Source organism: Phodopus roborovskii, unplaced genomic scaffold, assembly GCF_943737965.1.
Source record: "Phodopus roborovskii unplaced genomic scaffold, PHOROB, whole genome shotgun sequence".
In the NCBI taxonomy this organism is placed as follows: Eukaryota; Metazoa; Chordata; class Mammalia; order Rodentia; family Cricetidae; genus Phodopus; species Phodopus roborovskii.
Window position 1 is genome coordinate 9,566,832 of NW_026126448.1, and position 144,179 is coordinate 9,711,010.

The 144,179-nt window shown below is 41.0% G+C and overlaps 4 protein-coding genes across 6 annotated transcripts; 2 read left to right on the forward strand and 2 right to left on the reverse strand.

The window, feature by feature from the left end:
* Nucleotides 1–12,995: 12,995 nt before the first annotated feature.
* On the reverse strand, nucleotides 12,996–13,878 carry LOC127225279 (serine/arginine repetitive matrix protein 3-like). The gene is made up of 2 exons (XM_051188658.1): nucleotides 13,466–13,878; nucleotides 12,996–13,432 (listed from the first exon to the last, which is right to left on the reverse strand). Exons 1-2 carry the CDS (start codon nucleotides 13,788–13,790, stop codon nucleotides 13,257–13,259), a joined length of 501 nt encoding a protein of 166 aa, XP_051044615.1. The 5' UTR covers nucleotides 13,791–13,878; the 3' UTR covers nucleotides 12,996–13,256.
* Nucleotides 13,578–107,958, forward strand: Foxj3 (forkhead box J3). Of its 3 annotated transcripts, none has more exons than XM_051188655.1 (13): nucleotides 13,578–13,724; nucleotides 32,922–32,982; nucleotides 46,909–47,233; nucleotides 61,718–61,792; nucleotides 77,509–77,592; nucleotides 86,180–86,281; nucleotides 92,716–92,844; nucleotides 96,775–96,949; nucleotides 97,490–97,903; nucleotides 99,844–99,945; nucleotides 101,703–101,894; nucleotides 103,516–103,620; nucleotides 105,206–107,958. In XM_051188655.1, exons 2-13 carry the CDS (start codon nucleotides 32,939–32,941, stop codon nucleotides 105,319–105,321), a joined length of 1,863 nt encoding a protein of 620 aa, XP_051044612.1. In that variant the 5' UTR covers nucleotides 13,578–13,724; nucleotides 32,922–32,938; the 3' UTR covers nucleotides 105,322–107,958. The 3 variants fall into 3 exon arrangements, with proteins under 3 accessions (XP_051044612.1, XP_051044614.1, XP_051044613.1); XM_051188656.1 differs by lacking the exon at nucleotides 13,578–13,724 and adding an exon at nucleotides 14,368–14,443; XM_051188657.1 differs by lacking the exon at nucleotides 86,180–86,281.
* Nucleotides 107,959–116,822: 8,864 nt separating this feature from the next.
* On the forward strand, nucleotides 116,823–118,596 carry Guca2a (guanylate cyclase activator 2A). Its single transcript, XM_051188315.1, has 3 exons — nucleotides 116,823–117,196; nucleotides 117,926–118,133; nucleotides 118,488–118,596. Exons 1-3 carry the CDS (start codon nucleotides 117,089–117,091, stop codon nucleotides 118,550–118,552), a joined length of 381 nt encoding a protein of 126 aa, XP_051044272.1. The 5' UTR covers nucleotides 116,823–117,088; the 3' UTR covers nucleotides 118,553–118,596.
* Nucleotides 118,597–132,157: 13,561 nt separating this feature from the next.
* Guca2b (guanylate cyclase activator 2B) lies at nucleotides 132,158–134,252 on the reverse strand. The gene is made up of 3 exons (XM_051188316.1): nucleotides 134,143–134,252; nucleotides 133,050–133,236; nucleotides 132,158–132,412 (listed from the first exon to the last, which is right to left on the reverse strand). Exons 1-3 carry the CDS (start codon nucleotides 134,233–134,235, stop codon nucleotides 132,351–132,353), a joined length of 342 nt encoding a protein of 113 aa, XP_051044273.1. The 5' UTR covers nucleotides 134,236–134,252; the 3' UTR covers nucleotides 132,158–132,350.
* Between the last annotated feature and the right edge of the window lie 9,927 nt (nucleotides 134,253–144,179).

Sequence of the window (144,179 nt, forward strand, 5' to 3'; positions counted from 1 at the left end):
ATTCGAGAGGGCTTCCCCTGCTGTATGTAGTGTGGCTCTGCAAGGTCACTTTCGTTTGCTGTGGCTTTAGGAATCTCGTGTATGGATCCAAATGTAAGTTTTAGGAGTCCTAACATAGGTAGCCAGGGATAACAGGGCGACTAAGGGAAAGAAGAAAGGCATAGTGAGGTGGTGCAAAGTTGTCAGAGGGTGTGATGATTTAAAACAGGTGCCTGGTGGGAGTACGATGGAGATTGGGTTACCATGACAACCGATTATTTCATTGGTCCAATGACCAGTTGCCATGGTGACAAAATCTTTGTGTCAGTGTGACATAGATCCCAAGGGAGAGGATGCTTGTGCAAAGAACCCCATGCTCATTGCTAAAGCTTTCACATTTGCAATAATTTCTGCATTGTTTGATGAAGGCTTTCTCCCACCCATGCAGTTAACATGGACGCTCCCTTTCTTCCTTGCCATGAATTTACAGCAGTCACTACTTGCAAAATGTACACTTTCCTGTTCTACATGTCTTCCGGCTCAGTGCTCTTTAGTTGTCTTTGTAGTATATCGTTTTCTCTCAAAAGACATACATACTTTCCTTGAAGGCAGGGTCATTCTTACAGTTGGGTTTGAGGTTTCCAAGGACGTAACATATACTCACTACATAGTGAGCCCATTAGAGAGCTAGTGGGAACCATTGGAAAAAAGCAGACCTCGGGAGCCAACCAGATTTGGGCTGCATATCTTCTCTGCTTCTGTCACCTGCCAGTTGTGTAGACCCAGGATAGTTATTTTTCTCCCATCTCCCAACTCTCCTATTCCTCTTCTTTTAAGAAGAGAGTCTCATTATGTAGCTTTGGTATTCTGGAACTCACTACATAGACCAGGCTGCCTAGCCTTGAACTCACAAAGATATGCCTGCTTCTGCCTTTTGAGTGCTAGGATAAAAGGTGTGTGTCACTATATTCCAGTCCCAGGAAGAAGTAACTTCTTTTCTAAGGCAGTGTTTCTCTGTGTAGCCCTGATTCTTCTCAGACTCACTAGGGTGGCCTCAAATTCAGAGATCTGCCTGCCTGTGCCTCCCAGGTGCTGGGATTATGGTTTATGTCACTATGCTTGGCTCAGAAGTAACTCTTAATGTAAGAAAGAAATAGAGGAAACACCAGTTTTCATGTGTGAATCTTATTTGATTTTTGTTTCAAACAAAATTTTAAGAAACCCATCAAGTGACTGGATGTATAAGCATGGAGCTATTATCAGGGTGGAAAGGCTGGGTAGAGATTGACAGAAAATCTTTGCTAGCTATACTTAGACAGGGCATCAATATCCAGAATATATAAAGAACAAAACAGAATAAAAAGCAACTGCTGATCAATAAATGGGCCCCAGAATTAATAGACAGCTCTTAAAAGAAGGAATTCAAATGGCCAATAAATGCTTTTAAAAGTGTTTAACATCCTTAGCCATCTGGGAAGTGCAAATTAAGACTGCTCTGAGATTCTGGCTTGTCCCAGTCAGAAGAGTTGCCACCAAGAAAACAAATGATAACAGATACTAGAGGTAGGGAAGGGGAACCTTAGTCATTACTGTTGTAGAAGTGTAGACAGTATGGAAATGAATGCAGATGTTTATCAAAATTTGAAGACTAGAAACACTGTAGGACCCAGCTCTATTGTCCCTGAGATCTGTATTCTACCACAGGCGCATTTGCACAGCATTGTGTTTACTGCAAGAAAATAAAATCATCCTAGGTGTTCATCAACAAATGAATGGAACACGAAAAATTGGGTCATATATTGAATTTTATATTCTCTTACAAAAATGGTAGAATTATGAAAATTTCAGGAAAACGAATGGAACCAGAAAAAAACATGTTAAGCGAGATAATTCAGCCAGGCATAGAAAGACAAATACCATGCATTTCCTCTCATTGCAGGTCCTAGCTTCTATTTCTCATACATGTGTGCTTATGTGAGAGTGAGGGTGTGTAGGAGAGTAGAAAGGGACTCCTGAGTGGGGAGACATAGGCTTTGAGGAATCAGTGGGGAGGGTAGCAGACATGTGTGAAATCCAAGTGTCAAAGGGACTACTGGGCAGAAGGATAAAAATGGGAGGAGGGAGAAGACAAACAGGGAGAGAAATGAAGGGAGCAACCAACGATATATATATATATGAAAATGCCATGAAGAAATAAAGGATAGTTTTTGCTAATTGAAATCAACTAAAACTATGTATCATATAATTTTATACATGAGAGACTGAAGATGGAGGTTCTTGTTCCACCTGCCTGGCTACTGGCCAATCAGTGTTTTATTCATCAATCAATAGAAGAAACATATATAAAGAAGGACACCCCTATCAAGAGACCCTAACGACTACTAGGAAATCTTAGATATGATAAACACTTTCGGCAAAGTGGCAGGACATAAAATTAACATGTAAAACCAATAACCTTCCTGTATATGAGCATGCCAAGAAAGAAATAAGAAAAAGAGTTCCATTCAAAATTGCAGTAGGGCGAGGCATGATGGCACACGCCTTTAACCTCAGAACCTAGGAGGCAGAGGCAGGTGGCAGGACAGCCAGTGGCTACACAGAGCCCTCTTTCAAACAAAACAAAACAAACAAACAAACAACCCCCCCAAAACATCACCACACCAACAGAAACCAACCAATCAACCGTACAAACAAACAAAACAAAACCAACCATCCAAACAAACAAACAAACAAAAAACCTCACACCTCTTTGGGGCTGGATAAATAGCTGAGTGGTTATGAGCATTGACTATTCTTCCAGAGGTCCTGAGTTCAATTCCCAGCAACCACATGGTGGCTCATAAATATCTGTAATGGAATCTGATATCCTCTTCTGATGTGCAGGTGTATGTGTAGACCTAGTACTCATATGTAAATAAATAAATCTTTAAAAGAAAAAAATGCAGAAGGAGTAGAGAAGATGAAGAAGGTGACTGCCACCTATCTTGGAATAAACCTAACTAAGGAAATAAAAGACCCCTATAATAAAAACTTTAAAATACTGAAGAAATTGGGGGAAATTTTTTGCTAACTGTACATCTGACAGATGATTGCTATCTAGATTAGACAAAGTACTAAAAATACCTAAACAAAGAAATCAAATGACTGTCAATGAACTAGCTAGTTGGGTGTGGTGGTACATGCCAGTAATGTGAGTAGGCAGGAGGTGGAGGCAGAAGGATCAGAAATTCAAAGTAATCTTCAGGTACATATCTTGTATGAGGGCAGTCTGAAGTATTTGAGATCTTAAAATAAATGAATGAATGACTAAATAAATACACTAATGAAGTGAATAGACACTCTCAAAAAATGAATGACCAATAAACACATGAAGAATGTTCAAACTCACTGGTGACTAGAGAAACACAAAACTACATTGAGATTCCCAATCTCTGTCCAATGAGAATGACTGTTACTAAGAAAACAACAAATGCAGCTAAGGATGTGATCCAAGGGGAGTTTTATGTTATTGGGGATGAAAACTAGCTAGGGTACCATGGAATTCAGAGTGGAGGTTCATCCAAAAGCTAAAATAGATCTACCCTGCGACCTGATTATATCATTTCTGAGTATTGATTCAGAGAACTCCAGGTCAACATACCACACTTGCAAATCAGCAATACTCACAGTAACTAGTTGTGGGAACAGCCTAGGTATCCATCAACAGAAGAAAGGCAAAGAAAATGTGACGTACACATTTTTTTAAACTACAAAGCAGAATGAAGTCATATCATTCGCAGGAAAATGGATGTAGCCAGAGGCAAAAAGAAGGCAACCTCAGAATGTGTTTTCTGTCACTGCAGTTACTAGATTTTATGTGGACAAATAAAATCGTGTGAATATGACATCAAGTGAAACTGACAGGGGACAAAGGTAGTTAACAGAACAGGGGAAGGTTAGAAGAGTAGAAAGATATGGGGAATACACTTAAGGTATATTGTGTGTAAATGTCATAATGTAACTACATAGAAATCCATATACATTGGTGAAAATAAAAATATATTAAAAACATTTAATACCAGTAACTTCAGAAATGTGTGTTAAGATTGTAAACATAATGATGTTTTATTGTAAAGAGAATTCATATCTTTTGTAGGTATATTTGAAAAAAATGGGTGGATTAATTTGATATTTGGAGTTTGCTCCAAAATAACTCAGAAGGTACAAGATGAAGGGTGAGAACAGTCTGTAGAAAATCTGGCTTGCCTGCTACTTGATAGCTGTTACAGTTGGGTGTTGACTATAAGGAGTTCCTGGCATTTCTTGTCATTTGCATAAGTATTTGAACTTTTCCAAGATGAATAACTTGAAAATGATGGGGCACTATATATTTAGAACATCACCTTGCTATGACAATCTACCTGATGCGGCCAACCTAAAGGAGGAAAGACTTGTGTTGGCTCACAGTTTCCATATTTTCATGGCCTTTTGCCTTGGGCAGAACCTCATGGTGATGGGAAGTATGGTGGAGGAGGCTGCTCATCTCATGGCAGACAGAAAGGAGAAAGAGAAGGGGCAGGGACAAGGTATGTAACCTTTAAATGTATACCCCCAATGATCTATGTCCTCCAACAATGCCCCACTTTTTTTTTTAAGATTTATTTATTTATTCTGTGTACACTGTTCTGTCTGCATGTATGTCTTCAGACCAGAAGAAGTCACCATATCTCAGATTGTTGTGAGCCACCATGTGGTTGCTGGAAATTGAACTTAGGACCTCTGGAAGAGAAGCCAGTGCTCTTAACCTCAGAACCATCTCTCCAGCTCCCAATCCCCCACCCCATCTTAAATTTTCCAGCACCTTCCCCCAAAGATGCCACCGCATGGGGACCAAGCAGGTATTCACAGGAGCCTGTGAAGAATGTTTCACTCCCAATCTACAACACATTACATTTCTCTATTCAAAACTATGAACATAGAGATCTAGATGTAAGAAAAATAAACACTATCCCTAGTATGGTATTGGACACACTGTGATGTTTTAGCACCTGTGTTAATGTTTCCTCCAATAGTTCTTCACCAGGAGGTTTTACAGTGTAGACATATATGATACTGTATTGTTACATGCCTTCCTAAACAAACTTAGAGGAATTTTATAAGTAAGAGGTATGGTTTACAGTGGTGGTGGGGAATTCTTCCTTGGTGGAGGAATGAAACAAGTAGAAATGGGTAGAGAAAGTTCAGTTGTGATATAGCATACAAGTTTCACTCACCTCCTCACCTGGGGAGGGTGAGAGAGGGAAGCAGGTGTGGTGATATATTGTTTATGATCTAATAAAGCCACTGGAGATCAGTTTGCAAAGCCATCCACACTAGTGAGCTATAGAAACTAGGCAGTGGTGGCACACACTTTTAACCCCAGGACTCAGGATTAAAAGGTAGACTGATCTGTTAGTTCAAGGTCACTCAGGGCTACACGAGATTGAATCAGTCTAAACGAGTAATAGATCTCATGCCTTTAATCCCAGGACTCATGGAAGGTATTTAAGACAGGAACAGGGTCTCAGAGCTGGCATTCATTCTCCAGCCACATTGAGGATAGGAAGACACTCATTCTCCAGTCACATTGAGGAGAGGCAGCAGTCTGAGGATTGGTGAGAGCTTGTGGAGACTAGCTTCTTACCTCTAACTCAGGCTGAAAGGGCTGATACTGTCTCCATGAGCTCTCACCAAGCCTCAGACTGTAACCACTCCTCAGTGTGCCTGGAGAATGACTGCTTTGCTTTCCTGATCTTCAGCTTGAAGCTTGAACCCCAATATCTGTCTCTGAGTCTTTTATTTATCATGCTACAAGCAGTCCTCATCTATGTTTCTCTTTGAAGAATGGATCTGGACCTTTATTCTTTGAACCACTCTTCTGCATGTCTTGCTTCCAGGCCTGATGCATTAAGGTTAAGCTAACATGTTCATGTGCATGCAAACACTTTCTTAAGACATTTCCAGTCAGATTAAATTCTGTCCTCTACTTTCCTTTCTCCAGGAACCAAACAGGGAATTAGGAACAGTTAATACTCAGAGCTTTTCTGGGTACTCTATTTGTGGTTTCTGTAAATTCACAACATACCCATGAAAAGCTACTATCATAATTTACAGATGAGAAAACTGAGCTTAGAGAAATTAAGAAATTTGCCCAGCTAATGTTACTGAGCCCAGGGTAGATTTTAAGGGCAGATGAGGAGTCCATGTTTTTGATCACAATTATGCTATACTGCCCCCTAGCTACTACTTTCATCTTTGTAGTATCTTTTAAAGGGAACAATAATATGCAATTTAAATCTCTTCCTGCTTTTGGAGGATTCATCCACAGGTTTGGAAGATGCCTCGAAAATATCTTGGAACTCTCTAGCCTGATGTTCATCTGAGTTTAGCATTTACCTACATTTTTTTTTTTATCAGTCCCAAGCCAAATTTCCAATTACCAAGCCCTCTGGGAGCTTATGTGCTTTCCACAGCTCTATAATGCCCCAAGAGAGTGTGTGTGTCTTTAATGAGCTCCCACTTTGCTCTAGCCCCCCCCCACCCCATTTGTGTGGCTTTTAAATAAAATTAAAAGTATGACACAAAAAAGAACAATAATCTTCCAACTCAAGTTGGCAACAAACTGTAACATAGAAAGGGCCTTTGTGGTAAGTTAGGAGATCTAAGGTACAGTTCTACATCATTATGCAACATTAGTATGACAAAAATATGGATTGCTTAGCAGGTACCAGGTATGATTATTGTACCATGTTTCAAATATAGACTGACTTTTAACCTTCTTTACAACTTCCCTAGTCCCTGGGGCACAACAAGACTTAAAAAGTCCTGCTTATGTCCACAGATCAAAATGCAATTTAATTTGTCTATGTCCTATTTCCTTTTTATTTCATGCTCTCCATGCAATCTCTTTACCTGGAAAAGATATCAGAGCTTTGAGAAATTTCAGAATTCCAGAAAAAAGTTCAGAAAAATGTTTGTATCAGTCAGTATAAGCTCTGTAATGCTGTAGTAGTGATCCTCAGCTCTCAATGCCCCAATGGGTAGACTTTATTATTATTATTATTATTGGGTCCTTCCCAGGTCAGCTGTGGCTTTGCCATATATGGCTCACATTCTGGGTCTGAGGCAGATGGAATAGGCTTTACCTTGATCAGCGATGGTCATCAGGACAGCGGGGGTAAAAGGACAGCATGATAATGGCACATTGCTTAAATGTTTGGCTCATACTGACACTCCCATTCTACTAGGCCATACAGGTCACATGGTTAATTCTGCTCTCAATGGGAAGGTCTAACCCAACATTGGGAAGCACTGTAAGCATTTGGGAATGGTAATATAGTCAACCATTCTGTCTCCTTACATCTTTGCTTATGGTGCTTGGATGCTAAGATATCATCTTGAAGAGGCTAGCCCCAGGAAGCTGCATTCATGTCAACATAAACGATGATGGGGGTTTGGAGTCTTTGAAAGTGGGCTGGAGAGATGGTTCAGTGGGTAAGAACACCAGCTGGTCTTCCAGAGGTCCTGAGTTCAATTTCCACCAACCACATGACTCACAACCATTTGTAATGACATCTGGCGCCCTCTTCTGGCCTTCAGGGATACATGTAGACAGAATACTGTATTTGTAATAAATAAATAAATAAATAAATAAATCTTTAAAAAAAAAAAAGAAAAAAAAAAAAAAAAAAAAAAAAAAAAAAGAAAGCAGGCAGAACACATGCTAAGAATCAGATGGTTCTGGGTCCAAATCCTGACGCTGCTTGTTCTTCAAAATTGAGAAAAGCATTCTGCTACTTTTGTTGTAAAGATTAAATAAAAGTACACAAATGCTCCACAAAGGCTATTCAATAGGTGGTAACTACTCCTTTATCACTCTCCCCCAGCACTGGAGCTTCTTGAAGGTTCCTATTTAGTACATAAGGCACAAAATCAGGCAATAATGTCATACCTTGAAACTAATCACATTATTTCCAAATTTGCACTCAGAGAGTCAAATAACCTTGAGCTATACACCTTGTTGACATGTTTTTGCTATCCAGGTTCTATTCATTATAACACTTCCTAAAATATCACTAATTGGTGAAGAGATCTTCCTTGTGGCCACTCTATTTGAACATCTGTTGACTCATTCTTTGGAGTGACATTTCATGTACGCTATTGCCTACACCTAATGTAACTACTTCATCTAATCTACACATTTGCTCGTTTGTTTAGTTGTCTTGGTGCCTTTGTGTTTCTCACTATGTTTTCAATTAGCTTGGTTGATGCTGAGAGTGGAGATAAACTAAACCAAGGTTTGAGGCCAGTTGCAAGGAACAGAGGGTGGTGGGTGGGAGTACACGTGCGTGCATGCTCGCTTTCGTGTGTGTGTGTGTGTGTGTGTGTGTGTGTGTGTGTGTGTGTGTGTAGTGTACTAGTGCAGATTTGTTGCCAGATTAGCAAATAAATTATTTTGGCCTCTTACTGGTGGTGGTGGACAGAAAATGCGTGGCTTGGCTGGAGAGAAGGCTCAGCTGTCAAAGTTTAGACTCACAATCAAAAATATAAGAAAATGCAGGGCTCATACAATTTGGGAAAACTACCTTTTGTCTTACCTATGCAGTCAGAAGCTAAAGCCAAGCTACCAGAGGGAAGAACTCAGTTTAAGGGTAGTTTACATAGAGCAATGTGGTCTGGCTCCAGAAGCTAGTTATTACCATTAGCCATGAGTATTTAATGGCTATTTGTAAGACTCATTTTTGTAGCTTGCCTCTTCTTGTATCCACAAAACCTTTGCCAGTTTGTACAAGCTGTTCCGTTTTCTCTCCCCACTTCAGTTTTTCTCCATTCCCAAGGCTGCTGCTCTCTAGATAGCAAACTTCTGCTCATTTATTGACTTAACCCCACCCTTACCTTTTAAGGGGGACACTTTCTTTGTCTCCCCAGGTCGACAGCTTCCTACACCAAACTGAACATTTTGCCTTGCCTCTTCCCTGTTTCCATGGAACAAATACAAGTCTCTGTTGAATTGCATTGAAATGAATTGTTTATCTATTCATGTTTAACTCCTTGATATTTAGCACAATGCTTGGAATGAGGAGGCACTTGATAAATGATTGTTGACCACTCTCTAAGTATGCATAGTGACTCAAGTGTTGTGATTAAGTAGCTGTAAGCAGTGTGAAGAACTTCCTAATGGCCTTTGTGTAGCTTTTTATTTTTTGCATATAATACATGAAATTATGTATTATATAAAAATACCCAGGGAATCTGGAAGGCCCTGTCTCATGTTTTTCTCTTTTCTCTCCTGCAAATCTTGTCTCATTTTAAATTTATTTCTCATTTTTCTTTTTTCTTTTGCAACAAATACAGGGAAAAGGATAAGAAGGAATCTTGTGTGTCTAAGTGGCTGTGGGGACACACAGTTGTCAAACATCCTTCTACTGAAGTACTCCCCTAGCCTAAACTTTGGTTTGTAGGGGCCTTGCAGCTCAGCACTGGCTTATGTCCTTTTCAGGGAATTTATAATTCACACGAAGCTGGGGAAAGGCTGCAATGAAGAGCAATAACAACTTCACCTCTCAGCTTTGCAAAATCTGTCTCTTAAGTATCTGCACCCAGATTTACCATCTCCTTTTTTGAGGGCTGGCCTGCTCCAACCTTCCCTCCCAGCCTGCACCTCCCAAGACTGCAGACTACTCTTCCTATGCTGACTGTGTATACAGTGGACAGCTGTCTTTGGGGACTCTGACTTGATGATAGTCTGTTCATAATCTCTTTGATTAGTTCTCTGTGATTAGCTTCTAGTTTGTAGATATAGGAACAGAGGTGGAGAGAAGCTAAATTTGGTATAGGCAATACAGGAAGTTAAGGAATATTTGTACCTAGGTATGCCCTTCCAACTCTGTTTTAAACGTTTCTCCCTTGTAAGGTTCCAGAACCTTCCTTGTGGCTATGGCCTTTGCATTCTTTGTATGTGTGTGTGTGTGTGTGTGTGTGTGTGTGTGTGCGCGCCTGCGTATGTGTAGTTCTCCACATGTTAAAAAATTTTAAACTAATTGTATCAGCTATGTTTAAGGTGTTAAACACAATGCTATGGGATGAAAACCCATGGTTAACAGGTTACTACAGCAAAGCAAACTGACACATCTCTCCCCTTACTATTACTAATTTTTGTTTCTGTGGCCAGACTAGCTACATTCTACTCACGTAGCAGGAATGCCATATAAAAGTAAAATTTTACCAGTCTTCTACCTTTTGAATCTCTATGGCTTCTGGTTCTGTTCCTCCAAAGTAGTGGCTCACCACCCCATCCTAGCAGGTATGTAAATCTGTTCTTTCCCCAGTTCTACAACCCCTGTAAACCAGAATGGATATTCCCAGGCAGCACCTCAGAAATCCAAACCAGTGAGACGTGCCCTGTCCATGACTTGGAAGAGGAGGTGGTGAATGGGTGTGCAGCCAAGTCCACTCTTACCTTCTGGCTGACTCTCCTCAAGTGTGTTGGGGAGATACCTGAGTGTGGTCTTTAATGCACCTGATCCCTGTTTCAGGTTTAAACCCTGGTGACTCCTGACTTCAGTCCCCTCTCCGACAAATGGAAACAGCTGTATCCATCTCTTTAAATAAGTGACTCAGGCTGTTCTTTGGTACGTTTCTGTCTATAGCTCAGGTGGAGGAAGTTGGGCTTTGAGACCTGAGAGGCTGGGAAGGCTACTGTCAATTATGTTCAATTAAGCATCTGTCCAATAGACCAGCAAACATGAACTGAAACTCTGGGATGATTTACCCTCTCTCTTTAAAGCTGGGAAGGGGGTGGGGGCATCCTCTTTGGGACTACGTTTTTCTTATTATTATGGTGTTATGTAATCATTTTACTTATTTCTCATTAGATTAAATCCTTTGTTGTTGAGACAGGGTCCATGTTGCCCATCATGGCCTCAAACTCATGATCCTCCCCCATATCTTTCCAAGAGCTCTCTCTCTATCGCTCTCTCTATATATATGTATATGTGTGTGTATGTATGTGTATATATATATATATATATATATATATATGGATCTAGATATCTTTTACATTATTTATTGTGGGGTGTGTGTGTGTGTGTGTGTGTGTGTGTGTGCAAAAGGTACTTGCCATAGCATGTGGGGAGGTCAGAGGATAATCCTGTGGAGTTGGTTTTCTTCTACTTTTATCTGGTTTCCCGGGACTGAACTCTGGTCATCAGGTATGTGCAGCAAGCATCCCCTTTACCTGTTTAGCCATCTTGCTAGTCCCTAGGCTGAATTTTTAATCATTTACTTCTTTTATTTTTATGTGTATCGATGTTTCTGCCTGCATGTCTGTGTGAGGGTATTCGATCCTCTGGAACTGGTGTTACAGATATTTGTGAGCTACCATGTAGGTGCTGGGAGTTGAACCTAAGTCCTCTGGAAGGGCAGTCAATACTCTTCTTAATTTCTGAGTCATCTCTCCAGCCCTAGACTGAAACGTATAGAGCCCATATCTTATTTTCCTGCATGGTACTGTCCTAATCTAGGCCATCTTGCAAAATATTATTTTTAACTATGTAAAGGTGTGTTAATTTGTTTATGCTGCCTTTGCTTAACCATGTAAAGATGTGTTGCTGTTTCACCTTGCCTGCCTAAGGTACCTGATTGGTCTAATAAGAAGCTGAATGACCAAGAACTAGTCAGTAGTGGGATATGTGGGGGGTGGCGGGCAGAGAGAGTAAGTAGGAAGAGGAATCTAGCCTAGAGAGACACCCAGGGCCAGCCAGGCATTCAGCTGCCGGTTAGTCAGATATGAAGGAAGCAGGAAAAGTAGAGCATACAGAAGGAAAGAAAGGCAAGAAGCCCCGAGGCAAAACACAGCTGAAGAGAAACAGGTGAAAATGTTGTAAGAGCTAATGGGACAAGCATAAGATAAGGCCGAGCATTCCTAATTGATAATGTCTCCCTGCCATGATTTGGGAGCTGGCTGGTGGCCCAAAAGCAAGCCTGTAGTCACTACTTTGTCCCTGGATGATGCCAGCTTTTCCTACCCTATACCCTGCTCATTTCTGTTTAAAAGCTCTGCAGAGACTGTTTGTAAGACAAGGACCCTGTGTCCTCTCTTTCACTTCTCCTGGCCTCACTTCTTCCAATACTCACAGGGATGCTGTAACCACAATTATATCGACTGACTCCACTCCTTTCAAGTCTCTGATTCAAGTTGCCTTATGAATGGAACTCACCTAGGGAGCCCTCTTTCAAAAGAAGACTATTCTCTTTCTTCTAGTGTTCCATACAGCTCCGTCCTGATCTGGTTTTTCCTATATCACTTAACATCTTCTAACATATTCTTTTTATTTTATCACCTTTCTCTCCGTCCAAGACAGGGTTTCTCTGTCTAACAGCCCTGGCTGTCCTGGAACTCACAGAGATTCACCTGCCCCTGCCTGGGACTAAAGGCGTGCCACCACCACCCCGCTCAATTTTCCCCTCTCTTTTGTTCACGGACTCATCTTAGGCACTACTGTAGTGCCTGGTACAGTGATTGGAAAAATCCTTATTGGACAAATGAGTGGATAAACTTTCAGACTATCACTGGAGTATCATGGAGAAAAATGGACCCCTTGAATTCCCATTGCCAGGAGGTGCTTGGCAGATGAAGTGTTTGTTCAGTGTTCCATGATGGAATGGGGGGAGGGCTTCACGCTGTACAGCTCGGCAAAGTTGTCAGGGCCAATTCTCTGGGACCTTAGCCTTCTCATTCAACCAAACTCACTGACATCCATCTAACAATCGAATGTACAAACACTGAGCACCTGCTGTGAGTTCACAATTGTTCCTGTTGCTGCAGGGAGAGTGCAGCGTGACTTAACGCAACATCTGCAACAGCAAGTAGTATCTCCTAGGGCAATTAAGTGTAGAATGACAGGGCAGATTGTCAACTCTAGGAGTTCAGTGGTAGGATCAGTGAAAACTGAAGGTAGTCCAAAGTTTACCGCAAGTCTGAGGCTCAAGCACGCAAGTCGGAACGGCCCTGCTAAACGCTTCACCTGTTGATAGGAAAGCCACGACCTGACCACAGAACTTGAAATGGAGAGGATGACGCGCCCGGGGCAGTGACAAGATGGCATGCCTTGGTAGGGAGGGGCCTTGAACCCAGCTCTTGACGTTCCGAAGGACGCCTGTCCCCAGGCAAGGTCCAAAGTGCCCCGGTGGCGGCCGGGAAAACCCGATCTGTGTGCTAGTCTGGGCGGCGCAGTGGCAGAGGTTGTAAGGCAGGGAGGTCACGAGGTGCATTCCTCAGGCGCTGGAATCCCGGGACAGGGCCCGAGGCCGCCCTTAAGTCTGAGGCTCAAGCACGGCCAAGCATTCAGCATCCAGCCACTGCTGGTTCCGGCCGGCCGCGAGCAGGGAGAGCCGCAGGAGCCCAGGGGCACTACTTGTCCCGGCGGAGGAATCCCTCACACTCCGCGGTAGCCGCGACAGGGCGGACCGCGGCGCGGAGGACGCCGGGCCGGCAGCGCTGCGACGTCGCGGGAGGCGGGGGTGGGAGGGAGCGGGCCGGGAAGTAGTTCCGGGTGCGCGGCCCCGGATGTTGGCTGCTCCCGCCGCCGCCGCCGCCGCCGCCGCTCTGGGCGCCGCTCCGGGCCTGGGCCGCTCTCTAAGGGCGCCGTTGGGACCTTTCGCGGGGAAGGGAGACGCACGCAGCGGCCGGGGGCTCGGCCGGGCCGTTCCGGCCTGCGCAGCCTGAGGTGAGCACGCGTCGCCAGGGTCTCGTCCCGGCTGGGGCGGCGGGCGGGGAGGCGGGGCTGGGGCATCTCCTGGGACGCGGGCGGGGGCTGCCCTGGGCGAGCGGCGCTCGCTCCCCTCCGCGCACGCTCCCCGTGGCCGGCGGGTGGACGCCGGGCCCGGCCAGGTCGGGCCGGGCGGGAGGCGGCCTTTCTTCTCCCGCGGAGCAGCTCCTCAGCTGCCGCTGCCCCTCAGCCCAAAGCCGCTCGCGCCTGCCCCTCCCCCAGGTGGGCCCGCGCCGCGGATGCCGGAGCGGCGGAGGACCGCGACAGTCGCGTCCTCGCCGCTCGGTGACCCGTGCTTGGCCCGGCCTCGTCCGGTTCCCGGCGCGATGCGGCGGTCTCCATGCCCCGGTCATTTTTCTTGGCCGGACGGCGGCCGATGTCGAGGGTGCCCTGCGGGGGTGAGGAGGACGGGGCCAGGGTCCCGCCTTCTCGTCCATCCTGTCGTGGCGTCCTTCTCCGGCATTGGGGCAAAGGCAGCCTTCGCATGCGGACGTGTTGCTGCTGTCCTGCGTGTGTTGCATCCTGCCCACGTGGTAGTGTCCCGTCCCTCCCACCCCCTCCATTTTTGCAGTTGGTCAAGAGGGACTTAGCGGGATGGTTTTGTTTTGTTTTTTTCCCCCCTGCTTTCCACCGGCCACCCCCCGTGATTTCTACCGGGCAGCGTGGAAGGTGTTAAGGTCAGTTTGTTTTGCTGAGAATGACTGTTGTTTGATGGATGAATCAAGAGTTGTACTCTTACGAAATTGAGACCGGTAGGGGACATACCAGACGTTAGTTCATTGACATTTTTTCAACCCCAGTAGCTCTTGTTCTTTTCTCTGCCGCTTAATCCTCTAGAGAGAGCAAGCTCTTGCTACTGATGTGTTGATTTGCACGATTTTTCTTCTACTTTCTGTGTCTCTGTGGGCTAGTGTTTTCTAGTCTGTGTTGGTGCTGTGCTCTCTGGTTGTTGCTAGATTCCTGAATGAGTCGTGTCAGGGAGCTAGAGATTGGCGGGCTTCTTTTCGTCTTTTACTGTTTGCCCTTATTTTTTTCCTTGTGTTTTGTTCCCCAGTGAAAAAAGTATGCGTGTTCTATTGGGAGCTAGTTAAATACGTAGCTTTTCTTTGGCGGATGGACTAGGTAGTTGACTCGGCTGCTCTGAAAGTTCTTATAGTCCATTTTTCTAAAGTGCACTAGGTACTGTTGGACTGTTTTATTTTTGTTTGTTTTTTAACACTGGTTTTGAAGCACGTGAGCTTTTTAAAAAAATTGTTATATTTTTTTTTTCCATTAATAGCTCTTCCAGGTTAAGGTTCCCATCTTGGCTGTGTTTTGCTCTTTGGAGATCACAGATTGCTTTCTTTCCAGTAGCAGTGACAGATGCTTTTTATTCCTTTTAAACCATAGCTCGTATTGATTCAGAAAACGATAACTGCTCCCCACCCCTTTTTTTCAAGCCAAGTGATCTCCATCTTTATGTTAAGAAGGCCTGTAGATGTGGTTGACTTTGTGTTTTTAGATGAGTTTGGAGGTTGCTCTTTCCTGTTTGTTTTGGAATTGAGGTGAATCTTTTTCTGTGTTGCTGGGGATTTCTCCTGCTTTTATTAGATATTTTGTGGACGAGGTCAAGAATGTTTATTTTGGCTTTCAGTTTATTAGTTTGGGTAAAATAAAACTTAACTGTTTTGAAGTTACCCTTGTGAAAATTTCCATTTTCTCTTATTTTTCACACTGAAGCTTTTCCTTTTTATTTATTTTAGAGAGCCTTTTGTAGACCAAGCTGTCTTCTAACTCAATGTGGTGAGGGCTGGCCTTGAACTCTTGATCATGCCTTCACCCCCCCCAAGTACTGAAATTACAGGCCTGTGTGTTGCTACTTTAGCTGGGTACATTGTAGTCTTTTGATACTGCCTTTTCCCACTTTATGAGATACAGGTGTCAGCATATTCTTCCTGTCCTATGTAGAATACAGGTATTTAAATACAGATTCTGCTTTCATTATGCTATGGGTGGGACTGTGAAAAATAGAACCTTGTTGATATATTCTGAGGCATACTTTTATAGTAAGGCAGTCAGTCAGCATTTGTATACTTGTGTAAAGGAGCATGCTGTGAAGTAACACATGTAAAGAGACACAAGGACTAAAATAATGGGTGACTGAAAGCTTCAACTTCTGTTGAGGAAGGAGCCGGAGTTGCCTACTTTGGAGAAGCTGCTTTATCCATGGGTCATATGGACTAAACAGCCTTCACATTTGAAATAATGCAACCAAATAAGTGGTGTGTAAAAACAAAAAAAGAATTTCCAATGGTGAAGAGGCTTGCTTAGGAGATTTAAAGGGACTTGTAAATGTGCAAAAGTGGCTGGTTATATGGGATATCAAGTAGCTTGACATGTCACAGAGCATTGTATTGGTGAATAAATATGTGTACTTACAAGAGTGGCTAAGATACATTGGTTGAGGATCCTCAAGGATAGAGGGTTTGGTGTGGTAGGATGTCAGTGTTTTCTCTAGACAGTGAAATGATGTATATTGTATCCAAGGAAGGTTTCTGTCAGCTGAGTGTGCAGGAAATGGGGAAACTGACTAGAATGTTTTAGGAATAAGATGATGATCTGATACAAGGAACTGGTTGTGAAAATAAATAATATTTATTGAATGCTTACACCATTCCTGGAACTATTGTAAGCTCTTCTTTACATATATTTAATTTATTAAGTCTTCATCTTAAGTCTTGCAGTCATGAAGTGACTTAGGGCAGGGACTTAACCATATACATTTATTTAATCATCATTTATGGTGAGTAGTCAGGTGAAATGTAGATTTGCTGTGATAGGCCTGCAAGTGGTAGTGAAGCACTTGAGTAGTTGATGTTTCTCAGGAGGGATATAGTACAGTGGGGGAATCCTGAAGAATTTGTAATTTTACAGTAGACTAATAGGAAAATGAGAAGAACCAGGAAGTAGGTTCTGCCACAGAAGCCAAGAATAGGAAGGTTTTCTACAAGGTAGGATTGTTGACATAAAGTTTAAAAAATTCATGGACAGTGACCTTAATGCAAAGATGATTGAACTAGACCAGAAAGAATTTTGAAAGGAAGGTAAAGACTGACAAATTATGTTTTCACAGGATCTGTAGAGATTTTATGCAGCATGCTAATATTTTAATATTTTCTTCTAAAGTTTCCTCTGGTATTATTATTGATCATATCAGAGTTACTTAGTTGTCAAAAAATGAGTTTGTCTTCAGAAAAGACAAACTGGTTTAATCTCCCCACTTGGGAGGCTGAGGCAGGAAGATCTCTGAATTGGGAGACCAGCCTGGATTGCAGAGCAAGTTTGAGGATAGCCAGAGCTACATAGAGAAAACCTGAAAGAAAGTGACTAGTTTTTTTGTTTAGTTTTGTTTTTTGAGAAAGGGTTTCTCTGTGTAGCTTTGTGACAAGCTGACCTTGACCTCACAGAGATCCACCTGCCTCTGCCTCCCCAGCCCTGGGATTAAAGGTGTGTGCCAACATGCCACTGCTTCCTGGCTGAAACTAATATTCTGAAGATAGTTACTTTCTACTCTTAACTGTTCTTTTTTTGTTTGCTTCTTTCCTCCCTACTCCCCTCCCCTCCCCCTCCCCTCCCCTCCCCTCCCCTCCCCTCCCCTCCCCTCCTCCCTCCCTCCCTCTCTCTCTTTCTCTCTCTGTCTCTCTGTCTGTCTCTTTCAATAGGGTTTCTCTATGTAGTACTGATTGTTCTGGAGCCCTGTGTAGGCCAGGCTGGTTTCAAAGTCAAAGATCTTCTTTCCTGTGCCATGGAGTTCAGGGATTAAAGGTGTGTGCCTTCATGCACCAAATTGGACATTGACAGTCTTTTGTGTCTGACTCCTTTCCTGTTTTAAGGGTTGTTGATGTAGTATGTTAGTGTTTCAGTTTCTTTGATTGCCAGATAATATACAGTTTTTTAAAAAACCTTTAGTCATTGTCATCTAATCTTTACTCTGTCAACTCTTTATGGCTTAATTTTTAGTTTATAAATTCTACTGTGCTCTACTAGGCATCAGGGATCTAAAAGTAAGTATGCATGGTTGGTCCTTGAACATGTTTAGAGCTTTCATGGTGTATATGTGTTTTCTCATATATTATCTCATTTGATCACACAGCAAAACTGCAGTGTAGGAAAACATCTTTAGGATAGCCTGTCACGTTAGGTGAACCTGCCCAGGATTGCACTTGAAGTGCTGGAACAGATGTCATCTTTGCTTTTTTCCATTTCTACTATTTTTTGCTATTTAAAGGATCCCTGTGTAAATTTCTGGAGAATCAATGGGATGGGGACTTGGAAATCCACATCACTTGGGGAAATCACTTTTTTTTTTTTTTTTTTTTTGGTGGTGGGGGGGTTTGAAAAAACAAATCCTGTGTGGGCTTAAGCTTGAAGCTATTTCTGCCTCTCCCTCATTAATGTTGGGAGATAGTATAGATAAGAGCCACCACATCCCACCTGGGAATTACTGAATTTTCATGATGACTCTTTGAGACCCACAGTGAAGATTTAGCAGAATTTTGTTGCTTGTTTGCTCTGTTTAGACAAGTGATTTTATATTTCTGCCCTTTGTCTTAGAGTCTTAGGACTTTAACGGTTTTAATGTGATGGTAATAAGGCATATTAGTAAACTAAACTAAAATTTGAAATATTATTTTATCAAAGAAATGTTCAGAATATAACATACGATCCTTAGAACAATTACCAGATTTTCACAGATGAGGAAATGGGTGGGCACTGAAAGGTGAAATAACTTGCCTAAAGGCACATAGCTAGGAATGGAAAGAACCAAGTTTTGAAGCTTCACAGTCTAATTTCAGAACTCAGAATTAATCACTGTACTGTTTTTGCTTATTGATAAATTAATAAAACATAACTTTTCAAGGAAGAGCATGAACAGAATATGAAGATTGGATTGTGAATATAGTTGGAGAGGCAGTGAAAATGACTTGAGCATTTCCTTTTTTTTTTTTTAATTTTTATTTTGGAACAAGTTTTTTTTTTTTCTTTTAAGATTTATTTATTTATTATGTATACAGTGCAGTGTTCTATGTGCATGTACAGCTGTGGGCCAGAAGAGGGCACTAGATCTCATTACAGATGGTTGTGAGCCACCATGTGGTTGCTGGGAATTGAACTCAGGACCTCTGGAAGAGCAGCCAGTGCTCTTAACCTCTGAGCCATCTCTCCATCCCCCGAGCATTTCTTTTAATGTTTTTATTTTAGATAGATGCTTAGACATCAGCATGTTGTGTGTTGTTTGTTGTAACAGCTTCTCAGCTAAAAACTACATACTTTGAATGCTCTTCACTGTTGGCTGTCCCTCACTGATGCTATTCTGAAACTTTGGCTTGAGGTCCAAAATTTACTTGTCCCATTGTCTTCAGTCTTAACTCAGATTTTGTTTCCATTTTGAACAGTTAGCTTTTCAATCCAAGAGGGAGGCAGAGTTGTCTACCTCTTTCTCCTCAAACTCAGGAAAATATCACAGTGGCATTTCATAGTAACTTTCAAAAATTTTGACCATCTTAATTGGCATAACTCTATTTCAGTGTACAAAAAAGAACCAAAGTACAGTGTTTTGGCTAAAGAGATTGACTTATATTGAAATTGGGAAGGCATCCGTTGTACAGGATTTTTGATTTAATAGAATTCATTATAACCAGATCAGCAAAACATTATTACTGTGGGCCATCTGTTGGGATATGGAAATAGCTTTGTTGCAAGGAACCAGATGTTGTACTTATTTTTATAACAATGGCATTTACTTATTTTAAGTAATCTTTTGCTGATAGGTACCTTTGGCTGCTATTCTATTTGATGTTTTTCAAACTGATAAATACTCTTGTACAATTAGATCAAAACAAATGACTTAATGGTGCCAAACTTCAATACTACAATAAGATAAGAACTTTTAGTCTGACACCCTTTATTATAGATTCTAATACTTTCTAGGTTTTAAGAATTTTACCAAAAATCTAACATGGTTTTATTTTAATGTGATTGGATCTATATTAACACCATACTGTTTTATTTTCCATCACGAAGTATAATAAGAGGAACTGTTAGAATATAGTCTTAGCTGGCAAATAGCTCAGAGATTATTAGTGCTTGCTGTGCAGTAATGGGAACTGGAGTTTGGATTCTAGCACTCATGTAATAAGCCTGATATCCTGCAAATGCCACTTCAACTCCAAGGGATTCAGGATTTAACACCCTCTTTTGTCACCTTTTTGGAACTCAAATCAAGAACTCATGCACACACACATTTCCATAAACCCACCCAGACACATACATGAATAAAATCTTAAGAAAAAAAAGTTGGTAGCCTAGTTGGTAACGGTACTTGCTACCAAACTTGTTGACCCGAGTTTGGTTCCCAGAACCTACACTGTGGAAGAAGAGAACTGACTTCCACAAATTTGTCCTCTGATATGCCTGTACCCTCCCCCGCATACATGCAAAATAAGTATAATACAATATAGCCCAAGAGAATTATTAGAGTTAGCATAAACTGCCTGTGCTGTTTTTTCATTATTTTCAAATCCATTGTAGAGTAGTTTTGAGCTCAGTTGAAGAATTGGTCATCATATTCCTTCATGGCTCTATCTAAAGGCGATTACTTAGTCAATTGACTCTTAGTCAAAAGTTTCAAGCTTATTGGCTAGCTCTCTCTTAATTATTAACCAATTTTTATTAATTTATGTATTGCCACGAGACTGTGGCTTACCAGTAATGCTCTGTCATGTTACTCCTTAGGCGGGCAGCTACATGACTCTTCCCCACTCTGTGTGTTCCTCTTTCTAGCATTCCTAGTCTAGTAATTCCTCCTATACTTTTTTGCCTGACTACTGGCCAGTCAGCATTTATTCATCAACCAATATGAGAAACATATATTCTCAGCATACAGAAGGACAACCCCCATCAGTTAATGTTTATTTAAGGCATTTTTTTTCAATCTAGGAACAGTGAATTAATTCATTACTTTTATTTGGTTGCTCATTTGTTATGTTTATATCCAGACAAGTGAAAAGCAGGGTCCCAGCCAGCAAAGATCAGTTGCTTAGTTTGGGAGTGATGGCACAGAGCTGTCCTTCCCATAATAGTGGTGCTTGTAATTGCTTCTGATGACTAGTTTTTAAACTGTAAAGGCAGTGTCCAGCATGTTTGTTTGAAGAACTTAATGCGTTTAGGGGTGACTTTAAGAAGAGCTGATGGCCTCATGGTTATTTACAATGAAATGGTGAGAACCATTGATCCAGAGCATCCCCTTGAACCTGGGAGGTGGCTCAGCGGGTAAATACTGCTTGCTACAATCTGACAATCTGAGTTTGATCCCTAGGACCCCATGGAGTAGAAAGAAGGAGGGAACCAACTTCTGAAAATTGCCTTTTGACATCCATAAACACACACTCCATATCCACAAATGATGAATGTAAAAACAAGACAAACAAAAACCCAAGAATGCTCTCATCTAAGGAGCATTTCTTCCCTGTTTCTGAGACAAATTCTTGGTATATAGCCCAGGCTAGCCTTGAACCCACAATTCTTCTGCATCAGTATCCCAAGTGCTTGAGTTTGGTTTGTGCCACCAGGCTTGATCTTCTAAGGAACATTTGTTACTGAGATAGATGACCTAGGCATTCTGATTTATGGAAGGTTATTAGGGTTGACACCATGATTAAGAAATCTTACTCAGTTGGGCTGTGGGGCTGCATATCTTTAATTCCAGCACTTGGAAAGAAGAGAGGTGGATTTCTAAGTTTGAGGCCAGCCTGTTCTATAGAATTAGTACTAGTATAGCCAGAGCAACACAGAGAAACCCTGTCTCGAACCCCCCCCCCCAAAAAAAAAAATGAAAAAAGAAATTCTAACCTCGTAGTGTCAGGAATGCAAATAGTAAGATCTGCTTTAAAAAACCAAACTGAACCCCCCCCCCCCACAAAAAAAGCTCCTTATATTTACTCTTTAAAGGATAGAAACAGTGTCTTTTTGTTTTTATCCTCTATAGTTTGGTTAACCTAATGAAAGGAGACATGTTCTAAGAAATGTTAGATAACTTTGTTACTGGGAACCATCAGAGTGTGTTTATGCAAACATTGATGCTTTTGATGTTACTGGTGATATAATCTGATGGGACCACCACTTGGTATATGAGAAATGTTAAATGGCAACTGACTGCTTACTGTGCAGAACATGTAGGCATTCTTACGTATTCAGTAAAACAGTACATAACAAGGCATTTCATGTTTCATCTTAATTGTAAGGATTTTAATATTGCTTTAAATAGCATGTATCAAATTACCTTTTAGCTGGTATAATAAGCTAAATAAACTGTAGTTCCTACAATATTGAATTAATCTTTCAGGCTAGTGAATTTTCCTATTAAAACACTTAAGGTATTAGGTCTCTTCCCAAGTCTGTAGTCAGTAGTAGTTGAAAGGTGGCTAATATGTCATGGTACACACCTGTAATCACAGCATTCAGTAAGGGAGGTGGATGCAGGAGGTTTGAGGTCAGCTTGTTGTACATAGTGAGTTGAATGCCAGCAGTGGTGCAGACCCTGTTTAAAAAGGGAAAAAAAAAGTAGCCTGTTTGTTTTATATAGACTCTAAATCAAAATGTACTTCTAGCCAATCTTTTTCCTCTGTGGAACAATAGAGCCCATAGTTTGCCTTCTTTTACAAGAGAACCCTTCAAGTAGTTAAAATTATTATTTCAACAGATACTTTGATGTTGTGTATATAAGGTATTGTCAAATGCAGTTAAGAGGCAGTTCTGTTCCCAATGACAGGTGTGGATAAAGAGCCTATGGATTTACCAGAAAGGAATGGTTTTGTTTCTACTGATGAGGAAAGCTTCTTAGATTAGGTAGTATTTGAAATGAGATGAGATATGGGCGTTTTAAGCAGAGAGAATAACCTGAAATTTAAGAGGTGAGGCATAATGGAAGTTAGAGGAAAAGAAGCTTCCCAAACTGTACCAGGATATTAAAAATGTTCCTTGTTAGGCCTGGCTGTGGTGGTGAATGCCTTTAATCCCAGAGCTTGGGAGGCAGAGGCAGGCCTAGTCTACAGAGTTGAGTTCCAGGACAGTCAGGGCTGTTACACAGAGAAACCCTGTCCCAAGACACCCCCCCCCAAAAAAAAAAAAGGTTATTCTTGTTTCCTCAGTACTTGAAGTGTGGCAAATAGTTGTGGGGAATCAATAAAAATACTAATACCTTTATATGTTCACAAAGTAGTTAAGGTTATTGGAAATTTTGATGACTTTTGGAGTAGGAAAAAAAAATGTAGTTTTCCTTTTTTGAATACTTAACAGCTAGGAAGCCTTAGAAAAATATGCTCAACCTGTATATTTGAAGTGAGTTGCAAAACTGGAAAATGTTTTCTTCTCCAGGATTCTTCAGTGATTCCACACTTGACAGGTTTCTTTTTTGTTTCAAATGGAGATAGGGTCTTATTACACAGCCCTGGCTGCCCTGAAACTTGGATGGTAGGCTAGGCTGATTTCAAACTCATAAGGACCCACTACCCCCTTTTCTGGTGCTGGAGTCAAAGTTGTGTACCACCACAGACCATGGACTAAGCTTTGGTTTCTAAGCTCTTCACTCAATGTTGTGACTCTTTTCCTGTGAGCATTAACGTTGTAAGTGCTACTGACATTCCCTGCTCAAAACACTATACTCCCTATGTGAACTAAAGTGAAGAGTTTATGAAACTGTTAACCTCCTTGGTCTGGATACCAGTTTTCTGATGAAGCCTGAGACTATTTACTTCTTTTAGTAGCTAAGGTTCATATTCAGTTCCCATATCGATTTACAAGAATTTCTTTGAGTAAATTCATAGAGAATTCTATGAGCTATCAAAAGAGTGTCGGTTTTCTTCTCTCGTTCTCTCACTATAACTATATCGATCTATCTATCTATATGCCATTTTCTGAGAAGAAATATTCTTTGCTTTCTGAAATTTAAGAAAAGAAAAATAATCAATTTTACAAATGCTAGAGGTAAATAAATAATACCCAAAGATTTAGTCTACTTGCTCTGTTGAGTATATGCAGAAAAATATATAAGCTGGGCCATGGTGCTGTGGGTCTGTAATTACAGCTGCTTGGAAGGCTAAGGCAACAAGATCATACATTTAAGACCTGCTTGGGCCACAGATTAAGTTCAAGATCAGCTAGGGCAATTTAGTGAGACCCTGACTCAACATAAAAGGTAATAAGAAGTCTTAGGGATATAGCTTAATGAAAGTATGCCTATCAAACATTTGGGGTCTTGGGTTTAATCCTCCATTCTGTTGCCCAACCTCAGTATATAAAATAAAATGAATCCTTATTTATTGAGTTTTAAAAATTGAGGGTTTTAAAAAACATATCTCAAATGCCTTGTGTTCTTTTATGCTGATGTGTTATTTTTATTTTCTTATTACTAAAATATTTTTTTGAAACAGTGTCTCAATATGTAGCCCTTGGCTGTCTTGGAACCTGATATGTAGACCAGGCTGATCTCAAACTAAGGAGATACACCTGCCTCTGCTGGGATTAAAGGCATGTGCAATCATGCTAGATTCATACATTATTATATGTGCTATTATTGTATTTACAAAATTGATGGTATTTTCTTTTTTCTCCTTGTATGCATATATGTATGTGGGGTACCTGTGTGTGTATGTGCATTTGTGTATGTGTTGTATGCATATGTGTATATGGGTATGTATGGACAACCAAGGTTGACATTGAGTATTCCTTAATTATTCTCCTTAATTCATTAAGGTAGGGTATTTCAGTTGAACCCGAAGCTCACCCATAGGTTTGCTTGAGGGAAATCCTGTCTCCATCTTGTAAGTACTGGAATTATAGATGGGTGGCTATTAGGCCTGCCTGAATTTTATGTGTATTTTATGGATTCAAACGCTGGTCCTCAAGGTTGCACAGAATTGGTTTCACTACTTAGCCATTTCTTTGGTGTGGGTCATCCTCTCCTCAAAATTGACAGTATTTCGTGGATGTCTTTTGATTTCCAGTGCATAATCAAATTCTTATTTATTTATTTATTGGTCTTTTTTCAAAACGGGGTTTCTCTGTGGCTTTGGAGGCTGTCCTGAAACTAGGTCTTGTAGACCAGGCTGATCTCCAACTCAGATCCACCTGCCTCTGCCTCCCGAGTGCTGGGATCAGAGGCATGCACCACCGCCACCCAGCTCAAATTCTTATTTTAAAATACCTTTTACAATTGGCTTTTAATTGAATAAAGATCCAGGCAAAGCCCATGCATTTTTTTTTTTTTTTTTTGGTTTTTTAATTTTATCTAAACCATAGCTCCCTTCCCCTTTGCTTGCTATTTATTTATTTATTTATTTATTTGAAGTGGGGTTCTCGTGTAGCTCAGGCAGTCTGTGATGGTTAGCATTTAATTGTTAATCTAAGAGTCTAGAATTAGCTGACAAGGAAATAGGCCTCTGTGTATACCTTTGTGTGTGGATTTATCTTGATGCTATTATTTGGGTGATCCTGGAACTGAGCAAGGAGTAGGTAGTACTCATTTATGCTTTATGCTTTCTGATTGTGGAGCCATGTAACCAGTTGCCTCAGGTTTTGTCACCTGACTTCCCCACAATGAGGGACTGACTGTACCTGGAACCATAGGCCAGAATTAAGACTTTGCTCTCATAAGTTGCTTTTGTCTGGATGTTATCACAGCCACAGGGAAAGAAACACAGGTACTGTGCTAGAACTTGCTATGTGGCCTAAGCTAGCCTTGAAGTATTCTCTTGCTTCAGGCACCAAGTGCCATCATTTTAGGCATGAGCCAACATTCTTGACCTTCCTCCTTTTTACTTTTTGTCATAACTTGACTCCTTTGGTTTTTTTTTTTTTTTTTAATCTATCTCTTATACAAAGTTATTTTATGTTGTTTTTGAAATACACAGCTGATTTTTAGTGTTTTGGGAAGTTATATATAAAACATATATGCTACGTATTGTGAGATAGATGGAAGTTATTTGACATGTATTAACCTCCCAAGAGTGGCCATTCTAGTGGCAGAGATAGGTGCATAGAGTGAAACGGTACAGGTTAGATTTTTTTTTTTTTTTGCCCTCCAGTGAGTCATACCTTAATTACAATAGGCTTTCCTTCCCCTCCAGTCCCCCACTGCCCCTCTAGGTAATGCTGTCAGTAGAATGTGCCTCATTCATTCATTGATTCATTCATTTATTTGGTGGGACTTCATGTTGTCCAGGATGGTTTTGAACTCAATAGAGAGCCTGGAATCACCTGATCCTCCTGCCTCCACCTCCCAAGTGATAGGATAACAGGCCTGTGCCAGTATGCTGTTTTAGAATCATCTGAAAACATCTCTTTATTCATGTCCTGATCAGAAACTCAGGATTGATTGTCTCTTGAATGAATCCAAATTATAGCCGTTTTGGTCTGGTCTGCCTTTAAAACCACTTTAGTTTTACTGTTATGGTGGTGCTGAGGGATTGGACCTTTAGCCTCGTACATGCTAAGCATGAGCATGTGCTCTTCCAGTGAACTGTCATCCAGTTCTCACTGAATCATACCACCTTTCTCTAGTGACAAGTTCGCAAACATCTTTGAGAGGAAAAAATATTATTTGTGTGTGATTCTAAGAACTAATTAGTAATGAGTATTCAGAGAATCCCAGTTGGTGCACCCAGCCTGTTGTTCCTACCTTCCCTGAATCCAGAGTTTATGTCAGTTCAAAGAGAATGTCCTGATCTGGGTCTCTTGTTCATTCAGTGGTTTGAATCAGGGATGACAGTTATACAGTTTGCATGTCAACTGCTTTCCCATCACCTTAGCTGTGGGTATCTATTTATTACCTTTTGGTTCTGTTTAGAATTGACCTCAGGCAGCCACTATTGGTTGAGCAGAATTGAAAATGATATGAAACCTTTCTGATAACTTTGCCCTGTTCCTGAATTAACTTATATATCATCTGATAGAACTTGTAATTAACAGAGACCCTGGGGTTCACACAACATATTAATACATTAGGATTTCTATCCCTAGAAATGATAGCTGGGCAGTGGTGGGACACACTTTTAATACTAGTACTAGGGAGGCAGAGGAAGGCTAAGGAAGTCATCCTAGTCTGCAGAGCAAATACCAGAGCAGCCAGGGCTGCACAGGGAAACTCTGTTTCAAAAAAGCAGTGTTTTTTTTTGGGTCAGTTTTAGATAGCAGGGAGATAATTTTTATTTTTATTAATTTTGGTATTAGAGACCATAACTTCCTGCCATTTGGGGTATAGTACAGCAGTTATTCCTCTTGACATTTTCAGAAAGTTCTGATAGGTTCATTTTACTTTTTAATGATATGATAGACTCTTTGAATTACACTAGGCAAAACACATGAATCCAATGCCCCAGATGAAGATACAGGACCCAGAGAAATGGCATGTTCGCTTTCTAAATATAACTGAGCTCAGATTTAAAGCTCGGAACCCTTCAACTCTCTGAAAGCTAATTCTGTCTTTGTCAAGAGTACCTTTAAAAGTAGTTAAAATGGAAGGGCTTAATATGTTGGGAGTGGATAGTTTTTATATTTCAAATACTTCATGTATATCAATAAAGGTGATTTGAACAAATAACATGATTTAATTTAATATACTTTCGTCATATTTTTCCATGAAAATAAATATATAAATTAGAGAAAGAAAAGATCTTTTAAAAATTGGATCACATGATTTGATTTTGGGGTCTGGATGTTGTGGTTATGTTATTGATCAGAGGGGAAAGTGGAGCTTCAGGATTATCAGTGAGTTAATGACAGACCCAACAATAGAATCCTCCTCTCTTTGCTTGGTTATGATTTGGTTTGAAGAGGGGGGGCCTGTGAACTGGAAGTAAGGTTTGGGGTTTGGAAGATGTTACAACAACTCTGTGTTTGGCCAAGAAGTCTTCTCCCTTGTGTTTACCACTTGCTTTAAGACGCTGGTTTGAAGCAGAGGAAGAAAGAGGCTAGTCTTAACTTTCTGCTCTTAATCTTAAAAAGCTGAAGCTAATGGTTGCTTCCTCCCCCAATAGTAGTGGGTTCCTTTTTTTTTTTTTAAATTTTAGATAAATGAACTGTAATAAATTATTATTTAAATTTATTCTTTGACAATTTCATACATGTATACATTGATCATATACACCAAACTCACCCCTCCCACTTGTATGAGCTATTGTATTGGTCTGTATGTGTATCATTTTTTAGTGAGTAGAGTATCTTTTGGAAACAGTGGAGACCTCAGAACATACTGTTGAATGGATCAAGGGTTATCAATTTGAAAGTGATTGTTAGGAGAGTTGCTTTCTAATGAAGTCAGTGCTTTACTTTCTTTCATTCTAGCTTTGGATCTTGTGGCAGGTACTATAAAGGAGAGAGCAGGACTTGACAGAATAAAAACGTGTATGACTGCTGAACTTTTCCTACAATTCACATATCATATAGTTCACCCATTTAAGTGTGAAATCAGTGTTTTTAGTGTACTCACAGGTGCAAACAGCACTGCAATCTGATTATAGAACTTTTTCCTCCTCCTCTAAGACACTCCGTACTCAATAGCAGTCAGTCCCTATTCTCCTTTTATGTCTCTTCTCCCTGCTAGTCCTAAGAAACTAAGAGAGTCTAATTACTAATTCAGACTTTGCCCAATTTTGGATATTTTGTATAAATGGAATGGAATTACATGGTCATAGGTTTTTGTTTTTCTCCTGTCTTTTTTTTCCTTTAGCATAATGTTTTCAAGGTTGTAGGTGTTGTAGCATGTATCATTTCTTTTTGTCAGTACTAGATGTACATAGTCTTTTTAGCACACTATTCATTCACTTATTAGTGGACATCTGGATTGTTAGAATTTAATCTTCTGTTTAGGTTTTTCCTATGGGTTTGTTTGTTGATTGATCGATCAATTGATTGATTGAGACAGGGTTTCTCTGTATTGCTTTGGAGCCTGTCTTGGAACTAGTTCTGTAGATCAGGCTGGCTTCAAACTCAGAGATCTACCTGCCTCTGCCTCCTGGGTACTGGGATTAAAGGTGTGTGCCACTAACACCCGGCTTTTCCTGTGGGTTTATATATTTAGGGGACTCTCTCTCTCTCTCTCTCTCTCTCTCTCTCTCTCTCTCTCTCTCTCTCCTTACTCTCCCCTCTGTCCCTTCTCCCCTCCCTCCCCCTCTCTCTGTCTTTCCCTCTCCCTTTTCCTCCCACTTCCCACTCCCTCCCTTCTCTCCCCTCTCTCCCTCCCTCTCTCAGGTGAGTGCTTAGCTTTTTTGATGGGCTGATGGGCTTTTCAGAGGAGCTATACTAGCAACTAAAGGACTTTAAGAGCTTTAAGAAGTTGAAAATATATAAATGATTTAACTGTTGTTATGTCTGGGTACAGGTGTTTGTTCCTGCTTTTTCCACCATGGCTTCTGGGGTTCATCTCAGGTAGTCAGGTTTTCATGACTGCTCCCTCACCCAGGCCAGCTTGCCTGTTGTGATTATGGTTTTGATTTATGTTTCTTTTGTGGCAAATAATGCTAAATACTTATGATTTTTGTATGATGTCTGCCTTTTTTTCTTTGTAGCCGAGGCTGTTGAAATCCTTGCCTGTTTTTAAATTAGGTTGTTTTAATTACTGAGTTTCGAAGGTTCTGTATATATTCTGGATATAGCTTGCTCTTCTAATTAATACTAAATTATGTTGAGATAGAAATAATAGACACAAAGACTAGATTAGAGAACTGGTCAGTTTTAAACAGATCTTAATATTTTAACATGCTTTTAAAAAATTTTTTTTCTGTGTAGCCAGGTGGTGGTGGCGCATGCCTTTAGTCCCAGCACTTGGGAGGCAGAGGCAGGTGGATCTCTGTGAGTTCAAGGACAGCCTGGTCTACTGAGTGAGTTCTAGGACAGGCTCCAAAGTTACAGAGAAATCCTGTTTCCAAAAACAAAACAAAACACACACACACACACACACACACACACACACACACACACACACACACACACACACAAAACCCTGTGTTTAGATGTATGTATGTGGCTATCAGAGGCTGATTTTTTTGGAGTTGTTAGTTTATGTTATGGGGATTGAACATGGGTGCCAGGGTTGCAGGACCATTTTACCAGCCCATCTTTTATCTTTTTTTTTTTTTTCAACTTTGGAAGAAATGGGTTGATTGACTCACTGAATCAAAGTCAAAGGTAGTCAAAGAAACCTCTTAGAAACCACTTCTTACCTGCTGTCTTCCATACCCAGTCTCCTGGCAACAATATTGCCATCTATTGTCATGTCTTAGATAAGCGTTTGGCTATCCTGGACTGTGTAAATGAAATCATATAATGGGTGGATCTCTGTGAATAAGTTTTCACTTAGTATAGGCTTTCACAAGCTCTTTTTTTTTTGTAATACATAAAAAGATGTCATTCCTTTCTTCTATGATGGAATTATTTGTTACATATGTTGCCACTGATATATTAACACAGGATTTTGTTTTCCTATTTATCAGCTGATAGGCATTTGTTCTTTATGAATAGCCAAATGCTATGGAATGTTTAAGTACAATTTTTTATAGGATTATATAGTCTTGGAGATACATATGTCTATAATTAGAAGTGAGTCTGTGATAACTTTGAACTTTGAAAGAGGGGTGTGTGTGTTTCTAGGGATTGAATTTAGGGCCTTGTGCATGCTAGGTAAGCAGTCTGCCACTGAGTTTTTATCTTCAGTCTCCTTTGCCTTTAAAAAAAAATACAGTTACAGAGGAAAATGATTTTCAAAGAGTTAAAAATGAGTCAAAGTGATTTTGGCTAATCCACAGCTCTCATTGCCACCTATCTATGATACATACTATTGTGAGTGATGTTTGGGTTAACAGCAATTGCACCCAGAATCCTGCCCCACAGTCCCAGATAAAGAGGGAAGAGACCAAGTCCTAGTTGTTCACGTCTTTTATTAAGTTCTACCTACCTACAAAATTAATTTCTTTGGAGAGGAGTAGACTAAGAAGAGGCCAGGAGTGTTTAGAGAAAGTGTACTTCATAGAAACCAAGAGTTAGAAAGAAGTGTTAGCTCTAACAAAGAGTTTAGGTAGAGCCTGGAGAGCCATCTTATATGAAAAGACTGCTTTCTTTTCTTTTCTTTTCTTTTCTTTCTTTCTTTCTTTCTTTCTTTCTTTCTTTCTTTCTTTTTTTTTTTTTTTTTTTTTTAATCAAGATGATGGAGTCACTTTTAGGAATGTTAAGTTTAGGATTTTCAGGAGGCAGTGTTTGTACATGGTTGGAGAACTGAGGGTACACTAATGGAGACAGACCCATTTGATCTGCATGCATATTGGCATTTAAAATGTAGTGCTAGGTAAACTACCTGTGAAGTAACACAACAGAGAAAGGTAACCTTGTACCTGAGCTCTGTGGTTTGACTGTGTTGCTATTTCTGCTCTGTCTTGCTGTGGGTAGCCTGTTTCTGTTTTTTTTTTTTTTTTTTTTTTTTTTGTGTTTTTACTGTGCATTCATTTATTTATTCACATTGATTATTTTGAACCCCTGCTTGGAGGATTTCTTTTTTCTTTCTTTCAGACCTAGGTCAAAGGTAAGTTTCTCCAATATCTTACAGGCATGTTGAGCAGAATTCTAGCTCTGAGCTTGTGTGCCATGGGAGAGGTCACTGCACTGCTGTACTAGCTCCATCTCCTTGTCTTCATTTAGTGTTAAGGAGTAAAAAGCAGTTTCCCTTGGTTTCTTGACTCATGTTTTGCTGCTTTTACTTTGAGAGGTCTTAGAATTCCAAGTTTTAATTCTTAAGAGTTTGTCCAAATGTCCAAGAAAGGCTGATTTTAGTACTCTGCCAATCTTTAGTTTCCTCCTTCTTGTATGTTTACTTTCATCTATTTCATGCCTTTTTGTTTTTTGTTTTTCAAGACAGGATTTCTCTGTATTGTTTTTGAGCCTGTCCTGTAACTCTCTCTGTACACCAGGCTGGCCTTGAACTCACGAGATCTGTCTGCCCCTGGCTCCTGAGTGCTGGTATTAAAGGCGAGTGGCACCATTGCCTGGCACTTTTTGGTACTTTTATAAGGGTTTCAAACTATGTAGTCAGTATTATAGTTATTTTCAGTGGTTATGGTAGTCAGGCCATCCATCTTGCCATCCCAAGTAAAACAGAAGTTTCTCTCTTTAGTTAGTTGCAAGGTTATAAACTTGAGAACAAAATCTAGAGATTTATTTGGCCCTTGTAGTGTTTAGAAAATAAGAGTCAGAGTTCAAGCAAGGTTTTGAATTTCTTCTTTTGAGAACTTGGGAGTTCTTACAACACTGTCTAGAATGCTGCCTAGCAACACTGGGATGGAACTGGGAGTGAGTGAGCTCTTGAGTGTAAGCACTCCCTTCAGCTCCTCGAATCTCACCATGTGTACACTCTACACATTGTGGACTTTCCAATCTTATTGTAGTACTTGTTAAAGCTAGGCATTTGTGGATTATATTTGTGCCTCATAGAAATATTGGCATTCTGCAGTTGTTATACGGTGTGCTAATAGATACATTTACATTTATTCATTTATTCTAAGCAAGTCTGTAATGGTTAATACATAAAATTAGAAGGTGGTATTATCCCCAAGTTTTAATGAAGAAAATAGTAGTGTATCAGAATATGAACTATTCAAGTCCCTTTTACTCAAGTGCTACTCTGCTCTTAATTTTCTGATTTTAAAGCACTGCAACTATTTCTTCACTTCAAGTGTTAGTGACATTTAATATACAAAACCAGTAATGATAGCACTATTCATTGAAGACTTGTTGTGTTGGGGGAGATGATGTGCATAGATAGGTATTGGCATGTTCAGTGCTAATGATAGCTTTCAGGAACCTTACTGGAATGCTTAGGAGTCTACTGAACACTTTGGACACACTCCATGCTATGACTCATCTGTTAAATATTAGGAGGTCTCTTACATGATTGACATGGGGTCATTGATACCATCAGTAATACTTTTCTCATTCATACATGTTTTATTAGTGGCGATCCTTTTAGCTTTTTTTGCTTTTGTTGTTGTTGTTCAGTGTTTTATTAAAATTGCAGTTGGGTTATAGTTTAATTTACTTTGAAGCATCTAACACTGAGTTCTTTTTTACTTTTAGATTCTCTTTGTGGCCAGATGGGTTTGTATGGACAAGCTTGTCCATCTGTAACTTCATTAAGGTGAGTACTTTCTTTATTGGAACATCTAAAATTTGAAGTTATGTTGGTCATGTCATGTTTCAGTGAATTTCAAGGTGAGGCCCAGTACAGTTTTGTTATAGAATAGCATTACTTTTCATTTCTTCAGTGAAGTACAATAAATCACCTTTGCTGTAGAAAAAAATACTACTGTTTGTGAAACAATGTAGTTTGGAATGGGGGGTGTTATTTATGCTTGAAAAAATACTACTGTTTGTGAAGCAGTGTAGTTTGGAGTGGGGGGGTTATTTATGCTTGTAGAGATTTTTTGAGGAAATGGGATTTAGAGCTGTTAATCTCCAGAGATAATGTAGAACATGAAACAACGTAACTACACTTTTATTGTCTTCTTAAAAAAATATTTAATCTGTTTTCTACTTGCTTTAATTAAAAAATACATTTTGTTGCTTTGTAGCAGATTATTAAGAAAGTCTAAATTACCGAAGAGTGGTAAGATCATGTATTTAGGTTATCCTCTTCTACATTAAACTAAACAAATAAAATTAAAATCTAGGAATTAAATTGTTTTATAAAAGCTAGTGATTTCAGATTTTCTAAGTTACCAAATACTTTGAACCCAAACTCATGTTAGGTCTAGTGGGTATGAAGCTTCCCAGGTTCCTATGTTCTATTCTGTTAGTGGCCTCTGAGGGATTGTGTTGATCCAAGAGCAGGTTTGAAAAGTAACCTTTCTGGGTGTGGTGGCTTATGCCTTTAATCCCAGCACTCAGGAAACAGACAGGTACCAGTGCTGCTTTATAGGATGTCCCTGTCTCAGAAAGTCTGGGGTGGGGGGAGGGGTAATCTAAACTCAGTTTTAATTGAAAGCTTTCAAATCAAAATCTAGAATATGAAATGTTGATGGAAACAATTACTAATTATAGGTTGCTACAGTCAGTATTGTTTATTCACCTGATGTCCCACCAACCACCATTATTCTAACTTTATGTAACAGTAGAATAGCATCACTCTTAATTTCCTTAGTGAAGTACAATAAAGCATCTTTACTGTTAAAAAAAACACAGGTACACACATACATATATACATACATGTACATCTGCTGTTTTGCTTCTTAAGCAAAATAAGTGTATCTCTTGTTAGATATTGAGAGTTATCTGAGGAAGAAGTGGAAGAGACTAGGAATCAGAGGGGTAGGTGTTAATTTGAACTGGGTTAAAAATAACCCAGGAAAAGGAGACATTTTAGTGAAGAGTTGGAAGAGAGGTGGAATGAGCCAGGTACATACTTGGTATGCAGAGAATGAGCATTCTAAGTAGAGGGAATCTAGAAATTGCCACAGTAGGAGGCTGTTCTGTGTTTGAGGAACATTATGCTGGCTAGAGCAGAGTAAATGATGAATAGAGGGCAAGAAGAGAGAGAGAGAGAACACATTGCTAGAGTCACTAACATGTAAGTTTGAGACAGATTCTGATTTTTCTAGAATGACATAAGGAAAATGAATAGTGAGTTTACCTTTTTGGATTTTCAGTACTAGCATTCACCAGAGCAAAGCTCCTTGCTATTCTCTAGAAAGCTTCCACACCAATATGGCTTTTCTTACCATGAGAACACATTTTTCACCTATTTAGCTTGAGTGCTTACCCTCCCTTTGAAGACAAGGCATATCTATATTGTTCTATTTTGTTTTTTTGCAAGGGGGGGGCTGGCCATTTCTTTTATCTCAGAACTGCTCTAGAACTGATTTGGCTTCATGGTGATTAATATTCATGTGATGAGAGGAGTCTTTTTTTTTTTTTTTTTTTTTTTAACAAGTCCTACTTTGGTAATGGTCATATCAAGCTGTTTTGTAGACTTTGCTCTTTCAAGATGGCTAGATTTCATTAAAAATGTATAATGCAGTATGCTGGAACAATCATGTATAAAAGCTATTGCTTGGTTTATGTTTTAAGTTAAGGCCTTATATAACATTCAGTTAAGTTGAGTACTCGTATAAATTTTGCTTGGTAAGGTTACAGAACTGAGGTGAACCTTTAATTTACCCACAGTGTGCTGTAGTGTTTAATATTCTAGAATCTGAATTAAGTACAGTTATAAATCTACCAGCACGAATGTTGAAGCCCAGTAACATCAGAGTCACAGTAAACACTTTCATTTCTGTAATGTTCTGTATGGCTGCTCTTAGAAACAGATTCCCATCCTCAGAGATATGTGTGTGAAGAGAACTGTTGTCTGTCATTGTTTTTTTTTTTTTTTTTTAAAGTGGAATCTGTTTTCAGATAAGAAAAGAAAGATACAGCCTCCCTTCCCCAGGAGGATGTTAAAAACTTGATTACTTAAAACATCTTTCCATGCCCTTCCCCAAACCAGAAATACTTGTCTTGCTGTTGTGACATAGTATCCGACAAAAAAAAAAAAAAAAAAAAAAAAAAAAGGAAGAGGAAAAACAACAATCCTAAAGGAGGAAAGGTGTATTTGGATTTATAGAGGGTTAGGAAGCTGATCACATTGAATCTGCAGCCGGAAGGCAGAGAGTGGAGAAAGCTGTTCTTCCTTCCCTTTTTCCTTAGTCCAGGACTCCAGCCCATAAAATGATGCCTCCCTACACTTAGGTGTGCCTTCCTACCTCAACCTAATCTAGAAAATCCCCTAAGTGGGCAGAGGCTTGTTTCTACAGTGATTCTAAGTCTCATTAAGTTGACAATCAAGATTGACCATCACCTCCCAGAAAAGAGCCTGAGTTCTTGGAGTAGCTTGGACCTGTAGAGATACTGCTTGTTTTCCTTTCCTCCCTTTATATGTATCTTCTGGATCATTGTGTGCTTGTGTGCTGTCTATCTGTGTCTAAAAAGTGGCTAACCTAAAGTTAGAAAGTACATGAGCTAGTGGAGAAGAGTTGTATGTATGGCTGGTGGAGGTTTGTAATTGTAGTTATGAGTGAAAATTGGCAATATATATGTAAGCAAAGTCAGGGAGTAGAATGAAAGAAAGTGTGTGAACTTTTATGAAAGTCTTTGGGTGAACCAGGATTGTTGGCAGAAACTGGATTTTGAGTTCAAGGCCAACATGGGATGTATGGGAAAACCGTATCTCCAAAATAAAACTTGTTGAGTTTTGGAGGGGGAAGATAAGGTAAATGGACTAAAAGTGCACCCAGCTTCCTTAAATATTTACAGTAAGTTAATTAAATTATATTTTGCAGATGATGTTGCATATCCTTGTTTAGAATGCATTAGGATTGGTTTTTAAATTGTAGTTGCTGTATTTTTATGATTTTAAAAAGTAACAGCAAATTTAGAGAGCTTTAATGTCTTCATTCATGTTATTTTCTCAATAGATAATTATGTGTGAATTCAGGAAAAACTCAATTTTCTCTAAGTACTGTTTGTGACAGCTAAATGTATTGATTTAACTAGGTGGTTCTTATCACACTGTGCTCTTTACTTAATAGTATATGCAAAATTATTTGAGACAAGGTTCAATATGTAGCTTAAGCTGGACTTAAAATCACGATTGTTGGAATTATAGGCATCTATCACTTTTCCTGGTACTAATTACAAGGCCTCATGTGGCCTTATATGCTAGTAATCCTAACACTTGAGGTGGAAGGAAGAGGATCAGGAGTTCAAGGTTATTATGTTACATAGGGAGTTCCAGGCCAGTTTTGGGTACATGAGACCCTGTCCAAAAAAAAAAAAAAAAAAAAAAAAAAAAAAAGCAAAAACTTAAGAAGATATCCTGTTCTGTATATTGAGATTGTTTTATTACCTGTGGTTTTATTTGGGAGGCCCATACTAGATATTTGGACAGAAGATATCTTAGTAGAAACAGTCTAATTAGATATAAAGTTGTTAACTAGGCAGCAGAAGGATAAAAGCAAAACTCTAAGGTATTGTGAAGACATAAGAAAACATCATCTACTCATAGGACTTGGTCCAGAGAAAGATTCAATAACGTAGAAGATGAGCCTTTGAAAAAGGGGTGTAGGAGGAGAGAAGTTGTTCCATCGTTGCTTCTGGGCTCTTAGTTTTCAAAAGAGAGTGTATGAGACTGAGACCTAGACTTCTGAGGAAGATGCTGGTGGTTCTGAATTGGGTGTGACAACGCTAAATCTCAAGTGTTAGAAACACTGAAAAGTGGATTTACTTGGTGCTGTGGAAGTGTGTGCATGCCTACTTGTTTGCCTGCTCTTTTTTTTTCCCCTCTGACAGAGTGTAACTATGTAGCCTGGCTGACTAGGGATCTGTAAGGTAGATCAGGATCCGCCTGCCTCTGTGCCCTTAAGCACTGGGGTTAAAGGGTGTGCCAATCCAGCTCTGGGAATCCCAAAGAATAGGTGAGAGTTACAGTTCATTTCTTTCTTCTCTAGCCTTTCAGTCCGTTGTTTTGGCTATTTTTCTTGGTAGAACTTTTAAAAAGCCAGCTGGCAAAGCAGAGGTGTGATTTGCAGAGAATCCTAGTTCCAGTTTGGCAAAGCAATGACCTAATAACTGCCATACTTGTTCCAGAAGACTGCTCAGAAATGTGGCATAAAAAGATGTTTTCTAAGATCTGTTTTAGCCCATCTTAATGTGATTTTGGTAGAATGCCTGCACATTGCTGAACAGTTTCAGTAGGTTTTTGTAAGTTATGTTAAAAAACAAACCCTTGAAGATTTAACAAGTACTCCTGTAGTCTGAATCTGTTGCATTTATATGCTGAGTTTGGGTGAGAGTCTTAATAGTGAGGGATAACAGGTTGTCAACATCCGTTCAGTTCCTGAATTTGACATGGCAAGGGTGCTGCTCAGACCCTGGTGGACAGTTTCTGTCTCAAATCTTAAAAATTTTCAGATTCTTTTTTGTTCCTGTGTTTGGATAAGATGGATTTGAATTTTGTGATGTACATAAATTTTTATATTCTTATATCTGAGTACTGATTCATCAAGAGTGAAAACCTCAAAACAAAGCAGTTTTTCCTTGAGCATTTACTCTATAGATAAATGTGCATATATCACGTGACAGCAGAACACTTAGAATTTGGTTTCCTCAAAGCAAAATAAATTCTGTTATTTTCTGTGACTTTGAGGTATATCTATATTGCTGGGTATGCCAGTAGTTATTCTGTTTTGGATGTGTACACTCACAATTTATTTACCCATCCACCTATTGTTGACTGTTTGGTCTGTTTACATTTTTATCTATTATAAATAGAAATACTATGAAAATCTGTGCACATATGTCTAAACATGGTTTATTTTAGGTAAATATGTAAAAGCAAAATGATTGAATCATGTGATGATGTGCTTAACAAAGAAACTGCCAAATGTTTCTAAGGCAGTCACACTGTCTTGCATCCCACCATCAACGTTTAATTTTAGCTATCCTAGTAAGTGAGTAGATTCCTAGTAGCTTTTGCATAGTCTCAGTGCCTAATGATGTGCCTGAGCATGTGTATCTTCTTTGTTCTAGTGTCCAAATATTTTGTCATAAAAAAAATTGGTGTGTTTTCTCCCTGGCAGTATTGGTGCACGCGGCAGTATTGGTGCACGCGTTTAATCCTAGCACTTGGGAGCCTAGCACTTGAGACCAGCCTGGTCTATATGAGCTAGTTCCAGGACAGGCTCCAAAGCTACAGAGAAACCTTGTCTTGAAAAACGAAGAAAAAAAAATTGATTTGTTTTCTTACTGATTTGTGAGAGTTCTTTATATTTCTAGATATAAATGCGTTTAAAGATTTTTTTTTTTAAACCAGATACCCTCTGCCCTGCTGTCTTAGTAAGGGTTTCTATCGCCGCAACAAGACACTATGAACATAAAGCAAGTTGAGGAGGAAAGGGTTTATTCAGCTTACAGTTAAAATCACAGTCCATGGTTGAGGGAAGTCAGGGTAGGAGCTCAAACAGGACAGGATCCTGGACGCAGGAGCTGATGCAAAGACCATGGAGTGATGCTGCCTACTGGCTTACTCTGCATGGCTTGCTCAGCCTGCTTTATTATAGAAACCAGGATCAACAGCCCAGGGATGGCACTACCCACCACTGACTGGGCCCTCCCCCATTGATCACTAATTGAGAAAATGTCTTATAGCTGGGTGTATGGAGGCATTTCCTCAACTGAGGCTCCTTCCTTTCTGATGACTCTAGCTTGTGTCAAATTGACACAGAAATCAGTCTCAGTACACAGTCCATGTTGTCATTCTCCTAACAGTGTTTTTGAAGAATAGAAAATTGAAATCTGATAAAATTTATCAGTTTCATCTTATGAAGTTGGTGTGTAGGTGTATGAGTTTACAATTTTTCCATAACTTTCAGATTTTACATTTTTGTATAAGATGTGATGATGTCAGATCATGGCCATTCCCCATACAGATATGAACCTTTTGTTTCAATGTCACTTTTTAAATTCAGTATTTTTTTTTTAATTCAGTGACTGATTTTGGAACTTTATTGAAAAGCAATTGAAATTAAATGTTTGAATGTGTTTTGGGCTATATTCTGTTGAGGTGGCTATATTGTAGTTTTAGAATAAGTTTTGAAAACTGCTAGTCATACTTTTTAAATTGGAGGGCCAGAACCTAACATATCTTATTTGTCAAGCGATAACTTGAAAATTAGATAATGACTGTAGTGTTCTTGAGTAGATGAAGGTAAGATTCAGCAGGAGTTTTTTCTAGGCTCAGTGACTTATGCCTATAGCCTCAGCGCTAGGAGACTGAGGCAACAGAATTGCTTGAGTTTGAAGCCAGTCTGGGCCACATAGTGGGGTCCAGAAGATTTTTATGGGTACTAGGGATAGGTTGGTCAGTGGATAGGATGTTGCTGTTAAGTAGGAGGACTGTATTTTAGTGTGGTATCATGCATCATGAATATATAGTGTAAGACCCTCAGAATGAGGAGTCTCCCAGTTTTGGTTGGTACCCCCAAGAACTCAATGTCCAGTCTAGTTGCTGCAACATGCAAGAGGTGTTAATGAACAGGAGTTCTTTGCCCAAACAGGCTCCCTCAGCACACAGGCTAGAGAGAAGCCCCAACCCCCTGGCACAGGTATTTTTAAAGGAAAAACCCACAAGTTTAGGGAGGGGGTGTGACCCTCTGTCCATTGAGTACATGACCCTTTGAGGCCAGATGGCTCGCTGTTAGGGTCAACAGATCTTAGGGCCTCGGGGTGTGCTAATTAATCTTGTCTGGGCAAACCAGAGGCACAGCTATCTATTTGTTTCTTAAGGACCCGATTTACCACCTGCTGACTCACGGAAAGGAGGGGCAGTGTAAATTCTTGGTATCCTGCTATTCTCAGGGCCTTGTGAGGGGAAGTTAGCAAATTCCAGGTTAGTCTGTCCTTTATTTCAAGTGTGTGTGGGGTTTCTTTAACTTTACTTTTTTGTCTTTCAATAGAAGCGGCTAGAATTGGATATTTCACGGGAACTAAGTGGGTAACAGACTGGGGAAGTGGAGAGTCTTGAGTTCCCACTACAAAGAAATAAATGTTAACAGTGATGGGTATGCTCATTGCCCTAATTTGATCATTCATTATATGTATCATAAATATGTATACTCTGGCTGACTCGAAATAAAAGAAAAAAATTAAAAACCTACTGAGAAAATTTTGTTTACCATTTTGTAGCCCCACAATTTAAATATGACTTAAAAGCCATGTAATCTTGTCACTGGTGAGGCAGAGACAGGTCCCTGGTGCTTCCTGGTCATACAGTCTATCAGAATCAATGAGCTCCAGATTTGGGAAGGACTTTGTCTTAGTGGGAAATGCTAGAGGACAATGGAGGAAGGCACTTGCTATTGACATCTGGTCTCCACATATATGTACCCAGGTGTATACTCAACTGTGCATACATCAGCACATACATACATACATATATATTACACACATGATAATGAATTAAAAACATTTTGGCTCTATGACTTGTAGCTTTGTACCCTAAGCAGGTTCTGACTGAGAATATGGTTTGCATGAATTAAGACTTTTATAAATCAATGTAAAATAGTTGAGTAGTTTGGAAAGCATCTAGAGAAGATCAATGAATGTGTGTGCTTTTTAAAGCCTGTAGAAAGAGGTGGAGTAGTTACAGATTTTTAAGAGAATGATGTGGCGTCATTATGAAGAGAACTCTGCCTAAAGACATCCTTCTCTGTACTCTCCGTGATAGGAGAAATTTAGATTATTCTAAAAAGTGCTTTTAAAAGCACAATGAATTGCTTAAACCAGAAAAGATTGATTGTGCTGTGAATTTGCTTCCTTTGGACATATTTTGGGGGTGGGGGGGTTGGAGGGGCAGAGGGTTTCATGTAGCCCATAAACTTGGCATGGAGTTGAGGCTCCTGCCTCCTCCTCTGGAGTGTTGACCCGAGAGCTGTGCACCTCAATGCTATCTTCCTGTGGTGAGCTTAGGGAATATTGTTTTCTAAAACAGTTAATGTCAGGACTTTACACAATAACTCATGGGATATTTTCCATCTGATTTTGAAGTGCCCTGAAATCATGTTTTGTTTTTTCTTTTCTTTTTGTAGTTTGTTTTGTTCTCACCAAATCTCACTGAAAAGTTTTTTATATACTTTGTATTGTAAAAATTCTTAGAACTTCAGAGGTGAAAGAAAAGTTGAGAGTTGAGTTTTGTTGCATTATCTTTGTTATTTATTTGCTGAATTGCCTATCTTTAAATATAAATCCTTCACTTTATATTTTAACTTCAGGCCAGGAAGGATCTCCCCCCCCCCCCTTTTGGTGGTTTGTCTTTTAAAAGGTTGTTTCTTAAAGGAAAGTCATCCTGTGTCCCCCTTCCCCCCCTACAAAGGGTTTCTCTTTGTAACCCTAATTGTAACCCTAATTGTTCTGGAACTCACTCTGCAAACCAGGCTGGCCTCAAACTCCCAGATATCCACTTGCCTCTGCCTCCTGAGTGCTGAGATTAAAGGTGTGTGCCATCACCTGGCTCTTAAAGGAAGTTTTAGTAGATCAGGTTTTTTTTGTTTTTTGTTTTTTTTTTTTTTATAATGACTTAGTGGATAGTAGTTTAGTGCTGTTCCTTCTCAACGAAATAGGGAACAAATCCTTTGAAAATGTGTTGAGGAAAGAACAATGTACAAGACAGAAACAAGCTATACTTGTCGGGATTGAGTAGTTTTGCACCAAGTGAATGAAAACATTTTCTTTCTTCCTTTTTTTTTTTTTTTTTTTTTTTTTGGTGACACCACTGTCTTTCTGCCGAAGATAATCAGCTATGGCTTTTATACCTGGGAACTATGAATTCAGAATTCCTTTGTGGGACAAGGAAGGTCTTGTGGGCTGTTTCAGGAATCATTATTATATTGTAAGATTTTATTTGTAGAATAAGTATATTCTCAGTTTTCATGTGTGCTGTTTGCAGAGTTTAAAATCTTCTCTTGGGTGACTTTTAAGTAGTCATTTTCCCCGGAATTGCTAGATGATTGTGTGAGGTAGTGTTTGTTTAAAATCACTGAGGAGCAATAATTCATACTTAGTATAATTGACTTTTTTTGTAACCTTAAATGTAAATCATAAATTGTTAAGATTATTCCTGTAAGGAAAGTCCATAGACTTCTGAAGAGGCCCCACTGCATCAGAATAATCCCCAAGGGAAGCAGAGCTCTAAACTGGCCTGAACTCATGGAGATCTGCCTGCCTCTGTCTTCTGAGTGTTGGAATTAAAGGTATGCACTACCATGCCTGACAACATTTCTTTAGCTAAGTCTTTGGATTGCATTTCAGAAGCAAATTATAGGACACAAAAGGCCTGCGGTAGACTAAGGATCTGTATTTTATCTCTTCTTGTAACTCTACAATCAATTTATTTCTCTTTTAGGGCATTGTTTATGTGACAAGAGGGAGCCCCATTGTGTTATGTACAAAGATTTCATTTGAGTTCTCTGTTGTGCAATTATTCACCTGCTGCCAAGCTCTAGGCAAAATACCAAGTTCCAGGACTGAAGTGGAAGAGTCACAGAATAAATAACGACTTTCATTAGGTTTATTCTTTTTACTTTTCTTTGTGTCCTCCTGTTGTTACTCTGTTGGGGATACATTTATCTCCACCATTCTGCTTACTTGTTGGAATTGGAAAGCTTTCTGAATAAGGACTACTACTCCTTGGGAGTGAGGAAAATTGCAGGTGGAAGCCAAGAAATGTGATAAAGTAGTAGTAAAAGCATATATGAAGTCATGTCAGTGGTGTTTTGTAAAGGGAATTAGTTCCCCACATGTCCTGACTTAGTTTCGAGAAGTGTTCTGTTTGCTTTTGTTTTGAGATGGGATCCCATTCAGTAGACCTAGCTAACTTTGCACTCCTGCCCCAGCCTCTTAAGTGCTGAGATTACAAGTATGAGCTACCACACCTGTTATGTTGTCATACTTTGACATTCTTTATGACATTCTTTAAAACAGTTGCTACATCAATTTCAGAACTTTAGACTTTAGTTCTTCATTCCTTTCTGTTTCCTTTTCTCCTATAAGCAACATGGGTCCCCACCCCCCCTTGCTTCTATCTTACCATTTTCTGTGGGGCTGTACTTTTTCCCCCAAGTTATAAAGGTTGCTGCTATGAGTATCCTGGTATATATGCTGTCCTGTCTATTTTTTGCTACTTCTTTTAGCCTCTAACAAGTGTTTTGTTTCTTGACAGGTACTCTGGTCTGATAAAATGCTTGTGTGCGTAAGTACGCACACACACACACACACACACACACACACACACACACACACACACACACACACACGGGCGGGGGGGGGGGGAGAGGGGGTAGTTTTAACTACTTGTTTTAACCATTGGAGTTCGTTCTTTCAAGGAGCTGAGGGTTTCCATGATACAGGGTATTAAATTTGGATATAAATTCTGTTTTATTTAATCCATACCTTATAATAACAGGGTCTTACTCAGTTTAGGAGGTACAGAATGGGAATAAATAATGGACTAGGCTTTGTATAGGGGGAGATGTTTTGAATGGAGAGGCCATTTCTGTTAAGAAAATTTCTATCCCACCTGTCTCTTATATTAGTGTACTTCTGCCATTACTGTTCCACTAACAGGGTTCTTTCTAAAGCTACTGTTGATTTGGCCAAATATAATGGTCAGATTTTACATTTTTTGCTTAATGGAGAATCACTGCAGCTTCTGGCTTAAGTGTCACAATGGATTTACTTTCTGCCTTACCACCAAGAGTATATAAACTTTAATACATTAGAAACAACCCCTCCCCACTTTTTTCGACTTTATATTTAAGGAATATACTGGAGTACTTAATGTTTGCTCTAGCTCAAGAGATAATTAGAAATGCAACATGTCGTTATTCTGACAGTTTGTCCTTCTTTCCAGGCTGTTTAGATCTCTACTTTCTTTAAGACACAGATGAAGTTCTTCCTTTCTTGCCTCCAAGGCTGCAGTCTGTGTTTCCTGTGTTAACCTTTACAGTACCTATAGTTAGCATTGCTCCTTCATTCAGTTTTTCTCATGTCTGATCTCGATTAAACTGTCAGTTCCCAGAGGGCAAGAAATTGATAATGATTGTCTATTTATTACTCAAGCATAGTCTCATACACATGTACAATTATGAATTCTTGTTAAATGTATTGCTACACATTTTAAATATCTCCTTTGTGCTGGCATATCCCAAGTGTTAAGTTCTTACACTGGTGCCAGTTACATTTCAGTTTAAACATGCTGTACATGCCGTTGGGGCATGTGTATAACAGCTGCTGTCTTAAAATTTGAACACGGAAAGCTGTGCACAGAGAGACTGGAGACAGCGAGAGCAACAGCATGTAGGGGAATAATAGCTGATGGTTCTTTGCTGACTGAACAGTAATAGCAGCTCTCAGTTTTTACAGTCATTATCATCAGCTGACCTTTAAAAAAACTTTTTGCTGGACATTGTTCTAAGAGCTTTAGATAAGTTACATAGGTACAGCTGTAATTCTCATTTTATAGTGAAGATGCTGTAGAAAAACTATTGATGTGGGCATGAAGAGAGCTAGGCTATGGTTTTAGTTCTAATAGAGGCTGTAAGCTCCAGGGTGTGTCCCCCCCCCCCCCCCCCCGCGCCCAATTTGGTATAGTGTAGTCTTGAAATTAGCACATGTCCTTATTTCAGTCCTTCTATGGTACTCATCCTGGGCACGAGCATTTTTGATTGCTACAGTGTGGTGTGATAATTTGAGTTTATTTCTTTGTTGTAAGAGCCTTGAAGGGAAATTTAGGTTTGGTTTTCAGAAAAGGAGGGGAGAATTTGAGAAGGGCTTAGAGAGTTAGGAAAATAAAATGAGAATAGGGCTCTAGGTCTCGGTGTCTTTCCCTCTCCTCCCTGCCTTTCCCTTCCTTTTCCCTTTCTGACTCTTCTCCAGCTCTCTTACCCTCTTTCTCCTCCTCTTCCTTTTCCTCTATCATTTCCCTCTCCCCCTCCATCTTCTCTACCACCCAAACCAAAAATGCGTTAGTACCTTACCTTCCAAAGACACTCCTAGAGTAATAGTGTTAACACTTGAGTATTTCCTCTGTGTGTGCATGCATGCGTGCCTTATCAGTTAAGTATTGTACCTTTTATTGTTTCTTTGTATACATGAGGAAGCTGGAGGTTCAGACAATGTACATTTTGACAGGCTCACAGATGGAAACTGTTGGAGTCAGTACTTGAATTCGCATTCCCAAACCTGCCTTGTCTCTCAGAAATTGACTCTGCCCAGTACTCTGCCCAGGTTGTTTTTTTCTAGGAGCTACTTGGGATGAAGGGCCTATATGGGGTGCTCCCTGCCACAAGGTCCTCCTTCTGCTTGGCCTTTTTTCTTTGTTTCTGTAGTGTTGGGGAGCAAATCTAGGACCTTCAATATGCTATTTAGTTTTACCACTGAGCTGCGTTCCCACCTTTACATGTTTGACTGTAGTGCTGCTTTGTACTTTGGTATCACTTAGAAGTCACTTTAATCTTCAGCTTTGTCACTGGTCACAGGTCACAGGTCACTTGTCCTGCTCATGGGATAGAATGTGTGCTCTGCTTGAACACCAACAATTGCAGTGTGAAGTGTCAGCATCTTTTCTCTGTCCTCATCTCCCATCCCTACATCAGCTTTTTCTTTTTTTCTATAAGGTGTGTTAATTTAATGAAACTTCTTTTCTTTCTTCAGGTGTAATGGTATGAATTTTGTAGCCTTGGAGAAAAGTACATTAAAAGTTCCAGCTTGCAGGGCATGTATCAAAACCTGGACTTGTGTGCTTTTTGACCATTTAGGTCTTTTTGTAAACTGGTTTCTTGACTTTGTTTACTAACCACCGAGTACTGCCTGTCCTCCTTTCCCTCCACAGTGTCCTTGACTGTACCTCTTCAGTCAGCGCTCCAGCTAGTTTGTCTTCTTGCTATTCTTGTCTGCCCCGCTTTATTCTTCCTACCAACTCCCCATGTTCGCCTTTACCTTCTAGCCCTAATGCAGATTCCTGCATCTGTTTCCTCAGTTTTCTGACTTCTTGCCTTCACCTTAGTTTTGGTACACCTTTGTATAACTTCTAATTTGTGTCAAAGAAATTGAGATAGAGGTGTACAGTTTGAACTTTAAGGATTTGTGGTGTGTTGCTAAGTAAGGACTTGGGCTGCTGCTGAAGTTTTCATATTGGGATCCTGCTGCCTGCTTGCATTTCCTCCCCTTTCCTCCCCTTCCCTCCCCTTCCCTCCCCTCCCCCCCTTAAAGAAAGATTGACATTAGTAGTAAGTGCATCTATTATTTTGTATTTTAAACCCTTTATGATTTGGAGAGAAAAAAATGAGGAAAAAAAGATTGAAATGTTGATCCCTTAAATGTTTAGTTTGGTCATTAATATAATTCAGTCTTTTCTCTCCAGATTTAACTCAGGCTTTCCCTCATTTTGGAACTCCTAGATTTGTGAATATTGGATTTTTTTTGAGAAGCAGGGGTTGTTTCCTTGATATTCACTAAGGAGTCTATTTACCTTCAGGATGACATCTGAACTGGAGAGCAGCCTAACATCTATGGACTGGTTACCACAGCTCACCATGAGAGCAGCCATCCAAAAATCTGATGCTACACAAAATGCACATGGAACAGGAATTTCTAAGAAGAACGCACTCCTTGACCCAAACACAACGCTGGATCAGGAAGAAGTCCAACAGCACAAAGATGGAAAACCTCCGTACAGTTATGCCAGCCTTATCACATTTGCAATTAATAGCTCACCCAAAAAGAAAATGACTTTAAGTGAGATTTACCAGTGGATTTGTGATAACTTCCCATATTATAGAGAGGCTGGCAGTGGTTGGAAGGTAAGTATTTTGTTTAAATTATAGCTTTTGTTCAGTAAACAATGATAATAGTGTTAACTGCTATTGAAAGTAAAGCTTTATAAAATTCAAGGTTTAATTCTGACTTAATCATTTTTTAGGATTCCAAAAATGGAATCCTATTGATTGATGATTAATGATGCGAGTGTGTGTGCCACCATGCACAAATAGAGACCAAGGGATAGCTTATGGGAGTTGGTTTTCTCTTTCTACTATATGGTTGCTAGAGATCAAACTTGGGTCATGAGATGTTGTCAAGCAACTGTCATTACCCATTGAATCATCTTGCTGGCCCCAGGAATTTGTAAAGTTAGTGATTGATCCTGGTGACCCGTGCTCACCTCAGGCTGTGCAGGCCACAAAGGCCCTGCCTAGCCCCCCGGCCGCTGCGTGTGTCTCTGTTCCCCGCGAAAGGTCCCAACGGCGCCCTTAGAGAGCGGCCCAGGCCCGGAGCAGATGGGGTCAACAGTGACGCTGTGTTAGAAAACCAAAAATTGTACTGACCAGATAATAGGCTCCTTTTAGATTTTATGATGTTTTTCTTCAGTGCCCTGTATATTTCAGGGTCCCACATTGCAGTTCAGTGTCCTCCCCTCGGTCTTTCTCTAATTGGTGAATGTTCTTTTGTGACTTAGACACTTTTGAAGAGTATCGGAAATGAGGTTTCCTTGATTTGGTGGTGGTATTTTCTCATGATAGAGGTAGTGCATTTGGGACAGAATAACAAAAAGGTGACACACCCCTCTGCTTATCACAGGGCATAAAATGTCAGCACAGCCATAGTTTTTGGTTAATGTGATATCTCTGGGTTCTCCGCTGTAATTGTTAATTGTCATGTAAATACAAAGTTTTGAGGGGATATTTTGAGGGCATGTGAACACATTATTTCTTTATAAACTTCACCCAATACCTTCAGCATTCATTGCTCCTCCCTCCCCCCCTCCCCCCAGCCAGGGTTTCTTTGTGTAGCTTTCTAGACCAGGCTGGGTCTCGAATTCATAAAGATCCTCCCGTCTCTGCCTCCCGAGTGCTGGGACTAAAGGTGTGTGCCACCACTGCCTGCTCATTGCTGTTTTCTAGTGGTGATTTTTATTTTTCCTGTAAAATGAAGATTATTATTAGTTTTCTTCAGTGAGAATGAGTTTTGCACATGGCACTAGGAAGGTGAAGGCAAGCATGTTTCTGAGTGTGAGGCTAGCATGGTCTACATAGTGAGTTCCAGACTAGTCAGGGCTATGTACAGATACCCTGTCTCAAAAGGCAAACAAACAACAACAAACAAACAATAACAGTAACAAAAAACTTGCTAGTTTTTCCTGGTCTTGTGGCTCTTGTAGAGTGTTGGAGTGTTGTATCTCAGCAACCACCTGTAATTCAAGCTCTAAGAAATCCAACACCCTCTCCTGGTCTCCATGGAAACTTGCACTCATGTGCACATACATATAGGCAGACACATACAATACATTAAAGAGAAAGAGGTTTTTCTCACTTGTTCACTTACTTACTCATGATAGAAAGTGCTTGTGGGTATGGTATGCTTCATGCTTGTGGTGAACTATCTTAGGACAGGGTTTCTCTATGTAGTCTGGGCTGGCTTCCAGCTAACTTTTTTTTACTATGTAGTGAAGGCTGCCTTTGAACTTGAGATCCTTCTGTCTCAGCCTCCACATACTGTGATTATAGGTGTCTATCATCATGCCCAGCAAAACCGTATATGGAATTTCACTTGTTTGTTTGAGCCTAGTGGCTCAAATATTGTAACTTGGCAAATGCTCTATTACTGAGCTATATCCCCAACCCTCATTAACCGCCTAATCATTGAAGCTTTGGCCATTGGGAATGCTTATAGGATGGTTTCATTCTTATGCTTCCAGAGTCATTGTACCTTCCTTATGCCAGTTCTGGAATTAACCACTTCCTTAAGGAACATTTTGATACACTTCCACTTTAGTTACCTAGTGAATATATGTTATATAACAAGTAAGCCAATTTGCTTTCTTTTACTTTTGCACACGTTCATTCATATTTATGTTTTACATAGGATTTACCCAGTTGTGTGCTATGTGGAGTGTTGTGTATATTTGTGTACGCATGTGTGTGTCTGCACAGAAAAAGATTTATAGGGTTTTGTTTATATTAAATGATAGTTATTCTTCAATTTCTTATAAATGTTCCTGCTTTACTACCTTTTTATATTCTCATAATTTTTAAGGATCTTTTTATATAGTGTGCCTTGTGTTGTGGAAGATAGGCAGTTGTTTTGAGGGGAAGGATTGTGCCACACTATAGTTTTTCTGTCTCTCTTATGCCATAGCAGGTTTTGTTTTTAGTTTTTGTTTTGTTTCAGTTAATGCAGTTTAAAGTGATTCCTGCTCTCAGCCTTCCATTCTACCTTTCTTTCATATTCCTTTTCACCTTGCTATCTAAACATTTCTTTCTTTTGTTTTTCTTTTATTTCTCTTGTTCTTTTGATGTTAACTTATTGCTTCATTTTCCCCCTATAAAGTGAATATTTTTTGTGTGTTTTTTATGTGCTTCATTGATAGCAATATTATAGAAATTATTTTTGTTTAGATAGCCTGTGTTTTATTTATTACTTTTTTCCTGTACATAATTATTCAAATTATAGTTGGGTTTTCAATTTTCTCTTCGCTGACATTATTCTGAGTGCTTTTATACCATTGTTTCTTTAAGTCACACAGCAACCTCCTTCCTAATTGTAAATGTAAGAAAACAGAGGCTTAAAAAAATTAAGTAATTTTCCTACATTTTTCAGATAGAGAATGGTAGAATCAGAACTCAGTTTCAGCACTTGTTTGTAACCAGTTTTTTATATATATATATCCCATAATCTTGCAGAATCTACATAAATCATTGAATTTAATTTGCAGATTTAAAATCTCTCAACTGGATTACTAGTATGAAAAATGATTTTTAACAGCATGCTTTTTGTAAATTCGCTTTACTAGTACTTCAGTGGGAAAATATATTTTTTAAGTTTTATAAGAACTATTTTCTTTAATGTGTATTAGTGTTTTGCCTGCACGTGTGTCTGTACACTGCATGGCTTCCTGGTGCATATGGAGACCAGAAGAGGGTATCAGATCCTCTGGATCTAGAGTTAATAGGTAGTTGTGGGCCACCATGTGGGTGTTGGGAACTGAAGCTAGATTCACTAGAAGAGCAGCCATTGTTCTTAACTGCTAAGCCATCTCTCCAGCCTAGAAGCATATTTTGAAATTGGATCTATAGACTCTGGGGATGTACAGTGGTAGGTGATTTCACAGGAAGCATATAAAGCCCTGGGTTTGAACACCAGCTGCCCTGTTCCATCCTTCCAAAACAAAACCCTTTTTTCTCCTTTGAGACAGGGTTTCTCTCTGTAGCCCTGGTTACCCTAGTCTCTGCCTCCCAAGTGCTGTGATTAAAGGCATGTGACACCACTACCCAGCCAAAAGAATTTTTTTTTTTAAACCTGAGAATCAAAACAGGATTGTAAACAACTGGTAGTAATTTATTTAAACTCTGTTTTCTGTTTTTACTACCAGATACTCTAGGTGTTTTGTGGAGGTTTGGATTAGTGAGATATAAATCTGTTTAGCAGCAGAAAAACATGGTGTCTGTAGAGAAAAAAAAAAAAAAAAAAAAAAAAAAAAAAGCCAAAATTTGAGTAAGAATGCTTATCAGAGACTTTACAGGTCTTTATCAATGGCTGGAAACATGAATTCCTGAAGTTACCGGACAGGTAGCACAGAGGTACCAAACCAGTGTCTGCATCTGTAATGTGTTCTGGTTATGTGTTTACTCTTAGGCTACATAGTGGACATCCCATTTTTTCTTCCCTAAGGAAAGTGAGAAATCTGGGTTTCTGTGTAGAATTTCCCAATTTCCAGATGTTTCTAATTCCAGGGTTCTTAATCTGCAGTATAATAAATGTGTCTGTTTTGATTTTGTTTGGCCTGTGGGCTACCAATGTCTTCAGTTAATTTCATTGTCCTTTCATTAATTTGAAAAGGGCTTACTTTTCTCCTCTTGTCCCTAAGGGAGTTCAGTCTCTTAATTAGATGAAGATACATATACTATGCAATTAGGAAGCTGCATTAAAAGCTCTTGAGAATTGTGGAGTGCTGTGTTAGCTGTTGACACAGTTGGTTACAGCTATTTTGTATAAGTCATAATATATCCATTTTGTCTATGACCTAGTAAGAAGTGTTAACTCTAAAGGGTGTAGTGATGTAATTTAAAAAAAGAGACTCTACACCATGCAAAGACACCTTGTGACAGAGCTCAATCACAGGATTTTTTTTTTTTTTTTTTTTTTTTTTAATTAAGGGAAAGGGGAGGGGGGAAACTGACCTCCTGGGGACAGGAGCAATGGGAGAGAGGAAAGGGGTGGGGAGAACAGAGAGAGGGAGGGATGGGAGGTGGACAGGGCCCTTTTAAAAGGGAACATAGTGAATGTGCACAGGTGGTGATCTTAGTGACTGCAGCTAAGAACTTCAGAACCCCAAGCACAGGTCAGTAAAGATGCTGAATACTAATAATGGTTAATGAGAACCAGTGGGGAGTATAAGAGTCTAAACTTATTTCTACAAAGAATAAAGTGTTACCAGAGTAAAAAGAAGAGGACTTACTAGAAAGTTATTAAGGGAAATGAAATAGTAATTTATTTTGAAGATTTAGAGGGATATTTTAATGTAATTCTAAGCACTTGGTTATAGAGGCTCCTTGTAGAGAGTTGGAATGAGCTAGATCATAGAAACCTTAAAATACATGAAAACCCAACTGAAGAATTTGTTTCATTTTTTTTTAGGAACAGTATATAAGTTATGATTATGTTCCTCATCAACCCACTTGATTATTATCTCAATTCACAGTCAGAAATACCTTTAGAAATAGTGATACATTTTCACCTGAAAGGTACAAAGTTTATATATTAACATATGGTTGGTAGAACAGGCAGTGGGAGTAAGTGGAAAAGTATGTTTTCTCCCTAAAACTGAAAGATTCCCAGAAAGGTTATCTGGTACCATATGCTTCAGGCAGACCTTTAGTATGTCTAGGGATTACTATTTCATAGTCATTAATTTTTTTCCTCTCAGTGAGTTTTAAAACATTGAATATACCTATATTTACCATGCTCACTTTAATATTCCTTTTTGTAGATATAGATGGATTTTTGAGCATTTACATGGAGACCAAAAGCTGGGTGTGGTGGTACACATCTTTGATCCCAACACTGGGGAGGTTAGAAGCAGGTGGATGGATCTCTGTGAGGTCAAGGCCAGTGTAGTCCTATATAGTGGATTCTAGGACAGCCAGAGTTACACAAAGAGTTACACAAAAACAAAGACAAAACAACAAAAAGAAGCCAAAGAAAACTGATTTTTCTCCTTGTTAGAGACCTTTGTTTTCATAAATCCCCATCCATTCTTCGTAGATTTGTTAAGCAGTTCTGTGTCCTGCTGCTTCCCTTCTTTCCCGATAATAGAGGAGGTAGATTGGGGCAATTAGAAGTGCATTTACAGCTTGTGATGTCTGTATTGATTGCAGAGGGTAGGAAAAAGATAATAAAGCAGCCACAAACTGTTTCAGAAATGTAGTCACCCAGAATAGAAAACCTTGCTACATTCACTATAAAGAGTTAGATAGAACCTTAACATTTAGTTAAAACCCCCTTTCATGTAAGGGTATTGAAGGAGACTGCATTATTAAAGATAAATATAACTATTCTGTAATTGAATTATTTATAATTGAAATAGAGGGGAAAATAAAAATTTTGTGTAAATTACTTTGCTGAGGAAGATTAACTCTATAAATCATTAGAATGTAGGATAACAAAAAAAGATAGGGTGAAAAAGGAAACCTTGAAACTAAGTTTAAGCAGTACTAATAATTATGTCTGATCACATTGTTGAAGAAACTGGTATTTGTATGTGTATGGGTGTGCGCATGTGCTTGTGCAGATGGATATGGTGATATGTTGTTTATGTAATAACAAAGCTTGCGTGAAGACCAGAGTGCAAAGCTAGCCATACCAGTTAGCCACAGAGGCCAGGCAGTGGTGACACACAACTTTAATCCTAGCAGTCGGGAGATAGAGGCAGATGGATCTCTGTTAGTTCAAGGTCACTCTGAGCTACATGAAATCAATTTAGAAGAAAAACAGCTCACACAAAGGTGATTCCCTAGCACTTGGGATCACACACCTTTAATCTCAACACTAGGGAGGTGGAGATAGGACTGATATGTCTGGGTGGAGAGAGGAATATAAGGTGGGAGGAGACAGGAGCAGCAGTCAGTCTGAAGCAGTCTGAGGAGCAGTTAGTCTGAAGACAGGATCATCCCTTTGGTCTGAGCATTGGAAGAGGTAAGAACTCTAGTGGCTAGCTGCTCTCTGTTTGTCTGATTCTTCAGTTTTCACTCCCTGATAGTTTTTATTATTAAGACCAAAAGAGAAATTGTGCTGTAGATGGGTATATGTGGAGGCTAGATATCTTCCACAGTCATTTCTTCAGGGTCTTTTTATTGCAACTGGAACTTGCTGTTTTGGCTAGGCCGGCTGGCCAGCAAACCTCCTGGAATCCTCTGGCCTTTGGCCCTCAGTGCTGGGATTACAAGTATGCATTGCTGCACCTGGCTATTTGCCTGCTGGGGATCCAAACTCAGGTCCTCTTGCTTGTACAGTAGACACTATCCCAGCCACTTAGCTTTTGACCAGAGCAGTCTCACAATGACATACCTTCTCAGGATACAACTTTAGGCCAGGGATACACAGAGGAATCATGAATTTTAATCAGTAGATTTGTATTTGGTGGTATGACTTGAGTAGAGGTGTTTTGAATTTATTAACTCCCAACAAAGAAGGTTGGGTGAAAGAACTTGGGAAAAATTTCTCAAACTTTTATGTGCCTGACAGGTTACAGCAGATGAGCACAGACTGATCTATTCTCCTTCTGCCCTCCACCCTGCCCCCTCTTTAGTCCCATATCTTTTTTTTTTTTTTTTTTTTTTTTTTTTTTTTGATAAACTATTTTGTGAGATGGGAATTTCAGTGCCAGGAAGTCTGTCTCATGTCTTAAGTATTTATCCAGAGCTATTTTTCTCTAGACCAGCTTGGGTCATTCTAGCTGCTTCTTTGCTAACTTTTTTTGGGGTTATGGGAGGGAGACATCACCCAGTTTTGGAAGCCTGAAGTAGCAAAGACTGAAGCAGTGACATGTGTTGTGTATTATGTATGTTTGAGCAGATTTTTGATAACAATATAAAAAGCATTGTGATATAGGTTCTGGGTTGATGGGCAGGATCTCAATCAATGAGGCCTCTTTACATTTTGTTGAAGACTACAATGTCGATTAGGAAACTTATTAAACGTAGTTCAATATAGGAAATCCATGAAGATCAATTAGGAAGGAGACAATTGAAAATCAGGACTTCTAGGGAGAATGGATTCTTGGGGGAGTGGAGAGATTGCTCAGTAGTGAAGAGCACATGCTGATTTTTCTAGAGGACGTAAGTTTGGGTCCCAGTAACCCATGTTAGGTAACTCCTAACCTCCTGTAACTCCAGTTTACGGTGTCACAGCACTCTCTTCTGGCTTCCATGGACACTGTACACATACTGCATATACCCATATACGCATAAATATAAAGAATGTTTAAAAAATAACTGATGTTCAAAGATAGAGCATATTTGTCTGGGGGCAGTAATTTTGCATCTTTATAACTTAAGGAAAGCCCAGAAAGTGAGAAAGAACATTAGAGTGGATGAATGTAACAGTGAGGTAGTTCAGAGCATGTCTTTGGAGCTTAAGAATACTTGATTTTTTTTTTTTTTTTTTTTTTTTTTAAGATCTATTTCCAATGGGGAACTTTTGGAAGGTTTTATGTGACTGGGATCAGATTTATAATGCTAAGACATAACTGCCTACAGTGTGGAGAATGGCAAAGAGGGGAACGGTGCACCAGGAAGGAGGCTGCTTTACCAGGATTAGTGAGTCTAGTATCCTGGACTGACACAGTAACAGAAAAGATGACTGATCTAGGTTAAGGACCTACTTCCTGGACTCACGGAAACTGTCTTGTGAAGTCTCAGGTAGAGGAAGGAGCAAATGAGCTCCTGGGGCATCTTCTAGGTGCTAAATCCTTTTCATGAAAGCTACCTTCATGATCTAATCACCTTCCCATGGCCTTGCCTCCAGATAATGCCATATTGAAATTAGATTTCAACACAATTTTAAGAGAATTCAAATACAGATTGTCTTTACTTAGTACACCCTACCATCACCTACCATGTCGTATATAGTGTAAGAACTTCAGAAACTGAATTCTTCCAATTCCTTTATACATTTTACTTAAAAATACTTAAAATTTCATATGTGCTTGTGTGTATTATGTTCAAAAGATAACTTTTTGAAGTTGGTTCTCTTTCTACTTTATATGGTTAGATATAGGTTGTCAGGCTTGGTGCTGAGCTGACATTTATTATGAGAGAGAGGGAGAGGGGAGGTTGAAGGCATGGGTGCGGAGCTTAAGAGGATACATTTCCAGAGTCAGTGTCCTTCTTTACCCTGTGTTCTGGAGACGAACTCAGGCCACCACTCTTGTACAGTATAGTACTCTGTCTTGTACTTAAGGTGCTTTCTTTACCTGCTGAGCCATTTTGCTAGCCTACATTACTTTTTTCTGTGTATTGAATCTTTTAATCAACTACTGTGTCTTCTCCAGATACTTTATAAAAGAAATTTTTAAAATGTCTTTTTAAATGTAACCCCTCCCCCAAGTTTATTTTTTTGGAGACCGGTTTCTTTGTATATCCCTGGTTGTTCTGGAACTTGCTTTGTATATCAGGCTGACCTCGGAAATCGCAGAGATCTGTCTGCCTCTGCCTCTTGAATCCTGGGATTAAAGACATGCCCTGGCCGGGCAGTGGTGGTGCATTGGCCGTGTGCCTAGACAGGTCAGGCAGGCACCCTTTCACTGAGCTATATCACAGCCCTTTGTCTCATATTTAATAGAGATTATTCTTATATATCATTGACATTATTTTCCCTTTTAATCATTTGAGATGTCACATAGTTTCTGGCCCACATAATTTTGAAGAAGCACACTGAAATTCTTATCTTCAGTTCTCCACAAAGTCTTTTTTTTCCCTCTCTACAATGCCTTTAAGATGTCTTCTGTTTTGGTTTTCAGCATTTTAACTATAATATACATAGTAGTATAGTTTTTCCCACCTTATTTTTCTGAGATAGCCAGTAACCTAGGTTGGCCTTGCACTTCTAACCCTTTTGTTTTTGCTTCACAAGTGCTGAATTATAGGTTTGTTCCACCAGGCCCAGCTGGGGTGCAGGAGTGTGTTTGAGTGTGCACCTGAGCTTGCTTGCTTGCATTTGTGCGTGTTGGGAATCTATCCTAAGGTCTCATGCATGGCACATAAACACTCTTACCACTGAGCTATCCCTTTGGCCCTTAGTATAGTTTTTGTTGTTTGTTTTTTAAATTTTGTGTGATATCTTGTGACATACAGGTATCTGGTGTTGCTTTATAAGATTTCTGTTTGTTTGAATTTTCCTTTTGCTCAATTTCCCCCCCCCCCCCCCCCCCCGTCCCAGGAGTATTTTAAGAATTGTTTTTGTTCGTTTCAAGTCTGTGGGCACATGCTGGTTATGTTGGGAAAACATTTACTGATCTGTCCTCAAGTTTCCCAGGCCCTTTTCTAGCATGTATAATTTATTTATAAACCTATCTGAAGGATTCTTTTTATCTTTTGGGGGTGGCATTGTTGGGGAGCGAACCCAACCATGCCTACTGTGTGCTGAAGGCTTCTTTTTCTGAGCTATACACCCCGTGGTGTTTCTGTTTTTATTTTATCATTTATGTTTGTTTATTAGGGTTTCGAGATCTCTGTTAAAATTCTTCACCTCTAAATTGCTTATTTCATTTTCCACTGGATCCCATAATTAGAATTTGTTTTGAAATTGTAAAAGTTAATTTCTCTCTTAGTTGTGTTGTGTTGATTAGTTTGTCTCTTTTTTAAAATGATTATTTAAATTTGTTTTGTGTGTGCATTGGTGGGAAAGTGTCAGGTCCCCCAGAACTGGAGTTACAGACAGTTGTGAGCTGTCATGTGGGTGTTGGAAATTGAACCTGGGTCCTCTGGAAGAGCAGCCAGTGCCCTTAACCACTGAGCCAACCCTTCAGCTCCTTCTTTGTCTCTTGATAGTGATATTTTTCTTGCTCTTCTCTCACATACTCTTTGAATACCAGGTAGATATGTAGAAGAATGATAAAGAGTGAAGTAGTGTATTTATTTGTAAATGGACAAGCACCTTTTCCTTTCCTCAGTCTATTTATGACAGGCTCAGTCAGTCTTAGTAGGTGAGCTGAGTTTAAGTGCTGGCAGTGTTTTCCTGTTGTACTTCAACAAGTCGGTTGTATGCTATAGAATTTTCCCCCTTACCCATTTTCTCATCCTTTTAAATTTTAGGTGTTTAGACATACTTTGACTATTTACAGGTAGGAGAATCATTCAAATCTTTTTGTCCTCCTCTGTTACCAGACTGCTGTGGTTATTCAGTATTCCTCTAGTTCAAGCCAGAGTAGCCTTATAGTTATAGCTGCTTTTGGATGGGAATCTGTTCCTTCCTGAGATTTAACAGACCCATCTGTATAGTGTCAGTGTCCATTCTTACTTAGAATGCAGGGCAGCAGCTTATCCCTCTTCCAGAGGAAAAGGAGTTTGTGCCTGCTTTTTCCCATAGTAACAGTAGATTTTTCCTGGTGAAGGGTTTCCTGTCGCTATAGAAAGTAGAGCTGTTTCATTTCCATTCTTCCCCCAGAAGTAATGAAGCCTTGCTAGAGTCCTATGGAGGAGAGATTTAGTTGCCATCGCCTCATACTTACAAAGGGAAAACCAAACCAAAACAAACACCTATATATGGCTGGGTGGTGGTTATGCATACCTTTAATCCCAGCACTCTGGGAGGCAAAAGCAGGTGGATCTCTGAGTTTGAGGCCAGCCTGGTCTACATGGTGAGTTTCAGGATAGCCAGGGCTACATAGAGAAACATAAATTTTAAAGCAGGTTACCTAGGACCTGCTTGATGGTAGTCAACTTGTCAAGCTCTCCTAAAGGTGAGGCAGTGCACACATTCAGTTTCCCTGGAATAGCCTTGTTCTTAAGAATGCATTTTTAAAATTTTTGTTGTGTAGAATTTTATACATGTATACAATGAAATATGATCCTATCTACCCCCCAGTCTCATTAGATGCCTTGTGATCTGAGATCTGATACAGTTCTAAAATAATTGACTTTTTAAAAAATGTCCTAGGATTTTGCCATTGTTAGAGATGAAATGTTCTTTGTAGTTGCTTATATTCCAAGCAGAGGTAGAATTACCATTTTTAGATGGTAAATTTATAGTATGGTAGTGAGATGGGTTTCAAAATATGGTCTGTATACATCTCTTGATAAAAATGTATAAAATACATTTTTGAGAAAATATTTTGAGATGTTATAATCTGTATAGATAAGTTTTGGAGAGGAAAGTTCTACTCTATTCATTCTTAAAGAGTTTTTCAAAATATTTTTTCTTTGAGAATTTGTTACGATCTATTTTGAACACATTCGTCGCCATCATCTATCTTCCTACTCACTCAGCATTATCCTCTTCCCTTAATTTAAAAACCAGTTGAATCCAGTTTGAGTTGTCTGACTACTCTTGGACATGGAATCTGCCTTACAGTGTGGTCCATATACTAGGTGTCACTCCATTGAAGAATACTGACTTTCCCTTCTCACAACAATGAGATGTCAGTAGCTCCTTAGCTAAGGGTGACACTTGGTTGACCTCTTCTCCTTGCTGGGATTTTGTCTGGCTTTGGCTTTTGTGGGTCTGTGCAAGCTGTCAAAATCCCTGAGTTCATATGTGCCGCATCTGTGCTGTTCTGTCTGGAAAACATTTTCCTTAAATCATTTACCACCTTTGGTTCTTATGATCTTTTTGTCCTTTTTTTTGCATAGATCCTGAGTCTTGAGGAAAGGAGTATAATATAGTTTCCCCATTTAGGGCCAAGTACTCTGAATAGACTTCAGACTTTTATAATAAATAGAACTTATGCCAACAAATATGACCTCCAAAGATAACCATTTTAAGTAGTGGCTAAATGTAGTTGGAGCCCCTCTCTACTAAATATTTGGCCATTTGAGGATAAACAGATAAAAGTTATTTGGGAATGGATTTTGGAGCATTTAGTTGGGAAAAAGGGGTCTTTGTGGTATTTTGTGTTGAGTCGTTCAGTCCCATTTATTCAGTAATAGATTGCTTCACAGACACTCCAATTCTATAAAGATGTTTTTCTGTCACCTAAGTTGGTGGTTCTTATCTGCTGTATTGAGGAATTTAGATCTTTTCCTGGCCTTCTGTACCCTGCATAGTTTTATCTTACTATGTGTTTTTTTTTTTTTTTGACATTTTAATGTATCCTGATCTTGTTCATGCTACACTCTTTCCTCCTCTCCTCCTCCCAGACCCTCTTCCACCTTCACCCTTGTGTCCTCGTCCTCCTCTTGTTTTAACAACCCACTGGCCCAGTATCTTTCCATGTAGTTTTTCCTATTACAACTAGGACCTTTTTCCCATATGCCTTTGTAATAGAGTGTTTTTGTTTCAGAAAATTGTTATTTTCTTTCATTTTTATTTGTGTATTACAGAATAGGGGTGTCATTATACTTCTGTCCATACATATATGTACTCTCTTCATATTCACCACCTCTGTTAGTCTTTCTCATTCCTGTCCTCTTTCAACAAACAAACAGCCCTGAAGGGCTTTGTGAGTAAAGGCTTTTGACTACCAAGCTTGTTGACCTGACTTCCATCTATGGGTCCTATATGATGGCAAACGAGAGCTGGCTCCCACAAGCTGTCATCTGACTTCCACACATGCATACACATGTGTGCATATATAAGTTAAATAAATAAGAAATAGATGTCACTTTTTTGGTGTAACTTTCCCAATAATAAAGAACAATAAGTCACCAGAGATATTCTTTTACCTATATTTAAAATGATTATCTGCTACATATATTTTTAATAATTAGCTGCTTAGTTAAAAAATAACTTTTCAAAGTAAAAGAAAAGGCCTCAGTTCATATAGATCCAGGTAAACTGGTGTGCTTACATCTTTTTCAGAAAACATTATTCCAAGATGGCTGTAGCTGCTTGTGAAAGCCGCAATATTATCATTTAAATGATATCTGTATTTGCCTAATTTATTTAAGGTCCAGAACTATGTATTTACCATATGCTAGTTTGTTTTCTCCTAAAAACGTTCTGATTCTGAGTTTGCTTACAGCGCAGTGTAGTTTTTAAACTTGGTTTTGTCACAGTGCTGGAGAGTGAATCTGACGGTGTGCATGCAGAACAAGTGCTTTCCCTCTTCTTGTGCTATATATCTTTGGTGCCTTTTAACACTTTAAGAAACTCACTTAAAAGTGGTAATATATGTACATCATAAACGATTTGTACCTTGTAGGAAAGTAAAAAGAACATAGTTGTCACCTAAAAGCCTATGAAGAGTAGCTTCTAACATTTAGCTCTGATTTATTTCCAAGAATAAATAAACACGTAAACAACCACAGTTAAGGGGTTGAAATTATGACTCAGAGGTTAAGAACACTTGGTGTTCTTCCAGATGATCTGGGTTCAGTTCCCAGTACCTACATGGTGGCTCAAAACCATCTTCTGTAACTCCAGTTCCAGGATATCTGATGTCCTCTTCTGGCTTCTGTATGCGCCAGCCATGCATGAATGTGGTGTACAGACATTAAGGGCAGGTAAAAACACTCACATAAATAAAATAAATTTTGCACACAGTTAAAACATGATACATACACACTTTTCTTTGTGTTTGATATTTATTGTTTAGCATTGCATCATAGGCATCTTTCTATATCAATAAAGTTCATAATAATTAAATGCTACATAATGCATATAGATTGTTATCAAATCTGCTAAGAATCAATTCCAGCAACCTGTTTTCATTTACAATATGCTATATCTAACTTGAAAACCAGAAAGGTTTAACTTTGATACTCATTTACTTAACATTTATTGTAAATTTATGTGTACTTGTGTGAGTTTGTATAGGTGTGTGCATGTGGGGATAGGTGCTCTTGGAGACCAGAACAGGGCATAGGATTCTCTGAAGCAGGAGTTATAGTTGTTTGTGAGTTGCCTGATTTGGGTGGTGAGAATCAAACTGCGGTCTTCTGCAAGTGCAGTACAAACACTTATCCAGTAAGCCAACTTTCCAGTCCCTGGAGCACATTTTAAAAGTTAGCTCTATTTGTAACTGTATTCCAATTCATAGAAATACAAAGATTTCTTTGTTTTTAAAGATGGAGTAGGTTTTTTTTTTAAAAACAGTTCATTGACCCAACAATGGTTTTCTTCTTTAATTTCAGAATTCCATACGACATAATCTGTCACTGAACAAATGTTTCCTTAAAGTGCCTCGATCCAAGGATGACCCCGGAAAGGTAGGACATTTTCTTAAATTGAAGTGATATGTCTCTTGGCACATATGTATCAAAACCTTATTTAGTTCATTGATCAGGACTTTTTTTGTGAAACAGCAAGTACTCCTGCTTACTCTGGCTTAGGCGATATGTGTTAAGGACCAGCTCCCCCTAAAAATTTATTTATTTATTTGTTTGTTTGCTTGTTTGTTTGAGACAGGGTCTCACCATATATATATATATATATATATATATATATGTATGTATGTATGTATGTATGTGTATGTGCATGTATATGTATATATATGTATATATGTATATATATATATATTTTACAGAGATCTACCTGCCTCTGCCTCCTGACTGCTGTGATTGAGTGCTTTGTCACCCCAGGCACCCGAGTCCCCCACCCCCAAGCTTGAGAGCTCCTTTAAAGTAATAAAGAAGCCATTTAGAGCTTGTCATTGACAGTTTATCTAGCTTTTGCTTGGTTGTTTTCTCAGTGTTGTGTGTGGAATCTTAGAATGTAATATGATTTTGAGCTGCTTGTTAGGAACGTAGTGGTTTAGCTGTTACTATCTGGGGTAGAACTGTGCACTTGGCAAGTAGAAAAATACTTGAATAAAAGTTTCTTTCTACTCTATTCTAGTAATTGCTTTATTATCTAGCTCCTGATAGAATTCCAGTTTCAGGGTTTCAACCAGAGGGAGCCACCTCCCCCGTTTAGTCACTGTGCAGCAGTAGTAGCTACAGCTTGGTAGAGTCAGTTCTTTTCTACAGCTTAGATTGCTAGGTTGGATCATAGTTGGTTGTCAGCATAAATAGCTAGATTTGTACTGTGAGCCAGTTGTGCCTGTTGGCAAGATAATGTTCTTATTTAGTGGTTATGTGTCTGTTCTTTGTTAGGAAGATATCCTTTTCAATTTCAGTTGTAGTTTAGCTCATTCATGGCTTACTGTGAAGGTTGTTTCCCGAGCATGTCTTTCACATAGTCCTCCTTTGGCTTAGTATTGGTTATCCTTCAAGATTGAGCTCTGGTACTACTTTTCTCACTGTAGCCACTGTTAGGTTACATCAGCTCCTAAACTGGTCTGTGTTTTAGGGCTTGCTGTCTGTGTTTACAAGATCTTTCACAAAGACAGCCAGCAGTCTTTGAGAAATGCTGACCCCATACCTTAGTCATTACTCTTCATTATTTATCTATAGAGTCTAAAATTTTGAATCATGTTTATCTTGTTCACTGCTGAACCCTAGTTGATTGTGCAGTGTCTTTGAGGAGGCATGCCTGTTGATAAGCATACTGTATCTTCATTTTTTTCTTGAAGCCCACACTCCCAAGCAGCACTTTTGAGGATTTGCTCTCCCAGAGGATTCATTACGATGTAAAAGATGGTTATAATAGTCTTACTTTTTTACTTTTTATTTATGCTCGTAACTCTAGCATTGTGAGTAGGAAATGATAATGAAAAATTTCTTTTCTTTGAAATAGGCTTGTCTTAAAAAAAAGAAAAGAACTAGTTATTTTTTTAATATCCCTTACTTTTTTTTTTCCTCCTTCCTTTTTAAAGACAGACTCTTACTATATAGGCCTGACTGGCCTAGAACTTGCTATGTAGATGAATCTGGACTCAAATTCACAGAGATCTGCCTGCATCTGCTTCCCTTCCCAAGTGCTATAGGATTTAAAATTGTGTAGGACCATCCAGCAATTTTCATAGCATATGAATCAGTTTAAAAGACAAGAAATAATTTAAAACTGTGAAGTCACTAATTGGATTTCATAAACATTTGATTCTGATTTAACTTTTTAAAAATTTGCTTGTTTCTGTGTTTTGCGATGGGTCTTATTGTGTAGCCTTACTGGCCTAGTGCTTGCAGTGGAGACTAGGCTGACCTTGAACTAGCTGACCAGAGCTAGCAAGACTCTAAGAGATGAAAAACTCCATTCCAGACCAGAAATCAAATTTACTCCCATCCCTTCTTGGCTCCATGATTTTCTCCCACTGTGGTGAGAGTAATTTTTTAAAAATGCTTCTCAAATGCCAGGGAACACTATAATATAACAAACAAGACAACAACATCAACAAAACTTTTTTTTATAAATACCCAAACTTATCTAACATGTTGGCCTCCCCTCAAGAAAGACAAGTATAGAAAAGGCATTCAACTACAAAGCAAGTGAACATTACTTTTCAGCATTCATTCTAAGCCTCTGTGCTGATCACAGATTACTTGGAAGGAGTGGGAGCAATACAGAGGGAAAGTTATTAAGCCACTAAAATAACAAACTCTGTCATTAACTGACCTTAAAAAAAATATCAAGTCATCGAGGCAGGTGGAGGTGGTGCACACCTTTAATCACAACACTCAGGAAGCAGAGACAAGCAGATCTCTGAGTTCAAGGTAAGCCTTGTCTACAGAGCAAGTACCAGGTCAATCACAGAGAAACCATGTCTCCAAAAAGGAATAGACAGACAGACAAGTCAGTCAGTCAAGGAAATGAATGAGTGGAACTGGGGGCTGGAAAGAGACATTCCTAATGATAAACTGAAGAGCCGGTTGTAGCTCTTCCTGAAGTATTCCTTTTTAAATTAGTTTAATCTAGCCTTCTGTAACTGCTAAGCAAATGTAACCAGAATAGCTGTCTCTAACTCCAAACTGAATATGAACAAGGAGTACCTTAGCCTTGGCCTTAATTATCTCTCCTATAAAGTGGAGTAACACTGAGGTTTCAAAGACATTTTAAAAGCTATAGAATTTTCTTCTAAAGCAAAATTCCATTCAATCTCATAAAGGAGCTGGGGAGATGATTCAGAGGTTAAGAGCACTGGATGCTCTTAAAGAGGACCTAGATTCAATTCCCAGCCACCAATATGGAGGCTTCTAACCTGTAACACTACATCACATGAATTCAACAGTCTCTTCTGGTCTCTGGGGGGCACCAGGCACACGTGATAAACAGACTTATATGCAGATAAAACACCCATATACCCTAAAATAAACTTTAGCAAATAAAAATGATTGTATTCACAGAAATTAAAAGATCAACTTCACGACATTAATTTCTAAACATAATCAATAAGAACAATGGCTACTACTCAAACCCAGTTTTAAGATCCCAAGTGAAAGTAATCATATCATCATAAACCTCGTTTGTAAAATTAAATGAAAACAATGGAAGTTTTGATGAATACAAAACTAGAGACAAGAGGTAAAAGCTTTTACCTCTCAGTATTATTCTCTATTTTTTAAATATTTTTTTAATTTTGTGTTATATGTGTGTGTTTGTGTATGGGTTTGTGCATGTGAGTATAGATGCACACGGAGGCCAAGGATTTATGGTGTTGGATCCCAGGAAGCTACAGTTACGGTGGGTGTGAGCTGCCTAATACTAGTCCTGGGAACTGAATGAAGGTTCCCTGAAGACTGGTAGACATACTTACCAATGGAGGAATTTTTTCAGTCCCACTGTACTAAACTACATTTTGAGATAACCTAGGTCCAAAAGAACTGCAAAATGAATCCTACATCTTTTAAATAGACCTTACTCCATAATATTATTTAATTAAAGAAGGAAAGGGTTTTATCTTCTGTTCATAAGAAAATTAAACTGACAGCCAAGTATCTAATGGCCTTCCAATTTCGTTAAAGTTAGAAATCAGGTATTAATTCTAATGATTATTTATTCCCTTTAAAAGTTAGAACTAGCCAGGCATTGATGGCGCATGCCTTTAATCCCAGCACTCGGGAGGCAGAGGCAGGCAGATCTCGGTTCTCTGTGAGTTTGAGGCCAGCCTGGTCTACAGAGCAAGTTCCAGGACAGGCTCCAAAGCAAACAGAGAAACCCTGTCTCGAAGCACACGTGCGCACGCACACACACACACACACCTACCTACCTACTTATACCTTCTCACTAAGTCTGTTTTCTGTATTTTTGTCTAATTTATTGATCTAAATTTTTTTTTGTAAATACTTTATTCTTTAGTTTGTATATGCTGAATAGTGGTCTTAAAGATAAGTGTTATTTGCATTGTGGAAACACAGTGGACTAAATATAGCCAGAGAGAAAACAGGACACAAGGGTAACCAAGAGTGTGGTTGTATAAAAAGGAAGACATCCTGTTTATTGGAGTAGGAAAAACCTCCACAGGAGTTTGTAAATGATGCTTTCAAGTTTACTGTTTCTGACATATTTGAGTAGACTTAGTAGTTTTAAGTCATTGTAGCTAAGAGCCCAGTTGCCGTCTGGGCATAGGACATAGTCAAGTGTAGTTGAAGGAGCAATTTGAACAAAGTTCAGGTAAATCAGTGATTAAAGGAATTAATAGCAAGGTCCAAAAGTAAAGGAATGGATTGGTGCCAGTGAGCAAATGTCAAGGCAGAGGTCAGTTATGAATGTCAGATCAGCCATTAGACATAGTGAGGTATGAAAGCCAAGGGTAGCTGGACATGGTGGCATGTGTACTTACTATTCCAGTACTTAGGAGACCAAGGCCAACCTGAGCTACATAGTGAGAGGTGTCCTTTAAACAACATCAAAAGGCTGGAGGGATTGATTCCTCATCCCTGTTTGCTGCTTTTGCAGGGGGACCCAAGTTCAGTTTCTAGCACTCAGATCTGATGGCTCACAACTGCGCATTAAGTAACTCCAACTCCAGGGGATCTAGTATCCTCTTCTGGCCCCCATGGGTACCCACTGGCACTTAGGCATTTGTATATAAAAATAAACTCTTTGAAAGTTAAAATGCAACGCTGATAATAGGTATCCCAGTGATTTGAAAGACTCATAAGATAGAGCTTCTATCCCAGCATTGTAGCCTGCTATGTAATACTTTGTTGTTGTTTCCAGATCCAACCATTTTATAAGATATTTAAAAAATGGTAATTACTTCACTTTACAATTCTACAAAATTTGAGAAGCGTATAGTGTAATCATGATTAAGATATTTTATTCTCCCTTTGGGAGTTAGCTCCCCTTTTCCAAGGCCCTAGTAATTACTGATGTTTCCTGTTTCTTAGAATTTTGCCTTTTTTAGATTGGTATGTAATAGGACTCATATAGTACCTGGTCTTTAATTGGCCTTTTTTTTTTTTTTAAATTTAGCATGATGCTTGTGAGATTCATCCATGTTGCTGACACAGCTTTGTTCCATCCTATGGATTTCCCACAGGAAGTGGAAAACAGATGACCATTGAAGGCTATGAGAGTTGTTGCTATTCGGTCATCAGATCCCGTTCTTTTAGGCTTAGACCAGATAATGATAAATATTGAGATTGGGAAAAAAAAAAAACCCTAATAGTCATATTAAAACTACTAATAGTCATAGCTGAAAAAGCCACCTTTTTCAGTGGGTTACATATTAAAGACGGGTGAGCTGTGTATCTCTTAGACATTCAGAATGATACAGAAAAACTATATTCAATTGTAAAAAATTCTGAAAGAATTAAATTAGGGCACTGATTAAGTAAAAGTACTTAAGATACTTTTATATATCTGTAACATTTAGAAAAGTCATTTATTAAATTGATATGGTAATTAGTATTTTAAAATCTATTAGTATAGAAATAAATTACTAGCTGTCCCTCGAGACATTATTTACTTAATTTGATAATTAATGTAATGAAATCTGCATTTTTTCCAGAAAGATGTTCCAGGAACCTAAGTTGGCAGTGGGATAATTGTTTATAAATATCATTCATTCAGCCAGGCAAGCAGGCTGTTTTTGGGTGCCTACTGTGCTTGATCATTAGTAGTCGCTATTGTGGCTGAAAGGAGTAGCTTTGGTGCTTAAAGTAAACACTTTTGACAGAAAGATGATATTGCTTATTACACTGAAGCAGTGGGACTAAACCAGGTTCAAGCTGGCAAGTATGATTGCTTCTTATGTGGGAATGCAGATTGCAGGAGCATCCTAAGATGCTGTGGGGAAGACGAAATGACCATATAGAAACTGGGATTGAGAAAGAAAAGATTAGGATATCAGGGTTGGAAACTTGAAATGGATGGGCATCTAGAGCTAAGGAAGATCAGGGACCGAGCATATGCTTGGCAATGGGAGTCATTCTCTCTGGAATATAAAGTTGTTACTATTTTTACCTAATCAGATAATAACATTCTCCTTTCTTTCTAACCTCCCTCCCTCCCTCCCTTCCTGTCCCTCTCTACACCTCCCTCCTTTTCACTCCCTCCCTTTTCTTCCCTACCTTCTTCCCTCTTCCTCTTTCTTTCTTCCCTCCCTCCCTTCTTCCCTCCCTCTCTCCCTCTGTACCCCCCTCTCCCTCTGTCTCTTCCTCTTCCACCTCACCTCATCCTTTTTGTCCTCGTCTTTCTTCTTCTTTTTGGTTTTTAGAGACAGGGTTTCTTTGTGTAGCCTTTGGCTGTCTTGGAACTACCTCTGTAGACCAGACTGGCCTATAACTCACAGAGATCTGACTGCCTTTGCTTCCAGAGTGCTGGTATTAAAGGGATGTACTAATAACATTTTTATTAAGAATATTTTCAACCTGAAGTTTGTTAAAGAAAGGAGGGTACTTTGAATTGATATAAGATGCATTTTATATAAGGTAACACATACTTTATGATGAGAATAAAGTTATTTTAATTATTTATTGATCTTTGAGATGTCTGTCTTTCTATTTTTGTTGTTGCTGTTGCTTGTTTGAGACAGGTGCTCACTATTCCTCAAACTGGTTCAGAGCTAAGAGCAATCCTCCTGCTTCAGACTCTCCCAGGTACTAGAATTATAAGCATGAGCCACTATATTTGACTGTTTTAGTTTTGAAAAGAAATACTCATTTGCCTGGTGTTTATGGATTGTTTAAGTGCTGTAAAGTTTTTATTTGGGTATTACAGATTTTTTTTCTCTTTGGAATTAGCATTCATTTTAGTACATCTTGAAGTTTATAATATTGACTTTTGGAAAATGTAGTTAGTGAAAGTTGTGGAATTATAGTTTGTGGTATTTGTGACTATAGAGACTAAGCTATTGTGTTCTTTTTCTTGGTGGAGGGTGCATGATGTGTGAGTGTTTTTACTGTATAAATCTTATTGACAGGACTTGATGCATACATTACATATTACTTAGTAGAGCCCAGAGCTCTTTTGCATGTCTAATCTTGATTCCAGATGAAACCTGGTCAAACCTGACTTGGGGCGATGATCTTTGTGTTCTTCCTAGGTTTTCTCATGTAAGGAAGCTTGTAGAAATGGAGTTATCAAGCACGAGTGTGCGTGCTTTCTCACAGGGTCTTTCTGCCATCAATTGTTATTATCAAGTCATGTTCTATTGCATGGTACATTTGTTTGTTGGTAGACAAGACAATTTTGGGTCTTTTTAGTTAAAAGGAATTTGTATACATGTTTTCTTTGAGTCTTTTTGACTACTGAGTGTGGATTATTGGCTCACAGGATAAGTGGGAGATTATAAGAAACTTCTCATCTTTTTTCCAGGTGGCTATGCTAGTTTGCTTTTTTTCATAGGAATGCCACGGACTTCCCACTGGTAGTTCATCATTAGCAATGTTTTTAACTTTGAGTGCAAAGCAGTGTCTCAACATAATTTTATTTGCCTAGTCCTAATCACTTTGGTTTTTAAAAAGCACATTTTCATGACCATTTGTATATCTTTTCTGAAGGCTCTTTTAAATCTTTAAAAAAAAATGTTGACATCATCATTACTGAGAATGTATATGCGTGTACTCTTTAAGGAAGTCTTTTGGTAGACTTATGTTGTGAAAATACTTTCTCAGACTGAGGTTTGCCTTTTTATTTTTATAATTATGCTTTAAAAAGAGGAGTCATGTTAAATGTAAATGAAATAAAATTTATTTTATTTTAAAATTTACTATTTTTTACTCCTTGCTTATATTTGTGTATTGGGCAGGTAGTTAACTAGTACATAAAGAATTTCTTTTGTTTCTTCTATTAGTTTGATGCTTTACGTTTATGTTCATGATTGTCTTTTTTAATTGTTCTTTTATGAAATGTTCTTTTTTTTTTTTTTTTAATTGATTTTTGTGTGTTTGTGTGTGATGCTGGGCCAAGGCATTGAATATGTGTGGCAAACACATTATTACTTCATTTTATGTTTTAGCACGCACATAGTACAGCTCACTACCTGTAATTTTAGTACTAGGGTATCTGACAACCTCTTCTGGTCTCTGTGAGCCTGCAAGCACATGGTGCATACATGTACACACATACATTGGCACATGTACTTGAACTAGAATAAAACTCTTAGGAAGAACCTTGGTTCTTCCTAAGCATATCCTAAAGGAGAGCTAGAACTCAATTAGAAATCAGGTGACAGGAATTCTTTCCAGGCAATACCTTGTTTTTTGACAGTGACTTGACTTTGCCATGCGTAACCAGTATTAGATTATAGGATTCTGATTCCTTTTTCCCTGTCTCAGTTACTGTTTTATTGCTGCGACGGATCATGATGACTCAAATTCTTACTAAAAGAAGGCATTTAATTGGGGGCTTGCCCATGATCATCATGCAGGAAGTAGACAGACATGGCATTGGAGCAGTAGCTGAGAGCTTCACATCCTGATACTCTGTGAAACTTCAAAGCCCATCCCCAGTGACATACTCCAGCAAATCCACACTCCACCTAGAAGGGCAACCTGGTAACCCTTCCTAAACATGAGCTTGTGGGGGCTGTTCTCATTCAAACTACCACACCCCCTTGCAAATAACACCTTTTAAAAACATTTAAATATGATTATATACCATTACCTTTTGTTTTGGATCAAATAACCCAGTAGTTTCAGAATGTTTGTAAAACTGTTCTTTTAACTCCCCACTACTGAACTCCAGGACATTTTCATTTCACAAAAAGGAACACTGTTTCTACTAATGGTTTTCTTCCCAGTTCTCTCTTCAGGCTCCTGGCAACTATTTTCTGTATTTATGAGTTTTCTTAATCTGAATAGATCAAACAAAATATTTCAAGGTTGTTTTCTGTTGTTTCTCCATTATTTTGTAAAATGTTTATAAAATATAATGGTAAAAATTGTATAACTATAAATAAAAGTTTATGGTAATTGTAATACTAGTTTTCTGGATACATTTGGAAGTAGAGTTGTGGTAATTATTCATAATCTGACCATATCAGGGATTTGAATAAATGTTACGGATTAATATATGATCTTAATGCAACGTATGACCACCCAAATATTAAAGTATGTTTCTTAGAAATCAACTCAGTATATTACTTAGAAAAATCTGGTTAGCTTACCTAGAAAGATGAGAAGCAATGTTGTTATAACTGAATTAAAATTTGAAGTTGACTCAGTTACTGCTAAATCAAGTAGAAGGAACAAATGAAATAATTTAGGAGACATACATTTCAAAACAACTATATTCATTTATATGTATTTTCACTGTTGATATAGCAGATATATGAGGCTCTGATTTCAGTCTCAAAAAAGCAGTGTTCCCATTTAGTAGTTAAGATAAAATACATTCAAGTAATTATGAGCATATAAAGGTTTTCAATAAGTTGGGAAATAGATGAAGAAAACAAATAGAAAATGTAGAGCTGAGAAATAAATGAATATCTAAATGAAAAAAAAAGTTCATTGGCTGGTACATTGGAAATAGCAGAAGAGTAAGTTGATGTGTCAGGAATGTCTGAAAATTAGAAATGTGTCCAAAAGCAGTGCTTCAAAAGGAAAAGTTAAAAGTCAAAAACCTTGAAACAAAAGGAGAAAGAAGTACACAAACTCACAATTACTGCCAAGGAATTCAGTGGATTTTTGAGCAAGTAATTAATTAACGAGGCAGAAAAGCAGCTAAGAATCTGAACAGCATACCTGTCAATGTCAGGAATAATTTCTTTACTATGCATATGGGAATGCTCACAAAGGTAGGCCATATAAGAAGCCAAATTTCTTAAGTGAGAACACTTTCAGAGAAACAAGTAACAAAATGAAATTAGAAACCAAACATTTCTAAAATCTCTCTGATAACCAGAGCAGAACTGACAGAAGATATTAGAAAAATATTTTGGACTGAATGATAACAGAACTGATTGTTTTGGATCTTAGCCAAGGCAGTTATTTTGAAAGAAGCTATAACTTTAATTGAGGAAAAATGATGATCTGAAACTTTTTACCTGCTCAGGTACTGTAAAAAAAAAACATCAGGAAGAAAGAAACAGAATGGGGCTGGCAAGATAGCTTAGCAGGCCTTGGTACTTGTCACCAAGCCTTGTAACATTTTCCCACATGATGGAAGGAGAGACCCAACTCCCACCAGTTAGTTATCCCTCTCCCAATAAAAGTAGATGTAAAAATAAAATTTGAAACAGTAAAATAATTCTTGAGTCAGGCCTGGTGGTGCAGGCCTATGATCCCTGAGGCAAGAGGATTGCAAGCTCAAAGCCAGCCTGGACAACACAGGTGAATCTGGATCTGTAATAATAATAATAATAATGAAGAAGAAATGACAAAGAAAAAGCAGTGACATTAGAAGCTGAAACTTAAGGAGAAAGCAATACCAGCCCTACACATTTTTACATATATGTGTGTAAAAATACACACAAATATATACACATGGGAAGAAGAAGAAGTTTTCAGCTTACTTCGTGAGGTCAGCCTTACTGTGGAGAGTAAAGTTGGGCAGAGAAGAGACAAAGAAAAACTGGAGACTGATATTCATGAACACAGACCCAAATAAATCCTTAACCAAAAGTTTGCTGTTTGAAATTTTTGATGTATAGAAGGGAGGAAACTGTGACCAGTGAGATTTGTCCCATTGATATAATAAAGGTTAAAATTAGAAACTCGGTTGATGTGATTCACTGTACAAGTAAGAGGGAGCTGAAAAATCTTATTTTAGTTACAGAAAAAAAAATAATTGGATAACACTTAATATTCCACAAACTAGGATTTTTAAAATTAAAAGTATATATGTAAACTATAGTGTGTCTTGTTAAACAAGATGTTAAATAACTTCACTCTGAGATTAAAAATAGTGAAGGATGCTTGCTTGAATCCACCTACTACTTTCATTCAATAGCTGATAGTAGGAAAGAAAAAGAAATTAAAAACATTGAAATTTAAAATGTAGAAAATCTCAAAGACTCTAAAAGTAACTGAACAAACAGGAGTTTAGCTTGGTCATGAGATGCAGGGCATAGGGCAGTATAATCTCTGGACTAGCAAGCATTAGAAGATTTAATGCATTTCACTTAACAGTAGCACTCACAGTTATTAACAGGTAGATGCAGATCTGCTTACTGAAAACATTACCATGAGATATAGAGAAATCCTATACAAATGGAAAGATAGCAGCATGTTTGCAGAGAAGAAGACTTGATGCTGTTGATTATGTATGGTTATGTAATACTTTTGTTTTTAAAGTCATGTCAGGTTTATAGAAATTGTCAAGCTGGCTCACATGTTTTTATGGACAGAAGACCTGGAAAAAAAAAAAAAAAAACTCTAAAGTTTTAGGGTTATGTATTACTTGATTTCAGAATTTCATGCAGCTATAAAAATCAAAATGTGGCATTAGAACATAGTCTAGATGAAGTCAACAGATGGAATGCAAAAACAGATTCATGTATACAGTCAGCCCACTTTTGACACAGATATTAATGTATTCAGTTGATGTGATAACAGTCTTCTCAAGACTGTCCAGTATATCATGGTGGAAAAAAATACTGACCCTTACCCTTAGTTACATTGAGGATTAAGTGAAACAGAGACCTAAGTTGACATTGAAAGTATAAGACTTTTAGAAGAAAACATTGCAGAGAATAATTCTCATTTTGGAAAAGGCTGATGCTTTCTTTTGAAAGAAATTTTATAAAACTAGGCTTTATTGAAGTAAACCCTCTTTGATCCATATAAAGTACCTTTATGCAAACATTGATTGGAAAATATCCACAGTACATACATCCAACAAAGGATTTGTTATTTAGACTATGAAAAATTTATAACACAAATCACTGAGAAACTGACCAAAAAAAAAAAAAAAAAGCTTCGTTGCCATTCATCAGGAGTCTATGTCTAGAGCCACAGAGACATAACTAGATAGCTTGGACAGAAAAGCACATGTTGTAAGACTGCAACAGTGGGACTCTCATATATTACTGAGAAGAGTAGAAAGTAGCCTAACGGCTTGAGTCCATTTATACAAAATTCTAGTGTATCTGGTGTATAACAACAGGAAGCAGCCTTCTGGTTGTATGTGATGGGGGTGGTGGGCAAAGGAAGATAACTTGCTGCACTACACAGAAGCTTTTGAGGGTAATGGAATATTCTTCAGCTTTGATTTTAATGTTAGTTACAGGGCATGTACATTATCAAGATTTGATTATTTGCTTAAAATGAGTGGATTTTGTTTTTTTGTTAAAACATACTTCAGGGGAGTTGGTTAAAAAAACAAAAACCTGGGTTGGTGAGATGTCTTCATCACATAAAAGTGCTCATAACAGACTGTTCCATTGTTTATCTCTTATGTAGTATTTTATATACAAGAACTGTTAAAACATTTTGGTTTTGTATTTTAGGTAGGTTTGCTTATTTTTGCTTTGTGTGTATGGGTGTTTTACCTGTATGTATGTATGTGTACCATGTGTGTGCAGTACCCATGGAGTCCAGAAGAGGGTGTCAGATTTTCTGGAACTGGTGTTACGGATGGTTATTAGCTATCATGTGGTTGCTGAGCTTGGGTTCTCTGCAAGAGCAACAAATGCTCTTAAGCACTGGGCCACCTCATTATCCCCTGCTTTTTGTATTTATATTCAAATGTTTATAATGATGTGTAAATCTACAGTTTGTACATTGAGAGATTTCCCCAGATTAATACATATAATTATCATTTTCACAAACACTGTTTTGTTATTTTAAGTTTATACAACTCAATAATTTTTCCTACTTAGATTTTGAAGTACTAAGCTGATCACTATTCATACATTCATGTAAATTGTTGTGGTTAAACTTGGATTTGTGAGATTCTAGAGCGGAGAAACTATCATGCTAATGCATTACTTTTGGGGGGGTCTAGGATATCATGTTTTTAATCATTGTAAGGTTCCAATTAGGTATTAGTTTATGCTTTCTGGAACATCCATGTTTTACATGGTTCTTGTCACATATCAGATCCTGTAAACTCATTAATTGAAAAGCAGTAGCCACTTGAAAGATTAGCATAGAGGCATGAGTTGGCAGTATCTGGAGAATGAGACCATTGCTAAGCTCAAGTGTCTGAATATACTAGCACCTGAGCATGCTATCATAGCCCTCTACACTGAAATCTTGGTCTAGTTTGTTGAATAATATTTTCTCTTTTTATTTCAGTATAGATTTACTTTGAGTACTTGGCTTTGTGTCTTATCTTGCTCCTGGCACTGTGATCATTACAGTAACGAGTAAAGTAACTCTTGTCCTTTACTCCTTAAGTAACTCTTGTCCTTAAGGAGTTAAGAGCCTAGATGAAACTAAAATAACTAATGTAAAATATAGTCAGTGGTCTAAACAGATTTAAAAAACATACAGGACTGTTAAAAAGAGAGAGAATGGTAAATTTGTGGGTATGTATGGCAGGAAGAACAAGATTTCCTATTTTTTTTTTTTAAGATTTATTTATTTATTATACATACAGTGTTCTGCCTTTACACCAGAAGTAGGCACCAGATCTCGTTATAGATGGTTGTAAGCCACCATGTAGTTGTTGGGAATTGAACTCCGGACCTCTTGAAGAGCAGCCAGTACTCTTAACCTCTGAGCCATCTCTCCAGCCCCCTTGATTAGTGTTTAGAATAAATTTGGAGGTGGAATTTGGGTTGGTTAAGTGGTAGGATGGATATTATAGTTAGTGCAACCGCTCTTGAGGTTAGAGTGCAGTTATGTGAAACATGTTGTGTCTACAGGACTGATTTGGGCTGCAGATACAGCTCATTTAGTAGATTGCTTGCCTAATGTGCACGAAGTCCTGGGTTTGCAGCAGGCAAAATTCCATACCTGGTACACACATAAAAGTGGAAGGAGAGAACTAACTCCATAGAGTTGTCCTCTGATCTGGATGTCCCATGGCACACATCGACATGCTATATGTACAGTAATGTCTGGCTGATGTGTGAGCTTGAGAGAGCTGTTTCTCCTTTATAGTTTAGTGCTGCAGAACAAGCAGCCAAAGAAGATAAATGAAATGCCGAAAGCAAGACTAAGCCTGAGTAGTATTACTTCAGTTAATCATGTGTAAGTCTACTGTGTTAGGGTTACTATTGCTGTGATGAAAACTTGGTCCTCCCACATCAATTGCTAATTAAGAAAATGTGCCTACCGGCCTGCCTCAGCCCTATCTTATGGAGGCATTTTATGAATCAAGATTCCCTCCGCTCAGATGATTCTAGTTTGTGTCATGTTGGCTAGCCAGCACGCTGAGATACACAGTGTTCCCATTTCTGAACCACATCTGTCTCACCTTTTCCCTTTCTTACTCCGCTTCTACCAGATGGATATGTATGCACACACAAGGAACTCACAAGGAACTAAGAATCAAGGGTCAGCAATATTTCTCTGAGCTGTGGTCCCCTCACCTATATAATGTACAGATTACATGATTTGTGTAGTATTCTTGAGTGTCTGAAGCATAGTGAGTGCTCAGTAATATTTGTGAATGAATAAGGGGAAAACTATTAAAGAATATAGTGAAAATAAATTGTGACAGAATAAGCAATAAAAGATTTGTGTGTGGATCTCAGGGTGCCCTTATGTAGATAGAATGCATTAAAGTAGTTGTTTATAAAGTTTTCTTCTTATATTTAGATTTGTGGGGTCCCAGGCTGTAGAGATTATCTTCAACTGTAAAATACTTTTAGGTGTAAATCTTTATATAATGTAACCATTACTAAGACTCAATTACAGGTACTGGGTAGATAGCTAGGAGGTGGTAGTGCTTGAGCTGCAAGTGTGAGGGTCTGAGTTCAAATTCTACTCATCACATAAAATGCTGGGTATGGTTGCGTGTTCTTGTAACCCCACCATTGAGGGATAGTGATGGGCAGCTCTGGAGTGCTCACAGCCAGCCAGGCTACTTACCCATGTGAAATAGTGAGCTTCTGGGTCAGTGAGAGGCCTGTCTCAAATCAATAACATAGAGGAGATATCTGAGGTTGTGCTCTGGCCACAGTGTGTGTGCTTGGGAACGCACAACCACACATTCAAAGCACCCCATCACCTCCACCATACATAGTTCTTAAATTAAAAATTATAAAGTAAGAATGAGTCACATAGTAAAAACTCATTTGCCTGTTGGTTTCTTCTTGATTCAGTCATGGCAAGAACCCTTGGACTGAGATCTGCAGCTGTGGTCTCTTCTCTAGTAACTCAGCTGTGAACATCCCTTTCCTCAGTTTTAAATTAGAGTTGTTGGGCGGTATAGTGCATACCCATAATCACAACTGTTCGTGAAGCTGAAGAAGCAAGCGTACTGCAAGGATGAGGTCCACTTGGGTAACTTGATGAGATCCTGTTGTTTCAAGATAACTGTGAAAATGGTCTTGGGTGTAGCTAGCAGGAGGGAAATTTTGCTGGCAGGTGTGAGGCCTGGACTCAGCCACTGGGACCACCAATACAAATGAGCAGCTTCATTTCTTCCCATGTTTTCATCTGTTGTTACATTTGCAAAATGTTTGGTTTTGGAGAAGATTATAAATACTTCTTTAAATGTTTAAAGGTTTATTGAATTATACAATTAATATTTATTTATTTATCTTTAGGGTTCTTACTGGGCAATAGACACCAATCCGAAGGAAGATACACTGCCTACTCGGTCAAAGAAGAGGGCACGATCTGTTGAACGGGTAAAGCTCCTTATGATTCATGATTGTTAAGCATATCAGAAATGTCCAGTAGATCAGGTGTGACCACAAGCAAAGTAAGGTTTTGTTTTATACTGTTGTGTATTTTCAGACCCATTTTGTTTGATCTTCACCTTTGAGCAAGGGAGGCAGCTTAGGAATTGCTAAGGAATTGTCTATTAGGACACAAACACCTGCTATGTGAGACTCACACTCCAGGCATCTGGTAGCCTTGCTCTGCACCTCCAATACTGAGGATTGATTTTAAATATAACAGCCACTTCACAGATGTGTTTCCTGGTTACATTGTTTTCTCCCATGTCCTCACAGTTTTCCTTACTTTCATCCATATAGTAGTCACTTGTGTACAATCAGTGTTCCTGTGTTGGTAGGAATCCATGGTTAAAGCTAATTTCCAAGCATGAAAGAAAAGACTTTTGTCTAATATTTCAGTTACGTGTATAATATGTATAGTCAACACTTCAGCTGCCACCACCATATGTTGACTGCATCTTAATTTTCCTCGCTCTTTCTACAGTTGCACTATTTCAGCTAAACATCCATACTCATCCTCTTTGCTGTTGAACTTGCTTTGGATGTTAACTACTTAGTAAAGCCTTTTCCTTGTGTTTGTATTTGTGCTGGTGTAGAATTTTTTTTATAAAGTTCTTTTATAAAATCACACATACTTTATAGTAATTTTTCCTCCATTTTTCTCCTTCACTGGACTAATCTCCCCCTAAAGACAAAGAAAAGTATTCAAGTCTCTAACATTAGTGTGTCATAAAGTCTGTAATGGATACTAGATGTTTTCAGAGTAGATCAGGAAGAAAACATGTAGTGTGTTGTGAAATAAATATGATATGACTACCTATTGCTGGTAAAGGAATATCATTTCTTAGCCTCAGAGATAAGGACCAAGGCTGTATATAGTGAGACTGTCTTAAAAAAAGAATCAGGACCTCAGATTAGGTTTGAATCAGGGCCACATGAGGCATGGCCACAGAAGAACAAGGTATTGGACAACTTAAAATTAAATGTGAATTTTGGGGCCTCAGTTCATTTCTTAAATGAACCAGGGTTTAAGAAGATAGGTTTATTATCTGGGTATGTGTAATAATACAAAGCATTTAATATCTGTTGGCAGAAGTTTGAAGGAAGGGGAAAATGTGTTCACAGTGTTTAGCCTATGACATTATCAAGCAGTTTGGATAATTAAGGTGAAGAAGCTGAGAAGTTGTGGTTGTTTCCTGTTTATCTCTTTGGAAGTTACTGGAGTTTAAGTTTATTTTTGGAAGTGGCAATTGGTAATAGGGTTGGCAACTTTGTACACTTTTTGGATGATAGTTCTCTCTTTTACTCTGTCATTCTTAGAGAAACTTTGCTTACTTTTAAGAGTCCCAGACTTCCCCCAGACTGTTGACAATTGTAATGTTATAGTCCAAAGACATAGAAGATTCAAGGTGTTCAAGAAGCAGGTGCTCTTGAATGTGAAATTTAGACATGATACTTGGTAAATTCAATTTTCTACCATGTGCTTCTTAATCTTCATTTTTAAAATAAAAGTGGGAAAGTTTCAAAAGCAAGGCACCCACATGGACTGCATTTTCTCAGTACTGCTGATGTTTATTTTGGCCAGGTTGTCTGTTGGCAGTGTGGGAAAGAAACCTCTGTGAAGAGATGAGCTGAGAACAGGGTTCATGCGATCAGGGGCAGTTTAATAAACACTCTGAAAGAGAATGTTCTTTGAAGCCTTGATAACTTCCTGCCCTGAAAAACCAATGTGACTGTATTTTTAATATCTTAGGGGCTGTGTATAGTATGTGTTAGTATTCAGGCAACTGTACTGGCCTGTTGTTTGGGGTTCTGACAGAATATGCCCTCAGCTGCAGCTCTATGTTTCCTTTTAAAAGGGCTCTGCCCACCTCCAATCTTTCTCTCTGCTTCTCTGCCTGTCTTCTGTCTCCCCCACCCCACCCCTTTCCTCCACTGCTCCTGTCCCCTGAGGCTGTTCTCCCCTCCCCCCTTCCCATTTACTTTCCCTCAGCTTAAAAAAAAAAAAAAAAAAAAAAAAAAACCCCTCCACCCAAGTTCTGTCTTAGGGCGTCTTTCTCTCAAGTGCTTTGTTTGTTTGTTTGTTTGTTTGTTTTTCGAGACAGGGTTTCTCTGTGGGTTTGGAGGCTTTCCTGGAACTAGCTCTTTGTAGACCAGGTTGGCCTTGAACTCAGAAATCTCTCTGCCTCTGCTTCTGCCTCCCTAGTGCTGGGACTAAAGGCGTATGCCACCATTGCCTAGCAGCAAGTGTTGCTTGCTTGCTTGCTTGCTTGCTATCTATCTATCTATCTATCTATCTATCTATCTATCTATCTATCTATCTATCTTGGAGTAGAGTAGGTGTAATCTCAAAAGCTGTTGGAGTCAAACTCTGCATGCTACATTTTCTCAGAAAAACAAACAAGCAAACAATTTTTATCTCAGGGTTATTACTTCACTGGGGAAGGAAAACAGAATGTTATTATTATAATTTTTTATTTTTTTTAAATTTATTTTATATAACCAAGTCCACTTAAATGAAAACAAACATTTAGACAATATTTGGGAATTTGGGCGTTGTTCTTTCCAAACTACTTCCTGCTGGTAAGGGGTGCTGTCATGGAGGATTCTAAGAAGATACAGAAATACTGGCTGTTGTCTGTAAGGCTGCTTTGTCCAGCTGTTTTGAATGTAGGATCACCTGGTACTCTGTTTCAGGTGGTCTGGCTTGATCAAACCACATTAGTCTGGAAGGAATCCACAGCTTTTCATTTTCTGTGGGAACAAAAATAGAAATCCTTTTCCCCAGTAACTTGTCCTTGAACTTAAATTTTGGAGTCAAAGCATTTTTTTAATTTAATTTATTATTTTACATGTCAATCCCAGTTTCCTCTCCCTTCCCTCCCTCCCTCCCTCCTTCCCCAAGTGCTGCTTTTTAAACTTACAACAGTATGTACTGTTTTTCATCAGAGGGTTTTGTAGTATATATTGCTTTCATTATAATACTTTACATTTTAAGTAGCCATTGGATTTTATTTAAGGAAACACCTTAGATCATGTATGTTTTCATAACATTTGTGAATCTAGAAGTCCTTTAATTTAGTTTGTCATAGAACAGTAAAATTAGGAACAAAGGCAGGTTATATTTTACATTATGAAGTCGTGATCTGTTACTCTTTTAAGCTGAAAATGTATTTTAAAATGTTATGTTATAATTTAAACTATTTAGCCTTTGGGGGAATCTTTTTGTTTATGTGTTAATTTCAAGTCAGTTGCCAACTATGGTCAGGTTTGGGAAAGAATCCCTTCTGCAGCCCTAAGGTAAATGTGCCTCTCAAGTAGAGATAGATGTACTTGACATGATGCAGAAAGGAAGGGATAGTGGACTGGACAGCAGAGTCTAGGGATTAAGTTAGGTCATCAGGTTTAAGTGGAAAGTGCTTTTTACCTGGTGAGCCCAAGAAGACATTCTTCTAGAGGATAATTTGTATCTGGCCATGCTTTTAAGATTGTCATGTTATTATTTGTGACTCGGTTTCTAAGTTGAGTCTGAGAAAGAGTGAGGATGTATCAGATACAGTTTTAAAAGTCAATAAGTAAATTAGCACAGAATACCAACATATATCTACACTAAAATAAAGGTTCCAAACAAAAATATACTATAGATGTATACTAATCAAACAAAATAAATGTTTAAAAAAATGCTCCAAAAAAAAGCAGCAAATGTAAAGGTAAAAGTGAGCAGAGGAAGGAATACCAGCCTACATTCCTCCTCTTAGCTGTAGAACGAAATAGATATTTAAGCTGTTCAAGAACACCCACTGTGTACTACTTGCCTCCAGTGTATGTTTGTAAACAAAATCTCTAGGGTTTTAAAACAAATCCTGCATGTAGTTGAAGGTTTCTAACAACTGTGTAGGATTTTGTGCTTTTACACTATTAAGGGATAGTTTATATACAGATAAATGCATAAAGTTTTATAACTTGAATATTTTAATATCTTACTACTTGTGAAATTTCACATGTTAAGTGAAACTTTCTCATCATTTCCATACTTTTTTTCCACTGAGGATGCCACTAATCTGGGGGAGAAGCATATCCTGAATATTTTGTTTCATAATGCTATTATAAATTGAGTTTTAAACATTTCCAGTTGCTTTTGCAAGCATATAAATTTGTTTTGTTTGTTTGTTTTGGTAGGGATCTACTGGCCTTTTAGCCTATGATCTTGTTAGTTGTAATAATCATTTTAAATGACCTGGAATACTCTTTGAATAATTACATCATCTACAAATACTGACAGTTTTCCTTTCCTTCCAATTCTTTTTCCAATTTTATTTTCGAAGCCACACTAACTGAGTCTTGCTCTTTTGTTCCTATTTGACATTTGCTGCTTTTTTGGAGCATTTTTTTAAACATTTATTTTGTTTGATTAGTATACATCTATAGTATATTTTTGTTTGGAACCTTTATTTTAGTGTAGATATATGTTGGTATTCTGTGCTAATTTACTTACTGACTTTTAAAACTATATCTGATAATGTGTGTGTGTATGGAAATATATAATTTCACATTCATAGTCTACTTAGAGTTAGTATGTTAGTATTTTTTATGTAGGCATCTTTGCTACTTTCCTCACCCTGAATCTCCCTTATTGTAATATATTATCTGTGTGTGCTGACAATTCTTGAAAGACCATCCTTACTTTTGTATCATCTTCCACTTTTGGTTCTTTAATGAATTCCTGTGTTGAGGGAAAAACCAGTCCTCTGGTGCTTTAATGTATACCTCAGAGTCCCAAGTTTTCTGTATCTTATAGATTTCCCGTTGGCCAGAAGAACTTTTTAGGTGTGTCTTTTACCAATAAATCCACTTACTTTCCCCATCTTTGAAAGGGATATCTTTATTTTACCACTTGAGTGTGTGCATGTGTTCACTTATTGCGTGTGGTTGAGATAAATTCTTACTTTATAGCTTTCACAGGCCTGAAACTTAGGAGTCCTTGCATCAGCCTTCCAAGCACTGGGATTCACACCATCAAATCACATTATGCCAGTGTGTTGCTTTCTTGAGTATTTATATTATGGATTGGTTTATTTTTGTTTGTTGGATATTTGAGACTTTTCACTGTAATTCTGTCGTTTCTGATGAGAAATGCAGTCATTTTTCTGTTAATCCCCTCTATATAATTTGTTCTTTTTCTTTAGCTATTTTCTGTGCTTGCTTTCCAGGATCAGTTAGATGTAGCTAAGTATGATTTTCTTTTCCATTTGTATTTGTTCGTGTCACAGTTCAGTGAACTGCTCAAAGTTTTAGATTTGTTTTTTGCTGAATTTCCAAATGTTAATCATTTCTTTTGTTTTTCTATCCCTTTCTCTATATTATTCTCAATCATACCAACTAGATTTTTAAAAATTGTATTGATTAATGGTGTTTACAATGTGATTTCCATGTCTGCATGCATCATGAGTTGATAGTGCATGAGTTGATGTAGTCTTCTACTCAGTCATGAGTATTTGCTCACTACTATCCTTTTTTTGGGGGTGGGGTGGGGGTTGAGACAGTTTCTCTGTATAGCTTTGTAGACCAGTATGGCCTCAAACTCAGATATCCGCCTGCCTCTGCCTCCCGAATGCTGGGACTAAAGGCGTGTGCCACCAACGCCCACACTTTGTTCATTCTTGTATTTGAGATAGCAAAAGCAACTTAAGGAAGGGTTTGTTTTAGTTTCCAACACATGAGAATATGTAAACATTACACTTACCTATCAGCCTTATTTCACTTAACACAATATCCTTCATTTCCTGCAAATGACAAGATCTCATTCTTTGTTGTTGAATGATACTTCATTTTGTGTATGTATAAATATATACATACATGTGTATATGCACACTTAAATGCATAATATATTTATCCACAATTAGCTGTTAAGAACATCTCTGATATATATGGGCACATACAGAGTGTGTTGTCTTCATTGTTGCATACAATGGAGTAGGAGAGCTGAGCGATGTGGTTCTGAATTATTTATTTTATTATTTTATGTGTCTGAGTGTTTTGCCTGAATGTATGTCTATATCAAATGTGTGCCTACTATCCACAGAGGTTAGAAGAGGGGCTTGGATCCCTTGGAGCCTAGACAACAGTTGTAAACTGCCTTGTGGGTGCTGGGAACCAAACCCTGGTCCTCTGGAAGGACAACAAGTACACTTAATATCTGAGTTGACTCTCCAGCACCTAATTTTAATTTTTGAGGAAACTTCATACTGAATCTGTAGTGCTTACATTGCTGCTGACAGTGTATGAGTTTTTTTTTTTTTTTTTTTTTTTTTTTTTGTTGTTATCACATCATATTAGCATTTTTTTCTTTGTTTTGATAATTAGCTATTCTGAGTGGGGTGAGATGGTATTGTTTTATAGCTTTAATTTCCATTTTCATCCTTAATCATATTCAGTGTTTTTATATATTCTTTTTGTTTTATTTTTGAGACAGGGTCTCTGTACTCTGGCTGCCTTTGGGTTTGCTATGTAGATCAGGATGGCCTTGAATTAACCTGCCTCTGCCTCTCAAGTGTTGGGATTAAAGGCTTGTGCCACCATGCCTGACTTTTTCATGTAATTTTGAGAAGTGTATTTTTAGAACATTTACCACCTTTTAATTTGACTGTTTGGATACTAGCCCTCATCAGATGTGTAGATGTTCTTGTCTGTTTGATGTGATTTCATTTCTTAATTATTGCTTTTTTTTTTTTTTTTTTTTTTTGTGCCTCCATAGTCCTATCCAGAAAATCATAGGTTATGACAGCCTCTTAAAACATTTACACTAGGTTTCCTTCTAGAATTTTCAGTTTTAGGTCTTACATTAAGGCTTTTGGTCCATTCTGAATTGATATATGTTGGTCTTTAGTTTCAGTGTTCTGCACATAGATAATCCCGTTTCCCCTGGCACCTTTTGTTAAAGAAGCTGCACCTGGTCTTGTGTACTTGGCACCTTTGCTATATGTCCTAGTTTTCATTCTGTTGCTTTGATAAAGACCATGACCAAAAGCAACTTGTTGAGGAAAGGATTTATTAGGTTTACAGATCCCTGTCACAGTCCATTATTGAGGGAAGTCAATCGGAAACCAAAGAGGGGAAATGCTGCTAGCTGGCTTGTTTTCTGTGGCTCGCTTAAGTGGCTATTTTATGCAGCGCAGTACTTGCCCAGTTGTGGCACTGTCCTCAGTGGGCTTATCCCTCTCATCAATCATTAATTTAAAAAAAAAAAAGAATAACGCCTACAGACATACCTAGCTGATGCTAGCTTGTATCATGTTGATGAAAAAGTTAACCAGCACACTGAGAATGGGTGAATTTATTTCTGGGTTGTCTGTTATGGTCCATTGGCCTAATTGTCTGTTTTTATATTGGTATTGAACTCTTTTTGTTACCGTGGCTCTGTTGTATGTATGGAAATCAGGTGTTGTGATACTTAAAGCTTTGCTCTTTTTGTTCAAAATTGGCTTTGATTTGTTTTATGTTATTTTTTTCTTCTTTTGTATGAGTTTAAGTTGCTTGGTTGGTTTGTTTTCTTGATTGTATGAAGAATGCTCTTTTATAACTTATTTAGGTAATGTGAACATTTTACCAGTGTTCTTACTTACACATGTGACAAGCCTTTCTGCCTTTTTAGTATTTCCTTCAGCTTCTTTCTAAAGTTCTTTATAATTTTCATTGTTAAGTTTTTCACTTTGGTTAGCTTGATTAACAGATTTTGATGGTAAGCTCTTAGGAATTGGATTGTTTTCATGAGTTCATGCAAATTCAATGTTGGAGTATAGAAAAACTACTGGTTCTTAATACATTTTTGTATCCTACTTTATAAAAAGGCATTTGTCAGTTCTGAAATCATAGTGTAAGTATTAAGAATACTATATCAGAGAGGCTTAGAGATATCTGTTTCTCAGGTGAAGATTGGGTCAGAGGGATACACAGCCCTGCTGCATTCTGTCATTCAGATGTCTAGATTCTTTTTAATCTTGTTTTTCCAGTGTTTCTCAGTTGTTGCCTAACTCACCTTTCAGGATAAACAAGACTATTTCCATTATATGTATGTTCCAGTGCATAATGTGAGGGAGAGAGAGTTCAGGCAGGCAAGTGCCTTTCAAAGAAAAACTGCAGATGGCCCGAGCATTACTCACATTCGACTATTGACGTAGTCACATGGCTGAAGCTAGCTGCAGATAACTCTGGGAAAGGTAGTCCTAAGCCTGCAGCTATGAGTAGATAACTGTAGCTGAAAAGGAGAAATAGGAAGGTTGTTAGAGGATAGTTCCACCCTGCACTGCTCTATCATGAGACTCACTGAAGTTGTAAGGGGTAGCTGTACCAGTAGACTTGATAGGTCAGTAGCATGCCATAATATAGTGAGATTGTAGAAAGGATTTTAATAACTACTTATTGCCGTATTTAAAAAGCACGGAACTGGATGTTGGGGAATTTGATAAGGTCCCTTCAAACTATGTCAAATTGTTGGATATATGAGCTAATGATTGTTTATTTTGTTCTTGTGTTTTAGGCCTCAACTCCATATAGCATAGATTCAGATTCTTTGGGAATGGAGTGTATTATTTCGGGAAGTGCCTCTCCAACCCTGGCAATCAACACTGTGACTAACAAAGTAATTCCACTTTTCCAACATTTTTAAATGTCTTTAAGTAATATATTTAGTTTACTCTTATATTGGCAGTAGAGTTGTGTATTGTGAAGTTCAAATATTTGTTGGGAGAATTGGAAGGTGCTTACTGAGAAGTTATGTGCTATTTTAAGTTTTTGACTCTGCTGGTTCCAGTTGATAGAATTTCTGAGCTAGTATTCTCTTTTATCAATTTGTTTTGAAATTTTGATTGGTTTTCTAAATGTGTGGTTGAAGGAAAAAATTGTCAAATTTTATGGAATTTTTCTGTCGTAGTTTTTTTTCTTATTGATTTTATAAAGTACTCTGACAAATAATTTGAGGGAGAAAGGGCTTGTCCTGACTCACAACTTAAGAGTATAGTCCATCCTGGCAGGGAGCCAGGTTTACAGACTGATGATTTCTCCATTTCTATATAGTTCAGGATCCCCACCCTGGAATTGTCCTACCCAAAGTTCAGAAGGGTCTTCCTACATCAGTTAATCTAATCAAGACAGTCACTCACAGATGTGTTCAGTCCCTATCTCCCAGGTGATTCTAGACCCTGTCAACAGAATTCAGTAAAACAAGAAATTTGCATAATTAAAATAGCTATATAGAGATATTGTAATGGTAGTTGACCTGTTTTTTGTGATACTCAAGTCTAGAAATGTACCCAGAAATCCCATTTGGTATTTTGCTGTTATTTTGGTGATGTTGGGCAATTAGATAACACAGTGAACTGCAAAAATGTCTCTTCTTTCCAAGACAGTTCTTTGTCAGAAATCTTAACATGCGTTGGGAGCCTCATGAGTTGTCTCTTTCTCTGGACCACAGAGTCTTAAGGCCATGCATCTCTTTTATTGGTGCTCACGTGAGCTCACACATGCTCTTGACTCTTGCTTTTTCCTTGTCCCTATAGCTTTTACCTTCTGCTCCTTCTAGCTTGTGTCTGTACGATTTCTGCTTTTCACTCTTCCATTTTTTCCTCATGCATATATGTGAGTATAAATGTATATATCACGAACCTTATAGGAAGGTAAAGATTGTCAAGGTTTTATTTGTGATATAATCATATTTCAAATTTGAAAGGACACTGGGGGGTGGAGGTATAATAATTTCTCTTTCCATATGGCATGGAAATGGAATGATCATAGTCACTTAGGGGGAAGGGAGTGTTTATGTGTGTTTCTTGGTTGTGATGGAGTTCTGTGATGTTTTAACAGTTTGTCTTGTCTTTGTGAATAGGGCCTAGACATCTATACATCTAAATAGCATTTCTAATGATAGGCAGCTAAACTGAAAATTGATGAAGTGTATGATTTGAAACCAGTATCTCCAATACAGCTTTTGCAGTAGTCTTAAGAGATGCTGAGGTCTTAAACTTGGACAGCTGACGTTATTAAGACCCGGAAGAAATGATGTTGGGACTTACTAACCAAGTCATATGATATCCAAGAAGCTGCAGTTTTTAGATTTCTTTTTCAGATACCTAATACAGAAAATCCATTCTGCCTGTCTTTCTCCACCCAACACATACAAACACATGTGCACATGTACATGTAGAGCCAAAGAGGAAGGAGACAGTGGAGATGGAGACAGCGAGTGATTCAGGGACCAAGCAAATACATGGGGTGAGATAAAATTTTCCTTTGGGGCATTTCTGTCAGTCCATAATAACAACTGCTAGAGAGCCACAGCCTGGAGCAGGTATGAGTGAGGGTTACAGAAACCAGAGGGAGGGGATTATGAAGTGAATGGATATTTAGGAGACAAGATCCTGAGAACTATCAGGAGTTGAGGTTTCTGTAAACAACATGCACTTTAAGTATTTATTAAATATGAATTCTGCTAGATTGGGCTCAGATTTATAAACAAAGTAGGCTCACCACTATCCAGAATCTAGCTGTCTTTCCAGATGGGAAAAAATTGCCCTTCACAGTCTTCAGTGAGAGCTATGGTGAATACTTCAGGTTTTCAAGTTATATTGGGTAGAGTTTATTCTGTGAGGACAGACCATGATAGACTAACCTCAGCTGTTGGTAGAGTGGTGGGTGAGTATTCTTGTTAGAAGACAGTTAAATTCCATTTGGAGATCATCCAAAGCTATAATTTCCCACAATTACTGCTCAAAGTTCGATGTCTTATAAACCACTGCTGCAGGTTATTTAAAAAGAGAGAGAGAGACAGATACAGATGGAGAATATACCCGTGCAATAAGGAAATACAATAAATCCCAAAAGTAGGAAGGGAAAGAACAAAGAAGAATTGGAAGGAAAGAAAACAAATAGTATTTAAATCTAGTTACACCAGGAATAACATGAAATGTAAATACAAACAATACTTGGCTTAAAAAATAAGAGGTTCAGACTGGTTAGGGGAATAAAAATCCAACTTGTACTGCTTATAAAAGATACATCTTAGGTGAAATGTTGTATTTTATAAGGGAATATTTGTGTTTTATTATGAAATGATAATGTTTGTACATATAATTTGTGTACATTTAATAGCATACCCTCAAAAACTGACAGGATTGAAAGAGGAAATGGACAAGATCACTATTCATAATGGTAGGTTTTAACATGTTTATAAACTCAGAACATGAAAATCAAGATCATGATAACAACTAAAGTAATTCCATTAGCATTGTAGAAAATTTGAACCCAAATTAGAAAATCTAAATTGTGGCTAGGCAGAGGCAGGTGGGTCTCTGAGTTTGAGACCAGCCTGATCTAGAAGAGCTAGTTCCAGGACAGCCTCCAAACCCACAGAGAAACCGTCTCGAATAAAACCAAGAAAAGAAAAGAAAATATTTGTAAGTCAGTGAAAAATAGAAGTGATGTAAGCCTGTGAGGTATAAAGTGATGGCCTCGATTATATGTAATAGGTTTCACAAAGGTTAAATATTAATGACTTAAAGTGTCTGAAAACAAAACAAACCAGTGAAGTACAATGGTAATAAAATGAGAAAGAAGTCAGTGAAAATAGAATGTATTTTAGATAACAGTAATCAAGTGAGAAGCCAGAGAACATTTATAAGGACACAAAAACATATGTCTGGAAAAGGTAAAAGTCACATGTCTGGTATGAGGTAAGAAAGTACCAGGCAGTAGCTAGGTGTGGTGATGCGCACATGCAGCCCTAGCACTGGTTTCAAAACAGCAGAAAGGGGCAGGAGACAGAGAAGTAGAAAGAAACAACCAGTAATGCGGAGAATTTTTGCAGCAGACCAGAAAAATCAGGGATTGTAGAACTAGTCTTGGAAAGATCTTTAAGACTGTCACAAATGCTGTTCACAGAAAAGCTAAAAGACACATTGAAGTTACTATGTACACACATGGGGAAATAAAAGAAGCTCTTGAGTTGTCATTCACAGATAACTTGATGTTTACATAGAAAATTCAAAAGAATATACAGATAAAGCGATAGTGTTTTAAAGTGTAAATTTAATAAAAATAGACCAGCATTTGATCTTAGGAATCAGTTGTTATTTCTGTAATTATCCACAGACAGGAGATTAATTTTTTTTAAATTGTATTAAGTAACTGTGGGGAGGAGGATGGGCACACATGACCTTAGCACACTCATGGAAGTCAAAGAACAACTTTCCAGAGTTGTTTTTCCTCCTCCCATTGTGGGGAGTGGGAGGGAAGTCTAGAGATTAAACTCAGTCCATCATATTTGGCAGATATCTCACTGGCTCATGTATATTTTAAGGAAAACATTTAAGTTAGCATTAAAATATGCCAAATACTTAGAATTAAATGAAGATGACTTCTACATGAAACTTAATTATTGACAGAAAATACAGCCATAACTAAGTAAATGCACATTTTTAATGTAGACTATTGTAGAGGTCAGTTTTCCCCAGTTGATGCTAATGTGATGTCAGTCAAAATCCTGATATGCTTTTGGAGAAGGAAGAAAGGAATGTAGAAAAATGGCAGATTGTGGGAAGCCAGATGGCCAAAAAGGAAATACACGGACCTGGGGGATGACTCAGTTGGTAAGGCAATTGCCCTTTGTAGTAGTTACTTGCTCATTCATGTGATAAGAGTACCTGACTAGAAAGAATTTAAAACACTCATTATGGTAGGGATGTCATGGCAGCAGGGGCCAGCTGGTCACCTTGCATCAGTATTCAGAAAGCAGAAAGTGATACAATCTCAAGGGTCACACCCTCTGAAAGCCTCACAACTGGGGACCAGGTGTTAAGTATGTAAGTCTGTGGGGGACATTTCATATTCAAACCATAGAATCTTGCAAACATGAGTGCCTTGGTGATTCCTAGAACTCTACAAGATGCTGGACAAGGTGGTGTGCATTGTAAACCTCACACTGAGGAGGTGGAGAAAGGAGGGTAAACTTTAAGTCACAAAGAATTAGGTAATACTGCTGATCTTGGTACCTGAGGTACTCTGGTCTGCTCCAAATATTAAGCAAGAGAAAGCTTACTATGAATGAAACTATGGTACTAATATAAGAGCAGACAGACTCTTTGAATAAATCCAGCAATGTCTTCATTAAGTGTACAAGGAAAAATCACTTTCTGTGTAGGAAAAAAAATCAGTTTTAGATAGACCTGAAGTCTAAATTATAAAAGATAATGATAAAGTTCTTAGCTATATAAAATATTTTTAATAGGAGGAAGGCAATAATATTTAGAGTAGATAATGCAATAGGAAACAGGGCTTTGGGAAAGAGTGACCATAAATAATTCTAAAACAGGAAAACCTGTCAGAAGTTGTAGATGTCCATATAGTGAAACAGGAGATGAGGGTGGCTGCTGACATGGATGGTTAGGAAGAGTATCAGTGGGGTTTGGGGAAAACTGAGGAGTGTCAGCCATTCCCAAAATGCAGTCAGCTGTGAATGTCCAAAGTAACATAGTAGTGAGTCCATTAAGTTCAGAACTAGCTTCATAATAACATACTATTTTTATATTTGTATTTCACTGGTGCGCCAAAACCAGTGGTAGGTGCTGGCATGTTAGCCCCGTTGAGGTAGTGACACCCTCTGTACTCTAGTAGGCCCCTGTGTTCTCACTGCCACAGATATCCAGCTAAACAAAACTTAAAACTAGGTTTATTTTGGTAAAGCAGGAAAAATTATTTTATTCAATTGTTATCACACAGAATGTGTCTGTTTAATATTCTGTGGGGAGAATGCAAAAACACTTCTGTGTACAGAGTAGTACAGTGAATGTTAAAAAAAAAAAAAAAAAAAAAAAAAAACCCAAAAAAACCTAGTGTGTGTTTGAGTTGGCAACTGAAAGAACAACTGTGACAGATTATTTAGTTTCAGTGTTGGCAAATGATTTTTTTTTACACAGATGAAATCGGTGATTTTGCTGCTTCAAGGAAAAGTCAGCATTTTCTGGTTCCTGTGGTAAAACCTGAGCTTTCAAATGAGAAAATCTAGAGTTTTAGGGCATTCTATCTACTATGTGAGTCTGCGGTCTTCTTACTGCTAAAATGTGTCTAGTGGGATTGGGCTCATGTTAACAGGTGTGATAGTGAAATATGTATGTCAATACCTAGAAGGTCACTTAAGAAATTATATTCCAGATTATATAATAACATTATGTGTAGATAATAATGTGCAGTTAATTCTGAGTACAAAGTAGAGCAGATTTTAACTGAGTGCAAAAAGTTGCTATTGCCATGGTTTCTCTAATTCCATATTTCAACTTGATAGTTGGCATGTTTTGATGAATCAAAGACTGTTCACAGTTGAATGAGAAGTTCACTAATGCCGTTTGTGCTTGTACTTAAAGCGACACAGACTGCATGAGGAAGCATGTAATGGGAAGCTTGCTGTTTCCTATCAAGTCAGACATTGAGAATTTACAAAAATTTCATTTTACTTGCTTACTGGAATGAAAACTTTATGTTAACATGTAGTTGGATTAATGGCTATTTTAAGTGAATTAACTAAAATTTGGTGCGATTTTCAATATGCCAGATATGCCAATTTAAAAAAAAATTTATCACATATCCATGATAGTGAAACAGGAGATGAGGGTGGCTGCTGACATGGATGGTTAGGAAGAGTATCAGTGGGGTTTCACTATGATGGCTTTTTTTTTTTTTTAAGGGAGCACACTTGTATGCATTCATGAATACATCCACCACATATAAAACTCTACTGATTGATTTTTTTATTACCTTCTGATATCTAATGTTTAATAATTATACCTGCTACATTTAGTTCATGTTCTAGACAGGTATACACTTAATATTGAGAGCAGTAAGAAAAGTGTTTCATGGTGAATAAAGAATTAACATTTGAATATAGAGTTTGCACAAACCCTGAAGGAAAGACCACTGGCTCTTTGTTTCTTGCTGTAGGCTCAGTTGTGGTTTTGTAGTGCTACTTTACAACCCTCTTCACTGTAGGAACTGTGTATTCAGGTGTGGCTTTTCTTTTTTTTATTCCAGGTAGCATTGTACAACACTGACCAGGATGGTAGTGATAGCCCGAGAAGCAGCCTTAACAACAGTCTCTCAGACCAGAGTTTGGCGTCTGTTAATTTGAACAGTGTTGGAAGTGTGCATAGTTATACACCGGTAAGTCCTGATGAAGTTAGTTTCTTTGTTGGAAATTCATTTAGTGCAAAAATTCAACAAAGCATACTTGGAATGCCAACTTAAAAAAAAAAAAAAAAAAAAAAAACAAAGATGTGGGCTAATGAGATAGCTCCATGGGTTCTATCCCCAGAAGCAGGGAAAGAAATGACTCCTGCAAGTTATCCTCTGGCCTCCACATGAGTGCCATGGCACAGGCCCACCACCACAATCACATACATAAAGTAAGTGAAAGAAAGGTGAAATGGATATTTCTCTCTAGTCAGTTAGTACATTCAGCCAGTAGAGCAGAGATATTTTTTATTTCAGTCTGGAAAACAAAGTCTTACTGTGAAGGGACTTGTATGTAAATATTCTTACTCTTGTATGCATTTGTTACCTCTTATAAGGAGATGACCCTTGGATTATCAGGTGTTCTTTTTGGAGGATCTGATTACAGTCCTTCCTGTTAAACTGTACAGAGTCCAAGAGTTGCACAACACACTATCCATTGACCTCTCCATAGTCTAGGGGAAAAAAGTAGGAAAAACACACAGGACAAAGATACAAAGCCTCTCTTTTTCACCCATGGCTATGAAATTCAAAGAATGCTTGTTCTAGGTAGGTTTCAGTTGCTGTGATACCATGACCAAAAGAAATTGGGAAGGAAAGGTTTTATTTTCTTATAACATAGAGTCCACTGTAGAAAGTAAAGGCAGAAACCCAGTGCAAGAGCCTGTAGGCAGCAGTTGAAGCATCGGCCACAGAGGAGTGCTGCTTGATGACTTACTCCTCATGGCTTGCTCAGCCTGCTTTCTCATAGCACCCAGTTGCACCGGGGTAACACTGCCTTCAGTAGTGGACTAGGTCTTTCCCCTGCAGTCATTAGGGTTTTTTATTTTTTAATGCCCCACAGATTTCTCACAGGCCAATCTAACAATGGAAGCACTTTCTCAGTTGAGGTTCCCTCTTCTCAGATGGCTACCTTTTATCAAGTTGACAAAAACCTACCTAACACAATGTTCAAGTCCCTTATAGGTAATGGTGGAGTACTTGCACACAGGCTACACAGTTCACTTACTTTAAATTGTCTTTGAATGTCTTACCTAATATACATGTGATGTGTAATAGTTACACACTGATATTTAGACAATAGTGGAAGAGAAGCAGTCTGTTACCTGTTCAATGCAAAAGTGTTTTCCCCCAAAATTTATCTGTTTGGTTGAATTCACAGACATGGAACCCACAGATGTGTAGAACCTTCTGTATACTTAGGTGATTAAAGAAATGAAGAAATTGTTAGATAAAAAGAATAAAGTGATTGTAAGCAAACATTTAATGATTTTTAGTTGCTTAAGTGTCAAGTGTCTTGATACAAAGAAATCAAAGAATGGGGCTTAGTATAAAATAAAAGCAAGCATTTATTGGGGCTGAGAATGTAGCTCAGGTGATAGAATGCTTGCCTAGCATGCATGCATCCTTAAGTTTGGGCCAGTGGTATAGGTACAGGTCTGTAATCCCAGTACTTGGAATGTGGAGGCAGAAGAATCAGAAGATAAAAGGCCAGTCTCAGGTATATGAGTTCAGATTCAGGCTGAGATACCTGAGACCCTGTCTCCAAGAAGGGGCCATGGGTTGCGGGACAACAGAACATTCCCCAAAATTAGAAGACAAAAGGACTAGTATGTCATGCCTGTTGTGTCAGTGTGTCAAACTGTTGAACTAGACATTTTTGACTGCTGTTTTCATTTAACAATGAAGTGTTTTTAGGCAGTAGTGGTGCACACCTTTTATCCCAGCAGAGACTGGTGGATCTGAGTTTGAGGCCTTCCTGGTCTACAGAGCTTCCAGAAAAGGCAGGGTCACACAGAGAAACCCTGTCTTAAAAGGCAACAACAACAATAACAACAAAACCCCACACAAACCCGGGGGGGGGGGGGGAGCCAACAAAGTGTCAACTACTTCTTAAACAACATTGAGCAATGCTCTGTGTTATAAGTCCATAGCCCAAGAAGATGACTTGTATGTGATTAAACAGTTTTATTACTTAAATAGATTAACTTTAAAATCTACATAAAAGACCAGGCAATGGTGGCACATGCTTTTAATCCCAGCACTTGGGAGACAGGCAGTTGGAGCTCTGTGAGTTTTAGGGATTCTGCATAGGGTGAGTTCCAGGACAGCCAAGAATCCACACTAAAACTCTGTCTCAAAAAACAAAACAAAAATCTACATAAAACTAAAAAATGTGTAATAATATTGATAAATAATATTGTGCAATGTAAGACACATCAGAATGGTGTCTGTTTTCCTGCATCTCACATGGCAATAACAAACCAGAATATCCATGTGATGGACACATTAATAAAGGGTTGCTCTAGTGGAAGAATAGCTTTCATACGGCAGCTGAGCAGTTTTATGACTTGCAGTAATAGCCATTTTGGGAATAAAACAGAAAGACCTATCCCTCACTGAACCTATGAGAAGCTGCCCCATGGTTGTCTCACACGGCAGGAGGGCAGATGAAAGCTTACCCTTCATAAGATAGTCACGTTTGGGAATTATCACAAAGTGTGACATTAATATTCTGCCGTTGAGCTTTTCCTTTATGATTTATGTAGCCATTTGTAAGATTACCATGATGCAGCTGATGGAGCCATTCCGCTATGAGTTTGGATATTTTGTGTTCATGTGTGTCTGTGGGTGTGGAGGCCTTTAGATTCCCTTGGAACTGAAATTAGAAAAACCAAAGAAAAAAGAAAGAAAATTAATGTTTTCCTTGTTATTGCAAATGCCTTATAGCATCATTTTGAATAAATTTTCAGTGAGTGTAGAGATCTTAAGTTATAGAACACTAAACAAATGGTAGTTTATCACTTTTTTGATAGAATCCTTCAAAAATACAGTTGATAAAGGGCCATAGATGTAACTCAGTGGCAGAGCATTTGCCTACCGTGTTCATGGCCTTAGGTTCCATCCCTAGCACAATAAAAGATATGTAGTCAAAAAAAAAAAAAAAAAAAGAAAGAAAAAAGAAAAATCTCACTTCAGGTTGAGCTGTTTTCAGAGGTAATTCTTGTTCAGAACTGCAGACTGGATGACATTTGAGTGCCCTAGCATTCTCCATTAGCCTGCTAGGATTCTAGGTGTCCAAACTTCAGTCCTCATGATTATATACATGGCATGGTATGCAGTCAGCTAACTCACACAAGCATAAATGCACAAACCTGCCCTTTAAACATAACATATACTCAATGCTTCTTACTTTTGAGGTGTTGGTGGTATTTCTCTGCTACCTACGTAACTCAAGGCTCCTGAGTATTCCCTTTTGTCAGGATCTCCTTTGGGTTTACAGATTTGGGAGTTGTTTTGGGTTTCTTTAGGGGGCAGGAGTGTTTCCAGGGTCTCTATAGATGCTGGGCAGTCTTATACATGCTATAGCCCCAATCTTTTATATTATTTGCCTCTTCCATTCGTGTTCCCTTTCAGTCCCTTCTAAATATGATGAGTGCTGTTGTGGGAAGTGTCATATGTATGCTGACGGTATTTGAACTTACGTAAGGATGAGGCAAAGAAGTGGTATTAGTAGTTTTATAGAAATCACGATGAAGAGATAGGGAGAATTCCAGTCCCATCTTGTCACTTACTTGTCTTACTTGCATTTTCTTCACAAGCCATTGAATTTCTTTGAACTTTCTGTTTTTTTGTTGTTGTTGTTGTTGTTTTTTTTTTTGTTTGTTTGTTTATGCAAGTGGAGGTGAGATTGGATTTCTGTGGTTCTTCCAGATCCATGTCAATGATTTTTTTTCTGTGACACTTAAAAAAAGGTGTGCCTGGCTAACGGATGGGAATGTCAGAGACTGAGGTTATTGACTTGAATTCCAGAGTTGGCACTAATATCAAGCCATTATATTTGTTGTTGTCTTTTATTAGGTGACTAACCATCCAGAACCAGTCTCTCAATCGTTAACACCTCAACAGCAGCCACAGTACAACCTTCCAGAACGAGATAAACAACTCCTTTTCACAGAATACAATTTTGAAGATCTCAGCGCCTCATTTCGGAGTCTTTATAAGTCAGTTTTTGAGCAGCCACTCAGTCAACAAGGTGAGCTTTTAAATGTCATTTTTTTTTTTTTTTTTTTTTTTTTTTTGTAATAAAAGTGTTTTAATTTCCCAAACCAGCTGGTAGACTTGTTTAATTTTAGAGCAGTTACGATGATATTTGGGTGATATTGTATTATACCTCTTGTGGCTTACTGGTCTCTTTATATTTTTGTTGTGGCAAAGGAGCAATACATTAATTTCAACCTGCATGCAGAGTTTACTTGATTACTAGGGCATCCTAGAGCACTGTGCTAAAGAACTCTCACACCACATCTGGGCACATGAGATGCTGGAGCGGTTGTGCACATGAATACATGGGTTCTGTTTTTGTTCTGACTAGCATTAACAATGAGGTAACCACTGCAGTTTAATAGCTCCATGTTTGTGGGTTTGTTTATGGCACTTGAAAAAGGTGTGTGTATACATGTGTGTTCATGTGTTGCTACCTTACACATATATGCCTTACTCTGTAAATAATAATATTGCAATTGTCATAAGATAGAAGGAAATCTGACCACAAATGATCTTACTCTGTTTTTAGGTTTGATGAGCATCCCTTCCGAGTCTTCCCAGCAGTCCCACACTTCATGTTCCTATCAGCACTCTCCTAGCACTACAGTGAGCTCTCACCCACACAGTAACCAAAGCAGCCTGCCTAACAGTCACAGTGGGCTCAATGCCACAGGCAGTAATTCGGTTGCACAGGTCTCGCTGTCCCACCCCCAAATGCACACACAGCCCTCTCCACACACACCCCATCGACCGCATGGTTTACCACAGCATCCACAACGTCCCCAGCACCCAGCACCACACCCACAGCAACACAGCCAGCTCCAGCCACCTCACACCCAGCACCCCTCTCCACATCAGCACATACAGCATCATCCAAACCATCAGCATCAGACGTTAGCACATCAGCCACCCCCACCCCCACAGCAGGCATCCTGTAATTCTGGTAAGTTTCTTCTGCTTGTGTTTGAATAACTGAATTCATCCTGTACTTTGTTATTTGGGCCTCCTGTAGCATTTAAACCCTTTTTACTTGTTTTCCTTTCCTCTTTCTTTACATCTCATTTAACCCATGGGTGATCTGAAGAGTTTCTTAATATAAATGCATTGGCAACATAGGCAAACTCAGCCTTACAGGTTTTTGTTTAGATTCTGGTATTGCCCTGGCCACTTCTTCTAGTGAGATTTAAAAGACTGGAATGTGTGATCTGTTTGCAGTTTTGTGGTTCTATGTAAGTGTAAAAGAAACAACAGCACAAGTTAAGCCATAAAGACTTGTGTTTGAATCCTTGTTCTGGCTCTTATGACTTAAACTACTTGTTGCTTTTGTTTGTTTGTTATCTAGGAGTTTCTTAGCAGGTGGTCTGAGCTAGTCTCAAACCCGTGGTTTGTTTACCTTTTATTTTACTAAAACAAAAAGTCAAAATGACTATTCTGTCAAACAAATACTTAATTTTTTTGTTTCACTTTAATGGTTGGTTTTGTTTTCTTAGTTAATTCTAAGTAAATTCTATAATATAATTGAAAAATTCTGCCTTAATGGAATATGTCCTAAACATTTTGCAGTTATTTTTAGATATATGACTTGAGAAAGATGTATTACAGAATTAAAACTCTATTAAGAACAAGGCAGATGGTATTGTATACCTTATAAATATCAATATATTCTTCAAAAACTTATACCTGTTTTTCATATGTTCTGAGGAAAAGATTAATGAACAGGTTGAGTAGTTTCAGGATATAGAAGTCTGGTGCTAAGGAGAAAAGTTCAGTTGAAATTAACGATTGGCACTCTTACAGCCTTCTTTGCCATTGGCACCTTATAGAGAGAAGACACCCCTAAGGAGTCAGAAGGAATCACAGTGTGCCTGATAATAATTCATTACAGTTAATTATACATCCCATGTGTGTGGAGTAGAACTAAACAATTTTTGTTTAATAGAGAGGAATAGCAGGATGAGAGCAGGAATGGAAGCTACTTGAGTACCCATTGTGTACTAGACAACCCAGATATATTGCCATCCTTCCAAATCAAGTATAACTTAGCAAATTTTGTAGATAGGAAAAGCACAGCTCAAAGGAACTGAAACCATTTGCATAAGATAACACAGTCAGTTGGTAGTAGAACTTGGATTCATATACTGACCTGACTTTCATACCCATAACAACAGTATTCAAAAAAGGACTAAAGCCAGCAATGTTTATACAGTGGGGTAGCATTTACTAACTTTTGGAATACTGTGCTAAGACATTTTCATTCCTAAGGTTCCCTAAGCTTGTTAGCATCCCTCTCACTGATCTGATCCAGTCCCATAGTTTGGAACATTTCCTTATACTGTGTTGCTTCTAAATAGAACCTGTCCTTTATAACTTAAGTGAGAATAACTTTTTGGTGGTGTAGGAGATTGGACCTGTGGCCTCACCACACACTACACAAAATGCATTGTCTAAGATCAGTTACAAAGTAGGAAGATGAAGTTTTAAAGGGGCAAGAACACTCATTTGCATGAGTTTCCCTCCTGGTCATTATTTATATTGATGAAAGGGCCAGTACCAAATTTTGCTTACAAGGCGAAATGGCTATTTGAAAACTGCCAGAAGAGAGACTAGGAGACCAGCATTAAAGTCTCAAGTTCATTGTGGGGATCTTACACTACCTATCTGGGTTCTGTTTCTTTTATTTGTGAAATGGAGAGAAATGGGAAGTTTTCTGTCTCTGAGAGGAGATTGACCCAAGGCCTGACAGAATTGGTAAACATCCCTTTCTAAGAGTGGACAGGGAGCAGCCAGTGTCAGAAGTCAAGCCACTTGCTGTCTCCCGCATGTGTGTATTCTTCCAGCAGTCACTATCCCAGAGTTAACAGTATTGTCAATATTACTTTTTAGGTGTTTCAAGCGATTGGTATGCAACACTCGATATGCTGAAGGAAAGCTGTCGAATTGCCAGCAGTGTTAACTGGTCAGATGTAGACCTTTCACAGTTCCAAGGTAAGGGTTGGTTCCTTTCACATAGACTCAAATACCACAAATCTGTTTTCTCTGGAATATTGTTTCTTTGTTGTTGAAATTAGCATCTCCTGACAGGTATGTTGGTATGTACTTGCTTTCCCAGCGCTTGGTAAACTGAGGTAGGAGGATTGCTAAAAGTGAAGCCAGCTGTGGATTACATAGCAAATACTTCTCTAGCCAGGGATATATAACAAGACTCTGTCTCGAAAAAGGAAAGAAGCATCATCTTATCTAAAGACATGGCTTTGCAGTGATAGTGTTCTTAAAGGACATTTATAAAAACTTCTAATAAATTGGCTAGTTGATATAAAAAAACATTACATACAAGAGTTGTGCAGGAATATTAGCCATGTTTAAAAGAATCAGGTTTTGCATAGTCTGTCTCCCTTCCCTGTGCCCCATCTCTCTCCCTCTGCTTGTGTGCTCGCATGTTTGTGTGCACATTTTTTTGTTTTGTTTTGTTTTGTTTTTTGAGACCATAGGACAATCACAAGTGTTGTTCCCCAGTTGCTGTCCATCTTTTACTTTAACCCTTATTGTATGTGTCTAATATGTATATAAGGAGTGCCAGCACATACATGCATGCATATGTACAAAGTGCATATGTGCAGATCATAGGATGATTCTTGAGAATCAATTCTGTCCTTCTGCCATGGACTCTTAAGGATTGAATTCAGATTATAAGGCTTATACAACAAGCACTATTTCCTGCTGAGCCATTGTAGCAAGCTTTTTTTTGGCCTGCCAGTCCCCAAATAATAACATGGAGACTTATTATTAGTTTTAGCTTAGGTTTGTTCTCAACTAGCTCTTATAACTTAAATTAACCAGTTTATCTTAATCTGTATTCTGCCACGTGGCTCATTACCTCTCCTCCATACTGTATCCATATGCCTTAGATTCTTCCTGAGTTCCTCCCTCACTGGAAATTGGCCTATACCTACTAGTAATTGGTTATTCAGCTCTTTATTAAACCAATCAGAAGGCACCTTAGGCAGAAACTTGTCTTCACGATGTATAAAAAGATCCATGTCTTTGGCCTATTTGTGTGTATGTAGTATATGAAGGTGTGCTTGCACATGTGCAGGCCAGGGATTGAACTCTTTCCTCAGGTGCTTCTCTACCTTACTTGTGAGGCAGAGTCTCTCATTGGACCTGAAGCTCACTGTTTTAACTAGAGTGGCTGGTCTCCTTATGTGTGTGGTGCCTATTGTGTTTTTTTTCCATCCTGTGCATGTTCTCTCTGCTGCTCCCACCCTCGGCTTCTCTGTGCTTGGATTATAGGCACGTGCCATAGTACTTGACTTTTAGTCAGGTTCTGGGGATCCAAACTCAAGTCCCTCATATAGCTCCACTCCCCTATTCTGAGACAGGGTCTCTCACTGGCCTGGAGCTTACGAAGTAGACTAGGCTGGATGGGTAGCTGAAAACAGTTCCGGGGACCTGCTTTCACTTTTCCCAAACACCAAGATTATAAGATATGCCACCAAATCTGGCTCTTTCTTTTTTTAAATGCAGGTTTAGTGGATTGAATCAAAGTCTGAGTGCTTCAAGCCTAGCATTTTGAGCCCGTTGGGTAATCTTAAATATCATAAAATGTTGTTTTTCATTGCATGAGCAAATTGCCACATCACATGAATTGAGTGCAGCCTGGGGATTGAAAAGACTTGCATTGGTGTTTCCTTGCAGTATTATAGTTGTGCTCACTGTATCCTACACTGTATCTTTCCTTGTAGGTCTGATGGAGAGTATGAGGCAGGCGGATCTCAAGAACTGGTCATTAGATCAGGTTCAGTTTGCTGATCTCTGTTCCTCTCTTAATCAGTTCTTCACACAGACTGGCCTTATCCACCCACAGAACAACGTTCAGCAGAATGTCTGTCATGGTGCCATGCACCCAGCAAAACCTTCCCAACACATTGGGGCAGGTATGGGATTACATACACTTACATAAATTCACTGTCCTAGGCAACAGGCATGTGACATGTCTCAGGGTGATGTTGATCCATCTACATTGTGGTGTTTGTAAGTAATGAGCAAGTGATTTAAAATGTATCTTTTGAAGTAAAAGGCTATTTTGTTATAATTTGTATGAATTGTTTACTATTATTCTTTGTCATCCTTAGTTTTTTTTTTAATCATTAAACAAGTCTCTAAAAGGATACAATTTTTTTAAAAGATCATAGTTATGAAATTATTTCACTTGAAAGTTGTGTGGACTTGGCAGCAATGATCAAAATGTTAAATCTTCTAAGGATGTTAAAATTGAAAGTTCAAGGTTCTTTTGAAGAATGCACATAATGTCAAGGTGTCATTGTGTGGTCTTTGTAATGAGGGCATGGAAAAATGAGAAATTATGGCATTTGTTCGTTCCATGTTTTGTTTTTCCCTGTGAAAATAAAAGTGTTAGGAATGTAATAGAATTTAAGCAAGTTATCTTGGAGGTAATGACTTGGGGCTTAGACTTAGAGTCTGCCCCTGCTTCTGTCAAATTTCTTCTGCTCCTATTTCCTCGTGTATGAGTAGAGGGGTTGTTAGACTAGGTCATCTCTGAAGCCATCTCAAGCCTGGATGCAGGTCTGGCTTTCCTATAGCTATTGAAAACTTGGGAGCAGCCAAATCCAATGTGCCTTACCTTATTAATAGTAGAAATAGGTTTTTCTTGCCTTTTTAGGAAGCATAGTAGTTGCTTTTTAGTTTCATTGCATTGGTTGAATTCAAGTGTCACTTATGTGACATTAGCATCTCTTAGACATGGCCTTCTCAAAATTCCAGGTGGTAGGATGTAGCTTTATAGCTTTCAGCCCTAGAATTAATTACTAGGGAGGGGTCATGATGCTATTTTCCTCAGTATTTCTCATTGTGATGTGATGCCCTTGACGGCTCTTGTCAATGAAAATGCCTATGAATCCCCTTCAATTCCATTTAAACGAGGTTTATATAGCTCATCTGCAAATTGGTGATATATTTTAAAGTCACCTTTACTTAGCTTAGTTGTGCCCTTGTGCATATCTTTACTGTTACTTTGTGTTTTGGCTACTTAATCAGCTAGTGCTCACTTTACAGACAAGGGGAAAATTTAGGGCAGTAGAGGAATGGAAGCAGCAAAAAAGAGCTTTTGAACCAAGATTCCATGTCCTGGTTCTGCGAGACTTATGCCCTTGGGAGCCTGCATAAATGCTTGAGCTTCCTTTGACTTCTAGAAAGAAGTGGGTGATTTCTGTCTGCCCTTGTGGGTAGTGGGAGGGTTAAGTGAAGTCATAGATGTAGTCATAGAAGTCACTTCAATGAAGTGACAACTGTAGATGTCCCTGCCTATGAGCTTAGCCAGTTTGCTCCACACCTAACCCAGCACCCTGTTTCACTGGGCCAACTCCATTTCAGAAGGAATAATTTCATTCCTCACTGATTGCCTTACCTACTATGGCATTATGTAGGTAACTGTTCCATCAAAATTCTAATGCTTGCTTTGTTTTACTGATGGTGGTAACATGTGTTCTCTTCTTTTTTTATTTATTTATTTATTTATTTATTTTTGAATTTGATTAGGAAATTTGTACATAGATTCCAGGCAAAATCTCCCCTCGGTGATGCCACCCCCTGGTTATCCTCATATCCCACAGGCGCTCAGCACTCCAGGAACTACGATGGCAGGTAGTGTTTGTGTGCTACTATATTTGGGACCTACAGTTTAACACTGAAAAGCTTTACCTGCCCTAAAGTAAATGGAAGTACTTTGAGAAGGCATGAACTCTTTTTACAGCCTGGGTTGCAGAATAGCTTTGAGGATTTTGCTTTAACATGACTTAATGCAGCTTTCAGAGGCTTGCTTTAACTAGCTGCTGTGGATTCTGTTCCATTGATTCCAGAGAAGTAATCCAACTGTAGTTTCCAGGCTAACAGTATGATAAATCACAAGTGGCCAGCAGACAAGGGCATGCTATGAGAACTGGAAGGAACCTTAACAAGTCCCTAGATGAGGAATTGGGGTTGAGAGGGAAGCTTCCCAGAACTTCAGGCTGATGAGCGGTTAAACTAAAACCCAAGTCCTGACACTGCCTCTCACTTACTTTACCTATCTGAGAAGACAGTAAGCAGGATCTGCCAGTGAGGATGCGCCAGACCTGGATAGAGCTGTGTGTGGAGCAGTGGGGAAGGAAGGGACTATGCTCAGTGATGTGCTCTGGATGAGAGGGGAGGAATGTACACACCTCATAAGTACATATAGGTACAATACTGTGGCTAGAGCACAAATCAGAAAGCCAGATTATCATTCTCTTGTCTTGGCTTCAAATTAGTGTCTGACGTGCATTGAGGGATGTATGTATTCTTTGGTTAAATAAAGACATATTGGCACGTCTACTACATACAGTATGATATACTGAAAGGCTTAGCATTTTGTAAAATTATATGTTAACGGACTCATGAGAAAAATAACAGGTAGTTTTAAATTTTGTTGTTAAGAGTACAAATAGCAATAATAACCCAGTAAGAATTTTACAGCATTTCAAAGAACTTGCTTAAGTTCTAATAATGAAGGACTGTTGGTAGCAAGTTTTGTTAACTTCAGTGGTATACCAATGACTTTTTTTTTTTTAATTAAAAAAATAATTAGGTGTATGAGTGTTTTGCCTGTGTACCACTTTAGTATCTGTTGCCCCCAAGGAAGTCAGAAGAGAGTGTCAGATCCAGTGGACATGGAGTTGTGAGCCACCATATGAGTGCTGGGAATAGACTCTGGGTCTTCTGAAAAAACAGCCAGTGCCCTTAACAGATGAGCCATCTCTCCAGTCGTCTGATGTCATTCTTGATTGATGTTATTGAAGCACATTAGAGTAGAATAGGGTAGAATGTAGCAGACAAGTGAAGTGGCTGTCAGCATGTTTCTTGTGCCTTTCTTCCTATGGGCTAATAAAACGGAAGACTGCTTTTTGGAGTCAGGTGGACTGAGTTTAAATCTTGTATTTTTGAAGTCAGTCTGTGTAGCCTAGACTGGACTTGAATCTGTGACCCTTCTGCCTCTTTTTTCTGAGTGTTGATATTGCATGTGTGTATCATTGTACCTGGATTTAACCCTAATCGCCTTAGTAGAAAATAAGGACTGTGAGAACAACTTTGTTGAAGGTCTTTGATGGATTCCAGGCATGTCCATGCACATAGGACTTGTATAGAGAGGCTGGTTGGTCTTTTCCTGACTTCCCTACCCAGGTCACTGCTGACATTGCCTTCTCCTTTCTAGGCCATCACGGAGCCATGAACCAGCAGCACATGATGCCTTCCCAAGCCTTCCAGATGCGGCGCTCTTTGCCTCCAGATGACATCCAGGATGACTTTGATTGGGATTCAATAGTGTAGGCTTGTTTCTGCAAGACAGCAGACTCCAGCATCCTTCTGTTTACTGAAAGGATGGATTAGAGTCCAGTTGAGAGAACAAAGTGATGTTCCAGTGCTATATAAATTCCTTTTGAAGACAATCAGAGATTCTAGCTGGGTAACTTAACTGCTTTTATCCGACCCAAGCAAGAACTACATGTTTGTCTCCCACCAGTGCCCTCTGTAGCTCCTAACTGTTGTGATTTGGACAGTTTTTTGCATATTTGTGTCAGTTTGATGTTAACCACAAGTGCCAGACTGATTTTTCAGACAGAGCCTATTTTGCTGCAAGCAGTTTATAAATACATATATGTAAATACATGTACAAACATTACTGAAAGGCTTCAAGTTTTTTCTAATTGGACTATTGTGTCTTAAGAAGAAAGTTACTGTCAGTTTTTATCCCTTGTTAGGCCATTTTCTGCAGGGTGCTTTCAGACAATGTAGGGAGCTAAAAGGAAACTGGTCTTTACAAATCCCAGTTTCCTTTGTTTAATCTCCAGAAATAGGGGTAATCATGAATTCCAGCGAGTAAGTGAAGGAACCTGGAGTTGGTACTCTCTGCAATGCAGAGGGTCTTTTGTTCCTGAGCAAGCTTGTGATGCAGGGAGTTGTAGAGCGTGTGTTATACCTTGTCAGTGTGTTTCCTCAGCTGCATTTTGAAAGCTCTGAAATGTGTGGACTAATTGAAGCTGGATATTGCTTGGCTCTTCAAACAAATCAATGTCTCCATATTCTTTTAAATATTTATTATTCAAAAGTTATTTTAATATTTATTGCTACTTTCTGTGAATGCACGGTTCTTTTGGGTTCACTAGGGAGAAATTTTCCTGAAAGCATGGTTATTTTTTTCTGGATAAAAGTTTACAGACAAAGACAATCAGAAATTTTGTCATTCTCTTTATCATCACTCCTTTTACCAGGTGAGTATGCTTCCTTACTTATCTTTCCTGCTGATGGAGACTTAATAGCAGCATAGGCATTTCCTGGAATTTGAACCAGAGTCTGTTTAGGCAGCAAGGCATAGAGGCAGGGTTTGTACAGAAGTGTCCTCACTGTTTTAGGTAGTACTCGAAGGGGCTGTAGCTCCAGAGTTTGTTTCAGTCTTGTGCTGTGACTATGTGACTTGCTGTTGTGTGCCCCACAGAGGAACGTCTGGGAGCTTCTATTGGTTGGTTTGTTCCATATTATCACAGTTTGCATGGGTTGATTGTGTTGATTTATAATGAAAGTAGAAGAAAGGAGAGTCTCCTCCCCACAGTGAGTAGGTTTCTAATTGGTTTTTATGGGGTGGGGGATCTGTTTTAATGAGGAAATGGATTCTGAAAATCAAGGAAAAATAACTTCTCATCAGTTACTTGTTAGTGTCTCTGGGCTCAGCAATGCTAACTAAGCCTCAGTAAGTCTGTGGTAGAGAGAGAGAGAGAGAGAGAGAGAGAGAGAGAGAGAGAGAGAGAGAGAGAGAGAGAGAGAGAGAGAGAGAGAGAGTGTGTGTGTGAGAGAGGGGGGGTGTATTAATGGAGTGTTACCTTGAATAGGAAAAATGGAGAGCTTTGTACATCTCTGTTGTTTGGGTATCTCTTGGCATGAAAAGGAAGCTCAGATACAGCTCCTCAGATAAGTGAAAATCGGGGTTCTCAAACAGTAGCCAACAGGCCTCTCTCAGAAGGATCAGGCAAGATGGAATGGCTGCCTGCAGAGGAAAGAAAGCATGGGAAGATGGGGTTTCCAGTAGTTTATTCAAGTCTCTGTTTTTTGGACACCAAAACAGCTGCTCCATGACTAGGATTGCTACTAGCAGTGTGCACTTTAAAAAAATTGGGTGTTGGAGTACTGTAGTCTCTGAAACAGAATGGCTTGGGTAGGACTACTGTTCACAATTTTACAAATTATGTGAAGCTAATTTCCAATTTGGCAATTATTTACTGATTTGCAGTGATTGACATATTTATTAATATATAAACTGACCAAGAATGGCACTTGAGTACAGACTCCTCACTCTTCTGTGGTCCCTGTTCCCCAGGGTTCAGCAGGCCCAGAGGGCTGTGGCCAGGCAGGGCTACCTGATGGGTGCAGAGTCCCTCTAGTGGCCATTTCTGGGCAAGTTCTTTTGGGCTTAAATTGACTTTGGGGTAAAGACTAATAAACATACATAAACAGATGGGGTGCTCTGTCCAGGAGAAGAGTCCGACTGGCATTTGTGGCAGTGTTTGAAATGTAAGTGTATTCTTGTGTGTTCCTGTAAATATTTAATACGTGTCTCTCAGATGTCCTTGAAGTGGGAAGGGATCGATCTTGGGATAATTTCAAATGGAATAGAGTATTTTGATATGTTCATCGAGGGTGATGTGTACATACCTATATTGTATATATGTGGTGACATGCATTGGCTTTTGTGCAGAAACAACCTGCTCTCTGTGCTGCTGTTGAACAGTCAGTGTTTTAATGTTTCTACAGTTTTCCTATTGCACGATTTCATATTCTGCCGATGGTGAGTGGCACCCATTCTTTGTAACCGTTTAGTGCTGTAAAGAAATATTCCAAGTGTCATTAGGATTGTCGCTGCCAGAACTGATATGCATGGATGGCACTTAAAATAAATATATTATGATAACTGTATTTGCAGCCTTATGGTCTGTGTCATTTGCTACAGTTGAGGGAGCCAGATTGGAACCTGTGGCCAGGCCACGAAGCCCTTGTGAGTTTGAGACTGTGCCCATGCATTGCTGCCTCAACACTGAACTTGGTTATTTAATCTCTGTACTTCTCTTTCCTGAGCTGAGCAGACACTTGGGGGAAGCTCTCCAGAGAGAATCCCAGAGATGAGGGGAGTGCAGACTTGCCCAGGACAAGGAACAAGCAGCACCTAGCCTGAGAGGCCACATTGCAAGTTTCCCTGGTGAGGAGAACATTGGTATAGAGTGCCCCTTTAGAGAAGCACTGCAGGTCAGCCTCCAGAGGGCCTGAGACCAATGCTTAGTCTCTCTGACACTGGTGTTCTGCATCCTGCCTGGGGGCGTGATTAGAGTGTGGAGAGTGGGTTGAGGTGGGAGCAGGTTCAGAAAGGGCTTAGCAACAGACATACAATAAGCTTGGAGATCTGTACATGGGCAGAGTCTCCATTCATCTGAGAGAGCAGAGCTTCACCACTCTGACGGTGTAGCCAAAGATTCTAAGTTACCCGCACACACTGCAGGGGCCATCAGTGTTGTGTTTACAGATGGGAACAGGCTCAGAAAGGAGAATGTGCCTCAGCTGTTACCTTTAGTCATGGATTTAGGATGATTCTGTCTGGGGCAGACTCCAAAACTCTTTTCAGCTTCACAGTTTTCCAAAGCCAAGGACAGTAACTACTCACCACTGTGTGTGTGTGTGTGTGTGTGTGTGTGTGTGTGTGTGTGTGTGTGTGTGTGTGTGTGTGTACACGTATGTACGTACATCTCTTAGAGGGCAACCCTGAGGGCTATGTTGCCATTGCAGCAAGTTTTGCTTACCTACTGTTGATTGCCATGCAGGTAGGGTATACCTCATCTGCTCAGAGGAAGTGGGAATTGTCATTGTGCTGCATGTGTATTTCTCTCAACATGTAACTCTGAGGTCTTTACATGTGACCTATTACTGCTGGGTAAAGCATCCTGAACAAACCATGGGAATGGCCTTAGAAAAGTGATTAATGCTATCATCTTTTTTTTTTTTTTTTAACATTGGTGCATGTATGTGTGTGAGATTGTACAGATTCCCATCCCATGGAACAGGTTATAGATAAGTTGTGAGCTGTTGTGTGGGTACTGAGAATTGAACTCAGGACCTCTGAAACTCTTAACTCTTAACTGCCAAGCCATCTCTTCATCCCCTACCATCATATTTTGTTGAAAGCATTCAGACCCAGTAAAGGAGGCAGCTTGTGCCAAGTCACACAGCTACTTAGGGGAAACTGAGGGAAAGGATGGGAGTCAGTGACCTAGCAGCAGCCAGACTTCCTATAAACAAGTGGGAGGGATGGTCCTGCTCAGGAGGTAAAGCCACTTGCCCCCAGGGTTGATGACTTGAGTTCAGTCCCCTCAACTAGTGCTGGAAGGAGAGAACCAACTTCCACAAGTTGTCCTCTGACCCACTCCTCTCCTCGTGGGCACATTGTCTAACTTGATTTACTGTAACCTGAGGGTGTGGTGGTGTAAAGAATGGACAGCTTTGGAGAAGTAAGGTACACTGCAATTGCAGTGTGCTCACAGACTTTAAATGTTAGGGCTGTGTGAGATGGAATGTGTGTGTGAGCAGAACATCTCACTGTGAATGTGCCCGTGGCTGGTGCAGTGGGCCGTGTGAATGGCCCTTGGAGGTGGTAAGCAGCCTCTGGAGCTGAGGGACAGACTGCAGCAAAGACAGGCAGCACATGGACTTGCTGAGCTAGTCGCTTTGTTGGTTTCTTCTGGAGTAAATTCAAGAGAGATTTTAAAACTTCCTCCTGTGCCCCCCCCCATCAACTGTCAAATCAATGTGGGAAAAGCAATTGGCTGCGTGCAAACCAGATTCCAGCCCCCATAAGGGCAGTTCCCAGCTCTTGAGCAATGTCCCACACAACATGGGCCCCAGTACAGGATGGACAGGTCCTGTTTCTCCCAAATACCTGGAGTAAATCATCATATTCAGTCTTAGAAAACAACCCCTGGGCCTCATTGTGATGTCTCTTATATGAGGTGGTGGCACTGGCCTTTAATCCACACACTCAAGAAGGAGAGATAAGAGGATCTCTCTGAGTTCAAGTCTAGTCTGGTCTGCATAGCTAGTTTTAGGGCTACGTAGAGAGAACTTCTCTCAAAACAATAAAGCATCTGAGGCACAGAGAGATAACTAACTTACTTGCCCTGGAGTATCCTGCTCTAATAAAAGCAGGTGTTTAAAATCATGGCACATAAGCCTGATGTTGGTGGCACACACCTTTAGCCCCAGCACTCAGGAGGCAGAGGCAGGTGGATCTCTGTGAGTTCGAGGCCAGCCTAATCTACAGAGCCAGTTCCAGGACAGGCTCCAAAGCAATACTGAGAAACCCTGTCTTGAAAAACAAAACAAAAATCGTGGCACATGCCATTAATCCCAGCATTCAGGAAACTGGGACAGGTGGATCTCTTGAGTTTGAGACTGGCCTGGTCTACAGAGTGAATTCTAGAACAGCCAGGGCTACACAGAGAAACCCTGTCAACAAAAACAAAACTCATATAAATCAAAGGCTACAGGAAATGCCAGTGTCCACCAGGGGGCAGTACTGCCAGCTGCTTGCCTGTTTTCCAGAAGGGTTACTTCAACTCTGAGCTGTGCTGCTCCTTTGCAACCCCCAGAGCTTACAAAGGAAGAGGAGCCAACCCTCCCTGTCTGTGTCCCCTCCTCTTTGTGGTAACTGCTGGCTGGAGACTCCGAGCCTGAAGTTCTCAGCCTATGTGGGGTTACTGCACAGCTGCCTTGGCTGGATCATAATGAAGCTCACCACCCCCAGGGATGTCACCCCAGATCTTCTGCTGGCCTGGGATCTGCTGATGAAAGAACTGATACTCTTCCCACAGGCGCTGCTCAGGCAGGCCCCACACCTTCCTCCCCAACCCTGCCTATGAGCCTGAGTGGGCCTGGATGGTGCCCCATGCACTGCTCCAACAGGCGCATAATGATTATTGCCACCATTTGCTAGCTCCCTGCCCGGTACTTGACAGCCATTATCTGCCTCAGCAACTCCCAGCCACCTCGTGAGGTCAGTGCCATTATCTGCCTTTTACTGCTGGGTATTGCCACTCTGAGAGGTGAAGTGTTGGCCCAAAGGTCACTCCTAGTGTGAGGGGGAGGCCAGAGCCCAGATCTGCCTCATTCTGGTCTGGGCTTTCCATAGAGGCCGATTTCCTCTTCCACACAGTCCCAGGTGCCCTTGACCTTCCTTTTCCCAACCTAACCTACCCTAGAATCTGCCCACTTTCCTGTTGAAGAATGTCAGCTCTTTGCCCTCGGTGACCCCCACGCACACACATATACACCGGTCAGAGAGCAGCTTCCCGTCCCAGACAAATAATAAAGATGTCAGAACATCTCTCGGCTTCTTTTCCCATTCCTGAGTGATGCTCAGGTGGCAGGAATGGTCCTGGTTCTCTCAAGTGTGGGTGTGTGAGGCTGTGTGTGTGCATGCACACTTGTGTACATGTTTTCATGCTTGTATCCACACATGTGAATACATGCTTATATGGGTGTGGAGGCCCCTGACTTGAAGTCGGGTCAGTGAGACAGGTTCTCAAATCAAACCCAAAGCTTTCTGATAATGGCTACTTTTGCTAGCCAGCTTGCCTTGGGGAATTCCACCTCCACCTTCCAAGGCTGCCAACCCACCCAGCATTTATGTGGGTTCTGGGGATCCAAACATCAATTCCTAGGGTTGCTCAGCAGATTGGAGGAGGAGGAACAGGTCAGAAGGGTAGGGAGGCTCCTCAGTCTTTGCTTAGGAGCAGCTCTCTCCTCTTGTGAGGTCCTGTATCCTGGGCAACGCTCACCTGGGATCAAGCTTCTTACCCAGGTGCTTTTGGGGTTGGGCCCCATGAATCTCCTATAGATATCTTTTTTTCCTCATCATATGCCTGGCTTGCTCTGTTGCCACTCTCTCTGGTAGTTTTGAGCTAGATGGCAGATGTGTGCCTATGCCTACGCAGGCTTTCTCATCTTAGCAGAAGTGTAACCCTTGCCATTTGGCCTGTAGTCTAGATTGCTGCAGACCTCAGATCCTAACACAACTGGTGCTTGCGGCAATGGGGAGAAAATGAGCTTTGGAGTCAGGTTCTAGGAGTCTTGGTGAGCAACACACTCCCTTCCCTGAGCCTCACTTGCCTCTTTAACAGGGGAACAAAACAACTTACCTCAGAGTGATGTTGAAATGCCAGCTGGACGCTGCACATAGGTCCAAAGGAACATCCTTCCACTCCTCCCTCTGCTCTGACCAAGTTGCCAAAAAAACAGCTGCCCTTCTACCCCTCCCCCCACTCCCTGCCCATACCTGCCAAGATGGAATATTCCCTTCCTTCTTGTACACTTGCTTTCTAGTTACAGCTCACCATTTACCCTCAACCCTCTGCTGAAGGGAAAGTCTTTGTACATAGCGGCTCTGCCAAGATCTTAAACTGTCACCAGGCAAGTGCCCAAGGCTGGTGCTGTTGAGCCCTGCTGTACCTCAGTCCAGGCCAGCTTTCCTCCCCTGGACCTCCAGGTCTACACCTGTTGGTCAGTCACTTCTACCAACAGGCATATGGTAGCCTGGCCTCAGGAAACAGCCCCAGGCTTTCCTCTCACAGCTCCTAGTGTGTCCTACAAGGAGTCCAGTGGAGTCTGCCCATGCCCTGTCTAAGCTTGGGTTCCTGAGGGTGTGGGTGGGTGTGTAGGGCACTCCTGAGGGTGGGCACTCTAGCCGAGTCTACTTCCTGCCCTCCAGGATGGAGGTTGTCTCAGTGAGATACCTCCAGGACGGGGAGGAGGCAGCTGCTGTGTGAATGGGAGCAGATGGTGAACGAGTGTCCATCGTCTCATCTGGGCTAGCCACAGGGGGATGACTAGGCTGGGCAAACAAGCAGACACACCCTCTCCACTCCCCAGCTGCCCCCTTAAGTATCAAGAGAAATCGCCCACCAACCTGGGGCCTGGGGGAGGGGAAACTGGGCTTAGGCTCTGGCCAGGGCCTCCAAGCCCCACCAGCTGCCACTCCCTGTATGGCACTGGGCATTCTGGTTAGGTCATCCATTTTCTCTGCGGCGTGGGCACTGCCGACTCGGCGAGCTGCTTCTCTTCTTTCCCTTGAAGGGGAAGTGTGTGTGATGCCAGCAACAGTCCAGGAGGCCCTGCGCTGTGCAGAGTGGAAGATCAGGTTTTCCTTTGGCATTTGAGAAAATTGGATTTGGTTCTGGAATTTACAGCTATATGACCACAGTTGTCACCAAATCACCTGGCAGTAAATCTGAAAAACCGTGCCTTCCCCAGGGCTGAAGGCGCCCAGAGCTTGTGTTTACATGTGTGCTGTTGGCCCTGTGCCTTTCTGCAGTACACAGTCAATACAGCTGTACCCAACAGCCATGTATGTACATGGCCTTGGGAAGTCAGGGTTTCTCAATCTCACTGAGCTTGTTTGCCACCCCCACCCCTTAAAATGGGATTATACAGTTATTACGTACTCATTTCCACTTGTTGCCAGAGCTGTTAGGAGGCTCACAGCCATTGGAATTCTTAGGCTGTTACAGCTTCCTATAGGTTTCTATGGCAACCAGAGAGTGCTACACCCTCTGAAGCACATTTACAAGCTTTGCAGGTTGAACTGAAATGCAGGTCACACCTCTCTCAAGGTCACACAGATGTGTGTTCAGGCTTTCTGGGCCTTTTTTCCGTTTAGGCCTGGGGCTCACAGGAGTCCTGGGAGGACCACATCTCTAGTGGACCTGACCCATTAGGTACCTGCAGTCACAATGAGGTCACCTAGGCACAGCCTTTAAACCAAATCTGTTGCTCAAAAGGAATAGTGGCAGTCTCCTTGGGAAGCCCCAGCACCTAGCAGAGTAGTGACGGTCTGTAGCCAGAGCTGCATAGCCTTCTGCCTGGGCCTTGGCCCAGCTAATCTCAGGAGTTGTTAGCCACAGTTGTCAACTGCTGTGGGTATCAGTGCTTGGGACAAGCCCTGGCACCTTCTGGATCCCCTCTAGACATGGGGGCATTCACTGGCTTGCAGGCCTTGTCTGAACATTGGGCATACAGGTTATGCTGTTGGCTTCTGGCAGGCTGGCTCAGAGTGTGATGGGAAGGCCTCCAGGGGGCCAGAAAAGTAGAAGTAGTCATAACTCCGGGGTTCAGGAGCCCCTGAAAGTAGCTAGAAAATACTGAAATCTGCAGTGGAACTGTCCTTTTCACCAATCTTTAGCACAGAAAGCTAAGACTCTGGTCATGTGACTTTTAAAAGATGAAATCTAGGGGGAGCTTAGCTCGAAGACTTGAGCTCTATTTTCCCCTCCCACTCCTATGTAGTGCTTTGAGGCCTTGGTTAAATGGTGCCTCTGCAGGGGCTAAATCATGACCTTGAGTACCAGCCAGGTAGTCTGGCTTTCCTCTGAGGTTTGGGGTAGCAGCTAGTTATCCCTAGATGTGATGCAGCCAGGTCCAGGAGGCGCTGTGGCTTGGAAGGCCATGGAAGTGTGCTGGCTTGCCAGAGAGGTGGCCTTGGAATATGTGAAGCCCAAATAAGGTCACGAAGTGATGGGGCGAGGCATGCAGGGTGCTGAGGACAAGCCTCCAGATTCAGGGTGCAAGCTTGAGGGTCCACGAGTACAACAAATGTCCAACCTGTAGCAGTTTCAATGCAGTCTGATAAGGCCGTATGTTCCCTGAAAAGGAGATGAGGCTGAACTGGCCCCAGGTTGGCCAAGGGCAGTAGTTGGAATGGAAAGAGAAAGAGGTTCCTACTTTTCAGAAGTCCTTGGGGTTGGATAGGGCCAGACTCAAAGGGATAGGACCTATTAGCTTCTTCCTCTCTCCCACAGTGAAACTGCATCATCCTGACAGGCAGATGGAGCAGCTACTGGGCAGAAGAGGCAGTAGGGGTGGAAACCCCCTCCCCCCAAGCACAGCCACACCCTAGGGAAGACAAGAGCCACCTTGCGTCAGAAAAGGTTCCTCTAGCCCAGTCCACCCTAAAGCCAAATCAAATCCCAGCACAGTCTTATATGCTCCCACGTCATCCTAGACCGAACCCAAATCATAAACCCAGCCCCACCCTACCTCCAACCTCACTGCAAACTACGCAGTTGTAACCCCCACAAGGAATCCGAACCCATCCCAGTGCTCATTACTCTCCACCTCAAGCTCTATCCTACCCTGGCATCCACTTCCAAACCCAACCCTAACACTCACCATCCCCAAAGCCCAGCCCAGTCCTCATGTTAGCCCAACTTGTGCCTGTCACCCCAGGGTACCGCAGAACTGTCCCCTGCTCTTTCTCCCCTACCACTTCATTTCTCCCATTCACAGCATCTGTGACCTCATCTCCAACCCAGCTCACTGGTACCCTGCAACTGCATGTCCCTGCTCAGATGCACCCTCACTAGGCCCTTAAGCCCACCTATCACTCAGCAGAGGCCAGCAGGGAGTGCATGAACTCCATATGTACTTGTCTGCAGGCACACAGACGCCACTGTTCCCTGAAGTACACACCCACCTCCTCACATGCATGTATAAACAGACACACGTCAGAACCTGCACACACTCCTAGCATATACACATCTAAAGACACCTCAGCACACACATTCATCCTTAACGTAGGCACATACACTCTTTAGGGTACACATGCATATAGTCAAGCACGTACACACACCTCAGTGTATGTTATACTCTGCCTTACATAGGCACACATACAGTACACTCAATGTAGACATAGACATACACAAACACGCCTTTGCACAAAGCCCTTTCAGAGTGCCTCCATACATCCTTCAATACACCAATATACATAACTCATACACATCTCAGTGTACACATACACACTTCAGTGTATTACAAGACACATCTCAGTACATGCAGGGATTTGCACTTGACCCCACAGTGGTGGTGGTGTGGGGGAGATCTAGCTTAGGATAGCATGTCAGGACCAAATGTTCCCCGCCCCTGGGTAAGGCACTTTCTAGTCCCTTCTCAGGCTCCTTTCCCTCCAGGCCCTTCAGTACTAACTCTGCCATCCAGGGATGCTGTCCCTTGCCCTGGCTATATGGGCATGCAGCCTGTGTGGTGGAGCAGCAGGAAGAAAAGGGGGGGCAGGGCTCATACACTCTAGTCCTGCAGTGAGCCACACTGCGTTAGGTATGCTCAACCCCAACGGGCCAGGTTGGAGGGTCCCAGGTCCACATAGCTCCATCTCAGCCACTGATAGCAGGGCAGGGCAGGACAGAGGGGCCATACCCCCTGAGGACTGCTGTAACTGGGCTAGGTAGGTGGTCATTAGAGGAGACAGGGGGGACCAAGAGCTGCTGCTGCTGTTCAGGTAACAGTACCTTCATCAAGGGCTTCCTGTGTGCCGGGACCTTGAGTCCTCATAGACTCCCTAGCACAAGGGCATCTGCCAACCGTGGAGATGTTCACATTGGTCTGTGTAGAGAAACTGATGGGGAACGATGGGAGACATCTGCCAGTGACTCGCAGGTGGTGGGATTTGAATGCATGCCTAAGGATGGCAGAGTTGATTTACAGAGACCAAGCCTGGTGTCTGGGTCTTGCGTTCCCAATCTCCCCATTCTCATTTCTCTGGGCGCACTTACTCTTCGCATCCCCCTGAACATTCTAGGTTCAGCTCACTTCTTGCTCCTAACACAGGCTCTGTAGACAAAAGTACCCCATCCCCAGGCCTCTGCATTGGCTTGACCTCCTGTCCCTGGTGGGAGATGCCTCTTTCATAGTCTCCACGCCCATGTTAAATGGCCCTGTCTCTGTTGTCGTCATAGTCACCTTTCTGGGCCTCTTTCTTCAAGGGCAGGGCTGGGTCTGCAGGGCCTGGCCCAGAGTAAATGCAGGGCCCAGCCCAGCTGTGGGTCAAAGTAGTGCCTGGGGAGGGGCTGGGGCTCTGTTGATCTCTTATCTCCCAGGCTCCCTTGGTCTTATCTGATGGGGCTCAACAGGCAACAGATGAGGCTGACAAGGTCCCAGGGTTACTGAGTAACTCTGGCCTCTTTAAAAGTCCCACTGTTTACCCCTGACACCCAGCATGGGCCACTTCTCTGCCTGGCGCACTGCTGCCATGAATGCCTGTTTGCTCTCTCTGCTGTGCCTCCTGGGTGCCTTGGCTGTCCTGGCAGAGGGGGTCACTGTGCAGGTATGGCCCTATCCCAACTTAGTCTGGCCCATCCTTGGAATCCTGAAACGAGGGATGGGCTTCCTCTGGGACCCCTGAGTCCTACTAGCCATGCAATTTCCCCTTTCAAACATGGGGGAGAAAAAAAATAACAGAGACAGCGAGAAATAACAGCTGGGATAGACAGTGATTGAGTGCCTGGAGCCGTGTACACTGCAACTTGCCAGTATTGGGGAGGAGAGGTTGTTAGTGGCATTTCACAGAACAGAAATGTGAGCTTTACAAAGGTTCCAAAACAGCCAAAGCGGGTGGCTGGGAAGGGAGATGGCTGGACTCAGGTCTAGCCCTGGTTCCCCCATCTTGCACTTGCCTGCAGCATCAGGCGTGGTCCCAGGCATCAACTCCACCTCATGGAGACCTGGACGGTGGGGCATACCTATCCGTGACACCAGACACAAGCTGGACTGTCAGCGAGCAGGGGTCCTGCTTGCTCAGGGAGACCTCTGAGGTGGAGGCCCCCTGACAAGAGAAGACAGTCTAGGCTAGCTTACTTGCAGGTCAGCAACTGCATCCCTGGCTGTCCTCAGCTGCTTCCCTATTCCCCTCATGATAGCGTGTAGAACTCCAGGCCTCTTGGAAGCCCAGGGGCACAGAGGTCTGACTTCACACTGCCCCACAGATGGTCCCAAGCCAGCCACCCAGGTTGGGGCTGCCTGCAGCCTGGCCTCATGCTCTGGTTGTCTCTTTCAGGATGGAGACCTTTCCTTTCCTCTGGAGTCAGTGAAACAGCTTAAGGACCTCCAGGAGGTACCAGAGTCCCTGCTGGTGAGTCACAAGAGGTTTGCTCCCAGGCTTCTTGTGCCTGCGGCACCACCGCTGTGCAGACACCCTAAATTTCCAGAAGCGCTGAGGCCCCTCTGCAAGAAACCCAATGCTGAGGAGATTCTGCAGAGGCTAGGTGAGTGGCTTCTTGGCTAGTGTGGCTGGGGTGTTCACTGATTGGTGGTGCTTGAGGAGGAGATGTGCTCTGATTGGTTAATCCTAAATTGGGTCTTCATTCAGAAGCATGGCTTAAAAGGAACCCTGTGTCCAGTCTTCTGGCCACAATAACTCCATCCCTGTTCTGGGTAGGAGCTGCATTGATTGGCTGCCTTCAGGAATTCATAGGCCCCATGTGAGGCAGGAAGCCCAAAGGGTCAGAGGAGATTAACCTTGGTGGCTGGCAACAAATACCCAAACTCTGTTTGGAAAGAGCCAGGGATTATGAGGGAAGGGTGGCTGTCTCTTACCAGGCTCCTTCTCTCTTGACCAGAGGCCATTGCTCAGGACCCAAATACATGTGAGATCTGTGCCTACGCTGCCTGCACTGGATGTTAGGATGGCATTGCTTGTCTTCTCGGCCTGCATGGAAGCCCCTTCTACCTTCTAGAAGCAGGGATGGGGGGGGGCTGACGAGCTCCCACCCCCAGCATCTCAACCTACCCTGCCGAGGGTAGGGAGAGGCTGAGGAGACAGTTACCTGGGAAGTCCTACCTGGGAGCTGTGCTAACCCTCAGTCAGTACACCAGACTCCTAACCTTGGGGGCTGTGCTAACCCTCAGTCAATAAACCAGACAACTCCAGGACTCTGTGTTTTGCCTGCCTTCTCCTGCTATCAGTCCTGCAGTGCTGACGACACTCACCTCAGAAAGTTGGGGTTCCCTGTGTAAAGTAGGAGGCTCCACTTCCTTGCTGAGTTCCTCCACCACCTAACGATACAGGGACCGCCTGAGGGGGTGAAATCTTGACTTTTCTCACATATCCCCTGGGTCACCAAGTCGCTAAGCCACTTGTGAGGACAGGAATCTGTCTGAGCTGGTTTGGGCCTCCCGTACTCACAGGCATTTGACCCACCATTCAGGATCTGGCTTCCAGGTTCCACGGCCGCTTCCCCATGGCCTTTCCTGATTTCCCCCAAGAATGTTTATGCCCTGCGGTCATCTAGATCTCTTGTACCTCTGGCCCTGTTGATGACTGCTGGGCATGAGGAAGTTGTTTCCACCTCACTTGGGGTTAATTCTGCCCCCAGTGATGACTGTCGGAAGAGTAACCCTATGGGGGGAAAATCCAGGACTCTGGGTCCCAGCCTCTGGTCCTCCACATCCTGTGTGATCTTAGGAAAACCACTTCCCTCCCCTGTTTCAGTTTCCTACTCTGGTGCAGTATCTAGTTCTAGACTGTGTGAAATGATGCATTCCAAGCTCCCAGTTCAGGCCTGATACAAACAGAAGAGGAATTCTTTAAATGGTTTTTAAAGAAAACAAACGAAGCAAAATCAAGAGTCAGGCTGAGAATGGCTCAAGCGGGAGGTGACCATACCCAGCACAGGAGCCATATAGTAAGCAAGGACATGGCGAACAGAGAACGAAGAGGCCGCTGGGGTCTGTCTGGGGGAGTGGGAATTGGGGAGTTGCCACAGTTGGGCTTCAGACAGGCTTCCTGCGGTCTGGAATTAAGAGGATACCCTCTTCTCGAGAAGGCTGGGGAGCTTTGCAAGGGGGACGGTTTTTCATTAGACTGGGATCTGCAGTGAGACAGATGGATATCAAAACCAATATGAAGTAGGGAAGAAGAGAAATTTCCAGAAGGTAGGATGGTGGGACACCATAGGGCCACTCTGGTGGGTAGTTCAGTCTATACAGTGTGGAGCGTGGGAAGCAGCCGGGACGCTGAGAAGCTGTGTCCCTCTCTCTGAGGCTTGCCTTCCTTGTCTGAAAACAGGGTTGGTGGCAAAGATTCCTCCTGGGATCGCTGAGGGATTTGACAACCTGTATGGTGGATAGTCATTTGGTGCTTCAACGTGGGAGCTAGATTCATTGAGTGACTTTGGGTAGTAAGACTCCTTACCTGCAAAATGGAGAGCATAGAAACTACTTTGACCCAGTATGGTGGGGGCCACATGTGTTCCCAGGAAGCAATTCCTGAAGGTGACAGGATTAGGAATTCAGACTCATCCTCAGCTCCTAGCCTGAAACCCTGTCTCACAAACAAACATGAGAAGAAAATTCTACTTGGTAGAGTTGAATAAAGATTAAACAAAGTAATACTGAAAGAGTTCTATTTTTTTAAAAAAATAATATTTATTTAATTTTTAATGTGTTAGTGTTTTGCCTTCATGTCTGTGTGTGAAACCCAGGGCCCTGTGCATGCATTCTACCAAGTAAGCCATATCCCAGTCCTAGCCAAAGCAATTCTAGGCAAAATGACCAAAGCCAGCTCAACACACTTTAATAGTTTAAATGAGAAATGTCCCCCATTGTCTTGGGCATTTGAACACTTGGTCCCAGTTGGTGACATTATGTAGAAAGATGTACAAGGTGTGTCTTTGCTGGAAGAAGTGTGTCAGTGAGGGAGAGCTTTGAGAACTTATGTCCTTAGCCCACTTAAACATTTGCATTCTCTGATATGGTAAAGGATGTGAGCTCTCAGCATCCTGCTCAAGGGTCCTGCCACTCACCTTCTGCCACTATTTCCCATCGTAAAAGGCTTTTACCCCTCGGGATCCTTCTACTGAAGAACTTCCATAAGATGAAGACTGGTTAAAGGAAGTCCATGAATGCCTAAATAAAGAATAACAGATATTTATTTGGGGAACACTCACACAATAATGATAAATAACCATGGCAATCTTCTGCACCTGGAGGCACAGGGTCTTCGATCCAGGATGCTCAGACCACAACCCAAGAGAGCCTGAGCAGGCCCCTCCTCTTCCTTACAAGGGGTCACATCCAAACACCGAGGCCATACCCTAAAGCCATTACCTCCAGTCTGTTGGGGAAACAAGATGCCATTGCAGTAAGAAGCTTTGGTCATGGTATTTTGTCACAGTAAGAGAAATTTAACTCATATGCATACTATCTTATCTCAAAGTCTACTACAAAGATATAGTTGTCAAAACAATATGGTACTGACAACAAAGGAAAAGAAACACACAGAAACTAAAGTAACATATACTGCCATTAGTTTATCCAGCTATGAACCCTGTGAGCTACTGGCACCATAGTGGCATGAATGTTATGGAAATAGCCAACTCCGTTCTGATTGTATTTAAAGCCCATTCCACAAGATGGAATTCATGCCTGCTACTGTTAACTGGACCCAGAACCTCATAGCTGACTAAGTCCTAGGCCATGGGGGGGTAACCTGATGCTATTTTTCTGCTAATGAGAATAGTAATGAACTAACTGCCCCTGAAGTTCTTTTCTTCGTACACATAGATAATTGCATCTCTTGGCCCTCATGAGAGAAACTTTATTTTTCAGCAGATGGTAATTAATACAGAGATCAATAGCCAGTCATTGTGCAGAGATTAAGAGACTATAGAATGCTCTAAATGGGACATCTTTATCACAGTCCAGTCCAAGGCCCAGGGATCATCACAGAAGAGGGGCAGAAAGATTGTAAGAACCAGAGGGAATTGATATTTGCCCCACAAGACAGCACAGTTGCATCATGAACTATGGCAGCTGGAACTGCAAGCACAGGCTTTGTATAAAATCAAGCCAGCCAAAATCTCAGCATGGATTAGGGAGGGGCTCATGAAGTCCCGCCCCTAGCTAAGGACTTATTAGCAGCTAGTGGCAATGAGTGGGGGGGGGATGTCAGTTTTCTTCAGGGATACTGCCCCAGAGAGCTTACCCATGCATCAGAAGAGGCTACACGTAGTACAGTAGATTTAGACTCAGTGAGTACTAAACCAAAGACAGACAGAGAGAGAGAACACAAGAAGTTGGTAGGAGGGAATGGAGAGATGATCCCGCGGTTTAGAGCACTGACTGCTCTTCCAGTGATCCCAGAGTTCAATTCCCAGCCCCCACATGGTGGCTCACAACCAACTATTGTGGGATCTGATTCCCTCTTCTGGCATAAAGTCTGTAGAGCACTCATATACATTAAATAAATAAATATTAAAAGAAATTGGTAGAAAAATATGGGTAGGAATAGAAGAGGAATTGGAGGTGAAGGGTTGGGGATGGATTGGATCCAAACACATCGTAGTTATGTATGGATATTAAATAAAATATTAAAAAAAGAAATGAATGGAACAGACTAGGGAGCCTAGAAATAAATTCATAGCTGATCTTTTACAAATTACCCAAATCGCAGGTGATGATAAAGTCTTTGATAAATGGTTCTGGGGAAACTGGCTATCAATATGTAAACAAATAAAACTTGATTATCATCACCACATACACAGATGCAAAACAGCTCCAAATGGAGTAAAGGCTAGAATGGTGGACTGAGCTCTACGTACTGGAAGAGACATTTCTTTTTTCATGTTCAAGTTATGTTTATTTATTTCTTTTTAAATACTTTTTTGTATGTTTTTTTTTGTTTGTTTGCTTTTTGTTTTTGTTTTGGAGACAGGGTTTCTCTGTATTGCTTTGGAGCTGTCCTGGAACTTGCTCTGTAAACCAGGCTGGCCTTGAACTCACAGAGATCCGTCTGCCTCTGCTTCCCAAGTGCTGGGATCAAAGGCATGCACCACCAGTGCCCAGCTGGAAGAGATATTCTTGTCATTGTTCTTGGTTATGAGTGGCCAAACACAGACAGAAATAAAAACATAGTAGGAGGACACCAAACTCAACAGCTCTGGACAATTAGGGAAACAGTCAACAGAACGAAGAGGTCAGTGCAAGAATGTGTGACCCATGCATCTGATGAGGGATTGACAGCCAAAACAGAAGAAAAAGTCAAACAGTTCAGAACAGATGGAATTGTAAAATGGGTGTGGGCCCCAGGAGACATTTCTCAGAAGATATGCAAATAGCCAACAGCTGTGTGTGTGAATGTGCTCAGTGCCAAGCGCCATGGGAAAAGGATGTTAATGCCACATTGCATCATTTCACACTTATGAGACTGGGGATATTTAAAAACACAGGATAACATGGGGGCTGGAGAGATGGACTCAGAGAAGAGCACTGGCTGCTCTTGTAAAAGACCCATATTTGGTTTCTGATACCCTCACAGAAGCTCACAACGTCTGTAACTCCAGTTCCATGGGATCTGGCTCCCTCTTCTGACCTCCAATGTCGCCAGGCATGCATATGATGCACACACATATATGCAGCAAGATACCCATACATATAAAATAAACAAATCTACAAAAATGCAGGATAATAATAGTGTTAGGAAGAGGGTGGAATAAAGGGAAGATGATGTAACGAGTATGGTTTTTCCTCCCGCCGCCGCACCAGCCCCAATTAGCACATAGAGACTCTGTAGTAGATATAATTCTGTTGGCCTGGTTCTAGTTTCTTATCGGCTAGCTCTGTCTTAAGTATTAACCCATTTCTGTTGATCTATGTATTTCTCTTACCGGGGAACCTGCCGTCATTCTGCTTTCTCCTGACTCTCCATCTTGGCTCCTCCTACTTCCTATTTCCTCCTCATCTCCTAGTCCCTCCTATCTCCTTTCCTATTGGCCAACAGTGCTTTATTCATTAACCAGTATGAGAACATATACAGAATGACATCTCCCATCAAGATGATATTAATGTAGCAGGCTGAAGAGAATGCCCAACTAGCATGCATGAAGTTCTGGGTTTAATAGCATTGCATAAACTGGCCATGGTGGATGTCTGTAATCTGTAGTCTGTAATCTCTGCTGAGAAGGTAGAGGCAGGAAGATTAGAAGATCATGGATGTAGTGAGTTGGAGGCTAGCCTGGGATACATGAGACCCTGTCTTAAAAATAAACAAGTGTGAGAAGAAAGGTGGGCGGCCTGCCTGCCAGCTGAACTGTCCTACTTCCTAGATTTGGTTCCCACCTTCCCCCACCTTACCACCCACCCCACCCCTACCCACAGTGCCAGCAGACCTCCACTGCTCAGGTGCAAGGCACACCAGTCAGAAGAACAGAGACCTCCCCTGTGGCACCTAAGGCCAAGTTAGCCACCAAAAGTCCAGCCCCCCAGCTTGGACAGAGACTCCCTACTGGACCAGAGGTCACCCAGCCTCCAGAAATAAAGACCACAAGATCAAAGATGAAACAGAAACTAAGGAACAAAATGCAACAATAAAAACAAAAAACAAAAGCCAGTGGTGGCAAATGCCTGTGATGGAAGCACTTGGGAGGCAGGAGGAGCAGGTGAATCTCTGAGTTTGAGGTCAGTCTGGTCTGCAGAATAAGTTCCAGGACAGCCAAGGCAGAACCCCTCTCTCAAAAACCCAAAAATCAAAACTAAACCAAACCAAATCACCACCACCACAACAATAAAAAAAAACCTCAAAAAACAAAAACAAAACAAAACACCCCCCCTCCAAACAACCACAACAACAACCAAGGCAATATGGCACTACCAGAGCCCAGCCATCCTACATCAGCATGATATGAATAGTCCAAGGCAGGTGAAGCACAAGAAAACAAGCTTAAAAACAACTTTGTGAAGACAATAGAGATCCTTAAAAAGGAATTGAAAAAAATTCCTGAAAGAAATTGAGGAAGAGACAAACAAAAAATTGGAGGAAATCAATAAATCTGTTAAAGAATGTCAAGAAAGCCAAGAAAAACAAAAAGCAAGCAAACGGGTAAAGGAAACTGTTCAAGAATTGAAAATCAAAATAGAAGCAACAAAGAAAACACAAATTAGGAGCAGACAGTAGCTACAGACACAAACAACACCAACAGATTATAAGAGATGGAAGAGAAAAATCTCAGGCATTGAAGAATACAATAGAAGAAATAGATTCATTGGTCAGAGAAAATGCTAACTCTATGCCAGGTAGTGGTGGCAGCACAAGCCTTTAATCCCATTATTCAGGAGGCAGAGACAGGCAGATCTCTGTGAGTTTGAGGCTGCCCTGGCCTACAAGGCAAGTTCCAGAACAACCAAAAAAGAAAACAAACAAAATGTAAAATTTTAAAAGTTACTAACACAAAACATCCAGGAAATTTGGGACATTATGAAAAGATCAAATCTAAGAATAATAGGAATAGAAACAGGAGAAGAATCCCAATTCAAAACCCCAGAAAAATATATTTAACAAAATCATAGAAGAAAATGACTACAAAGGTACAGGAAGCATGCAGAACACCAAGTAGATTGGACACAAAAATAGAGTGGACCAGAAAAGAAAATCCCCTCATCATATAATAATCAAAATGCTAAACAAATAAAACAAACAATATTAAAAGCTGCAAAGGAAATGGCCAAGTAACATTAAAGGCAGACCTATTAGAATTACATCTGACTTCTCAACAGGTATTGTAGGCTCTTGCAGGCTCTAAGAGATCATTGATGCCAACCCAGACTACTACATAAAACTTTCAATCACTAAAGATGGGGAAAACAAGATATTTCATAACAAAGTCAAATTTAAACAATATCTATCTCCATATCCAATCCTTCAGATGGTACTAGAAGGAAACTCCAACCCAAGGAGATTAACTATACCCATGAAAACACAGGTAATAAATAATTTCACACCAGCAAAATCCAAAGAAGGGAAACACATAGGTACACACACACACTCACACACACACACACACACACACACACACCACCACCACCACCACCACCACCACCACCCAACAACAACAACATAATAATAATGGGAATTAACAATCATTGGTCATTAATTTCTATGTCAATGGACTCAATTTCCCATAAAAAGACACAGACTAACAGAATGGATAGGAAAACATGATACATTCTTCTGCCTTATATAAGAAACATAGCTCAATATCATCATTTCACTCAAACACAAAAGAATATACCTTCTCAGCCAGGGGAGGCAGAGGCAGGCAGATCTCTGTGAGTTCAAGACCAGCCTGATCTACAAGAGTTAGTTCCAGGACAGACTCCAAAGCCACAGAGAAACCCTGTCTTGAAAAACATATATCTTCTCAGCACCTCATGGAACATTCTCCAAAACTGACCATATACTCAGTCATAAAGCAAGTCTCAACAGATACAAGAAAACTGGAATAACCTACTGTATACTATCAGACCACCACAGATTAAAATTGGTTATCAACAGAAAGCCTACAAACACATGGAAGCTGAACAACTACTGTGTAAAGGCAAAAATAAAGAAATTAAAGACTACCTAGAATTCAATGAAAATGAATGCACAACCTACCCGAACTTATGGGACACAATGAAAGCAGTACTAAAGAACTAGGTGCCTTCATAAAGAAATTGCAAAGACCTCACACTAGCAACTTAATAGCACACCTGAAAGCTCTAGAACAAAAGCAAACACATGTGTACATGACAGGAAATAATCAAACTGGAGGCTAAAAAAAAATCAATAAAATAGAAGCAAAGAGAACAATACAAAGAATCAATGAAACAAAGAGTCAGTTCTTTGAGAGAATCAACAAAATCGGCAAACCCTTATGCAAACTAAAAGACGAGAAAGAATACCAAAATTAACAAATCAGAAATGAAAAGGGGGACATAGCAACTGATGACAAGGAGATATAAAGAGTCATTAGGTCATACTTCAAAAACTTATACTCCACAAAATTGGAAAAGCTAAAAGAAATGGACTTCATGATAGATTTAACTGAAGTTAAATCAAGATCAGATAAACAATTTAAACCTATAACCCATAAGGAAATAGTCATTAAAAGCCTCCCAACCAAGAAAAGCCCAGAGCTAGATGGTTTTAGTGCAGGATAGAACTCTACCAGACTTTCAAAGAAGAGCTAATACCAATACTCCTCAAATTATTCCACAAAATAAAAACAGAAGAAACATTGTCAAAGTTATTTTATGAGGCCACAGTCACCCTGATACCCAAACCACACAAAGATTCAATGAAGAAAGAGAATTATAGACCAAGTTCCCTCACTGATGCTAAAATACTTGCAAACTGAATCTAAAACACATAAAAAAGATTCACCATGATCAAGTAGGCTTAATCCTAGAAATGCAGGGATGGTTTAACATAGGAAGATCTATCTGTCAAAGTAATCCACAAACAGGAAGAAAAAAACCCACATGGTTATCTCATTAGATGATGAAAAAGCCGTTGACAAAATCCAACAACCCTTCATGATAAAAGTTTTGGGGAGATCAGGGATGCAAGGCACATGCCGTAACATAATAAAAGAAATTTACCACAATCCTATAGCCAACATCAAATTAAATGTAGAGAAACTCAAAGCAATTCCACTAAAATCAGGAACAAGACAAGGCTGTATACTCTATCCATATCTATTCAATATAGCACTTGAAGTTTTTATCTAGGGCAATAAGACAAGTAAAGGAAATAAAGGTGTATGTAGGTGGAGTTTTCTTGTCCCACAGCCACTCTCAAATAATCACTCAGAGGCTTAATATAAATTACAAATGCTTGATCAATAGCTCAGGCTTATCAATAGATAATTCGTTCATTTAAATTAGCCCATAATTCTTATCTATGCTTTGCCATGTGACCTGGCACCTTTTCTCAGCAAGTCATGCCCATGGTCTGCTTGCTACTCCTGCCTCTGCCCATCTTCCTCCCAGCATTCTTAATTTGACTCTCCTGCCTAACTTTATCCTGTTCAGCTATTGACCAGTCAGCTTCTTTATTAAACCAATTACAGAGGCATATATTCACACAGTGTAAAGGAATATTCCACATAGAGTGGGTACAAATTGGAAAGGAAGAAGTCAAAGTATCACTATTTGCAGATGATATGATTGTATACACAAGCGACCCTAAAAATTCTACCAGGGAACTCTTACAACTGATCAACACCTTCATCAAAATGGCTGGATACAAGAGTAACTAAAAAAATAAAAAAGCAATCAGCAGCCTTTCTATATACAAATGACAAACAGACTGAGAAAGAAATCAGGAGAAAAGACAACACCCTTCACAATAACCACAAATATAAAATATCATGGGGGGGGGGGAAACTCTAACCAAACAAGTGAAAGACCTGTATGATAAAAACTTCAAGTCTTTGAAGAAGGAAATTGAAAAAGATATTAGAAGATGGAAAGACCTCCCATGTTCATGAATTGATAGGATTAACATAGTAAAAATGGCCATTCTACCAAAAGTAATCTACAGATTCAACACAATTTCCATCAAAATTCCAGCACAATTTTTTATAGGCCTTGAAAGAGCAACACTCAACTTCATATGAAAAAACCAAAAACTCAGGATAGCTAAAATAATCCTGTATAATAAAAGAACTTCCAGAGGTTTCTAGCTGTACTACAGAGCTGTAGTAATAAGAACTACATAGTATTTGATGGGAGATGTCATTCTGTATATGTTTCTCATACTGGTTAATGAATAAAGCACTGTTGGCCAATAGGAAAGGAAGATAGGAGGGACTAGGAGACAAGGAGGAAATAGGAAGTAGGAAGGAGGAGCCAAGATGGAGAGTCCGGAGAAAGCAGAATGCCGGCTGGCTCCCCGGTAAGAGAAATACATAGATAAGCAGAAATGGGTTAATACTTAAGACAGATCTAGCCGACAAGAAACTAGTACCTGGCCAACAGAATTATTTCTAATACAGAGTCTCTGTGTTAACTGGGGCTGGCGGGACCAGACCACACGGCGGGAGGAAAAACCGTACTCCTTACAAGTATTGGCATAAAATATACAATAGATCAATAGAATTGAATCAAAGATCCAGTAAAAAAAAAAATCCACACATCTATGGACACCTGATTTTCAATAAAGAAGCCAGAAATATACAAAGGAAAAAGGAAAGCATCTTCAACAAATAGTACTGTTCTAGCTGGATTCCAGCACATAGAAGAATGCAAATAGATCCATATCTATCACACTGCACAAAACTCAAGTCCAGGTGGACCAATGCCCTGAACATAAAACCAGAGATGCTGAATGTGATAGAAGAGAAAGTGGGGAATAGCCTTGAATGCATTGGTACAGGAGACAACTTCCTGAACAGAAACACATAGCACGACACTAAGATCAACAATTAATAGACAGGGCCTCATGAAACTGAAAAGCTCTGTAAGGCAAAGGACACCATCAATAGGACAAATGGCAGCCTACAGAATGGGAAAAGGTTTTCACAAATTACACATCTGAAAGAGGTCTGATATCCAAAATACATAAAGAACTCAAGAAACAAGACACCAACAAACTAAGTAATCTCCCTGGGAATGTGAAATAGAGTAGATTTCAAGAGTGGACTGGGAGCAGGTGGAGTTGGGAACAGGAGGGGATCAAGTGGTGGTGGAGGAGAAAAACTGGGAGAAACTGGAATTAAGGAATATTTGAGGGACAAGGTAGAATTGTAGTCCAATGGGAATCCCATGGAATCTAGCAAAAATCTAGGGTGGGGGTAACCCCAGCAAAGACTCCCAGTAATGGGAGACACAGAGCCTGAATCGGCCATCTTCTCTAACCAGGCAAGACCTCTACTGGAAGGATTGGGACACCAACCCAGTCACAAAACCTCCGACTTACAGTTAGTCTTACCTGCAGAGTGTCCTGGGATTGGAGCTTAGCAGGATCGTCATCAAACAGACCAGAGGGGTTTCATCTAGCAATTGACAGAAGATGCTGGAGTCCCACAGCCAAACATTATGGGGAGCTTTTGGAGTCTTGCAGAGGAGGATGGGGAAGGATCAGAGGAACCAGAGGGATCAGGGACACCACAAGAACACTGTCTATAGCATCAGCTGATGGGGGCTTGCTGAAATCAGGGAGCCTGTGGGGTCTGACCTAGATCTTCTACATATATGTTATGGTGTTATGACTGAGGAGATTAGTGTTTTCTTTGTTTTTTTTGGGGGGGTGGTGGGACTTCTAACAGTAGAAATGGGCATTGTCTCTGACTCTTTTGCCTGCTTGTGGGACCCTTTTCCTCCAGCCATGATATGATAGCATATGCCTGGTCTTTATTGTAGCATATTATGCCATGTTTGGTTGATGTCCCTGGGAGGCCTGCTCTTTTCTAAGAGGAGATGGGAGCAGGGATAGGAGGGTGGATCTGGGGGAGAAGGGTGGGAGACACTGGGGGAGGGGAGGAGAAACTGTAGTCAGGATGCAATATATGTGAGAAGAATAAAAGCAAAAATGAAAAACCACCACCAAAAAACAAACAAAAAGAATGAGTATTCATGGGGAAAGCAGTCTAGAGGTCCTCCCTCCAGTTAAAGCACCATTGGCTCAGCAATTACACTTCTGGGTTTGTAGCCACAGGACACATACACTGTGAAGCTATCTGCATTGCTACAGTTAGCACTGTACTCAACAGCCAAGGCCTGGGATGTAGAAAGCATGTTATATACACAGTGGAATAGTACTTAGCCCCAAACAGAAGGGAATCCTGTCACCTGCGATGAAGATGACATAGAGCATGTTTTACTGAAGAAATAAGCCAGGGACAGAAAGACAAATTCTGCACAGTTTTAGAACAGGAATCTAAAAAAGACTCAACTTATTCCTGCAGACAAAAGAGTGGCTGCCAGGGACTGGGGACGAGGGAGATGGGGGAGGAAGAGAGGAACGAGGAGCGGGAAGGGATGGAGGAGAGATAGTAGCATGAATGTGTGGGAGTAACTAACCACTTCCTGAAGGAGAAAGATGAAAACACAGGGTACTGTACTGTGTGTGTGTGTGTGTGTGTGTGTGTGTGTGTGTGTGTGTGTGTGCAGCAGTGCAGGTGATTCTCCAGTGGCAGCTCCCTAGTTCCCTGGATATTTCCCCTGAGTGCGTGTGGACACGGCCCCTGAAAAGGGCAAATGGCAAGTGTCTACAGATGCATTTGGACTCCTTAGATTTGAGACGTGGCATGGTGGCACACAGCAGGGAAGGGGCACTGTCAGAGTAGGGCTATACTGGTCCACAGGCAGAAACCTGAGGCACAGGCCAGGGAGTGAGGAGGAGGAGCAGAATGGGACTGTAGGGCCGGGAGGCTGTCTGTGGACTCAGCTGGCCTTCGCACCAGCTTTCCTCCCTCCCAGATGCTCAGGACAAAGGTCAAGTAGCAAGCATGCCCTGTGGGAATCCTCGCTCCTGGGAATCGCTGGCACTTTACCTGACTGGAGTGAAGGCCTCGGCTCCCTGAGTCCCAGCTTCTTACCCTCCAACATTGCTCAGGCCACCACAGATCAGTATTCACAGCCTGTATTCCATAGGTACTCTGCCAGGAGAGGAGACACCATTTGGGTGTATTCCGTACATGGGACTGTGTTCCCACCACTCAGAATTTGTATGATGGTGTCACGGGGCCTTGCCTTTGACATCATCATCCACAGCCAAAGGATGTAAAAGACAGCCACAGGATGACCAGAGCATGGATTGCAGCATCCTGGGAAGAAGTTGCCTTCCCATTCTGCCCAGTCTGTGACCCTGTAGGGATTTTCTTTTTGAATAAAGGAGCTGGCCATGGCAGTGTTACTTACTTCTTCAGACTGATGAAGACTCGCTGAGTTATCTCTGCCACATGTTTAGAAAGGTGTGTGGGCCGGGCGGTGGTGGCACACACACTTAATCCCAGCACTCAGGAGGCAGAGGCAGGCAGAGCTCTGTGAATTCAAGACCAGCCTGATCTACCCAGTGAGTTCCTGAACAACCAGGGCTACAATGAGAAACCCTGTCTCAGAAAAAACAAAACAACAACAAAAAAGAAAGGTGCATAGATCTAGGGGTCTAGAATGCACCGGATAAGTGTAGAGTTCCTGCAGGCTGTGGAGAACAAAGTCTCCTGATTTGGGGAGGGCACCAGTTGGCGACACCCCATCCCAAACATACCCTTGCCTATGCCCAACTCCTCTCTGTCATGAGCTCTGGCCCTGGAGTTGGAAAGCCCTGAATTAGTCCAGGGGAGAAGGTCCCGTGAGTCTGAGCTACTCTGGACTACCTCACCTGGGAAGTGGGTACCATGAGTCAGTTCCCTGAACTTGGGAATGTTTGGTGGAGAATTCCTATCTTCAGTTTTGCCTGTTTTTTCTTCCCATCCAGCTTCTCAATATGACCCCCACACAGTCCAGAAATGAAGAGAGGGACACGTGATTTTGTGGGTAGCATCTTTATTCGGGTGCAGCTGCCTGGAGGCCAAATGTGCCAGCGCTGTGTCCCATTGCCTCGTCATAGATCCAGCTATGCTGGGAGGGGGTTATTATTCCAATGATGCCTGAGTACGACAGATAGGGTGGACTGGGGGGGGGTAGGTGTCTGGAGTGGGCTTAAGACACTCAGGGCCATTTCAGCCACAGCCTGTACAGGCAACATTCATACACAGCTCACATTCGTCAGTGGCGATGGTCCCTGTGGAGGAAGAAGAAAGGTTAGTTGAAATTGGGCCTTGGGGACCAGTGGTTACAGATGCTGTTGGCCAGGAGCTGCTGGGAAAAGGGTCTGATGTCTTCCTTAAGCTCTGAATTCAGGGTGAGGGGGACAGGGCCTAGATGCCTCTCTCATGTGCTGTCCTTCCTAGCAGGGGCTCACAAGGTACTTCCTCTCCTGGTCAGAGCTTTCTTATCTACCAAATGGGCTGAGCCACCTGACCTGAGTGCTACAGAAAGGGTCCAGGCAGAAGGATCAGGGCCCGCACAAAGCAGAGACACAGAATGCCTTCTGATTGCAACGGCATGTGCCCAGTTCTTCTGCTCCCTTCTGACACCCACCAGATGGATCAGATGGATGCATCCCATGGAATCATGTCTGTGGCATCTGAGACTCCTTCCCCACATTTGTGAGGTCTTCGAAGGCCTTCTTAGGGCTGTGTGATTACTTTCCACTTGACTCAATATGCCCGAACTGGGACAGTTCTGGGGACAGTGAGGCCGTGCCCTCCAAACTCCCTGTTCATAGCCTCTGGGTTGCCTAACAAAAATAACCGACAGTGGAGAGGTGGGGTAGGACACACATAGAAGGGCAGGAAGATCTGAGGGACTGTGCTTACTCAAGGCCTTGAAGATGCTGACAGCCTCCTGGGAGGCACAAACAGGCTGGAGGTCCAGGGGCAGGGCGGGGTCATGGCACACAGCGGGTTGGAGGCTACTGGTCTTCAGCTGAGGGTTGGACATCTGCTGCTTCTCCAACTCACTCAGCTTCTTCACTGATTCCAGATGCACTTGGAAGCCACCATACTGCCAAGAAGGGAGGGGTGAGAGGTCATTAGGCACTGGCTAGGAGCAGGCAATGCCACGAGACTGGGGCCATCAAAATCCCATGGGTCCTCCAGAATATTCTCTGTGCGTCACTGGGGACGCATCTCACGAGGAGGAAAGCTTGTGATCTGCCACCAACAGCTTTAGACGCCTTCTGTCACAGGCTGTGGGCTGCGGCAAGGGAAGACCCTTGCATATCTATTTTTGACTGCATCTATCTGTTTCTTCCCCACGTGACCTGACCTTCCCTTGTGGGAACCTGGCACCAGACAGACCAGCTAACAGGTCCTTTCTCGGCACTGGCCTGGCGACTCTCTGGTGACACTGATCCTCTCAACCCCTCCTAGACCCTTTTATCCTCCTAGGAACCTTGCCAGATACAGATACCTAATTACAGTCACACAAGTTTAGCAAGACCAGCAGCACCCTGCCACACTGTGGCCAGGCCCAATTCCATGCCCCACCCAGCTTATAGTCCCTGGAAGACACTGAAGTCCATGTTCCCCTTTTCTGGCCTTTGCTCTGCCTGGAACGTGTTCGCCTGGGCCTTGCACTATGCATCCTTTAGTGAGCACAAAGGTCCCTGCACAGGGAAACCCTTCTGTGACTTACCCCTGTGGGTAAGCACAAGGGAGAGAGCCCGAGAGGGGTCTCCTTCCCTCTATGCCCCTCTAAGGCTGACCCTCATCTCCTTCTTATACTGTGGCTGTGCTGACTTCAAGGGAGAGCAGAGCTGAAAAGCCAGGTTTCTCTCATCATCATCTCTATCACTGTTGCTGTGGACACTCCTGCAGCCTCCACCCAGCAGGTGTCTTGGTCTAGACTGGATGCTGAGCTGAGAGCTCCGGTCCTTCAGGCAAAAGGTAGGCTGGCTGGGGGTCTCACCTTGATGTAGACAGACTGCACACCCTGCAGCAGCAGCAGCAGCAGGACCGTGACAGCCCACAGTCGGCTTCCCGACATGGCCCTGCCTCTCATCTCAGGTCTCTGGGTCCTGCTTCCTCCACTGGCCACCTGGCTGCCTCCTGCCTCCTGGCCAGCAGCCCCTTATAGGCCAGGGTCCAGCACTCTGGTCATTTATTAACTGTATCACTGGGGTGGGGTTGACAGAAGCCTGGCTCTTTGACAAATTCAGAGTTGGTTCCCAGGAAGGGGGTGGGGGTGATGATGATGATGGGGAATCCAGATGTGTGGGAACATGGTCTGCCAAGGACTTCTCATGAATAAGGTTCTGTGGGAATATCTCGAACTACTTTGCTCTCCGTTCTCTCCTCCACACCTGGGAGGAGGGGGAAGGTGGAGACTCAGGAAAGCACGACCAGTGCTTTGCCCCAGGTCAAAGTGACTCGAGCCACGTCTTTAGCCCAGGTCAGCCCCTATCTTTGAGTGAACGGTGCAGGCAGATGGCTCAGAGCAAGGTGGACACACAAGGATGACATCAGGGCTCTCCAGTGCTAACTTCACCCAAGTCCAACATTCTGCTCCAAACCCTGAAGTGGGTTTGGAAAGACCAGCCTCTAACCAGTCCTTGCCCAGCCCTCTGCCTGCCATTTCCCATTTGTACCCAAGGACCCTGGCTTGTATGTGACCCATATCTGTAGCCAGCAGACCAATATGGTGTGAAAGAAAGGGCCCAGGTGTCATAGAAAGTGACAGGGGCTCAGGGCCAGCCTTGGAGCAGCCGCTGCATGCCCCTGGGGACTCACATCATGTCTCACTGAAGTTTTCTTTACTTTCCCATCACGCAGGCCTATGAGAAGCCACAAAGGTGACTGTAGGCATGATGGGCTCCAGCCCCTTGAGTTATCTTCATTCCCTGGCTGAGTCATCTGTAACAGGTCCTTTAACCTCACAGCCCACCTCCCCTATGGGCGAAGGTCAGGTCAGAGGGGAAAGGGTGAAGGCTTTGAGGGTGCTATCACAGTTGCCAAGCCCAGCAACTCTAAACAGTGGACCTGCAGGGGCAGCGCTGGGCCAGGAACAGATTGACATGTGGCAGGTACCCCAGCATGAGCCTGAGCTGAATCCATCATAGCCTACCTGGGCACCTACAGTCCCTCAGATTTGGTAGCTAAATGAACAAATTATCATGTGCTCCTACAGACCAGTCCTGCTTATGCATTTGTGATACACCTCAACTCCCAGAACACCTAGCCTTCCCTCTTATCTTGCACTGAAATAGATAAAATGCCCAAGTGAACTTTGGAGTCTCTTATGTTTCGCTTTGAATCTAGACTTCGTCCTTTATTCTGCAGCCTTTGGAGTCTCCCATTCTCTTCTCCACAAGATGCTAACTGTCAGATAACAGTAGCTCAAATGCTTGATTATGAGTAATGCAAGGCATGACGAGGTACTCTGCCATGCTCCCCCCGGGGAGCAGGAGGAACCCGCCGGTATTCTGTTCAGAACCCCTACCTGTGCTCAGCCTGCGTGGCTATAGAAAAAGAAGCACGGGCCTTGGAGGTATGGAGACCTGAGTTTGGACCCAGGCTCCTGCAGTTCCCCACCATGTGACCCTGCTTACCCTCCACGAGTCTCCGCTTTCTCACCACTGAAGTCAAGAACACAGTGAGGAACTTAACCGGTGTCGTGAAAACTAACAGCCCTTGTCCTGGGGAGCCAGTGACTCCCCTGTCCCCAGACAGATAATTTCAGCACGTGCCAGGGACACCTGCAACAGAAGATGGCCTCCCCACATGTTCTTTTCCATGGAATCCTCCCAGACAAGCCCTGTTTCTAAACCCAAGGAGATGACAGGTGTGACCCCCAGCCTTGACAGGCTGGACTCAGTGCCACCCTATCCAAAGCACTGGGTTTGCTTAGCCATGTCACCTCATATAAGTGATACAACCTGAGGTTTTAGCTTCCAATTTGTAGAAAAATGACTGGTTCCCAGTGTTGGAAACTGTCATGAGCCTGCTTGATTGCCATTCTTTCAATGGGATAAGCTCAGCCCGCTGGCCCCTGTATCAAGAGGCAGGAGTCAGTCTTCAGAGTCTGAAGGCCCTGTGGCAGAGCTCGACTTCCTTTCTCCAGCTGCTGGCTCTTCCAGCTAGGGCTCAGCACATGGCCATCATTCCCTGGGAATGAATCATGACTTCCTCTTCTGCCTGACAACACTCAAAATTTCCAACCCCACCTCCTCCTAATCTCTTCATGAATGACCCACCATCCATCAAAGCCAACTTGGCCACAGATGCAAATCCTCTTGCCACTCTGACCAGCTCATTTATGTTACCTGGTGTCATTGGGGCACTTCTGTCTTTATGGACCTGGGAAGCCACTGCCAGAGCAGCCCGTGGAAACTCACACAGATGAGGATGGGGGACAGCTCACCTCTGTAGGCTTAGCTGCTATTCTCTCCATATTGAGTCCCTGCTTGGTATCCACTTTTGTGGCACCCCAGTTTCCCCAAGGAGCATTTCTCAGAGTTTGTTGTTCACTTGGCTGTGGGTATATGGGCTTTCCAGGTTTCTGACATCCTTGACCATTTCTTTTCGGTTTCCTTGGCCCTCAAAGTTAGAACTCACAGGGCACCAGGACTCGTCCTTGGGTCTCTGTCCTCTTCCTACAGTTACCTACTTTGGTAGTGTCATCCAGCTGCAAGGAATTCCAAGCCTCTAGTCTCTGGGAGTGCCTAGCCTAACCCGCCCCTCCCCCCCAATCAATCTATCTACCTCCTCAGCCTTTCTTGTCATCGCTGATTATATTACCAGGTGCCCAAGCTGTCAGGTCAAAACTTACGGAGTCATTCTTGACACCTCTTGCTCATTTGCCAAGTTCAATGCTTTCAGGTTCAGCTGTATTGACTTTCAGAATATTCTTAGCTTCCAACCAATCAGGCCTCACCTCACCACTAAGAATGAAGGATCCAAGCTATCATCCTTGGTTTCATGAATTGTTGTAACAGCAGTGTTAGGCAGAGGTCCCCAGAGAAACAGTATCTGTTCTGTATTTCTCCAGAGAAATAGGATCTGTTCACCTATCTGTCAATCAACTACCAATCTGTTTATCTGTTTTCTATCTAGATTTACTTTGAGGAACTGGGTCATGTGACTATCAAGACTGACAGGTCTTGGGTAGGGCAGGTTGACAGGCTGATAATTTAGCTAAGAGTCGAGGCAGGCTGTTGTGAGTTCTTATCATTTTAAGTTGCCTTGTGTCTATTTTAAATATAGGCTGGATGTTTTCACACTGGGGTGTGACAGTTGCTAATTTTACCCACTTTTGCCCAGTTCCTCAATGAGATTGATCCACATGTTTACCTTAGATAACTATTCCCAGTGACCCCTTCCCTATGGAGTTGTTAAATGTTGACCTTCACACCCTGTGTGGAGAAAATAGATACCACTGTAACCACATCTTAGTGCCACCTTCTGGAACTGGAGCCTATGCCTCCTTTTGTGTTTTATGGTTTTTGTTTTATTTCGGACTGAGTTTCACTATGTAGACCAGGCTGGCCCAGAACTCAGAGTTCCTCATGTCTCTGTCTCCTGAGTACTGGGTAATGTGGGTGCAGCACTTGCCTGAAACACACCACTTAGAGATTCTGTCTCATGTCTGTCTGTCTGTCTCTCTCTCTCTCTCTCCTAGCCTCTCCCGGCCTATATGTGTGTGGCTTCTGGGAGAAGATCCTAGACCCATTCCATCTTGTGGTTGTCCCTCCTAATCATGGGCAGAACTCTGAAGCCCACACACAGGGGCAACCTGGAATCAGATCTCAGGGCAGTGCATCCTTTAGAGGTGCAGGTGGTGGGCCCGTGTTCAGTCTCCAGGCTCAACCTCTCCTCTGAGAAAGTCTTCATCTCTGCTCTTAAGATGGCCAACTGACTGAAGTCCTGCTCCCATAGCATGGAGGGCAAGCATCTGTACTCCTGGAGTATTAAGTATCAATATTAACCATATCTAAAATGATCTTTTCAGAGCAACATCTAGTTGGTGTTTAACTAAACAATGAGCTGTCACAAGCATCCGAGCTGACTCATTGAGCTCACACTGGCACCCCTTCTGGCCTTTGTCCACACATCAGTCAGCATGACCCTGGGAAGATCCGAGTTAGCGGGTAGCTATCACTGCTCCAACCGGATACAGCTTCCTACTCTCTTCCATCTATGGGTTGCCTTGGGCACACTCTCTTCTGCTTTGACTTCAGCTCCAAAATGTTGCCCTTTGCTCTTTGGGATTCATCAACCCCTTTAGCTCCCGTGCCCTTCCAACTATGTTTTTATTATATTTGAGGTTAGTACACAGAGCAACGGTTTTGCCATGGTATCTTCATACTCAAGTGTCGTTGTTCCATGTCCTCATCGCCGCTGGTTCCATTTCCTGGGTGCTGTGGACAGTGCACCTACAAAAGTGGATGTGCATAGATCTCTGTGGTGTGTTGCCACAGAGTCCGTTTAAGAATATGCTTGAGTGGTGCAGCTGGGTCACATGGTCGATCCAGTTTCTGTGTTGAAGAACCTGCATTCTGGTTTCCATAGCTGGTGCACCAGTTCCCACTCCCATGGGCAGTGGATGAGATTTCCTCTTTCCCTACAGCCTTGCCAGCATTTGCTGTCATTTCTTTTCTTGATCATAGTCATTCTGACTAAGGTGAGAGAGGCTCTCCAAACAGTTAAGCTTTGTGTTTCTTTGAGGCTAATGATGTTGAACGCATCTTCAAATATTTATTGGCCATTTGTTCATTTGTTTTTCTTTTTGAGAAATGTCTGTTCAGCTTGTGTGCGTGTGTGTGTGTGCGTGCGTGTGTCTATATGCGTGTGTGTGTGTGTGTGTGTGTGTGTGCGTGTGTGTGTGTGTGTTTTGAGACAGGGTCTCATTATGCAGTCCTAGCTAGCTTGGAACCCCTGTAGACCCACCTCCCACTCCTCCGTGTGCCACCACACCTGATAGTGTTTAAGTTTTACAGTTATGTGTTCTCCCTGGATGTTAATGCCTGTGTGATGAGCAGATAGCTTCTCTACCATCTGTAGCCTGTCTCTCCACTCTGGCTCTTCTGTGCAGAAGCTTCTTTGTTTCATGAATCGAGCCTCTTCAATTTCAACCCCATTTGCCAATCATTAGGACTGTTTCCTGTGTTGTTGGAGTCCCTTTTTGTATCTTGAAATGTTTTGCTCGTCTCATTCAAACTTTCTTTTTCTTAACCCACTGGTCTCCTCTCGAAGGGTCAAGTACAGCAGTGAGTGTGAGTAGAGAGATTGTACCATGTGAATCCCAGATCCTAGAGGAAATGTCCTCAAGAGTCCCCATTTAGTATAACACTGGCTATAAGTTTGCCACGTAGCCTTTATTATGTGGAGGTCTGCTTCTCTTTCCAACTTCTCCAGGGCTTTAACCCTGTTGAACTTTGGAAAAAGAAAAACCTCACCAAAGCCCTCTTGCCTCAGACCTTTGCTCTTTACCCAGGCCCCTCTGCTTAAATATCCCTCCCTCAAAGAGATCTTTCCTCACCCTCCTATCTTGAGAGCTGCCCCTATTACTATACATGGCTGAATTTGTTTGTAGCATCTGCTATTTATCTATCCATCTATCTTCATCATCTGTTTGTCTCTCTTTCCATCCATCCATCCATCCATCCATCCATCCATCCATCCATCATCCACCCATCCATTCATCCCTCCACACTGCATCTTTCCATTGTAATGAAAGCTGTTAGAATTTGTAATTTGCTTGTTTGTGTTTTTCCAAAACCATACCTGGCACATGACCGGTGCTCAGCAAATACTTAAAGCACTGAATGAATAAACACATACAACTCAAGCATCAATTCCACCCATGGGTGGGTTTAGTCTTGGGAATTTCTCACCTCCCAGAAACCACAGTCATCCATGCAGCTCCTTCCTGGAACATGGTGGCTGTTCAGTAACTGTTATTATTTTCATACTTGTGAAACAATTTCCAGAAACTAATCCTTTCTGCGTGTCATGTGCATCAAAGACTTGGGGTTTCTCAATGATTTAATTTCCCAATGGCAGCATCAGTAAACGGGGTGTGACAAACACCTGGGATGAAAGACACAATGCAGAGCCAGTGGCCACCTGGGCAGGCAAGGCAGAGAATGGTGAGAGAGACTGGGTTCTAGAAGCCAGGGTTTGAAGTCAGAGTCCAGGACTTTTCTGTGTGCCTGGGAATAAAGACTGATGGAAGAAAGGAGCCTAGCACAAAGCTAAGGTCATAGCTAGTTAAACGCTGAATGCTGCCCTTGACAAAGATGAGAAGCAGGAATGAATAGGACAGATTGGGGAGCACGTTTGGTCTTGACAATGTCAAGTCTGAGACACGGGCCACATATATGAGTGGAGATAGAAATGTCACCATCTGCTGCCTGGAGTTCCGAACCTAGATCAAAGAGAATGACTGGCTGGAGAGGAGAGATCCATGACATTGGAGCTGAGGCCCAGGAGAAGGACCAGCAGGGTAGGGAGGAGTGGCTGAAGAGCAGCATTAGTGGTTTAGGATGGAGGGTGTGCTGGTCGGGCCAAAGGTTGTGGTGACACTAGGAAAAGTGATGACTGAGAAGTCCTGGGTTTGATAACGTAAATGTCATTGGTGACCTTAGAAGACGGATTCTGAGGACAGCAGGCAGGAAAGCCTGATAGAATGTGCTTAAGAGAAAAGCTGGCAGAAGTAGGGGTGTTTACTAGACACTTTAAGCCGAAGGGTAACACAGACAAGGGTGGACATAGGGGTCCAACCCCCAAACCGAGCTGCCCCGGAAGACCCTGCAGGGAGTTGTTGAAATCACAGTGTAGCAGACTTTCCTACACAGGCACGCACACGCCTTCCAGGTTTATTTATTTATATTCGTTCCAGGTTCAAGGTCCTTATCCCAGTTGTGGGGGATGGGTTGGGCACATGGCCACCACAGGAAGTGGGTCAAGGCTGTCCCCTTGTGATGAACATGGAACACTGCAGGAGAAGGATGAGCTCTGTGGAAAGTGTTTTGGTGTCCTACCCGCACAACAGGGCAGCCTTCACTAGCGGTGCCCCTTTAAGGTGCTGCGTGAGATCATTTGGGGGAGTTCCTGCTGGTACCTTTAGGTGGTAGATACTGAGGTAAGCAACGCTGGGCCACAGAGAAGGCAGAGGCTGAGCTCAGGGCACTGGCCTGATGCTGAAATTGGGTAGCCAAGGGCAGTTTAGGTAGAACTCACTGAAGAATGACATGCCTTCCCTAGAGCCCAGATTTGCCTAGTGAGAATTGCCTGTTGGGGTGGCAGTGAGGGCCTCTGACAGTATCTCAGTGTCTCTGGCTTCCTCCTTGTGACAGTTGGTGTGTGTGTGTGTGTGTGTGTGTGTGTGTGTGTGTGTGTGTGTGTGTTGTGGGAAGGTTTGCATCTGTGTGTGAGCATGCCCAAACCCTTTTGGGAACATGTATAGGAATGTGTAAGCATACATGGGAGAGTATGGGTATGTATGTATAGGAGAATGTGTGTGTCCAGTGTGTGGGAATGGTGTGTGTATGTACCTGTCTGTATGTGTGAGAGTGAGGGCATATGTGATCACATATGTGGGTGGATAATGTGAGTAGTCTATGTGAATATGTGTTTTGGAGTTTTTGTGTGTTAGTGTGTTTGTGAGTGTGTGTGAGTGTAGAGGGTACCGGAGGTGAGGCCACACATGCCGAACTATAGAGGGGGTTAGGTGGGAGTATGGGCCTTCTCTATGCAGGAAACTTTGAGGGAAGAATGATGGTGTGGCATGGTATGAAAGGATGGGGGTTGGAGCGGGGGCAGGCAGGCCTAACACCACAGTCTGAGAGCCTGTTAGTTGGTGGAAGGTCTGGTAGGCCCCATGGTGCATCAGAAAGTTCTCTCCCCTTTCTCAAACCACCCTGCCTGTCCCCAGCGCTGTCTGGAGGCTGTGATTGGCATTAGCCAGAGCTGAAGCCCCATTGCTGTGGGATTATGGGTAAGCCATGCCTTCCTTGAGCACCAGCTCCCTCTGATGGTAGATGGAAGCCACACCCCTGACTAGGAAGCAGGGCAGTGTGTGTGTGTGTGTGTGTGTGTGTGTGTGTGTGTGTGTGTGTGTGTACTGTGAGCACCACCTGCACCAAGGGCTCATGGGAAGTCTTGTTCTGAGCACACAGGTCCTTCACACTTCAGAGGTGACACAAAACTGCACCCTCTGTATGGAGGACATGACCACAAGGAGATTGATGACTCATCAGAGATCCACAGGCAGCTGTGGCCATGGCACAGCTTGGTCCTCTCGGCTGGGCTCTTAGATCTTTGACAGATGCTCCAGCATCCGCATTCCCTCCAGATGTCCCTGCTAGGGGCTCACACAGTGATGAGAGAAGGATGAGACCCTTCCAGTCCATGAGTGTGCCCTACAGAAGGAGCTGGATTCCTGCAGCCTCAAAGAGGTGGCAATGTTGGCTCATGTGGCTCTCCTGCCACCAGCATATGAAATGGTCAACTTCCATTCAGTCAGCAAACAAGGACTAGACTCCAAACTTGTGTTAGGCAGCCAGGCTTAGGCATGGATAAAGCACCCCATGCCTGCAAAAGGCCTGTGGTTGAGGGGGGCAGATGAAGACAAGATGTGGCAGATGCAGAAGTGACTGCACAGGTGCTCAACCATGCTGCGTTCAGGAAGTGGGGGCGGGACCCAGTGAAAAGGAAAGAGCGCACGTCTTAGGCCTGGGGTTCTTCTGAGGCAAATCTATTCTGACCCCAGCCAAAAGCCAGCCCAGACTGTGGACCCATTCCCAGGTGCTCCCTGGGAGTTGTAGCAGCATTGGCCCCATCATGGAATGGAGCATCACCCACCATGTTTGTCAGAGCCATTTCAAGTGAGACTGCATCCTCTGTGGAGTTCAGACTTGCTCATTTCTCAGCAATCCCCTCGTCCAGGCGACCCTACCCATGCCCACAACCGAGAGTATCTCGGTTGATTCTGGAGTCTGGAGTTCTTTGTGCATAGTACCCAGTCTGCATGGCTGAGGAAACCCTGGGACTGCTGAGTCAGGAGCCTGGGTCTAAGCAAGATTGAGCACAGTAGGTGGGGCTGAAACACAACTTCCCCTTCACTCACAGGAGCTGGGGCCAAGGCACAGCTGTCATGTACGCCATCAAATCTGCAGTTGTGATCATTGTGAAACTTGATTGCTCTGTCTTGGGGACTTCTTAGAGTCCAATGCCACAATAAAGCCAATCAGACTAAGCCATCAAATGTCAAGTAACAGCTAATGAAGCATTCACAGACTTGGGAGAGAAATCAGGCAAGCTCTTATTTCAGGGTTATCCCTCCCAAATATTGAATCTGAACTGTAAGCAGAATTCTTTATCATCTCCACCCCTTCCCCTGGTGGAGACCATTGGCATTCATGGCACGTCGTAGCTTTCTGGAGAGAGGCTTGACAGGCAGACCTGCTTTTTCCCAGAGGAGCAGGCTCTTGGGGCATCATCCGAGAGGGGGAGGAAGGCAAAGGCTGCTGGGAATCCCCCTCCCAGGCTCTGCCTGGGGAACTGGGGTGGCTTGACTGCCAAGTGTGGCTGGCAGCATTGACGCCAAGCCTGGAGGAGGGGAGTCTGCAGTGAGGAAGGAGTCTTAGCTCCTTTTCTCATCTCTGTAGTAAAACACGGACAGACGGACAGACGAAGGCAGCTTGAGGAAGGAAAGGAAGGGATTATCTATCTTCTGGCTTTCAGTTTGAGGGAGGGAGGGAAGGAGGGAGGGAGAGAGAGAGGGAGAGAGAGAGAGGGAGGGAGGGAGGGAGGGAGGGAGGGAGGGAGAGAGAGAGAGAGAGAGAGAGAGAGAGAGAGAGAGAGAGAGAGAGAGAGAGAGAATGAGAATGCTGGCCTTGTTTTATCTGGTCCGGGACTCTCGCCATCAAAATGGTGTTGCTCACATTTAAAATAGGTCTTCCCCACCTCAGTTAACCTAATAAGAAAATTCCTCACAGACATGTC

Excerpts from the sequence above, each read along its gene's own strand:
- LOC127225279 (XM_051188658.1), bottom strand. The coding sequence starts at position 13,790 with ATGCCCCAGCCCCGCCTCCCCGCCCGCCGCCCCAGCCGGGACGAGACC. Across the intron at positions 13,433-13,465 it reads CCGGCGTCCTCCGCGCCGCG|GGATTCCTCCGCCGGGACAA; the intron begins GTCCGCCCTGTC and ends GCGGAGTGTGAG.
- Foxj3 (XM_051188655.1), top strand. The coding sequence starts at position 32,939 with ATGGGTTTGTATGGACAAGCTTGTCCATCTGTAACTTCATTAAG. Across the intron at positions 32,983-46,908 it reads CCATCTGTAACTTCATTAAG|GATGACATCTGAACTGGAGA; the intron begins GTGAGTACTTTC and ends ATTTACCTTCAG. Across the intron at positions 97,904-99,843 it reads GCAGGCATCCTGTAATTCTG|GTGTTTCAAGCGATTGGTAT; the intron begins GTAAGTTTCTTC and ends ATTACTTTTTAG.
- Guca2a (XM_051188315.1), top strand. The coding sequence starts at position 117,089 with ATGGGCCACTTCTCTGCCTGGCGCACTGCTGCCATGAATGCCTGTTTG. Across the intron at positions 117,197-117,925 it reads CAGAGGGGGTCACTGTGCAG|GATGGAGACCTTTCCTTTCC; the intron begins GTATGGCCCTAT and ends TGTCTCTTTCAG. Across the intron at positions 118,134-118,487 it reads GGAGATTCTGCAGAGGCTAG|AGGCCATTGCTCAGGACCCA; the intron begins GTGAGTGGCTTC and ends TCTCTTGACCAG.
- Guca2b (XM_051188316.1), bottom strand. The coding sequence starts at position 134,235 with ATGAGAGGCAGGGCCATGTCGGGAAGCCGACTGTGGGCTGTCACGGTC. Across the intron at positions 133,237-134,142 it reads TGCAGTCTGTCTACATCAAG|TATGGTGGCTTCCAAGTGCA; the intron begins GTGAGACCCCCA and ends CCTTCTTGGCAG. Across the intron at positions 132,413-133,049 it reads CAGCATCTTCAAGGCCTTGA|GGACCATCGCCACTGACGAA; the intron begins GTAAGCACAGTC and ends CTTCCTCCACAG.